General features: G+C 33.7%; 13 protein-coding genes and 1 pseudogene across 21 annotated transcripts; 7 read left to right on the top strand and 7 right to left on the bottom strand.

The window, feature by feature from the left end:
* Positions 1-15,324: 15,324 nt before the first annotated feature.
* Positions 15,325-22,205, bottom strand: LOC107631178 (Apoptosis inhibitory protein 5 (API5)). The gene is made up of 17 exons (XM_088506513.1): positions 22,014-22,205; positions 21,724-21,831; positions 21,407-21,568; positions 21,058-21,157; positions 20,903-20,968; positions 19,825-19,922; positions 19,654-19,728; positions 19,395-19,544; positions 19,111-19,176; positions 18,956-19,021; positions 18,767-18,877; positions 18,172-18,261; positions 17,981-18,087; positions 17,076-17,190; positions 16,930-16,995; positions 16,731-16,831; positions 15,325-16,107 (listed from the first exon to the last, which is right to left on the bottom strand). Exons 2-17 carry the CDS (start codon positions 21,808-21,810, stop codon positions 15,894-15,896), a joined length of 1,674 nt encoding a protein of 557 aa, XP_088362639.1. The 5' UTR covers positions 21,811-21,831; positions 22,014-22,205; the 3' UTR covers positions 15,325-15,893.
* Positions 22,206-25,727: 3,522 nt separating this feature from the next.
* LOC107633724 (uncharacterized) lies at positions 25,728-27,839 on the bottom strand (annotated as a pseudogene). Its single transcript, XR_015907149.1, has 4 exons — positions 27,410-27,839; positions 26,960-27,039; positions 26,791-26,849; positions 25,728-26,445 (listed from the first exon to the last, which is right to left on the bottom strand). The product of XR_015907149.1 is annotated as an uncharacterized LOC107633724 (transcript).
* A 3,782-nt stretch (positions 27,840-31,621) lies between these two features.
* LOC107631180 (Peroxidase superfamily protein) lies at positions 31,622-35,208 on the top strand. Its single transcript, XM_016334536.3, has 3 exons — positions 31,622-32,055; positions 32,136-32,336; positions 34,397-35,208. Exons 1-3 carry the CDS (start codon positions 31,771-31,773, stop codon positions 34,973-34,975), a joined length of 1,065 nt encoding a protein of 354 aa, XP_016190022.1. The 5' UTR covers positions 31,622-31,770; the 3' UTR covers positions 34,976-35,208.
* Positions 32,190-39,981, bottom strand: LOC107631179 (negative regulator of systemic acquired resistance SNI1). 2 transcript variants are annotated; one of them, XM_021119511.2, is made up of 16 exons: positions 39,632-39,981; positions 39,374-39,440; positions 39,186-39,279; positions 39,011-39,094; positions 38,810-38,899; positions 38,197-38,268; positions 37,800-37,869; positions 37,670-37,719; positions 37,263-37,475; positions 37,116-37,186; positions 36,940-37,009; positions 36,665-36,730; positions 36,373-36,525; positions 35,863-35,972; positions 35,259-35,375; positions 32,190-32,313 (listed from the first exon to the last, which is right to left on the bottom strand). In XM_021119511.2, the coding sequence occupies exons 1-15, from the start codon at positions 39,753-39,755 to the stop codon at positions 35,303-35,305; spliced, it is 1,407 nt and encodes a 468-aa protein (XP_020975170.1). In that variant the 5' UTR covers positions 39,756-39,981; the 3' UTR covers positions 32,190-32,313; positions 35,259-35,302. The 2 variants fall into 2 exon arrangements, with proteins under 2 accessions (XP_020975170.1, XP_088366185.1); XM_088510059.1 differs by lacking the exon at positions 32,190-32,313 and having other exon boundaries at positions 35,189-35,375; positions 39,632-39,788; positions 39,902-39,972.
* A 15,402-nt stretch (positions 39,982-55,383) lies between these two features.
* Positions 55,384-59,185, bottom strand: LOC107634673 (GDSL esterase/lipase At5g45960-like). Its single transcript, XM_016338100.3, has 5 exons — positions 58,812-59,185; positions 58,591-58,721; positions 58,102-58,335; positions 56,375-56,654; positions 55,384-55,681 (listed from the first exon to the last, which is right to left on the bottom strand). The coding sequence occupies exons 1-5, from the start codon at positions 59,098-59,100 to the stop codon at positions 55,488-55,490; spliced, it is 1,128 nt and encodes a 375-aa protein (XP_016193586.1). The 5' UTR covers positions 59,101-59,185; the 3' UTR covers positions 55,384-55,487.
* Positions 59,186-61,632: 2,447 nt separating this feature from the next.
* Positions 61,633-65,845, top strand: LOC107631182 (rac-like GTP-binding protein RAC13). Of its 4 annotated transcripts, none has more exons than XM_088508750.1 (9): positions 61,633-62,007; positions 62,763-62,873; positions 63,968-64,164; positions 64,275-64,362; positions 64,836-64,945; positions 65,033-65,096; positions 65,261-65,325; positions 65,427-65,492; positions 65,560-65,845. In XM_088508750.1, the coding sequence occupies exons 3-9, from the start codon at positions 64,066-64,068 to the stop codon at positions 65,656-65,658; spliced, it is 591 nt and encodes a 196-aa protein (XP_088364876.1). In that variant the 5' UTR covers positions 61,633-62,007; positions 62,763-62,873; positions 63,968-64,065; the 3' UTR covers positions 65,659-65,845. The 4 variants fall into 4 exon arrangements, with proteins under 4 accessions (XP_088364876.1, XP_016190024.1, XP_088364875.1 ...); XM_016334538.3 differs by having other exon boundaries at positions 62,763-62,941; XM_088508749.1 differs by having other exon boundaries at positions 61,640-62,007; positions 62,763-62,941; positions 64,115-64,164.
* Positions 65,846-74,617: 8,772 nt separating this feature from the next.
* LOC107633725 (WUSCHEL-related homeobox 9) lies at positions 74,618-77,408 on the top strand. Its single transcript, XM_088509573.1, has 6 exons — positions 74,618-74,811; positions 75,322-75,364; positions 75,519-75,663; positions 75,728-76,543; positions 76,674-76,893; positions 77,135-77,408. Coding segments are annotated over exons 3-6 (1,164 nt in total). The 5' UTR covers positions 74,618-74,811; positions 75,322-75,364; positions 75,519-75,536; the 3' UTR covers positions 77,136-77,408.
* Positions 77,409-80,239: 2,831 nt separating this feature from the next.
* On the top strand, positions 80,240-82,478 carry LOC107631183 (ras-related protein RABA1f). The gene is made up of 2 exons (XM_016334539.3): positions 80,240-80,737; positions 81,795-82,478. The coding sequence occupies exons 1-2, from the start codon at positions 80,517-80,519 to the stop codon at positions 82,225-82,227; spliced, it is 654 nt and encodes a 217-aa protein (XP_016190025.1). The 5' UTR covers positions 80,240-80,516; the 3' UTR covers positions 82,228-82,478.
* A 1,907-nt stretch (positions 82,479-84,385) lies between these two features.
* Positions 84,386-86,837, bottom strand: LOC107631184 (uncharacterized). Its single transcript, XM_016334540.2, has 8 exons — positions 86,448-86,837; positions 85,749-85,786; positions 85,436-85,525; positions 85,232-85,315; positions 85,102-85,136; positions 84,876-84,961; positions 84,718-84,783; positions 84,386-84,630 (listed from the first exon to the last, which is right to left on the bottom strand). The coding sequence occupies exons 1-8, from the start codon at positions 86,512-86,514 to the stop codon at positions 84,596-84,598; spliced, it is 501 nt and encodes a 166-aa protein (XP_016190026.1). The 5' UTR covers positions 86,515-86,837; the 3' UTR covers positions 84,386-84,595.
* A 2,481-nt stretch (positions 86,838-89,318) lies between these two features.
* On the top strand, positions 89,319-91,369 carry LOC107631185 (transcription elongation factor 1 homolog). 2 transcript variants are annotated; one of them, XM_016334542.3, is made up of 5 exons: positions 89,319-89,484; positions 90,103-90,230; positions 90,385-90,455; positions 90,851-90,872; positions 90,984-91,369. In XM_016334542.3, exons 2-5 carry the CDS (start codon positions 90,118-90,120, stop codon positions 91,042-91,044), a joined length of 267 nt encoding a protein of 88 aa, XP_016190028.1. In that variant the 5' UTR covers positions 89,319-89,484; positions 90,103-90,117; the 3' UTR covers positions 91,045-91,369. The 2 variants fall into 2 exon arrangements, with proteins under 2 accessions (XP_016190028.1, XP_016190027.1); XM_016334541.3 differs by having other exon boundaries at positions 89,346-89,484; positions 90,108-90,230.
* A 3,891-nt stretch (positions 91,370-95,260) lies between these two features.
* On the top strand, positions 95,261-96,752 carry LOC107631186 (transcription elongation factor 1 homolog). The gene is made up of 5 exons (XM_016334543.3): positions 95,261-95,409; positions 95,806-95,928; positions 96,013-96,083; positions 96,202-96,223; positions 96,334-96,752. The coding sequence occupies exons 2-5, from the start codon at positions 95,816-95,818 to the stop codon at positions 96,392-96,394; spliced, it is 267 nt and encodes an 88-aa protein (XP_016190029.1). The 5' UTR covers positions 95,261-95,409; positions 95,806-95,815; the 3' UTR covers positions 96,395-96,752.
* A 575-nt stretch (positions 96,753-97,327) lies between these two features.
* VOZ1 (vascular plant one zinc finger protein) lies at positions 97,328-100,927 on the bottom strand. Of its 3 annotated transcripts, none has more exons than XM_016334544.3 (5): positions 100,573-100,927; positions 99,755-100,002; positions 99,455-99,604; positions 98,377-98,878; positions 97,328-98,273 (listed from the first exon to the last, which is right to left on the bottom strand). In XM_016334544.3, the coding sequence occupies exons 2-5, from the start codon at positions 99,980-99,982 to the stop codon at positions 97,720-97,722; spliced, it is 1,434 nt and encodes a 477-aa protein (XP_016190030.1). In that variant the 5' UTR covers positions 99,983-100,002; positions 100,573-100,927; the 3' UTR covers positions 97,328-97,719. The 3 variants fall into 3 exon arrangements, with proteins under 3 accessions (XP_016190030.1, XP_020975157.1, XP_088366033.1); XM_021119498.2 differs by having other exon boundaries at positions 98,377-98,881; positions 100,573-100,862; XM_088509907.1 differs by having other exon boundaries at positions 99,755-99,998; positions 100,573-100,862.
* A 25,263-nt stretch (positions 100,928-126,190) lies between these two features.
* Positions 126,191-127,349, top strand: LOC107631188 (histone H3.2). Its single transcript, XM_016334546.3, has one exon. The coding sequence runs from the start codon at positions 126,805-126,807 to the stop codon at positions 127,213-127,215; it is 411 nt and encodes a 136-aa protein (XP_016190032.1). The 5' UTR covers positions 126,191-126,804; the 3' UTR covers positions 127,216-127,349.
* A 3,141-nt stretch (positions 127,350-130,490) lies between these two features.
* On the bottom strand, positions 130,491-132,598 carry LOC107631190 (2-hydroxyisoflavanone synthase). The gene is made up of 2 exons (XM_016334547.3): positions 131,607-132,598; positions 130,491-131,532 (listed from the first exon to the last, which is right to left on the bottom strand). The coding sequence occupies exons 1-2, from the start codon at positions 132,504-132,506 to the stop codon at positions 130,858-130,860; spliced, it is 1,575 nt and encodes a 524-aa protein (XP_016190033.1). The 5' UTR covers positions 132,507-132,598; the 3' UTR covers positions 130,491-130,857.
* Between the last annotated feature and the right edge of the window lie 9,961 nt (positions 132,599-142,559).

Genomic DNA, 142,559 nt, shown 5'->3' with positions numbered 1-142,559 from the left:
TCCAGATTGATGTTCCTGGTATGTGCATCCCAGCGGTGTGCTTGCAGGAGGGAGTTAGAGGGGACGACACAAGTCTTTGCACCAGATACGTGTCATTAGTCCAATATGGACTCCATGAAAATCCAATATCACCGAGAAGATGATAACTTTAAAAATTGTTACTTTAATATAACGTATTCAACTTTATGCAAACCGAACAAATTGAAACACGTACCCATCCTCTTCTGCTGGACGGTGAGATTCCCTCGGAGCATCCATGGTTATCCCCCTAAGCAAGCGCAGTAGTAAAAAGTGTTTGTCAAGAAATGTGATACCGAGATAGTAAGATGGTGATGGATGTGAAGAGAGGAGACACCACCTAAACCAACTTATATAATGAAGGATCAATACCTCCAAAGGGATTGATATTAGAAAAGACACTCACACGTAGCATTGGCCTACTAGCTCTGATCATCACAAAAGATAAATTATTGGAATTGCCTTTCCTTCCTAAAAGACCCTGCAATTTGAATTTTCATTTTCCTTGGTTATTTAAGCACGTGTTCTAATAAGGAATTTAAACGACTGATTACTCACACTGTGCAAAGGAACTGATCATCACCAACGTCAACACTTTCGAAGTTCAACTTTGTGGAGGAAATCCATCTCTCTCGATGGCGCCAACTTTTCCTCCTACAAACTCTAACACCCTCGTCATAAGTCTATCGGCCGATAAGGCGTGACGTGCCTATTGGTATATCATGATCATTGCACCCCTATCTGTGATGGACACGTCAGATCAAACGCTTAACATAATCTTCTCGGAAAGATTTGCATCTAGGATTACCTGCTAATCATTGCTTTTTTTCGGCGTTATGGCAGGGAGACATCATCCATATCCCAGATTGCGTGGATGAACCATGTCCACACATAACTCCGTTTATTTTAAAGAGTCATCATTGGTTCATCGCGAATCTTCGGCTTCAAGTACTTGGTACACAAGCAGGTTAGAAATCTACTTAGACAGAAGTCGGCGATGGCTAGTGTGATGACTTTGGATAGTGACATGAAACAACCATACCTCTACCCTAGTTATCGCATACTTGGAACTTGATGCCTAAACGTGTACTTCGATAAAAGGGCAAGGGAGTATGCATCAGCAAATAAAGGTGTCTTTCTTTGAATTTTTTTTATGTTTATTTATGTACATTATTGTACTTTTTTTAAATATATTTTTAGCCCTCATTGCTCAAGTAATTTTTTTATTTTTATTAATATATATTTTTTAATAAAATTTTTTTATTTGACTTTATATATTTTTTATTATTTTTAAAATTAGTATATATTTTATTTATTATTCTTAATTTTTATAACATTAATTTTATTACAAAGTTATACTTAAATATAAGAAAAGTACTAAAGAAGAGTATTAAGAGATAATCGGATTAGTTTTTATTTTTACTAAAGACAGATAAAGATTATTTAATTTCAATGATTCAGAATACTAAAATTAGTTTGTCATCGTTATATTCGATCGAAATAAAACATTATTTGGTTAAAATTAAGATGTAAAAAATGAAACTTATACGTTTTTAAATTTTTATCAAATTTGGAGAAGTTTAAATTATACTTTTCCCATCTCTAAATGTTATTAGAAAAACATTAGTAATCTTACTCAGATTCATTTTCTTTATAAATCTTTAGTTCATATTCACGATTTGTTTTTAATAATGAAAAAAATATATTTATTTTTTTAATGATTTAACCACAATTTTTATATTATTCTACTCGTACAGATTATTTAAATATATGATTCAAAATAAATAACGTTTAAAATTTTTTAAAAAAACAAATTTTACAATTCTAAATTTTAAATTTATTCAACACATGTACAACATCGCTTCTTATGTTAATATAATGTTCCTCAACACTATTATATTGGTGTATTCTTATTTTTTCATGTCATATAATTTTATTCAACTTATTTAAAATTCTAAAATTTTCTAAATTCAAAATTTCTTATTTTAGGTTTAGATAAATATAATCTAAATTAACAATTAAATTCAATCGAACAAAAATTGATGTACTTGTGTCATGGTATTCGTATAGTTGATTATGAGTACTACATCATTAATAGTTAAATATATTAATCTTAAAAAACAAACAATTTTTTTTAAAGTTGGATATAGGCATAATTATATAAAAACTAATTTGACAAAGACTTGAAGCTATTATATTAGATTGCTTAAGTAAAAAATTTAAGCGACTTTAACAACTGAGATATAAATCTATTAGATAATAATAAATAATACATATAAAACTACTAAATTAAACAATTTTATTTTTCTTTGACCACATATCTATATATAAATTTAAGTTCCTTAAAATTTGGGGAGTGGTAGAAACCACTATTCACCCCCTCTAGGTATGTGCCTGCCACCTTGGGTATTATTTTTTATTAGAATTTTGTTTATATTTTTTTAACACATGGAAGAAGATATGAATTAATTAGTAATTTTATTAACGTTCACATAACTCATTCGCTTAATTATTAGTGGCAAATTTAATGGTAACACTACATTGCACCTGTTTAAAACTTTTTCGAATAAAAATAGTGTTTGAAATGTTAGAGATCAAATTAAGATTTGTCCCAAATTTAGAGGACTAAAACAGTACTTTGTGAATAAGGGAGACTGCGGTACCGTTATTTACAGAGGTGTTCAAATCCAGATCAATTCATATTAAACTGCTCATCCAATAAAAACCGATTAAAACGCACTAATTTAGATTTGATTGGATTATATTTTTTGCAAACAATTGGATTGGATCGAATTTTGGATCGAACTCCATAACGGATCCAATCCAGCCCAAACTGTACAATGTGCTATAATATTACTGTTTTATTTTTATATTTACAATTATACTTTAACATGTTCAACTTATTATATATTTTTATATTATTCATGTATTCTTATTATTTAATAAATTTTCTATGTTTGCCATGTGAATTATTTATTTTATTATAACTGACTTATAATTTTATTTCTATTGTTATGTTATCGTTGATTATTTAAGATATTTTTGAGACTTGTTATGTCATTGTTAGTTATTTAAAATTTAATGTTGAAACTTGTTATATATATTTCATTTTTTTACCTTACAAAACCTCAAATCCAATCACATCCAAACCGCTTGAAATTGGATCGAATCGGATATGATTTTTTTTAAAAAAACTCATCCAATCCAATTCACACCACAAATAAAATTAGTGTTTGAATTGGATAATTTTTTTACTCAAAACCGATCCAAAACTTATCCAAACTGCACCGCAATCTCCCTACTTTATGTTAGTACATGTATAAGGGTTAGTGCTAAATTATGAACCAAATAATAAATAAAAAATGATACAAAATTTAACAATTATGCCTCTACCATTTTTAACCCAATAGTATAATGCTGGCCAAAAACTATACAAAAATAATACACCAAAAAATGATCAATTACTCTCAAATTAATATAAGCAACAACTATGGGACAAAAAGGTCCATTATCCCTACAAAAAGGAAACTAGCCAAACCAAAACAAAAGTAAACCACCTAAGGAAGCAGCCACCAAGCCACTAATACGGGAAGCCTGCGCCAAGGAGCAGCAGGTGTAATCTTTAATTCTTCATACAATTATACTTCGATTAACATAAAATTTGGTACACACTTTACGATCCTCTCCATCATAAGGAGAAGTTCCATAAAAAAATTTCATACATTCATATTTTAAAATTATTATTTTAATAGTGCAGATTCATTATACACCAATATACTAGTAAAGTACATTGGCACATGTAAAATTCTTCCTATAATATTTGATTTAATGGTTAATTTCTAATGTACAAATAGCATTTTTAAAACGAAGATATTCATTTCCTTGTAGCTCTATGTGTTATAGACTTATAGTCCATCTAAAATATAGAGATATCTGTCAATAAGTAAACACGCAATATTTCTCATTTTGGCGTCAACTCCCCACCAGGACTTTGATTATTATTCTGTGTTGAGTGTTAGATCTTATAACACCCCTTCAGTCTGGAAGGAAAAACAATATTCATTTTAAGTTATTCTCCATATAAAAAATGTTTTCTCATATGAGTCATACAAGTCATTTATATTTACGCATTTTTTACGTTTTTCTCTGTGATTTTTTTCTTCTTCTTCTTCTTTCTCCGTACCTTCTCTTTTTCTTCTTCTCCTTCTTCTTCTTCTTCTTCTTTTTCGTAATTTTTCTCTCTCGTTATCATCGTCATCAACATCACATCTTCCTCCTCCTTTTCTTTCTCCTTCTTTTTTCATTGAAATTTCTTCTCCTCTTTTCGTGTTCTCTTTCTCCTTCATCATCAGTTATCTCGTTTGTTGAAAATAATAAATAATTCAGGTTCAGATTGTCAATTGAACCATAACGAAATTGATTATTGTTTTGAATCCAAGACTAAGGTGTAGTTCAATTTAGAAGAAAAAATATAGCATTTTCTGCAGCAAATTTGGGCATAGTACGAAGATATTTGGGGGTAACACGAAGATATTTAGGTGTATTTTAAGAATTTTTTGGTGTATTTTTATTCTGATAAGTTTTGCATAATTCAAAACTCTTCATCTTTCTCCTTTTCATTTTCTACTGTTTTTTCCTTTTTTTATCATCATCACCATTTTCTTCTTTTTTTTCTTATTAATCTTTTTTTATATTACCTTCTCAAGTTTCTTCTTATTTTACTCTCTTAACGAGAATAAAAACAAAAAAATCAAACAAAGAAGAAGAAGAAACACCTAATGCTGCAAAATTACTTGAAAGATGATGAACTTACATTCATTTAACTAAAAGAAAGAAAGAAATAAGAAAAAAAAGCGCAGCATTAGAGAAAATATTTTTCTATATTTGCAGCAAATTTGGGTGTACACGAAGATATTTGGGTGTATTTTAAGAATTTTTGGATGTATTTTTATTCTGATAAGTTCTGCATAATTCAAAACTCTTCCTTTTCCCCCTTCTCATATTCTAGTGCTTCTTTTTTTTATCATCATCACAATCTTTTTCTCCTTTTTTTTCTTATTCATCTTTTTTTATTTATTTTACCTTCTTAATTTTCTTCTTGTTTTACTCTCTTAACAAGAATAAAAACAAAAAAAAATCAAAAAAAAGAAGAAGAAACACATAATGCTGCAAAATTGTTACGGCCTGGCCCAAACTGAATGTGGGCCGGCCCGACCCGGGCACAACCCGACCCGAACGGTTAGGAACAAGGCACCCGTCCGCCGACCCGGACACGCGTCCCTGACAGCTTCGCTACAGCTGTGCAGGGGAGGTCTCGAAGAAGGTGGGCCTATCCTTGCAGGGCCCACCTCTGACACAGTATAAATGGGGAAGGACCTACCCTTCCCCCAAGGTACGTCACACATCATTTCCCCTTTTTCGCCTGCACACTCAAATGACTAGAGCGTCGGAGTGTCACCCCCCTTTTCTCTCCACACGAAGTGCTCGGAAAGTTGTCTGCACCCTCTCCAACCCAGTGGCCTGGAACCAGGCGATCCCCCTCTCATCAATCGAAACATCAACCTGAACCGTCCGGTACCCGAACAACCGAACATTGGCGCCGTCTGTGGGGACCGCCTGAATGGAAGTAGTACAAGGCCCTGGAGGAGCAGGGCGAGAAGCCGGGCAGAGAGGGAAACCCGTCGTAGCATCCTCGGAGGAGCGCACAAGATCCCCTCCTCGACGAACCACACGATCCTTTGAAAGACGCCCCTTTGGGGGAACCGGCGACAATAGCACCAGGATAATGCAGGAACTACGTCACAGAATGCAGGACCTAGAACATCGACTGGAAGCTCGGGAGCATCGCCAGCAAACACCCGAGTCAGGCGACTCCCGCTCTCCCCCGAGAAGCCGCTCCTGACGCGCAGCTAGCCCAAGGTCCGAACCTGAGAGCCCCAGGGAGGAAGCACGTATAAGGAGGCGCCACGACCCCCTCATATATGTCAGGAACAGGAGACGGTGTGCCACAGATCACGCCGCCGCTGATCGTGACCGAGAAGATGGTCGTCGGGAAGACAACGAAGGGAGAACACGGCAAACACGCGGACCAGTCATAGTAGGCGCGACCCCTTTTCATCGCTCCATCCTCGAAGTCCGGCTGCCAAAGCACTTTGACAAGCCAACAGACATGAGGTACGATGGAACCCAAGACCCACAGGAGCACCTTACGACTTTCGAGGCCAGGATGAACCTGGAGGGGGTAGGGGACGAGGTAAGGTGTCGCGCTTTCCTGGTCACCCTCGCGGGACCTGCGATACGGTGGTTTAATAGCCTCCCGTAGGGCTCGGTGGCCAAGTTCTTGGATATAAGCCACGCCTTCTTAGCCCAATTCACTATCAGGATAATCAAGGCAAAGCACCCAATCAACCTGCTTGGAGTGACGCAGAGGTCCGGAGAACTGACAAGAAAATATCTGGATCATTTCAACGACGAGTGCCTAGAGATCGATGGACTGACCGATTCAGTTACCAGCCTATGCCTAACGAACGGTCTCCTAAACGAAGACTTCAGTAAGCACCTCACGACAAAACCGGTGTGGACAATGCAGGAGATCCAATGCGTCAATGCGTAGCCAGAGAGTACATCAATGACGAAGAAGTCAGTCAGGTCGTGGCTACCAATAAACGGCAACCCTCCTACAATCAAAACCGACACCACGGGAGCGAAGAAAGATAAAAGGAACACGCCAGGGACGGTGGTCTGAGTAAAACTCCCAGGCCTTTCCCTTGTGTCGGGAGGTTCACTAATTACACTCCCCTAACCGCACCGATTACGGAAGTTTACCAACAGATAGCCGAGAAGGAAATTTTGTCGAAACCCCGACCTTTGAAGGAGCGAACAGGCGGGAACAAGAGCCTTTATTGTGACTACCACAAAGGCTATGGGCACAAGATGCAGGACTGCTTCGACCTGAAGGACACCCTGGAACAAGCGATCAGGGATGAAAAGCTAGCCGATCTCTCCCACCTTATCAAGGAGCCGAGGAGACGAAACCGCGACCACGATGGGGAAGATAAAGCCTGAACGGTGAAGCGACAATAGGAACCGGAGGACGAGGACCACGGTCTTACCGTGGTGAATGTAGTAACTGCAAGAAACACGGCCCCAAAGTCAAAATCGGCGCACAAGAAAGATGCCAAAATCCTGGCGGTCTCCTCTTCATTGGCGAAAAGCTCCAAAAGACTTCCATCAATCTCCTTCGACCCGGAGGACCAATGGTTCGACGAGGTCCCGGAAAGCCTCCCATGGTCATCACGGCCAGGGTGGGGACTGGTCTCGTCAAACGAATCCTTGTTGATACGGGGCAGACTCGAATATTATGTTTCGCAACGTATTCGATGCCTTAGGATTGCGCGACGCCGACTTGGCGACCCACCAGCACGGTGTGGTAGGGTTAGGCGACTACTTCATCAAACCGGACGGGATTATCTCCCTGCCGATCTCTGTGGGACAAGGACAGGGGCGAAGATCGATAATGGCCGAGTTCGTAGTTCTACGGGACTCCATAGCATACAACATCATCCTAGGAAGGAAAACTATTAACGATCTCGGTGCGGCGATCAGCACGAAACTGCTCATGATGAAATTTGTCGCTGATGACGGTTCCATAGGAGCCATTAAAGGAGATTGGAAACGGCAGTCGCTTGCGACAACGCCAGCCTCTCCTTAAGAAAAAAATCTAAAGATGCGTCAGGAGTGTTTCTCGCCGACCTAGACGCTAGAGTCGATGAGAAACCCAGACCCGAACCAGAGGGGGACCTGGAGAAGTTCAGGGTCGGGGATACGGAGGAGAAGTTCACCTTCGTGAACAGAAACCTCCCACACGAGCTGAAAGAGCCTTTGATGGAAATGATCAGGGCCAACGGCGACTTGTTTGCGTGGACTCTAGCCGACATGCCGGGGATAGACCCCCAGCTCATGTCACACCACCTGGCCGTCAAACCGGAAGCCCGACCAGTGGCTCAAAGGAGAAGGAAGATGTCACAGAAAAGAGCAGAGGAGGTGGCCAGGCAGACGGCCAGCCTCCTGGAAGCAGGGTTTATCCGAGAACTAGACTACTCGACCTGGCTATCGAATGTAGTCCTAGTAAAAAAGCACAATGGGAGATGGAGAATGTGTGTGGATTATTCCGATCTCAATAAAGCATGTCCCAAGGATTGCTACCCCCTTCCCAATATTGATGCACTCGTCGACGCGGCGGTGGGATACCGATATCTGAGCTTTATGGACGCTTACTCCGACTACAATCAGATACTGATACACTGACCTGACGAAGACAAAACAACGTTCATAATGCCGAGAGGAATCTATTGCTACAAGGTGATGCCTTTCAGCCTGAAAAATGCGGGGGCCACATACCAAAGGCTGATGAACAAGATATTCAGCAATCTCATAGGCAAGACAGTGGAAGTCTATATAGACGATATCCTCGCAAAGATGACCCGACCTGATGACCTCCTAAGCGACTTGGGGAAGGTATTCGCATCACTCTGACAACACAGCATGAGGCTCAACCCCCTCAAGTGCGCCTTTGCCATGGAGGCCGGGAAGTTCCTTGGATTCATGATAACCCAAAGGGGGGTGGAAGCCAACCCTGAAAAATGCCAAGCGACACTCCAGATGAAGAGCCCGGGTTGTGTGAAAGACGTCCAACGGTTGGCAGGGAGACTCACCGCGCTGTCCTGCTTCCTCGGCGCATCGGTAGCAAAGGCCCTGCCCTTCTTCAATCTGATGAAAAAGGGAATAGCATTTGAGTGGACCCCCGCGTGCGAGGAAGCGTTCAACCACTTCAAAGAAATCCTGGAAACACCCCCGATACTCGGGAAGCTCAAGGCCGGAGAACCACTATACCTGTACCTGGCCATAACGGAAGAAGCACTCGCAGCGGTACTAGTGCGGGAAGAAGGGAGGACTCAGCAACCAATTTACTTTGTGAGTAGAGCGCTGCAAGGAGCAGAACTGAGGTATAGTAAACTAGAGAAACTGGCGCTGGCACTCCTGACCTCCTCCCGTAGACTAAGACAATACTTCCAGGGCTACCATATTGTCGTAAGAACAAACCAAGCAATTCGTTAAGTACTCCAAAAACCTGATTTGGCAGGAAGGATGATGACTTGGGCTATTGAACTCTCCCAATACGATTTGCGATATGAGCCCCGACATGCGATTAAGGCGCAAGCAATGGCAGATTTCTTCGTGGAAGTAACCAGTGACCCAACAGAGAACACGGACACACGGTGGAAGCTTCCTGTAGACGGAGCCTCCAACCAGACGTCCGGAGGTGCTGAAATCATCTTAGAAAGCCCAACGGGGGTCATATACGAACAATCGGTTAAGTTCGAGTTTCCCGTATCGAACAACCAAGCAGAATATGAAGCCCTCCTAGGCGGTTTGACCTTAGCCCGGGAAGTCGGGGCTACAAGGCTAGAGGTAAGCAGCGACTCACAGATCGTCACGTCGCAAGTGAATGGAAGCTACCAGGCTAGGGACTCGCTATTGCAAAAGTACTTGGAGAGAGTTAAAGAATTGAGCAAACAGTTTGTGTAGGTCACGGTCCAACACATTCCAAGGGAAAGGAACACGAGAGCAGACCTCCTGTCCAAGCTAGCAAGCACGAAACCTGGAACCGGCAACCGCTCCCTCATCCAAGGCATCACGAGGGAACCAACAGTCGCCCTCCACCTGACCAAGATAAACCTCTCCTGGATGGACCCCATCACCGACTTCTTGCAAAACGGAAAACTCCCTAGAGGCGAGAAGGAAGCTAAAGCGTTAAGAAGGGATGCAACCAAATACACGGTCATACAAGACCAACTGTTCAAAAAGGGACTGAGCCAACCTTTACTGAAGTGCCTACATCCTGACCAGACGGACTACGTGCTCATGGAAGTCCACGAGGGGTGCTGCGGCCATTATATCGGGGGCAAAGCCCTAGCGAGGAAGCTCATCCGAGCTGGATATTACTGGCCGTTAATGATGAGAGACTCCCAAGAATTCGTGAGAAAATGCGCAAAGTGTCAAGAGAACGCTAACTTCCATAGAGCACCGGCTTTCGAGCTGAGCTTACTGACGTCCTCACGACCTTTTGCACAATGGGGAATCGACCTCCTGGGACCCTTCCCGGTTGGTCCGGGGCAGGTCAAATATCTAATAGTCGCCATTGACTACTACACCAAATGGATAGAGGCTGAACCGCTAGCCAGCATATCCTCATCCAATTGTAGAAAGTTCATGTGGAGGCAGGTGATAACCCGCTTCGGCATCCTGGAAAACGTCATCTCTGACAATGGGACACAATTCACGGACAGGAAGTTCGTGGAATTCCTCGCCAACCTGGGTGTAAAACAGAAGTTCTCCTCGGTAGAACACCCCCAGATAAACGGGCAAGTGAAGTCCGCAAATAAGATCATCTTGCTGGGCCTCAAGAAGCAGTTGGATAGCAAAAAAGGTGCATGGGCCGACGAACTCGCCTCAGTTCTCTGGTCCTACCGTACTACCGAGCAAAGCTCCACGGGAAAAACCCCCTTCCATCTAACGTACGGGGTTGACGCGGTAATACCCGTGGAGATCGGTGAGCTGAGTCCACGGATACTCCTGAAAGGAGTAGAAGAAGCAGTGGAGAAGGACCTGCTGAATGAGGCCAGGGAGATGGCCCACTTGTCGGAAGTAGTGCTGAAACAAAGAATGGCCCTGTGCTACAACACCAGGGTGCTCAAGAGGGAATTCGAGGAGAATGACCTTGTCTTGCGACGCAACGACATTGGGCTACCGACCCCGGGGGAAGGGAAGCTGGCGGCAAACTGGGAAGGTCCCTACAGAGTCAAGGAAGTGCTCGGCAAAGGCGCCTACAAATTGGAGAAACTCAACGGCAAAGAAATCCCAAGGACATGGAACGCAGGTAACTTGAGGAGATTTTATTCATAGCGCAAGTACACCGGCCAAGCGGCCTGACGAGCTCAATGATTTACTTTTAACAAGCTCTGATTTACCTTTGTTAAGTGCCTACCATGGCTATATACCTGTTTAACTGATGATTAATGTTTACTTGTCCAAATTCTTCCATTTGCTATTCCCCAACATTTGTCCCACAAACGTGATATTTTTCAACGCATGGTAAACGGGACAACAACACGGCAACCCGGGACTGATCACCCCGGGAGCCAAACAAATCCGAGACACAACAAACGGCCCCGACAATAGGCCGACTCGGTTTCGCCTCAGATACCGACATAACGACAAAACGAACACAAGCGATAAGTCCATACCGACAAACGGTAATAAAACAAAATGCTATTAAATAAGCAGATAAAGGCGATAATCAGAAGCCGACCTAGCGACTATTAATGTATAACAGAGTAAGTTCTACAGTGTTTTGCAACAAAAACCGTAAAGCCATATAAAAACATAAAGGCACAAGGGCTCATTTCCTCGGCATCTCAACAATTTTACCATCTTTGATCGTCTTGAATACTCCGATCGCTGATGTGTCGAAATCGGGAGCCACGATCTTCACCTGGGCCTTAAGGGCCTCCTCAGTCATGAAGATCGCGTTCTTCCCCTGCTCCCTAGTCGCCTTGTGTTTCTTCTTGAGCTCTTCAACCTCAGCCTGAGCAGCCTTAGCTAGCGGGATGGCCTCATCACGCTCTTTCTCCAAGGCCACCACCCAACCTTGCGCGGCGTCAGCTGACTCTCCAGAGTCATCTCCCGCTCAGTTAAACGGGACACGGTCTCGTCGGAGGCTCTCATTTTCTCCTCGGCATACATGGCTTTCTCCTCGGCAATCTTGAGTTTCTCCCCCTCTTCAGACAGCTTCCCTTGAAGCAATTCAACTTGAACTTTGAATTCGTTGTTGGCCGTGGCAGCAGACTCAAGTTTTCTTCGTAGTGACTGCATCCCCGACAACTCGAACTCGGCCTTCTGAGCTATTACAGCTCCACGAAGCAGCGTGCGATACATCCACCTCACCTGGCTCGTCAGCTCGGTACCGAGGAAGTGATCCTCTGTGCCGGGGATCAGTTGGGAGTCGATGAAAGCCCCAGCATCGAAGTTTCTCTCCATCACAGTAAGAGTCCCCTCAGGGCTAGAGGATGCCCTCTGCCTTTTGGGAGTAGGGATGAGCTTTAAGTCGGGACTCTCTTGTCGGGAGGAGGAATGCCCAACGCCGGCCGTCTCCTCGTGAATAGGGGAGGCATGCACGTCGATAGGATTCTTGTCAGACATTTCGGCGTCACGAGGGGAAGGCACCGACTGATCTTTCTTCTCCAGAGAAAGGTCCTCCAACTTCCCGGCAACCTTCTCGTCGGCCTTCTCCTCATCGCTGTCCTCCAAGAAGGTCTTATACAAAACCTCGAGCCCTGTTACTGAAGCCGACATCTCCATTGCAACGGACAAACAAGCATGTTAGTCGTGAAGCCGATAAAACCAAATAAAGCGATAACAATGCAAAAAACACAAGACAAAGCAGCTCACAAATATAATTCCTAGCGACCTCCCATTCACCCATAAGGAGATGGGGGTTTACATGGTTCTTTCCGAAAACGGCCCACAACACGTCGGCAATTCTCTTGTCCGTGGCCAACATTTCCTTATAAGTCACCTTAATGAAGGTGTTAGACCCAGCTCCAAAACTCCAATACGTCGGGATAAGCCGTTCCCCCTCTAATGACAACCAAAAGGGGTGGCGACCCTTGACTGGACGCACCTTAAAATACTTATCCTTTAACCCATGATATGAGTCCTCGAACAAGCCAAAGATCCTCCGCCCCTGGGCAGATCGGAAGGACATGAACCCCTTCCTCGCTTTCCCCTCCTTAGAAGGATTTGTGAGGTTGAAGAAAAATAAAAAGACATTAACAGACACCGGTAACTCCAAATACTCGCATACCATCTCAAAACAACGAATGGAAGCCCAGCTGTTCGGGTGTAGCTGTGACGGCGCAACGGATATCCGGTTAAGAAGCGCCATTTGAAATGAGGAAAACGGGATGCGAACTCCCATTTGGGTGAACATGGCCTTATAAAACCAGATCCAGTCGGCAACCCGAGGGAAGTGGAAGTTAATTTCGTATAACCGCTCGCTAGGGGCAGGGACGAAGACGTCATAATTAGCCTCCTCGTCTGTCCCTCCGCAGAGATATTCGCCTTGTCGGAACTCCATCAGCTCCTCCTCTGCCATCTGGTTTGGAGAATCCTTTAAGTCGGAAACAACCCAAGCGTACGGGTCATAGCTCGGAGCGGAGGTGGAAGTTCGTGAGACGATGCGAGGTATACCTACAGTGGGGTTACCACTCGGTTAGTCTAACAGGTCGGGAGCTCGGAAAAACTCAGAAACTATACTCAACCCACTCAAAAACTAAAATCAAGTATGGCTAAAGCAAAATCCAAGTCAAGAAAGCAGACATCCTGGAATGGTAACCCCCTAACAGCACCTACTTGACACTAAAAGGTCATCTACCACGCAAGAACCAAACAGACAGCAAGAACAAGAAGCAAATACAGACAACAAACGCACAAGAAAGACACCAATGAGAATATGAAACAACGAAGCAGAAAAGAGAAGGGATTAATGCTTACCTAGATTGGTTGCAAAAACTGGGAAGGAAACAGGGAAGATGCGCAAGGATGCTAGAACGAAGCTTTGGGACCTTTGGGAGTGAAGAAGAGAGAGATAGGAGGAGCAAGACTGGGAGAGGAAAAACTAAGGTAAAACTGTTTAAAACTGCCACTCAAGAAGCGCGAAAGGCCTGGGGGCAAAATGGTCTTTGCATACAGGGTTTTCCAACCCATTATGAGCATTTAATGCTCCACGCGAAGAACGAGGCAACAAGCGGCCATTCCAGCAACGAACAGACACGCGCGCAAGAGTCACGTCCCCTCCACAGACGGCCGACCTGGCGACAACGCACGAAAGGAGAGAACACACCACCAACGACCCTCACGGTCGTTGCTAGCGCGTTGGGGGCACTGTTACGGCCTGGCCCAAACTGAATGTGGGCCGGCCCAACCCGGGCACAACCCGACCCGAACGGTTAGGAACAAGGCACCCGTCCGCTAACCCGGACACGCGTCCCTGACAGCTTCGCTACAGCTGTGCAGGGGAGGTCTCGAAGAAGGTGGGCCTATCCTTGCAGGGCCCACCTTTGACACGGTATAAATGGGGAAGGACCTACCCTTCTCCCAAGGTACGTCACACATCATTTCCCCTTTTTCGCCTGCACACTCTACTGACTAGAGCGTCGGAGTGTCTTTGCAGGTGACACCCCTCCCCCCCCCCCTTTTCTCTCCACATGAAGTGCTCGGGAAGTCGTCTGCACCCTCTCCAACCCAACGGCCCAGAACCGTCCGGTACCCGAACAAAAATTACTTGAAAGAGGATGAACTTACATTCATTTAACTAAAAGAAAGAAAGAAATAAGGAAAAAAAAAAAGAAGAAAAAAAGCGCAACATTAGAAAAAATATTTTTCTGTATTTGCAGCAAATTTTGGTGTAACACGAAGATATTTAGGTGTAATACGAAGATATTTGGGTGTATTTTAAGAATTTTTTAGTGTATTTTTATTCTGATAAGTTCTGCATAATTCAAAACTCTTCCTCTTCCTCTTCCTCCTCTTCATCTTCTATTGCCTCTTCATATTCTACTGCTTCTTATTTCGTTTTCTTATAATTCTTCTTTGGAAAAAAAATCAAACAAAGAAAAAAATCATAATATTGCAAAATCAATAGAAAGAGAAAACACGTGAAGCAACAACAACGGTAATAAAAAACAACGACGAAGATGAAACACGCGAAGAAAAAGGAAAAAAAAAACGCAAAGAAAAAGGAAAAGAAGAAGAAGGAAGAGGAAGAGGAGAAGGAGGAACGTGAAGAAGTGTCTTCCATAATAGTGAGTAAGAGCGCACTTTGGAAATAGTTGAGTGACGCGCGTGTTATCACGCTCCAGTGGGTGAATGTAATTTTTGTTATATTTGGCCCAACTTGTAAGACTTGTAAACCAAAACGAGTTGTATGTGTAGCATAACTCATTCATTTTTACACATTAAAATTTAATCCAAATATTCTTTTAACATGTTATCCGATTAAGACTAACATTCAAGTATACTAATAAGCATCTATTTCACATATGGACTAAAATAAATTTAAGTACAAAACCAACATAAAACATCTTATGAAAACATCCACGTTAAAAGATATCTACGTTTGAGTCTAAAATCTCGTATTTGACTCGTCTCCTCTTAGTATCTATGCTAAATTAAAGACAACCAAAATGTTTAAATGATTGATCCATCTTGCTTCATTAAAAAATAAGCCACAGTAAGATATATAAGGAAAAATTTCTCACCACTGAAAGCACGACATCCGCACATTTGAGAAAAATATTACAAATATGTAAGGAACATTACCTAAATTTTATCCTACCTAAAAAATTAGGTCAAGGGTATGAACTTGGAAATTGCTTATAATCGGTAGGAGAGAATGCATTCCGATCATTGTGCTAAAGAACCTTACCAATTATAATTTGACATAAGTTGAAACTGATTCTACTAGTCAAACGTGGTCTTGAAATAAATTGTCATTAAATTACATGCAATACATACCAAGGGGCATAAGAAGTTTCTTCAAGTGGTTCTCACCTGCTGCTTGCATCAAGTGGATTTGGAAAAATGATCAACAAGTCGGCACGTTACATAAACAAGCTTCCGACAAAGTACAACTAATGTAAACTCTGATCCTCCACTATAATCAAAACTTCCTCTGACAAAGAATTTTAGTACATTTAACAGGCCCTATTCGTAGTCACCTGAAATCCAATGTGATCTATGTCACCACAAGAAAGTTACCGATACCCTCCTCTTCCTCTTCCTCTTCCTCTTCCTCTTTCTCGACCACCCCAGCCCCTGCCTCTGCCCCTTGGACCACCCCTTCCACCACCAGATAATCCTTCCAGCGCTCTATTGACAAGCTGATTTGGCAAACCGCCACCACCTCCTCGACCCTTCTTTGATGGAATATTGTTGGATCCATTAGTAGAACCAGAAGATCGTTTGGATCTGAAGTAAAATAAATAAATAAATAAATAAGTTAATCAATTTCAAATATTTATATTGCACAAAGGCCAAAGCCATGAGATCTTTGATATTCCAAGCTAGGGGGTGAATGGCCTAGGTCAGGCTGGGTTTTAGTTAGACCCGGAGCCGATTGTAATATGTTTCCGGGTCTATTTTAAAGACCAACAACCACCCTAAATTAACCCGAAATAATATGGTTAAACCGGGTCAACTCAATAAATTATATAATATTTTAAACCCTAAAAACCTTATCTGTAACGATTAAATTTAATAAATATTATATAATATTTGTACGAAAATAAATTATTTTAAAGCAAGAATAACACAATATAATGTAAAAGATATTAATTGAAATATAAAAACATAACATTTCATTACTAATTCCACTTGAAAGTATGTATTTTATTTATAAAACATGGGCTCAGGCCGAGGCCTCCAAGTCTAACCAATGCATGACCCGAACCCAGCACAAAAAGGACATCGGGTAAAGATAACAAAACCAAACCCGGCAAAATATGCTTGGGGTCCAGGCCAAGCCGGGCTTTGAATACTGTCACTAGGGAAAAAGAGTAAAATGATATTTAAAAGAAGAGAAGGAACTATACCCAGCGGCTGGTGTGGTAGATGACGCAGGTTTTGTTGCCTCCTTCCAAGAAAGGTTGACTCGCTTATCTCCAATGAAAGTCGGCACTTTAGCATGCAATGGCTGATCATATAAATCAAATTAGTAAAAATATATAAGAAAATAAAATAACGTATGTGACAGCACATCTGCAAAAGAAGCTGGCACTGCAGCCCTCTTACCTTTGTCATGGTCAAAATGTTGTTGCAGGTCCGCAACCCGGTTGTAGCATTCTGTTTCTTAGTTTTCTGCAACATCGTGTAAAAATGTTAGGATACAACATAATCAGAGAAAGGCAATACATTACTTCAAAACCACAAAAACTCACAATTTTTTCCTTTTCTTCATCAGTTTTAGCATCAGCCATAGATTTGCTGTTTTCAGCCATTCCTTGTGTTAATTTCTTAATCGTGGCCCGGGTGAACTCCTCAACGTTATTCAACCTGGGTGAGAAAATAACAAAAAAAAAGGTGATCAGAAAACAAAAATCATCAAAGTCTGTACAAAATGGGTCAAAAATGGTAAAACAATGGAAAAAAGTTACTAGTAGACCACTCTCAAGAACAGGACTGAACAGTCACTGAGAACTCACAAATAACAAAGTTTACTTCTTATTGAACTCTGAAAAAGCCTATTAATATTAAAATGTTAATAACCCACCCCTGCTAAGTGCAGGCTTCATACACTGATCAGGTTATAATATCCATTTCATAAAAGGGTATATGTATTAACTTTGGGCTGAATTGACACCCAACTAATAACAATAGGTTCAAATGGCACAATAATCCCCATAATAGATAGTAAAAATGAGAGGTACAATCTATATGGAAAAGGAGAATTTAAAAACAGTTGGGCACCAAAATCCAGAGGATGGGAGAGTTGGTAAACAAGGACAGCACTAACACGATGCCAATTGAGATAAGTAGAAATCATGAATTTTCACAAAGATGTTCCAGGCAGGGAAGCCTTTTAAGGTTATGAAAAAGTTAAAATGTCTTAAAATTTGAAAGAATAGAAAGAGGATATGGTGACATAAGAGTCAAGAATGAATTCTTGGAAGAGATTGAGGCAATGTATAGATTGAATATGTATGCCTTGGTTCTACTGAAGATCACATAACAAGAAAAATCTACTAACAAATATGAGGATATGTTAAATGATCTTAGGAAAATGAAAACAAAAAATCTGGTGAACTCTGTTTTATTTTTATTAAAAGATGGATAATCATAATACCTCTCAGTAAAATCATTGTATTGCTCTGAAAAGTCCTCTCCGAGCCTATCAGATGGCTGACCAGTAACAATCTTATAACCGCATAAACTGTTTGTAGCATTGGGAACCTAAGAATAATCAAATTCAGCCATGCCTTGCATATAGGGTGCCAACGCAACATTACGATATTTTCTTAAAGATAGAGGTAATACCTTGTGAGCGAGGTGATGAAACGTGTACAACAAGCACTCAACATATGTAAAGTTCATCTCCTCCCCAGACTTCTTCCAAGTCATATATTTCTGTTAAGAGCAAGCCAGCTTAATGAAACATAAAAAGAGAGAAGAAATTACACCCATATAGAGCAAATTGATATATTGTCCGTAGTCCTGAGATTTTTTTTTTTTTTTTGGTATTAATTGAGTCTGTGAATGATTACGCACAATAATTAATCACATCATTAATAAATTTGACAAAAAATGAATATAGTCTTCAAAAAGTGACCTTACTTTTGTCTTTGTCAGGACTCATGAATAAATATAGGATATTAAAGTGATCAACGATGAAATAAACTTTGAAGGAATAAACTGATATAATCCAATCTTTTAGTAATCAAACATTAATTCTTTCATAAAAATAACGAAGTAGAAAATTTGAAGGAACAGAGATTTGACCTTTCATATAACAGAATAAACTAGACTTAGTAGACAAAAAAACGTTAAAAGTTTTCATAGCAGGAAGCAGTGCCCTATCCAAGAATTAACGCATTGAAATATGTCAAACATGCCATTTTTAAATAATATATACCTTCAGCAACTGAACAATAGAAGGAAGCATTTGGCGTGAATCTTGCGGTGTTGTGTAAGGTGAAAATTCTGCAAGACTTCTGAGCAAATCTACTTTCCGTTCCCCAGGAAGCTGAGAGGGATAGAATCATTTTAAGAATAAATTGATAGACATGACTATTCTTCCCAACTTAATTATCTAAAGTATTACCTGGTCAAAAACAGGTATTATGTACTTGTTTATATAGTTGAGAAATTTGTTGCTAGATGCACCCCTCTGCAAGGAAAATATCAAATAAATAAATAAGAAAAAAGACTAAACGAAAAACAGTATGAAAACAATAAAGGGGTGTAAACACTCCTTACCACAACAAATGGAAGTGCCATATGAAGGCATGATATCAACCTGTCAATATGATCTGCATCGGAAACCTACAAATTACCAGTTTAAAAAACCACAGCATGAGACCAACAAATAACAATATTAAACATGCAACTAATATTACGCCTAAAATCATACAATCTTATATAAATATAAAACAGACTCTTTTGATACCAAAAATGACCAAGTTTGTGTGTCTAACTGGATGAGAGAGAGAGAGAGAGAGAGAGAGAGAGAGAGAGAGAGAGAGAGAGAGAGAGAGAGAGACATTGAACTGTGCATCTAGATCAGCTTGCCCTTCAATGATTCCAATCAGCTCTTTCATCCTCTCAGGCGGAGCCTTCTCTCCAAATAGGTTCAAGCTCTTGAGGAAATCTATAAACATTCTAAATTCTATACCAGTTACATCTTCTACACTCTGCGATGAAATGAAACCAAAAAATTCATCAACATCCAAAGACACAACAACAATAGCAGAGAACTAAACTCAATTGATAAAAGTAACAAGATAGGCTGATTAGGAATACCTTTTTTATGAGATCAGTTATGTGTCTTTCCATTTCTTCTTGAGGCTTCAACAGTTCAGCTTTAATAGGGAAAACCTAAACAAAGATATCTGAAACTCAGCATATGCTTATATTTTAATGATGCAATAATAATAATAATATGGACATTATAGTCAAGCTTTCTCTACTCACCTTATCTCGAACAAAGTTGATAACCTTTTCACGAATAACTTCATCTGTACTTGGCTCTTCAACACTCCCAATGTGCTTAAACAAAGCCGTCAAAGAAGCTGCATTGACAATCATGCTATAAGAGACAACCAAAATGCACCACTAATTATAATGTTTGGAATCTATAAATAATATTGTATGATTATCTCAATATTATTAATTAAGCATTCAAATATGCATTATATAACAATACAGGTTTTCTCTTTAACTGTAGCTTTCAACGAAAAAATCATAAGTCCACCAACACTATTCCCTGGAGCTTTATTTACAAAATTATTGAACAGGCAATTAATCCCATCCTTGCTATCTGAGTAAATGTTTCAAGTTTTATCTCTTCATGAATCCATACTATAACATGATACAGGTGATCTTAATTGGGTGCAGGGAAGAAAAACTAGGGGGGATTTTCTAAATAGGACTCACTATTCATCCCAATATTGTGACGACTCCAGCCAATTGACAAACCAATACTTTCAGAGTAACGTATTTCCCAAAAGCACATACCATGTCCATCAGTTAGGTGTTAGACAAGAGTATTGTTAGATTGCCATTTTCTTTTTTCCATTATACATAGATGACAAGGCTTGACACGGATCATGCCTGATGGCTCCGTTGTTTATAGATAAGATTGGCTAGTATTACTACCCGTGAAAGGAAAAAGTTGCACATAGAGTAAATCAAATGTAAGATCAGCTTGAGAATTAGTTTACATGATAATGAAGATTAATATATCAGAAGAAGTTCTTGAATTCAAGTTTAAGCACTTTACTACCAGCTACCAACTATAGGCCTTTGGATTGGCATTTTGCTATATTTCTATTCCTGTGTCACGTTAGTGTACATGCAACTCAGCAATCATCACACTATGCAACACCTAGAATTAGAAGCAAGTTATTTTTGCTTTAAAGTAATGTGGACACACTGTTTTAAATTTTAATCTAGATGAACTTAAGGTGCTTAATAAAATTTAAATCATTCAACTACCAGAATCTGCTCTGCCAGAGAGACTTTTTCCTAGCATAAGGGCAAATCAGAATACCTTTCACATCCTGCCGCAGCAGAGACATAAGAGCCTTATGTACAGCATCACGCTCCACGAATTCCTCTAAATGCAACAAGGGGGCAAAAATCAGAATCTCAATTGAGACCAACATCTTAAGAATGCAAAATCTTCAAACAAAGACTGCAACATACCAGACCCAAGAATTTGCACTAGAATATCAACCATCTTCCCAATGTTTTCAGGCGTATCCTTGCAGAAAAGAGGCAGTCCTCTAATTGCTTGCACCCGTACCTGTACAGCAGGATCATAAGTTCATAACACAAAAGAGGGAAAACAAACCTCAGGAAAGAATAATAACACTGCATTCCTTTACTGGAAAAAGAATAATAAATAAACACAACAAGAACAACAAAACCTTGTCCTACTAGGTAGGATCCACAACATAGATCAAATGACTAACATTGCTCCCTGTCATGTAAAGACAAATAAAATAAAAAGAAACAATAGATAGGCAGAATTACAAGCAGTATAGCTACTGACCCCAAGTTCTTCAGCCTCAACCAGATCAAGATGGGCGTCAAGGGCGGGACCAGAGAGGTCAGGGAAGAACTTGTAGAACCTAGGAATAAGCTGCGCGGCGAGCTGCTTCGCCTTTACGCTCGTCTTCGCGGCATCTATGATTCCCTGGTAATCATTCACATGCTGCCAATCCAAACAAACAAATAAACACGATTCAAGACACAACCATTACACAATCGAAAACCCTAGTACTCCAAACTGAAAAGGAAAAAGTAAAAACACATAAAGAACTTCAATAATATATTTTTCGTTAGTAGTAGCTAAAAGAGAGAGGTGACCTGAGACTTATCGGTGGCAGCGTTGAGCTTCTCGCCATACTCGTAGAGCTTCTCGATGTAAGCAGCCTCTTCGGAAGGGTCAGTCATTGGGATTGGAAGGTTCTGCCACTGAAATTGGAATTGAAATCGAAGGGATAAATTAGCTTGCGACGAAGAAGAACCAAAAGGGGATGGGTTTTAGGTTTATGTTTGATTTGAGTGTGGTAATCTGAGTTGTTCTCACTCTACGTTGAGGAAGAAAGAAAGTGTGAATGGTAACTGACTAACTGTAGCAGTAAACTAGTACTGACCTGAAGAAACAGCTCAGCTCTGGTCTCACGCGCGCGCGAGGGTTGAGTTGGGAATTGGGATTCAGTGATGGAGGGTCGACCTCGTCTTTCGATGGGGGCGAGTTCAGTTTCCTTCAGGTAAACGCTAAACCAATACTGCACCGTTTCGTCTTTTATCTTCTTCACTAGCGAAAACCAACTATCTATCCACTTGGATGTAAACGACAGGTCGTTCTTATTAATTACTACTACTATGCCATAAACGGCAACGCAACCCTAATTAAATTTACATGGACTTCACCGGTTACGGTTACGGTTACGGAAGCAGTTACTTTAGATGACAACTTTGTCAATAATTGTCTCATCGGTATATTTTAAAGAATTTCTCTTATTTATAATATCTTAAGTAATATTTTTTTTTTTTCTATTTTGCTGTTAATAAGGATGTAACTTTATAGAATAAGTGTAATACTATTGTGTTAGACTGTTAGTTAATGTTTATTTTCACGAGATAAATTCTGTTTATTTATATAATTTTCTATTATTATTAAAATATTTTTCTTAACATGCGTGTTGTGTGTTTTGGGACAAGTATCGTAAAACTAAGAGCTGTAAATTTTTGCATATGAAGCCATTTTTTTTAGATTATAATAAAATAATATTTTCGTGTTCTTTTTTATTTGTCAAGATTTTAGAGGTGATAACAATATGGGTAATTTGATCATTATGATTCTACATGCTTTTTTATTAAAATAAATAAGGAAAAAACTTTAATTCCCTAATTACGCATGGATGAAAATAATTTCAAGAGTACGCAGTCCCAATTCATGTACGTCACCCACAAAATGGGTTTGCATGCCAACATAAGAGAGCCGCCCATGAAATGGGCCAGGGTTCCAATTAGGGTGTTCAAATCCAAATCGATCTAAATTAAATCGTTCATCCAATCCAATTCAAACTGAAAACCAATTAAAATCGCACTAATTCGGATTTTATTGGATTCTATTTTTTGCAAACTGTTGGATCGGATCGGATTTCGGATCTAATTTTCATAACCGATCCAATCCAATCCAAACTGCACAATGTACTATAATATTATTATTCTATTATTATATTTACAATTATATTTATAACATGTTCAATTTTTTATACATTTTTATATTATTCATGTATTATTATTATTTAATAAATATTTTATGTTCAAAATGTTATTTATTTATTTATTTTAACTAATCTATAATTTTATTTCTATTATTATGTTATTATTGGCTTTTTAAGATATTGTTGAGACTTGTTATATCATTGTTGATTATTTAAAATTTGATGTTGAGACTTGTTATATATATTTAATTTTTTAATTTATAAAACCGCAAATCCAATCCAATCCAATCCAAACCGCACCACAAGTAAAATTAGTGTTCGGATCAGATGAATTTTTTACTCAAAACCGATCCAAACCGCACCGCGAACACGGAACACCCCTAGTTCCAATACAGGGACAGCAGGCACGAAATGGCACCTCAGGTACAGCGTCCACGAATTGTTGCAACTCCGGGGTGGTACACGTGAATTGGCACGCCATGGGCAAGTCTATCGGGCCAGACGCGAAATGGAACCACATTAGTTGTACTCCACACGAAATGGAGCCCGGAATTTGCTATATAAGAAACACATAGTTCCAATGAGTAGATACTTCCAATGCTCCGATGAAAAGAAAACATCATCAAAACTTGTTGGTCAGACTTAATCTACATTTTCTAATATGCAAACGAGTTGGCAACCGTAACTGGCATTCTGTAAGTCAATTTCGTGATTTCCTTCTTTCCGACCAGACTGGTATTCATTAGGATCACATTCTTCAGCTCTTCAAACACGTCTGCAGAGGAATCATTATTCATAGTGGATCATCACAAACAAATGTAACACCTCTAGATGTGAGAAAAATTTCTCCATTCGAATATACAACAACGTACACATTTTCGGTGGTCGTGGACACTACAAAATACCCACTACAGAATTTTACAAAGAAGAGAAAGACAGAAAAAAGAGAGAGTCGTTGGAATAGAAATTTTCTGTCACACAACAAAAATTTCCATCCATGCTTGCAAACTGCCTGCCCCACCCCTTTATATAGCGAATTCCGGGCTCCATTTCGTGTGGAGTACATCTGATGTGTGGTTCCATTTCGCGTCTGGCCCAATAGACTTTCCCATGGTGTGCCAATTCGCGTGTACCACCCCGGAGTTGCACCAATTCGTGGACGCTGTACCTGAGGTGCCATTTCGTGCCTGCTGTTCCTGTATTGGAACCCTGGCCCATTTCGTGGGCGGCTCCCCTGAATTGGCATGCAAACCCATTTCGTAGGTGACGTGCATGAATTGGGACTGCGTAGTCTTGGAATTATTTTCATGCATGCGTAATTAGGGAATTAAAGTTTTTTCCTTATTTATTTTAATAAAAAAGCCACAAAATACACAATTGTGGTGGAGGATTTTTACATGTCATATCCATGACAAATGGCCTTCTGTTTAAACATTAAGCTTCCATCTTCCAAATGAGCATTTAGTTGTGTTTAAGTGAGATTGCTTCACTTCTTTCACCTGATTTTTCATACCTTTAAATTTTACACAATCATCAACTTGCAACATCAAGCAAGGAAGTTGGAATATGACTAGTAAATTTGCTTTTGAGGCTTTTGATCGCACTCTTAAGAGATCTTATGAGGTTCTGTAACAACAATTCAACATATAAACTTTTTGGTGGAAAAACAATTGTCGTTGGAGGTGCCCTTCGTCAAATATTACCGGTATTCCAAAAAGCTTCTAGAGAAGATGTACTTTGCAACAATTAACTCATCAAAGTTATGATCTTACCATAAAGTGCTTACCTTGACCAATCATGAGATTGCATGAGTTCTTTAAATTTGGGAATCACAGTTTCCTCTGGATATTATTGTTGACACATAACCGAAATTATTGGATAATATGAGTGACTTCAATTATTTGGAAGATAAAGTATTGTTAGCACCAACTCTTGAAGATGATGAGATGCTCAATAAAATATATATATATATTCTTTCGCAAATTCCTTCAGAGGAGAAAGAGTATTTAAGTTCGGACCCATTTTATGTGACAGATCAAGATGTTGGCATTGAAGCTAAGTGGATAACTATTGAATTCTTAAATGAAATGAAATGTTCTTGAACTCCAAATCATAAATAAGTTTTGAAAAACGGAGTTCTAATCATGCTACAAGATTAGTTGTTAGTGAATTGAGACATAATATCATAAGTGCTATTGTTATTACAAGACAGCATATTGGTGAGAAAGTTTTCATTCCTCGAATGAATTTAATCTCATCTGATCCAGTTTCAGAGAAGACAATTTCCTATTGAACTTTGTTTTGCCATGATCATTTATAAAAGTCAAGGGCAACCACTCTCTCATGCCGGTTTGTTTTTGTCAAAGTATGTTTTCACTTATGGACAACTCTATGTTGCTATATCAAGAGTAAAATCCAAAGCTAGCCTTGAGATATTAATTTTAGACAAGAACAAAAATGCATGAGATAGTACTAAAAGTGTCATGTATCAAGAGGTTTTTGAGAAGATTTGGAATAACGTGATATGATAATGCAGTGATTTCCATGAAGATCATACTCTGAATGTAATGCAAAGCTTAGCTTTATTTTTCCCTTGCTATTCATATTGTATTTTCTTAAATGTTATTTGTAGAATTAACAATCAAGAAAATAGATCAATGTTCATAAATAGTATTGATATTTTTCTAGTTTCACACATCCTTCATTGTACTTTATTGGTAACTGGGTAAGTAATGTTTCAGCAAGCAAGAAAGAAACAAGACTACATTTGGGGATATATATATAATTGAAAGTTAACTTCTAGTCCCTTCCTTGCACCAGAAGGAAACACATAAAAGTATTTGAATGCAAGATTTTAACAAATAAAAAATGAAGAAATATCTCCTCTAACCTTGCCATGAGTAATTTCCATTTTGTGTCTCCCTTCACCATAGGCTGCAGACAGACATCTCGATAAACAGGTTCATTTGCAACTTCAATGTCCTTGCTCCAATCAACCCTTCTTCTTTGCTTGTTGCAGCAATTTAGTATTTGTCCAATTAAAAGTGGTCACAGAATCGGCATGTTCAACGCTTGCAAGACATCCTTAAACTCAAAATCATGTGTTTCTTTGTTGAACCTCTCAACCAGTTTGCACCTCGCATCATTCAAATAGAAAGACTGAACAGTTTCTATTAGCCATTCCACCTCAGAGTCAATCAGCTTGCTGGTAAACACAACATCCCCACGGATAAGCACCAAGTCCTTCGTCTCAGCAAATTCTTTGTAAAAGGTCACAGTAAAGTAGGGGCTGCTTGTGTTCCCCTGGCCTTGTAATCTTCAAGACCCGTAAAAAGAATGTGTGGCATCTGCACTGCAAGAAAAGAATGAATATGCATCTCAAGATCAAATTGGAAGAAGAGAAACAAATAGAGACAACAAAACAAATAAATCGTTTGCATCAACATAGCTGAACTGCATGGTATATTCAAGTTTCCATTAGTTATCTGAATAGATTGGGCTTATAGAACTTCTACTAATAACCTAGATTTTTAGGATGTACATAAGGGTCCAAGGTCAGTGTTTATCCTATGTATCAAAAGTCAAAACTGTTCAGACTCTCTTTTAAAAATCATCAAAGATTTGTAACACAGTTTTGATTCACAAGTATAAATTAAATTTAGACTAAATGATAACCGAGATAAAATTTTTATCAAACCTTGAACAAACATTGTTGTATAACCACTTCCTCTCCAAACAGGAATGACAAAATATCGGCTGCCAAGGATAAACAAAGCTGAGGTGAGAACATGAATTTTGGAATGGTACAAATATCGTGATACCTATCTTAATAACAACCAAAATAATTAAAAAAGAAAAAATAATACCATTCTGAAGCTCTATGCTCCAGTAGGTTATAAAGTTTTGCTTTCATGGATGCTCCAATATGACCTCTTCCCAAGTGATACTAAAATAAAACAAGCCAAATCATATTATCATAAATAAATAAACAAAACTCTTCAAAGGAGACATAATAGCTTTATGATGAATTGCATTCCATGATTCCATCAAAGCTAAGAAAAGCTAACTCAAGCTATTCAATATATCACATTAGGCACAAGCAAAAGCATTTTTTTTTTACCAAGTTCCACAAATTCCAGGGAAAATAATAAGATAAAAAAACAAATATAGTAAAAGCAAACAGCAAAGACAAAGAAGAGGATTTTGAGTTTAATCTGATCCTTCTCTTAATGCATATAAGTCCATAAAGGAAGGAATAAAGAACTATTTGATACATGGTAATTGAGTAATAAGTAGCCCGAAAATGAAAGACTTGCATCATCCCAAATAGAAGCAATATCATCAGGATAGCGGTCCTTCAATCTTTCAACATCTACAATGGAATCCAAGGGCTTTGGCTGCAAAGGAGTGAACCCACTGGCGAACTTTGACGTCCTGCAAAACCCAACCGAACCCCATTTCCGGATATCTCCCGGAATCTCCGGCTACTGTGATTTCTGGGTAGTTGCTGCAAAGAAAGTGCGTTTAAGCAGAAACGGGATTCTGGCCTTGGACAAAGAAGCTATGGTCCTTGAGATTGTTGAAGATACCCTTTGCATGGTAGAATTCAGAAATGAGAAAAAGGAACAAATTTGACAATTGAATGAATCAGTGGCAGTGTTTTGTTTTCAGGGGTTAAGCTTGAAAATTTTAGTAGAAGCGATGGTTATGACTTATGAACTTAACTTGGTAAGAGGCCGATAGGCGTAGGCGATAGCTTATGATGAGTTCATTAAATTTGTTGAACAAATTTATAAAACAAAACGTTTCAAGCCTTATTTTGGGCCTATATCCAAGTTAGCCCAAAGTTTTCCCCAAATGGGCTTGCGCATAACATACATGTTGACCAAAGATCAATTGTTCACTACACCAAAAAAAAAAAATCAGTTATTGACAACGAAAACATCACCAATAATATTAAATTAGAGTAAAGTATTTTTTTTTTCTTTAAAGTTTAATAGTAATTTTAAAAATATCTTTAAATTTTATTTTATTTTAATTTTGTCTCAAAAATTTTTTATTTGTATCAAATATACCCTCCGACAGCTAAATTTTCAAAAAATTTAAGACAAATCCAACAATAATGTATGATAATTATGTTTGATTTGCTTGTATTGAAGGTTATTCTTATATAATTGTTGTTGAATTGGTTCTAAATTTTTTGAAAAATTAGCCATCAAAGGCATATTTGATGCAAATCGAAAATTTTTAGGACAAATTAAAACAAAATAAAATGTAAAGGTATTTTTTAAACTTTTACTAAACTTTAAAGACAAAAAATATATTTTACCTATTAAATTATTAGTAGTTCTCTAACAATAAAATTAGTTTATTTAAAAAAAAAAAAGAGTTCGGAAAGAACCATAAGAAAAGAATTTGAGTGTAATTTTGTTTTATTTTATTTTTTGCTTGTTTAGGTATAGTCTCTTGTTTATTTCATGGAGCATCCCAACCTTTGGTTGTTAAAGAGAAAAGCGACATAAAAAGAGTGAGAAGATAAACAAGATGGATATCGTTGTGTGGAATAGAAATGCTTGTCCTTTTATGGATGAGAAAAGAATTTCTTCTAGTTCTACTATGAATAATTCCTACGTAAAAAAAAATAGAAAATAACAAGCTAAAATGTTTAATTCAGCATTGCCTTTTCACATAACATGATACCACTTTGCATTTTCAACTTTCAAAAGTATCATATGAAAATGGAAGAAGTTTGAACTGAATTTAATTAAAGCTGCTAAGCATGCAAAAGATATATACTTGATTTAATAATGAGGCTCAAATATTTCTAGTGACAATAATATAATTTTTTTTTTTTGTGAGACAATATAATCTTATTTAACAAAACAACAAAAAAGCATCTCTTAATAACAAGCTGACCCCAAAAAATAAAAGGGGTGGAGCCCAAGTGAAAAGTTGTGTCACTTTCACTTTGGTCCCTGAATGAATGACCATAACTCATAAGTCATAATAACTCTTGTCATGAAAAAAGTAGCACCACCCACCATACAAGAGGAATGATATTGCTAAGATGGTCCACAGTCCACTAGCTTTTAGTATGGTTACAACAAGGGCTTTCAACACTTAAGACGAACCTCAGAAAGGAATAAAAAAAACAAACTCAGCAGTTTGGTCATCTTATTTACATACATGCACTGGATTAATTATTCTATGAGCACTTACATTAATTTAGAGTTCCGTTACATGCACTTTTTTTTTCCTTGTCAGAAGTCAAATGGTATTTTTTTTTTTTGGTGATAATATTACAAGTGTGAGGACATAAAATTAATCTCGTTCACTTTAAAAAAAAAATAAAAAAATATGAGGAATTTATAGTTTATAAAATGGAAAATTCATTAATTTGATACTTTAAAGTTTTGAATTGAATATGGGTGTCTTAAACCTTTTATAGTGATCTAACAAATAATTTCAGAACTGGTAGTTCATTGGTCTGGTGATTAAGGAGAATTCAAACTGGTTCAACAAGAAACCCATTATGTATTTTTTCATTTGGTTTTAAGTCTTTTGGATATCGAAAACTCTCCCATGATGGCCTAACACTTTAACTATTTATTGAGATACGCTAGTAAATTAGTTGAATTCTATTATGTTATATCATATTAGAGAGAATGAATATTATCAATTACTTCTATTTTGATAATATTACTATTTTTTTTAATAAATTCATACAAATATACGATATAAAAAAATAATATATAATTATATACGAAGTGGTATTATCAAACATAGAAATTGTAATATCATTCCCCAACATTAAAAATAAGTGAATTTACTCAGAATATATATAAAAAAGAATTGTGAATTCGAAAACCATTTTTTCATCTAGTGGTAGGAGGAGTGGGGTGTTTAGGCTTTAAGTGCACATGCCATGCATTTATTAATTCATGCAAAGGTAGTGCTCAATGCTCAGTGGTTGTTTGTGAACTTGTGGTTCTGCTGACTCTCTCTGTTATCCTTTTCCTTTGACCATGTTTTTGTACATTAAAAATTTTATTCTCACATATTTGTTTAACTCTATTACATTTTTTACAGTGCAAAATAGTTGTGCAAAAACCAATATCCTTTATCCTTTGTAAATGTTAATAGTCATCCCTTACTAGTTTGCTTTATGTCCTTGCTGAGTCCTTGAAATCCAATCCACTTATGAAATTGGATAAAGTATCCAGAGGAACTCAACTATTGGAAAGAACTAAATAAATAAGTGATAAATTACAAAAAGAAATTGACATTAGTACATCCTAATCCAAAGATTTAAGGTATTAAATTTATAAATTTCTTATATTATATACTATTTATTTAATGAATTTTTAACAAATATACCAAAGACTTTTTGCTTAATGTTTTACACTTCAATAAAAGAGTTTTTTGAACACTAATCATTCTATTTCATATTAATATTTTATTTTGCTACTCTCACTTTTTGGTGACTCTCAACTATAATACTTAAACTATTGAGTAAGTTTTATCCATAAAAGTTTTAAATATTAACAAATCTATTCGAAAATAAATAAAATTTGCTTTGTATTAAAAAAAATAATCTACATGCATAAAAATATTTAAATATGTTAATTTCATTCATAAATAGATTTATTATCACTCTAAACTTTTATAAATAAAAATAATAATTACTCATATTTCGTGAATACAAAACTAATTTTGTTTATTTATAAATAAAAAATTGTAGTTTACTCCAAACTATTCTTAATATATGTCTCATATCTATTCATTGGCCAGTCCCATTTAATCTATAGCCAACATTTTTAACGATCTAGAGCTGCTGCAATTCCATATATTCATACACGTGAATGAATCTCTTCATCACCATCACGAGTTTCTTCCTTAACATTTTATCAAAATTTGAAGCCACATATATTTTAATAATGATAGTTCAACTTTACTGTTTTCAAATAATCATTGATAATTGATAAACCAAGAATGCTAGGGGACCAGCAATTTTGATGTTTTGTAACTATCAATTGACCATCAATAGTGTTTTTAATAGTGTGAGATTACATCTAATGGTGGGAAATCACTCACTTTTGTTTTGATGGTTAAGTGCTGGCCAGAAAATACAAAAGTTGTGGCCCCCTAGACTTTTCCTTGATAAACTAGATTTTTTGTCTCCATTGTATCAACTGTCACTGAGATTATATATTCTAGGGAATCCAAATTAAATCAAAATACCATTTAAGAAAGAAAAAAAACAGAGACACCTATCAAGATGCCATGAAATGTAGACCCTACATTATATAAATAATTTCCATTTGACCAAACATATAAATGATAAATCCATTATGGATTATAAACAAAATAGAAGAAACGTCAGAAAAGCTGTTATCAGGTGGCAAACCTTCAAAGTCTCAACATGTTCTTCAAGGAGATGTCTTTTGGATTTTTCTGAATTCTTTTTTTTTTTTTTTTTGGGGCTTTGTAACCACCAACTACTAACTCAGCTTCTTGTTTCCCTTCTCTCTCAGATTCACGAGACTTGATTCCCTTAAAACCCCTTAAATCTGTACCATACAAACAAAACATTTCAACATCATTATCATTATTCCAACCACAATAACACCCTTTTATTTTCCTTTGTCCTAAACTGCTTCATTATTCCAACAAAGTCATGCCTGTCCCTAAATATTCTACTGCTTGTTCCTTCTTCTCATCTCAATTCACTTGTTTGTTTGTTTTCTTCATCATTGTAGCTGGAACTACTACACCATGCTTAGCCAAAATTATTACCAACAACACCACCCGCCGCCATCGTCAGGTCTCAGTTGATTACTATGCAAGAACTTGTCCCAATGTAGAACAGCTTGTAGGGTCAGTCACCAACCAACAATTCAAAGAATCACCTGTTTCTGGACCTGCCACCATTAACCTCTTCTTCCATGATTGTTTTGTAGAAGTAAATGCTTTAGCTTTGCTTGCTTGCATGCATGTAATAATTGCATGCTTTATTGAAATGACTTAAACCCGTGAATGCAGGGGTGTGATGGATCTATTCTAATAGCATCAAAGCAAGGAAGCAAAGAATTGGCAGAGAAAGATGCAGAGGTTAATAGAGAATTGAGAGTGGAAGGTTTTGAGACCGTGATGAAGGCTAAGGAAGCAGTGGAGAGAAAATGTCCTGGTGTAGTTTCATGTGCAGACATTCTTGCAATTGCTGCAAGAGATTATGTGCACTTGGTAAGTAATCATTTCTGAGTTTCAGTTAATAAAAATACTTGATTACTACATTCTTTTTTCTTCTTCTATAATCTTCCTTTGTTTTTCTTCAAGTGTGGCCACCTTGCAAACTATTCTCTTTCATAAGGTCAAGAAAATTTTGCATAGAAATGGCATGAAGAATAGGCTTATTTGATATTAGAGAAATCAATATAGTGGTTATATAATGGATGATGAAATTTTCTTCTCTTTTCTCTAAGTGCTTCTTAGTTTCTTTCATAGTAGATTTACATCCAAACCGTTTATGAAGAAAAGTGTTTTAAAGAAAAACTTCTTGTTCCCCCTAATTGAATAACAGAAAATTTGGGAAATACTAATAATGAAAAGGGTTAAAAATTAAATTATAGACCTAAAATTTTAAGCATTGTGGTCTTACAGAACTTAGTAAACAAAAACAAAAAGGAGTCCTAGAATATATTGCAGCTTTTGTGTTTGCCATTTTTTATGACAATAGATGTATATTTGAAAAAGTTGCATTGCTTTGGAACAGCTTTTTATTTTATTTTACCAGACAAACTAAAAGAAAAAGCCCATTTTTTCCTTCCTAAATAAAGACAAAAAATGTAGCAGTTATGTTGAATAAAATTCTCTTTCGATTAGCTAATTTATCCGCTGGAAAAGACACAAAATGGGTTAGGTATTTTGGTACTGACTGGCCTAGATTTGGGATATTCAAAGTAACTTAGAATGAGTTTGGTTTGTATTTTTGTTTTTAAATGTTTTCAATTTTTAAGGTTTTATAAGGAAAATAATAAAATAAAAAATGAAAATAGAAAAATAAAAATCTCTGAAAATGAAAATACAAATTAAAGGCACTCTTAGTATTTATATCTAGGAAACAGACAAATTGATCTTAATAATAAACAAACGGTAACGGTTAATACATAAGAATCTAATGTCTTTTTTCGATATTGTTAACTGTAGTTTTATAGTGACATGAGCAGGGTGACCACTTTCATATACAAAGATTTAGCAGCATGAGTCAACTTTAAGTTTGTTTCATAAAAATGTTAAAGTGTAGTTAAAAAATTAACTACTAAATTGATTATTATATATTTATATTTTATACAAATAACCAATATTTTTTTATAAACATAACATTATTGTTTTTATGATATCCATAAATTTTGTACTTCCCGAATTCCAGTCAAATTTTATATATACACACACTAAGCAAAGCTTCTTAAACCTTGAGTCTAAATTATTATAACTTACTATTGTCCTTGTCTATGAGATGTCAGATTTATACACGTTGGAGCCTTGTGCTTAAAAGTACTGAATAATTTAATTTCAATTTATGTTTAGTCAAAGATTAATTCATCACAAATCTAAACTCTATTTAAAGATTTATCGTTTGACCAATGAGTTACTACATGCATAAAACAAAATTCGAACCTCTGATACTCGTAAACTAATGAACTAATCACTAAACCAACTAGTCAGTTCAATCAAATTTCTAATTAGATTTAATGAAACGATATGGTAGCCTATCCATTTCAATGGAATAAAGCTCAGCCTTTCTAGTTAAGAATACAAAATAATTCCTTTTCTAAATCAACTAAACGTACATATTAGTCTTAATAAAAATTACAACTACTGTAACAGCTTGAGTTTAAGAAAGCCAACTGGTAATATTCAATAATGCACTATCATCGAAAGGTATGAATCGCAAAAATTACAATGAAAAATGTTATATACTTTTCCTTTAACACGAACTCAACACACATCTATGACTATGAGACTCCAAATAGTGATACACTATATCTAATAATAGAAAAATCTATGAAAAGAATCAATACAGATAATACATCTTGGTCTCAGAAATCATATTTGTACCACTTTTTGATACACTATATGTACCCCTTCGTTCTATGGTACAAAAAACAATTTTTTTTTTTTTATCTTTTTTCACTTTTAATACAAAAAGTAAAAAGTATACACATGAAGTGTATACAAAAATAATGCATATAATATTTTTCCATCACAATTAATGACTATTTATTGTGTAACTGGTGGCACAGGCAGGGGGACCATACTACCAAGTGAAGAAGGGAAGATGGGATGGGAGGATATCAATGGCATCAAGGGTGGAACCCAACATCCCTCATGCAAACTACACCGTTGATCAGCTCATCAAGCTCTTCAACTCAAAAGGCTTAACCATACAAGACATGGTTGCTCTCTCTGGTGCCCACTCAATAGGTTTTGCACACTGCAAGCACTTTGTGAAAAGGCTATACAATTACAAGGGCAACGGTCAACCAGACCCAAACGTTGACCCCAAACTCCTCAATGCACTGAGAATGTATTGCCCTAACTATGGTGGAAACTTGGACATTGTTGCCCCATTTGATGCAACTACACCATTTGTATTTGACCAAGCATATTATGGTAACTTGCAGAAGAAGATGGGGTTGTTAGCTTCCGACCAGGCTTTGGTTTTGGACCCAAGAACCAAGCCTTTGGTTCAGGAGTTTGCAAATGATAAGAACAAGTTTTTTCAAGCTTTTGCAGCTGCCATGGATAGACTGAGTTTGGTGGGAGTGAAGAGAGGGAAAAAGCATGGAGAGAAGAGAAGAGACTGCAGCATGCATGCATGAAGATTGGGAGATGGGACTGACACAATTCTTGCATTCATAACTGGACAAGTGACTTCAATGTATCTTTTATTAAGTTCATGTTTAAGTAATTCATTGTTTGTGTGCAGTTATGTATGCAATAGTTGGGATGACATTATTATTTGTAACTTCGTGTCTTGGTGGATTCAACTTAATTACTTTGGAGAATTGATTAATTCCAATCAGATTAAAGTAAAGACAAAAGAAAAATTAAATAAAAGGAAACCTGCAATTACTGTAAGGTAACAAAAGGAGTTGATCTTACATTGTAGGACAGAATATTTGATAAAGTCGACAGTTATTTCCATCCTATGATTTCATGGAGATAATAGTTGCCGCAGTAAATAGTGCTTCTTTCCCAATCGAGAAAATCTCCATAGATCTAAACCATGATAGATAAAATCAGAAAATTGTCAAGATACTAAAATTATGGATCTTGGGTTACTAAATAAATAATGGATTTTTATAGGATATTTAATCAAATTTTGAAATATATCAATACTTCAACATGGAAGGATACTCAAATTGACATGGTTTCACATACCATTAGCACTCGCAATCATTTTTTATACATTAAATAAATGGGTTTAGCTAACTTGTGCCCCAAGGGCACATGATAAGCTTACCATTGGTGGAAAATTTTAAATGTTTTCATTTAATGAATGCAAAACAAATGCATTGGAAACTTAAATTTTTTATATTTTCAATAAAAAACTTTCTTAAGTTGTAAACTTAACATGTTCCCTTGGCAAATGTTAGCTAAACCCTAAATAAATAAGAGTTTTGTTACGTAGTCATCTCCCAGATAATGCAACTATAAGCAAGCAAGAATAGTGTAAGATTAAAGTCCTGAGAAATTGTGCCCTTACTCATTTGTACTTCTCAAACTTTCAAAAGCAGAGATAAACATCTGACACAAGTCTGCAAGAGCACTGACTCCTCCTTCTGCATTTCCTTCTGACAGTATTGATAATTGCGCCTGAAAGCAAATAAAACCCTTTTTTATTGAAAAAAAGAAAGAACTAATTTAGAAGCTCCTCATACAGTTATTTGGGATAGTTGAGAACATACTTCTACTTCCAGAGGGCATAAAAGACAATGCTTCATATTAGAAAAATGGATAAAATCGCTAGCTAGTCCTTAGTCCCATGAGGTTTAAAGATACCAAATTAGTCATCATCCAACACCCATGATTAAGAAGTTATGTATATGCAGAACAGGTTGGTTTGCCTTTCATTGTTGTGTTCTTTCTCTTCAGTTCACCTTTAGGAGGGTTTAACTCCTAAAGCTTTGTACTTTTATCTCAAAAGATTTATTAAAAGTTTTGTCATTCAAAAAAATATATATGGTGCTTCGACTCATTGAATAAAGACCGGTACCTGAAAACCAAAAGCCAAAAGGAACTGCATTACATCTGGACCAATTTTTTTAGTAATGCTTTTAGTGCCAGTTTTATTTGAGAAGCATTTCAAAGCCACTTCAAATGTGGCATCCTCAGAAGAGCCATTTGACTTTCGAGTGCGAGCAGAAGGCTGCAATTATGCATAAAACAAACAAAATTAAATAGAGATTATGAAACCTGTAGCTTACTATCCGTTGAGGCTCCATTTCAAAAGTAACAATACATAATGTTAAGCAAGTACATTTTCAAACAATCTAGCTGCTGATTACCTTAGTCATGTATTTCCACAGGTACTGCACAACTATTTCCAGTTTCCATTTTGGTTCACTGAAGGTCTGCAATCACGCTCAGTAAAAACAGAACTATTAGCCATAACATAACTGTCATGTCATCAATACTATGTGAATATTATATAGTGAGATTTATTTTGCTTCTTGATTAGTATAACTAGAAGAAAATGTTTCAAAAGGAAAGGGACAATCCTGTACAGACAGTTATTTGCAAAAAGGGTGAGAGGAGCAGAGAGACAATATTCACGCTCAACCTTAAGAAATACGGGGACGGTATCTATGCTGTAAGCTAGTTGATCTAAAAGTATGTCCATCAAAGGTTTTCTGCACCAAAATAGGATGTCAGACATATTTTAGCCAGGAGCACTGAGTAAAAATGAAAAATCAATTGAAAGGAACCTAGAGAAACATAATTAGTTGAAACAACTACCTCAGACCATCTGCTCTTGTTGTGTGGCCTTCAAGATCTGCTTTCTTCCTTGATATATCAAGGTCCATAATCTAAAATAATCCAGAATATTAATAAAAAAAATAAGCTGTTTGAACTTCAAAATACATAATCTTTTCAGAAACTTACCATAACAAAAAACTTATCCATAGAGACACAGGTGTTCTTCACTACTTCATGTAAAGCAAAAGATAATGCAGTATGAAAGTGTTTGGATAACTGAGATTCAGTACTCTTTTGAATCTCTAGATGGTTACTGAGTTCATTTTGAAGTTGAGATAGTTGACAAAAAACTATTAAGCAGTCCTGCATCATGCTTTTGTAGTTTATTTTCCTAGATCCCTGCAAAAGCAACTATGATCAAGAAACAAATCTCTAAAGGAAATGGATCAAGAGAAAATAAGATCTCAACAACAGGACATATGGAATGAAGACTACTGGTATTCATTTACTTAGCATGTTGATCAATATGGTTATTTTTTATTGTTTAGTAGATAAAGTCCTCCAGTGCTTTTGGTGTAATAATAAACAAATACCAGTAAAATATTGAGCATAGACTCCCTCTGCATGTTCCAGTTCATGGTTGCTGCAAGAAAACATTACATAGAATATAAAAAGTAGGCTAAAGTACGGCTGCAACAAAGATGAGTGCAACTTCATACACACCGTTACGTGGTAGAAAATCGCCTTCAAGAACAACGACAAGATATTGAAAGAGTAACATGTTCTGCAATGCCTGCAAGGTGATTACACCGAGAAATAACACTAGTAACTTTTATTTCCTGTTGAAAAATTGCACTTAGTTTGTAACATTATGAATTAAAAGCTTAACATATAGAACGCAAATATCGTTTATCTTTATGAAAAATTATACTTAATTTGTAACATTATGAATTAAAGCTTAAAATATATACACAAACAGTAGGGAAGAGTTGTGTAAATGGAAAATATAGCTAAAAAGTTGACTACATGGAATAGCACCAGCTGGAATTTTATCACATACCCAACGTTAAACAAGTATTCACATATTCTAGAACAGAACATACAATGTTGGTGAACTAACCTTCATGTTTGATGCTTGAAATTCAGTCTCAGATGAAAGTTCGGCAAGCTCTTCAATCAGATGATGAAAGCTCTAAGGTTGGTAAAGAAAAATGAAGAGCGAAATGAGCTCAAGAATTCGATATCAAATTGCAATTTAGTGGAAAGACACCATGGAAAACTCAGAGAAGCTGAAATTTTAAAAATCTAAGTTGAAAACAAACAGAAATAAGTTCGTTTAGTTGCAATGATTTTATATCTACAACAAAATTATCTCTGCCTGCTACGAAATATTGTGCAACACAACAGATTAATATGACTTATTCACATTAAAGGAGCAGAATGAGATAGCTAGCATGCATTTCTATGAAACACGTCAACGGACTTATGCAATAAAATGTATCACTGGTTATTTCATCATCTGCAATTTCGTACATGCATATCCAAAAGTAGCTTCTCATAAATTTGGATAAAAAGAATCAGGTAGGCAATACAAACATCTCAAAAGAAGTTACGGGAAAATATGTTGATAATTTTTTTCATGGAAAGGTTAGGATAAAAATAAAATACATCAACACAGTTAAAACTGTTACACGTAGTGAAAACAACAACTAGTGAAAAAGAAACCAACTCACAGAGGGTTCAAGAGGTTGATCAGGCTGTTTTTTACTTTCTTCACCAACAGAATTGGCATTATCCTGGAACACAAGAAGGGGAGACCATGCCTACCAAGAAGTATTTTGCATTTGTAAGTTCAATTAGCATCCTATATTTGGAATTAAATTTACCTAGAATGAAAGAAAACAATAGATGAGATGACTCATAGCCATTTGTACCTCTTCAGCAACAACCAATTTTGATGGAGAATTAGCAGATGATTTCGAATTATCATTGCCGGTTGAATACACACGAGGGAAGTGCTAAACCCACAAAGAATTTACAAAATTGAAAGTATCAGTTATATTGGGGACTACAAATATAAAGCAGGAATATCATGTGACAGTCAAATACCTTTTCTAAATCAAGCAGCAGCTTATAACTCGCCATTATCACCTCTAAAGACTTCCCAGTCCTCAGCATACGGAAGATTGCCCTAAAGATTTTTCTTCACAAAACAAAACAAAAAAACAAAATATAAAACTCAACACACAAGTAGACACACTACAACAAAATACACCTTACACTTTCAACCAACTTACCCAGTGGGAAGCTTTCGGTGTTTTTGAATAATTGAAGAAGCACGCACGGCATCCAGAAAAGCAATCCCTGCATGTATTATGAACCCTAAGAATGAACAGACACAGAAACTTTTCTATGACCGAAACCCAGTTTAAACACATGGATTTTCTAAGTGAGCGCGAACTCAATGAAGGATCAAGTGAACATGGAAAGAAGAATCAAACAGAAAAATTATTCGGGAAAAAAGAAAGTTTGACTGTGATGGTTACGAATCTTACGATCATCGAAGGCATCGTGAGCTTCGGAGGCATCAAGCATGGCCAACATGCTATCTTCCATTCCTATCCCTCCCCCACCGACTCTGTTCAATCTTCCACTGCTCATGTTGCTAGGGTTCTCCATTTTCTTTTCCTCTCTGGCCAAAAAACAACAAAACTATCGAATTTTTCTGTGTCAATTTCAAATTTCAATAGCATTAAATAAAATTTAGAAATCAAGGGTTTATGTATCTTCCCGCCAAAATTGGCAAACTAAACAAAAAACTTCACCTCACTAGAATTGTAGAAACTTATATATCATTAGACCGACAGATATTGGGAGATAGAAACAAAGACAAGATACAAAATATAAATTAAATACGCTTTTTTATTATTTAGTATAATATTATTATAAGAATTTAATTTTAATATATGGTGAGTATAAAAATAATTTTATATAATATTATACCAATAAAAATAATTACTTTTTATATTGATTATGTGATCTAATTAAACTGATGTGATTGTATAATTATATAAAACACTATATATTGTCAGTGACCTGCAACCTCTTAGGTGAGTATGAGGAGAATATGCCATTTGAGTTATAACTCGTTGGCGCCTGAGGTGTGGTTGAATTCCAATTAATGTTTTCGTTAATAGTTTTTTATTATCTAGGTGAATAATATTGTAAACCTTACTTGTGAAAATTATTGTTCATTGTTGATTGTTTGAATTGAATGTAATGTAGTTGTTCTGATGAAAATTGCTGTCCATTTTATATCAGATTTTTTGGGATAAATCAAACATATTTGGGTGTAATAAAGGAGATTTTAGGTGTATTCACAGGTTCTGATTTTTCAATTGAACGAGAGTGACTTGTATTATTGTTTTTACTCGAATCAAGTTATGAGGTGTGGTTTGAATCTAGACAATGTAGTTTGTTCATAGTTTAAGATTTTACAGTTGAATTGTTTTAGTTTCTGTTTGATGCTTATTGAATAATTGTTGTTGCATTCTATAGTTTATCCTAACTTTTAATATGGTGTATTGTGCACTTTTTTGGGTGTATTTTGCAATTTCTGTGAGATGTTGATGAGGAGTTTGTTCCAAAGGTTGGGATGACTTTTAAGATGCTTGAAGATGCTACAAAATTCTACAAAGATTATTCGAAAGCTATAGATTTTTCTACAAGAGTTCGGAGCACAAATAAGAAGGGTAATGAAATTAAGAACCAATTGATTACATGTAGCAGAGAGGGAAAATGAAAATCGAAAATATCTCCGACCGAGAAGACAAATCTCTCAACTGGTTTAAATTGTCCTGCAAGAATTTATATATACATATTGAAGAACATCGGTGTTTGGATCATTTCGAAGGTCGTGTTGAATCATTCACATTCCTGCTGTCCAAATCAAGTAGAGATGCTTAAACAATACAGGGAACTAAGCATGTTCGTGCGTCGTACAATAAAGAATAATGAGGAAGCCGGAATCAGACCAAGCAAAACATACCAATCATTTGTCGCAGCAGCCCGAGGTCACCGCGAGTTAAATTTTATCGAAAAAGACGTGAGAAATTACATCACAAGAGAAGTGCGGAATGTTTCGAAACTAGATGATGCAAAAGAATTTGGGAAATACTTATTAAGAATAAAAGAGAAGAATAAGAATTTCTTTTTCGAGCTTGAACTCGAGGTTGATCAGTTGATTAAGATTGCCTTTTAGGCAGACGCAAGGAGCAGGGCTGCCTGTGAGTATTTCGGAGATGTTATTTTATTTGATACCACCTACAATACAAAACAGGTAATATTCAGTTATGGTTTATGCTGTTCAGGTAATGTTGTTTTTTAAATCTACAGCGGAGGTGTACATTGCATGTTTTTGGGTGTAGAGAGAGATTATTTCGGCGGATTTAACTATTTTTTTCTGTTTCGTCATATTCAGGTGTATAATTTAATTTTTGGTTCTTTTGCCAGGGTGAATCACCGCGGTCAGTCAACACTTTTCGGATGCGCTTTGATGAAAAATGAGGATACTCAATCATTCAAATGGTTACTCGAATGTTGGCTTCATTGCATGAGATGAAATGCTCCGAAAGGCATTCTCACCGATCAATGCGCATCGATGCAAAGGGCCATCGAGGCTTGTATGCCGACATCAATTCACCAGTGGTGTATTTGGCACACCATGAAAAAGATTCCAAGCAAATTAAACAGTTACTAGAGACACCAAGAAATCGAACAAGAGATGAGTCATGTTGTTTAAAACTCTCTTACGAAAGAATCATTCGATAAGAATTGGAATGATTTTCTGATGAAGTACGGTCTTTAGGACAACAAGTGGCTTTCAGGTAAGGGTGGAAACAGGCCTGGCCTGTCATGTAGTTGATTGGCATGCAGCCTGCTATAGGCTTTTTTCAAAGTACTAAGCCTGGCCTGGCCTGAAGCCTGTTAAAAGGCCTGCTAATTTTTTTTTTACAAAAATAAAAATATTATTTAAAAAAATATTTTTTAATAAACATATTTATATGTAAAATGTCATATTTAATTTTTATAAGAATTCTTAAACTTTAAAGTATTTAAAATATACAAAACTATTTATAATTAAATATAATAAATTTAAAATATCTCATAATTTTATTAATAATAAAAAAATTATTTATATATGTAATTATGTATTAAAAGGCCCAAGCAGGCCTGACAGGCCAATAAGGCTAATTAGTGAGTCTGGACCTGGCCTATTAACATAATAAGGCTTTTATAAGAGTTTGAGCCAGTGTCTATTTTATAACAGGCCAGGTCGAGTCAGGCCAAACACAGGCCAGGCTGCAGGCCCCTGGCAGGCCACCTAGCCTTTTTCCACCCCTACTTTCAGGTAATGTTTTTTTTTTTAATTCTATAGTAAAGGTATACATTGCAAGTTTTTGGGTGTATCTTAGTTCTGATTTAGGTATTTTTTGCAAAATTTTTCGAAGACCGTCATATATGAATTTCAGTTTATCTCGATCACCACTTTCTGGGCTGGGATGAGAAGCACACAAAGGAGCGAGAACATGCATGCTTTTTTTAACAAGTTCATTACGCGGAATAGCTCACTTATTCAGTTCATCAAATAATACGACAATTGCCTAGGAAGTAGGGAGCAAAGAGAGAGAGAGAATCGGATGCTGCAGATTTTCATACCATCATACCATGTGCAACAAAATCCTCAATAGAAGCTCAGTTTCAACACGTGTATAATCACGATAAGTTTAGATAAGTTTAGGAAAGTCCAAGCACAATTCAGAGAAAAGGTGAATTGCATCACAAGATCAAAACACTCTGCTCTAGGCTATTCGGTATACGAAGTTGTAGAACAAGTTTCCAACTCAACATTCAACAAGTTTGCGGTTACATACGATACGGTAACAACCGAAGTTAAATGACAATTCTCATTATTCGAGTCAAGAGGGATATTGTGCCATCATGCACTAAGCGTGTTAAGCTTTGAACGAGTAAACAAAGTATCACCGAGATACATATTGGAACGATGGAGCAAGAACGTAAAGAGGAGACACACACACATCAAGAGTAGCCACGACGAGCCTCTGTTGGAGCTAAGAAGCAAGAGATTTGACGAATTAGTATTTTTTTTGCAGAATATATGTGAATTTGCATCAGAATCCGAGAAGCTCACTGCGATTATGCACTGCGCTTACGATAATGACATGGTTGAGATGCAAGAACAGAAATCCAAAAGCAACAAAAAATATTCGTTATCTCATGAAGATGCTAACTTTGAAGCTATTAACGAGCTTCAAAGCCCTCCACATGTGAGAACAAGAAGACGTCCAAAAAATAGACTAGGTTCAAAGATGGAAAACCATATTGCAAATGCTTCAAAGAAAAAGAAAATGAAAGCTCTAAGCGAGGTAAAAGTGATGTTCTTTAACCAGGGTGGGTAATTGAGTTTATTATTGTTAATAGTTTTGCTAATATATTAGTTTATTTTTTCACAGTTGAACCTTTAATAAAGAAACAATAGAATAAACAAGACAAGAATTGAAATTGAATAAAAAAAAGATAAATTATACTTGAAATAGAAACAATAAGGATAGATTGAAATTGAATACAAAGAGAATCACTCTACTTTCTACCCAATTTCTTGACGCAATAAAAAAAGGACTCATCAACCTAACTTGTCAACGCCATAGTTTGGGAATCGAATCGAAGGGACTCCTCAACCTTCTACTCAATTCCCTGATGCAACAAGAGAAAGACTCATCAACCTCAATTGTCCACACCATGGTTTCATCACGAAACCAAGAGGGGGGTTTGAAACCTCTAAATCATTCTATACTACGACTACAATAGTTAAGGAGGTATTTATAACCTCTTATTAGGATAAAACAAAGAAAACCCTAAAGCCTATACACATAAGGCCCAATCTAGTAATTAAATAAACAAAATCAAAATACATTTAATTAAAACATTTAAAAATGTAAACTAATATCTTCTAAATAACACTTGAACTCTTCATATCACGAACATTTGAAGCGCGTATCAACCTTTTTTATGGCGGATCAGTGATGCAATCAAATTTCAGCCAATATCATGGACATGTTATGAATTATCAGTCCAGAGATTCAGTAGCACAAGACAGGTTTTGGGGTGTAGAGTGACACTATCTGAGTGTAGCGATGAATATTTTTGAGTGTATTCTGCATGCTCTTATTTTGACATTCTCTTTATATATATATATATATATATATATATATATATATTTGACATGCTGCTGTTTGTGTTGGAAATTAGTGTTTTGAAGGGATTTGTTTGTTTTATATTTACAATACATATACAATTCAATACCTAAGAAGGGTAACAATTTAAATTTCTGAATTGTCATAACTCATGCTTAGATTTTAAAGAGAAATATATAAACACTCAATAAGGGTGTATTCCATGTTTTTTTGGGTGTATTATAAAAGAAATTCGACGTATTGGTATATTTGATATTTGTTTTCCTTTATTTTTTAGAACCTGTAATTAACACCTTTTGAATACAACACAGACAGCTCCATAAAATTTTGTTAATGTAAACAAAATTTATAATAAGATTGGATTAAATATTCACAATCTATACAAAAAGTATGTGTTTAAACTAATCATAAACTATGCAACATTCAATCACTATCAATATCATCTGAACCTAACTAACAATAAGGACTCAACAATGCTGCAGACGGCTTGGACAATCTGATTGCTTCACTTTTTTAAATGGCTCTATCTCTATCTTGATTCATCTCATGAAACAGAATCTGCGAAATGTATTCAACTCTGAAATGGTCCACCTCCGCCTACAATTTAAAGAAATTTCTTTTTACTAAACTCCATTGATTTAGCAAATTAATAAAGAGTTATATATTTTTAAACATAATTAATTACCTGTGTCCAATTCTTCCAGTCATATTTGTCCTTTTTAATATTTTTCGGTTCAAGTATCTCGAGCCATTTTATTACATAAACCGCACAATCGAAGCTAAAAACAAAAATAAACTAGCAAAATAAAATAGGACAGCAAGAGAAAAGACAAAATTTCTCAAAGAGAAAGATTTATACCTCGTTTTCTGCCCCCACAATGTCAACATATTGTGGTTCAATTTGATCATCCTTTTTAACGAGAGGTCCCCCCTCCTCCCCCGACAAATACCCTCATTCTAGAAATCACATAGCCCTAAAAAAAAGTAAAATATAAGAAAGACTACATTTAAAAACCTTATTACATCAAATGATCCAATAATACACCTTATTTTAAATAGCACTACACCCAATTCCTATATTGCTAACAACGGATAGAAACCAAGGAATTTATAGAGAAAACAGAATCAGCTTACAACAAATCTATTAAGTTTCATTCTTTCTTTCAAAGGACAAGTCTTGTGATGGGGTCAATGATACGAAATTTCCTCTTTTTAACATCTGCTATTCATATCCACCAATGTTCTCCATATCAAACTGGGGCAAATATTTGAAATTTGGCCAGACGGAACAATGTTTCAGTTTAATTGGCACCTAACGAAAGAATTAGGATAAGAAGTTTTAGAAACGAAAACTTACATACGGATGGGATGCCAATTTTTGCATGTCTAAATAAGGGATGAACATTGAGTAGTCCTGAATGTCAAAGGGCCTTTTTATTTTTAAATGTAAGAACTTGCCACCGCCATGATTTCCCAAAGCCATATTCTGCAGAATTTGTATAACATCGAAAGAAATAGTTACTACACACAATACATTACATGAATACGCCGAAATTTGAGCTTAATACACCTTACCACAATATCAGGGGACAGGTAGTAAACTTGTTCTTCAAATCTTTTGATTCTTGTTTTGTTGAGAATTAGACACATTGCGGTCACAATCTAAAAAAACAAAAAATCCAAATTAATTACATAAATATTGCAGTCATAACTCATAATAAAATTATTAATCTTATTCTAATATTACCTCAACTTTAATATATGTACCAGCTTTTAAAGACGCAAAGTGAATTTTTGAGATCTCCATCGGTTGTTGAGCATTGAGGATGTACATTGACTCCCACTCATTAGTGCTTCCATCTGCATAGGTTTTTATATTAGTGGCCCAGAGGAAACACTTTTCTTTGAGGTCGCCCAACACCTCGCTCCTCCTCGCAGGAGTTTCAAACTTTTCAAACTTTTAGAGCGGGAGACTTCTATCCTCTACAAAATTCAAGGCCGCCGCAACTCCTATGTTTGCAACTTGCTCCACAAGTTCCTCTAAATCTTCAACCAGAATCAGGCTCTCTTGACTCTTTCCCTTTTCAGACGCCGATCACCCCTCCTGAGTCAGTGTTTCTTCCTGACTCGAATCAGTAAAGCCAAGGTTGAATGATGGCATAGGAAATTCTTTTAATACAAAAGATATTGCCCTGACTATCATTATCAATGTAGCAGTGGCTTGAGGGGCTGGTTGACTGCATGTTGACATATAAAATATTATAAGAATAAGAATAGACGAATGATATCGAAAGAGAGTTATATTTTGTAGAACTTACATTTTAGAAGGAGCTGCTGCCTCTGTGGGTGTGGCATCAGCAGGTTGATGGGGTTGTGGAGTGCTACACAGTTAAAGAAAAAGTTTTAAATAAGAAAAAAAAAACTAAATCCACCTTAATTCACCAGAGGTACACCCAAATAAGAACCAAATACACCTATATATAAAAGACATGTAACCAAATATTATTCCTTACCCCTTAATTGTTTCTTCTCTAATTTTTTTGCTCGGAGAGTTTGGAGGGGTTGGTTCACTCTCCATAGGGCTTGGTGCTCTCGTATTCGACGGAAGCAGACATACTTAAAGCGGAACTCTAACCAAGACAAAAAATAAAAAGCTAACAAACTCCCTTAAAATAGAGCATTAGAAGATTGAAATTTAGTTGTAAAACTCACATCTCGAGCGGTTCAGATTGCGAATGTGTCTCTTTCCGAACAATGATCATCTGTTGTTGAGCCGGGTCACTGAATGATTCTTCTTCTACACCAAACATGAAATCCACCAAAATTATGTCAGAATACACTTGAAGCATTGAATAGAAATACAACCTCTGTTTTTTGAGAACTTACGACATAGTTGCAAATTTTTCTTTTTTTTTCTACCTTTTTTTTCTTGAATAAAACATTAAAGGATTTTTTTCTAAAAAAGTATATATACAGAATCAGAAGCAGAAAGATGGTAACACAAGAATTAAGCAAATGGCAATAGAAACAGAAATTACATGCTATCACTGGGTTTGTTTATACTACTTTGATCCGTCTGTGTTCGAAACACAGGATCATTTTCACTTTCCAAGTTTGCCTCCGGCATTCTAAGGACAAAATAAACATCATTCAGTATAAATAGACTATTTAATTACATCAGGATCTACGAAATTCTATCAAATAAAGGATCTTACATTTTGGGTGAATCATAGTGAGCTTTCGTCAAGGGGATCCCAGCTTCCGGTATGTCTGCCCTTTTTTCTTTCATCTTGGAAAAGCAAAAACAATCATCAGCAACAAAAACACCTTAAAATCGGCAATATACATCCAAATTCAACATACCCCTGTGTAGCCTTTTCATTTATTTTTTTTCTTTTTGATTCTATAAAAAATTATTGTATTTCTTCAGTTCTGACAGTACATGCAAAAGAATATGTTAACAAATAAAATTTTGATGAAAAAGAGTAAGATAGCTTTACAATGTATCTTACAAATCATAGGATTCAATTTGTTGTTTAAAAGACGAATCATCAACAATGTGCTTTCTTTTTATGGATTACATCTTGGAAATAAAAAAAGTATCAATCACACAAACACAACAAAATTGATGATAAAATACCCCCGAAAGCAATGCATACTTTTTTTTTGTGGAGTTTGAACTTTTTTCTTTGATTTTTTTATTATTAGTTCCGATTCTTCACTTCTGACAATAAATGAGAAACACTTTACTAATACATAAAATTTAGATATAAACAGAAAATATAGTAATGCAATGATAATTTCAGAATCTTACTCATCATCAGATCCGCTTTCACTTTTTGAAGAGGAATCCTTCACAATCTGCTTCCTCTTTTTGGATACCATTATCGATAGCAAACAATTATTAGCAAAAAACATCCTAAAAATGACAAAATACACCCAGAAATATTACTTAGTTTTTTGCTGTTCTGGTTGGTTGTTTTCTTGTTTTTTTTTTTTGTTTCTCTGAGTCTTGTTCAGACTCAAAGAAAATAGCAATATCACTCTCCGATGAATCACTCTCTAATGAACTTTCCTTCTTCTTTTTTGTCTTTTTCTTTTTTTCTTTCTTTTCTTCTTATTTCATTTTCTTCAATTTCTTTTTCAGTTATGCCCTCTTGACGATGCCCAAAAACAGTTAGAACATTAGTTTATACCATCTGTATAAATCAAATACACCCAACTTAGAGAAAGTATTTTGTTCAATTACCATATGGCCATCAATTTCAGCTTTGATCCCCTGAACTAGTAGCTTCCTATCCTAATGCATCACCCAAGGTGGTCTAGGAATTACATCTGTTTTCTTGTTTCTGTGTTTTGTTTCATGAAAATATACAATCATCAAGGCATAGAGACAGCCATCAATGGGTTTTTTCTTTTTCAAGTGGTGCTGGCTTATGCCTTTGATGATGAAATCGAGGACTTGGCTACCCTAGTTCCACTCCCTTATGTTGTCCAGTCAAAAAATTGGAGGCAGGTAGACAGGAGATACTTTGTTTATGGTAGTCGGCAACAAGAACGCTATTTGAATATAAAGGATGAAAATCCTCTTGAACATTAGGCGATATTAATCAGTGTCAACACCAATATCTATCATATCATCAGTCAGATTCTGCAATATTTTCCCCTAGAACCTTCTATAAAGTTCTTTGTTCTCCTTAGATAGCTCTTTAAAATTAACTTTTTTGGGAAATAGGTCCCCTATAGAAGCAGCAAAAAAGATAACCAATTACACTCCAAATCACTTGAAATACACCTAAATACCAGCCATATACACCTCAATTTATTTTTTAATTACATGAGATCAGAATAATATATTACAGAGAATTTAAGTATAAAGGTTTTGTGTAATCAGTTACCTGATGCATTCAGGCCAAGGACAGCTCCTATTTTTTTGGGTTTAATGGTCAATGCACCGTATCGGGTGTCCAATTTGTTTTTTGACAAATTAAAGGAATATGCCAACTCCTTCAAGATTTTATGTGGTACATTCATCGGAGGGTTGTGCATCAAACCATCAAATCCTAATTCTCGGATGATGGCCTTCTTTTCTTCGCTCATGTTTTGGAACTTTTCATTCAATAGTCTTGTGGAGCATCTTAAATCCTTGGTTTGCTGTAAACAAACCAAACGAGAATCATTTAAATAAGCTATATTTATAGAAGGAAAAATTGAGTTGTTCTAAGATATATGTGCCTATATTGTATTTTTTTTCCGCTGGATTCTTACTTGCCATTTTTACTGTAAGGAATAAAAAATATTGTTAACAGATAAAAACATCACCAGTACACTCCAATTTGTATGATATATACCCAAAACATCACCAGTTACACTCGAATACGCATGATATACACCCAAATACCAGCCACATACACCTCTATTACTTTTTGGATTTACATAATATTATATGAGTTCAAAATGATATTCAAGTTATAACACCCTGATTCTCACAGAGTTATTCTCAGAAATTCTGTGATGAGAAATTCGATAAATATCTGAGAATCACCTCATTATAAAATAATAAGGCGGATTTATACTTGATAAGTGAAAAAAATAAATATGCTGTGAGAGATAAAAGCGTGTCCTAAACCAAAAAAACCGTACCAAATAAACTCCACCCTTTCATAATCAAACCGATTTTTTTCTCCATTATTAAGCCACATTTTTCTTTTTTTTCTTTCACCACATTTTTCTATCAAACATCATAAACACCATATCTTTAATTATTCATTTGATGAATTAATTAAAGAGAAGTATAAATATATCATTAAAATTAGTCAAATATGAACCAACACACATTAAACCACTTTTTTTCGGTTCAACCAAACCATAAGCATATACATCATCAGGAACCTGACCATGATTAAAGCCCTAATCTTCTTCATTATTCCTCTGATAACCAAAACAGAGAGAAGCCTCCTCCCAACCAAGGTTACACCTCTTGGTTTCCTCATATGATAATGGGCTTTGGTTAGATGTTCTCTGGAGGAAGAATTATGTAACTCTCTTCACCACCTCACCCCACTTCTTTTTCTCCTATTTATACGCCCACCGCTTCTACTGGGTCTCCCTTTTTCAATGCAAGAAACAGAAGGCAGCAAAGAGAGGGAGAGAGAGAGAGCAGAACCAAGACGGAAAGAAGGAGAGACAGGACGAGTTCCTCCACTTCTCCTTCTACTTATTTGAGTGCTTGCTTCATCTGGGTCATCACAGACACTCACAAACAGAAGAAAGAAAAGAATGAAACGGAGCTGAGGGAGAAGGGAGGAGTGACTGAAATTTCAATTTTGTGTGGCTAGGATTTTTAATTCAAGGAAGAAGCAGAAATAGAATTTTGAACTTCAAAAGAGGTAAGGGATAGTTCATAGGCAGAACATCATTTTGGTGCTGAATGTGCTTGTGATGAATGATGGTTCATTAGGGATTGATAAATTATTGTGTGTTTGAATAATGATGATTGATGATTTATTATGTATGGAAAGGAATTCTGTTTAGTAGTGCAAAAAAAGTATATGTTTAATTAAATATATGTGCACTTGTGAAAAGGGAAAAATGGTGAATCTGAACTCTGAGGCTGTGCTAATCACTTTAGTAATTTTGATTAGTCAAAAAAGAAAAGTTGGAATTGTGGTTTTGGAGGAATATTAGGCTTGAATATAGAATTTGGCATGTGAGGTTGTTGGAATTGCATTGTGCAGAATTTCTGCAATTTCTGCATAATTTGCAGCTGAATGAACGAATTTTTGGGAGTAGTCCGGACCACCTTTTTGGATGAAATTATTTTTCTGTAAAACCTAGGTGTGTCTTGAATGTGCCATAAAATTTTCAAGGGGTTTGGCCAAGTGGTTTAAAAGATATGAATTTTTGAAAACAATAGCTGCTGCAGAATTTTTCTAGTTTTCTGGTTCTGCAACGTCAATTTCAAACCACTGGAACTTTTGTTTTACGTAACATTTTAAGTTTCTACCAAAGGGGTTTTGAAGATCTGTATCTTCACTTTAATTGAGTACAAATTTCATATTTCATATCTATTTTGTAGACTTAATTAAGTCACTTGGAAGCTGGGTTGCTTGCTAGAAATTCTGAACTGATTTATGAAAATAGGGCATTACTTCCAATTGAGAATTAATTAATCAAATGAAGTGATATGAACTTAAAACTTGTTTATTCTAAAACTTAGGAAAGTTGAGTGTAATCTACCCAAAATTTAGAAGCAATGGATTAGAATTGAAATTATTATGGATTTTATAAAAACACTGCTGCTTGCTGTTTTTCTGAATCTTTACAAGTGCAGTAGCAAAATTTTAAAACCTTGTATAAAATTCAATTCTAATCCAAATGCAGTAAAATCTAATTCAAAGTAAAGGTTAGGATCTCTAGAGTTACTTTGATAAGAGAGATAGTCCGTGCGTAAGCTTTCACAACATAAAAACCACACAACAAGACAGCGAGGTGCTGTTCCAACAAACCTAGAATAATAGTCTCGGTTTTTCCTCAATAGCTGGAGATAGACTGCCCAAAAAAATACGATTCTTAGTTTTTTAGAAACTTGAGTTCAATACAAACATGTAGACATAAAGTTTGCATGAATCTGAGTCCGTTTGTGATATTAATCGTTAGATAGAAAACCGGTCGCCAAAAAGGTATTAGGCTAAACAAGCTAAGAAATGAATAAGAATGCAAGTTACCCCTAGGAAGGTTAAAGTTAAAAGGGTGATGCAGAGGTATGCTTAGTAATATGGTGATGTGGAGGTATGCTTAGTTATGTGGTGATGCGGAGGTATGTATATTTATAAGGTGATGCGGAGGCATGATGAAAAGACAGGGAATAAGAAACAATGAATGAAAAGGATAGTTGAATGTTATTGGTTTGACTGGGCCTTTGTGCCAAACTGCTAATGCAGAAGTGCTCGCCTGACTGATAGCCTAAGATTGCTAATGCGTGAATGTCTACCTAACTGATAGCATATTGTATGTTGAATGGGCCTTTGTGTCAAATTGCTAATGCGAAAGTGCCCGCCTAACTGATGGCCTGAGATTGCTAATGCGGAAATGTTCGCCTAACTGATAGCACTATTTCTTATTGTGATACACATTAAAATGTTATTATGATGAGGCCTAATTGACACGGGTAACCGTGATACCAAGGTGTCTAACTGACACAGTAAAGGAACCATATTAGGGGTTCACTCCAAGTAACGTCGGGTTACGGGTAGACAACCGACGCATGAGCTCATGGCCTGCACTAGGAATAGGCATGCATCATAAATTGTTTGCACATTTGATTGTGATTGTTTATTGTTCATTCTTTCTGCAATGTGCCATCTGCTTATTGTTAATTCTATATTTTCTGATTCTTGTCAGTATTTTAAGATTATGACGTAACTTTCTCAAAGCTTAGAATAAGATAATAGAGTTAGGAATAATTGTCATAGAGAATAGCGTGAGAACGGCATTCATCCCAAAGAAAGATGTCAAGAAAGAGTTATGTCAGAGCCCACGATACGGAAGTAGCCGAGAGAGTTAGTAAGCGAGTTATTACAATAGAGCCAAAACTCTAGGTTTCACGAGAGAGATGCGCTTTCACGATGTCACCTTACTGGGAACTATATAGGTTCTCACCCCATTCCTTTTCCCTTCCCCCACAGATGGAAGATCCAGACTTAATCGTCGCTACAGGTGTTATATTCAGAGAGATACCAGAGGAGCACGTGTTTTCGGACCCTACAGGAGATGCTCGAAACTAGTCTTGAGCTGATGGTTGCAAAGTTGTGCCTCGACGGTAGAAAGAATATACGAGAGATGGTATCCATTTCTTAGACTTTACTTTCCCTCACTTCTGTAGCATTTTTGAGGGATAGGACTTGATATTTTCTTTTCTTTTAGCCCCGGTACCAGCTTAGGGGTTTTCTATATGAACCAGGTATCTGGAAAGTTGTCAGTTGTGTGTATATATATATAAGTATGTCAAGTTTATATGAACTAACTTAAGACGTATATATGTATGAAAGATTTTATGTGATCTTATTGCTAAATTTAATTTTGCTGTTAGTCTGGTGTTTATTTTATATTGTATATCTCTGAAGATGTTCATGGTTTTGTTAATAGGTTTGTTAAAAAAAGTATGTGATAAAAATAAGTTAACATACGCGATTCTGTTAGTACGAAAAGCTTATATGTAGTAAATATTATCGAGTCTAGAGTTTTATAGGGCTACTGGGAAGTAACACCTGATGACTGGCAGTGATCCGGACCTGTCGAAAATCGGGTCGTTACACAAGTCAACCAAACATGCATAAAATGACACCAGAAGTACAAGGACAATACTCTGTTTTTTGTTACACATGATATAGGACAGCAACACCGTACCATTTACATTTGAATTTGCATTATATATACCAAAAACATCACCAGTTACACTCGAATACACATGATATACACCCAAATACCAGCCACATACACCTCTATTATTTTTTGGATTTACATGACATTATATGAGTTCAAAATGATATTCAAGTCAACCAAACATGCATAAAATGACACTAGAAGTACAAGGACAATACTCTGTTTCTTGTTACACATGGTATAGGACAACAACATCAGTTACACTCGAATTTGAATGATATATACCCAAAACATCACCAGTTACACTCGAATACGCATGATATACACCCAAAACATCACTAATTACACTCGAATATGCATGATATACACCCAAATACCAGCAACATACATAATATTTAATAACAACAGCACCTATTACAGTCGAATTTATTTGAAATACAGTCAAAAGTTTCTATTCATACAAACTCAATTTGAAACATGCAAACATGCAAAAAACACATTAAAATATACATTAAACTATTCGCAAAAGAGTACATAAACCAGTTATCATCGATTTGAATAGTTTGACGATAACAGTAACATTTATTTTCAACCAAGAACACATAATGAATACACTTAATAAATAGAAACACGACGATATAGTGTTTCACGTTCGAAATGAGAAATAGAAAAGTGAAAAACCTGGAAGATTAGTGACACAGTACTTTGAATAATCTTTTGGTGCTTTTTGATGGAGATTTTGAAGTTTTCTTATTAATTTCCTTGAGTGTTGGCGACGATTTTGATAGTTTCTTCAAAATTTTCGAACGTGGTTTGAATCTTGACAGTTGTGGTTTTGATCGAGGAAGAAGAAGAAGCGTCTTTCATAATGGTGAGTGGACGCGCTATGGAAACCTTTGAGTAGCGTGCGTGTTAACACGCTCGTATGCGTGAGCGTCCTTTCTGTTGGGTTTGGCTCAACTTGTATGACTTGTAAGCCAAAAAGACTTGTATGTATAGCAGTATGTTTGTATTATGTTTTTTTTTTTAATTTTACTATATATATATATATATATATATATATATATATATATATATATATATATATATATATATATATATATATAGTGATAAATATTAGAATTAACGAAATATTCTATTAAATAAAATGAATATATGCTTAACATTTAATTGAATATTTTGTTTTGTTTAGCGAAATATTCTATTCATTCCAACCTTTTAAATGGTAAGAATTTAATTACAAAATTTAATAGAGTATAAGAATTTAATTGAAAAAAATATATAAAAATTTAATTAAAAATTCAATAAAATTATAAGAATCGATAAAGTAATTAAATCTTATTTATATTAATAATATATAATTTTATATACGCACATAATTTTTATATATAATTATAAAAGATTATATAAATTATAATTGATAGATAAATAATATATATGATTTGAAAAAAATTATTTCACGTGATAAATGTATATTGAATATAGATACAATTTCAATCATACAATAATAGAAGTTAAAGGGTAATTTATTTTTCAATTTTTAATAAATACGGAAACAATTGCCTAACTTATCACTTATGCCATATACAAGAGCTAGTTTATAATAATAATGTTACAGATTGAAATAAAATAAACATAATACCATAAACTTCATATATACCAAAATATTGAGGGATGGGAGGGTGATGAGAAATTTAATTTACAATCTACAATATACAAATAGAGTAAATGGCAACGGAAATAATCATATTTTCTAGGCGTTTACAAGTATATCAATGACGTGGCGTGAAGCGAGGTACATATTGTAGTATGCCTTTTCCGTAGGGTGTATTGAATCCCAGAATACATATTTTGATGCATCAGAGCACAAATGTGAAGCTCTGTTACACAAAAACGCTGCTTCAATGTAACCACTTCCACAACAACCACTATCTACCTCATCAAATCCTACCAAATTAATCTAATCAAGGTTAGACTCATCATCAGGTAAGTTATAAATATATATAATTTTACTATTTTAATGCCTAATATTTTGATTAATTTTTAGTTTTGTCGCTAATATTTAAAAGGCGAATTCTATTATGAATATGTTAATTATATAAGTGTTGGTAAAATTAAATTTATATTTTTTTTATATTTTGGTAATATCTTTTTTGTTTAATTATTTTGTTGATTTTTATAATCTCACTTAATTTTTAATTAAATTTTTATATTTTTTAATTAAGTCTCTATACTATTTATTATTTTGTTAGGTTACTTTTATGATAAAAACGTTAAAATTAATAGAATAGTTCTCCAAAATACACGCAGTTAAAGATTTAATTAAATTTTTAATTATGAATACCTTCAATTTATAAAAAAATATTTACTTAACTCTAATATTTTTATATTAGAAATGACCAAATTATAAAATTAAAAGTAGTATGGAGATCCAATTTTAAAAAAATTATAGAGACCTGATTATAAATTGAATAAAACTATAAAAATTAATAAAATAATTATATCTTCTTTTTTTAATAACATTTTTTTTAAAATATCATAACCACTATATTATAAATATCCAAAAATAATCCTATTTAAAATATTCTCTGTATCAAAATATTTAAAATCTAGAAATCAAGCAGATGATTCGACGCTTACCGCCATTATTATCATCAAGGCCGTGAATCATGTTGGACAAGGGTTCATATATGTCAACGTAGTAGATCTTAGCACCGGTAGACATAGAGGAATTCAATTGCATGAAGTTCAATTGGTTTTGAAGGATGAGATTATGATTTCTTGCAACAGAAGAAAACATGTCGACACAACCACGTTCAAGTAAGGCATTGTTGGAATTGAAGGTGATCATGATTGGCAAGCATCCCATTGGAGGTAGTCCAACCACACCTAACTTTCTAGCACCTTCCCTCAACAATTCCTGAATAATGAAGCCAAATACTTAATAACACTAATGAGGAGTGCTAGAAACCAGTAATTTTTGTGATTTGTAGTTATTAATTAATTATTATTAATATTTTTAATAGTGTAAAATTATATTTAATGGTATAAAATTATTCTTTTTTTTTTTTTTGCTAATTAAGTGTTAGCCAAATTTAATAAAAATGCTAACCTCTTAGACTTTTTCTTAATGTCAAATGTAAAATATGTGCACAAAGGCAGGAGCGGAGCTAAACATATAGAAAGGGGGTAATGGCCCCCCAAATTTTTAATTTTGTTAAAAAAAAAAGGAATAATAAACATAGTCCCTCTTTTTTTTTTTTTCCAGCCATTCTCCTTTTTTTTGGTACACTTTTTCGGTCATCCTTTCATTCATAAAAAAATTAGTCTATTTTTATATAACATTAACAAAGTATAATAGTTTTAGGTTTAGTCTAATAATTTATTTTATTTAAAAAATAAAATATAATTTTTTTTCTCAATATCTTCATTCACTCAAATTTCTCACTTTTACTTTGCAGCAGGTAATAATTTTAGTAAATTATTAAACACCGTCTCCCTAAATAGTTAGTCTAGCTTCACCCCTGCACAAAGGCATTTAAACTAATAATATTTTATAAATAGGACTATTATAATTTATTATTTTTAATGAATAATATTTAAAAATATTAATTAAATGGACTAAAAACGTTGAATTGATGATTAAAAATTCTGACTAATATAAATTAAAATTGTTGATGTTTGAGATTTTTTCTTTTATAATTATTCATTCATGACTTTTGTTAAAAATAATAACATCAATCAGTTTAGAAGGTAAAAGATTGTGTTGTAATTTTCTCACCAAAAAGATCATGTTGTAACTGCAATAATTTGTCCATAAAAAGATATATACATTAAAAAGTAAGGTAAGTTTAAGTTTGTTATTGATTAAAGAAAACACAAATAAAAAAAAAGAGTATATATATATAGTAGATTATTCAATCCATTATTTTTACAAAATAATCAAATTATCCTCACTCCTAGCTTCATCTTATTTCCTTGTGTATGTTGACGGTTTTTTATTGCTATGAATTAATTATAAAAGTTAATTAAATTATTAATATCTTCCTAACCTGTCATAATTCTAAATATTTATATTTCATCTTTTTATACATTATTTATCATCTATCTATTAATATACATGCCAAAGTAGGTTACGTTGAATGAGATAATTTTGTTAATTTCCAAGCTGCCTGTCACGGCCTTGGACACTAAAATTTACCGTAACATGCTGCTACCTACTATATTCACATATATAACATGTCTTGAGTTTTCATTAGTATATGGAAATTAAACACTTTATAACACAATTTAAAAGGGGAAATAGTATACTATTATTAAATAGTAACCCTGTAATTATATTAGAAAGCAAAACTTGGTAACCAAACCTGTATGAAATCTTGTACATGTTGAAGTAAAAAGTGGTGGTATGCTATGAGGGAGTAGGTCTTTCTTCGTATTGGCAATGTAAAATAATTAATAACAAAGTCATTTGTCCCTGCACTTATAAAAAATATAGCGTTCTTCATATGATCTTCTGTTTTCTGTTTACCAAGAATCTTCTCCAACCTATTTTTGTATTCTTTGAAATGTTCCAACTGTTTTCGAATTGAAATTACATTCTGCAATTAATAGAGAGACCAATGTAAATTAAAAAAAAATTAACCAATCTATGTATATTTAATACTTCTATCCATCTATATCTAAACATAAAGAGGATTTAAGTAAGTAATTTTGTATAAAAATATTTTTAACCAAATTGACAAATTAAAGCTAGGCATGAAACATATATTTGAGGGAAAAAAAGGAAATTATAACCATTTCAGGGATGTGATAAATAAGATGTAGATAAAGAAAGAGAGTAGTGTTATAGATACACTGAGAGTTGGTGTAAGTGGGTCATAACCAGAACCAGCAGAGGCAAAGCTGACTCCTGTGATGAGTTCTTGATTTGTGAGATTTGGATCCAAATATGGTGGCAAAAACTCTTTAAGGCCTAAATACGAAACTGTGCATAATAATAATGTCATATCACTATAGCTAGTAAGAAATTAAATTTAATATGCACATACAGAATCAATCAAATTAAAGTTGTTACCAATAAAATCAGTGCCTAGCTTTCCATTGGTGAATCTTCCAGTGGGAACTTGATTTGCAAAATCTCTACCGTAGGGTTCAAAATTGCTCTTGAAAGCAGTCCTAATGTAGTTGTTGTTTCCCGGGTCTACTGTGGAGTCTCCAAACACATATAAAGCAGACACCTTATTACGGTTGTTTGAAGCTCCAATCATTGTAACCGTAAAGCATAACAAGCAATAAATCATGAAAATGAAATAATAATAATAAAATTGGTGCAAGGGACGATGTGCATCTGATGAGATTGCCATGATGAATACCCCGAAATTAAATCTTATAATAGGGAAATATTTTCATGCTCGTGAATTTCGTAGCATTTCTCTTTGGATGAACTAATTCCGGATATTATAGAGTGCAATAATATAAGATCGATTTTCATGACCGAAATATATATGGGGTATCTCACGCTTATTTCAAGCCTTCAAGGTGAAAATTTGGTAGCATTGGTTGGCAAGTTCAACAAACATTTCCAAAACCTTCGATAGATATAGCTTCTTAAGTCTTAACCACCTTTGTATATAGTCTTATACAATAATGTTTAGTTTGACAAGATATATTTGACAAAAATCGGTGACTCAAACAATTAACAAGTACGTAAAATGTATATACAAAATTATATAAATTTAATAAATTTCTAATTGTGAAAATTTTTTATATATTGATTTGTATTTTACCATGTTCAAACAAGTCTAACAGAGTAACAGACTCATTCATTTATTTTACAGGTCTAAAAATGATTTATTGACAAATTTTAAATTTTAAAATAGCTTGAATGTGTATTTATTTTGTGACTCATATTAGACCAAACCGAATACAAGTGGAGTATAAATGTTTGGGAAGAAATCTTAGAGGATGTTCTTCTACAAGATATACAAGCAATAATAATAATACTGAAGAAGAAGATTGTACTATGGTGGCAGGCCAATCTGAAAATTGAGGGAGGCGATGATGCGAAATCAAAGGAGAAGAAGATAGAAGTAATTAAGGCAAGACGAGATTAGAGATTCATCCCAGAAAGGTGCAAGACTGTGGCTTGGAACATTTGATACAGCTGAAGAAGCAGCTTTAGCTTATGACAAAGCCGCTTTCAGAGTTCGGGGTCCAAAGGCAGGGGAAGAATTTGGAGATGTTATGATGATGAATAATGAACAGCCTGCAACCAAGAAAATGGCAAGCTTGGAAAGCATGCCAGAATCCAGATACTCAGCTTGAAGGGTGCGTAGAACAAGACAAGACACTAAGAATAAGATAAGATAAAGATATAAAAATTAGTATTCTTATATTTTGTTTGTTGATAAATTCTAATAAAATTATAAAAGTCTAATTTATTCTATTTTTTTATATAAAAAATTTAGACACAATGTATCTACTTTTGTATTATCTGTCAAATATAATTTTCTATCTTTGTGTTCCTCTCTCAATGTCGTTCTTAAAAACAAACGCGCTGAACTTCTTGTGTTTTAAGGATTCAAAAATGGATATTTAAAAGACTTAATTTCTTTACGTCACTAAAATAGTTATATAAAGTGGTTGATTACACATAAAAATTATCTGAATATAGAATGAAGATTGAGGAAGAATGCTAAACGGTAATATTTATTATTTTTTACTTGTATTTAGTTATTAATATTTAAAAGTGTAGATTAAAAATATATTATTGAATTATAAGACTAAAAAATTAGATTAATAATTAAAAATAATAATAAAAAATAATAAATTATGCTAATCTTTGAATATTTTTTAAGATTGAATTGTATATGCTCTTCAATATTTATTAACATAATACTTTTTGTTTCCTTATTGAAAATCTGATTCAAAATTGACATTAATTAAATTATTTAATAATTTTTAATTATTATTTTTATACGAAAATAACTTTATATGACTATTTATCATATTAGTAGTTGCTAATATTTATTCATATGATCAGTACATTTTTTTTGTACAAGATATGATTAATTGAAAATTTTTATGTAAATTTAGAGTTATACTAAGTAAAAGTTTAATTTTAATGTATTTATAGTGTAAAATGTTTTACACAGTCGTGTAATTATATTCGTTTTTTTAGATGACCATTCATGTTATCAATATAAAAAATTGTTATTTTAACGGATGTGATGTTATATAATTGAATGCACGTATTAAGCCATTAAATTATAAAATTGAAAAGAAAATAGATTAATCTATGCTCTACTGGGCTCCTTTGGATACAGAGAGAACGGAAATCTCGATGTTAGGCCTGGCCCATTATGTCTCTTGGTGACCAAAATCTTTTTAGACTCCAAAAACATTAAAGAACCCTAATCACAGATCACACTTCCTTGGAATACGGGGTAATGCCTTCAATCTGACCAGAAAAGCTAAAAGTTCTTTTTGTAAGCAGAAAAGCTAAGAGTTCTTCTTTAAGGACTGAAAAATTCCCAAAGCTAAAACTTGCCCCATCAATTTCTTCCTCAAGCAGTCAAGCTTCCATGGTCAGTGGGACTCTCAACACATTTACCGGGATTTTAGCATGGTTCTGAAAACCGAACCGGACCGGCCGGTTCAACCGGAAAAACCGGGAACCGGTCACCTAACCGGTCCGGGTAACGTTAAAAACCGTTTGGCAAAAAACCGGTAAAAGAACCGGTCGAACCGGCGGTTAACCGGTGAACCGGGAGAACCGTCCGGTTTTTTTACGGTTTTTTGGTTTGAAATCAGAAAGGCTAAACGACGTCGTTTTGGCCTATTTAAAAAAAAAAAAGAGAAAACGGCAAAAGCAAAACGCGTAACCCTAAATCCCTAATAATCACAATCAGTTTCCAGTGATTTCCCCTTTCCAGTTTCCAGAAACCATTCTTCACCCACAGCAGTTCACCACCGAGCCACCACCCCGTCCTGCTTCTGGCCGAGCCCTAAATCCCCTAATCAGTTTCCAGAAATCACCAAGCTCCAGAAATCACCGAAGCACAGTTCACCACCAAGTCACACACAGCCATCAGCCCTCTTCGCAGTCGCATACCCACCAGCCCACCACCACCAATCGAGCAGCCACAGCAGCGACCACCGCAACCACCACCGTCGTTGCCGAGCTCGCCAACTCCTTGGTCGTCGCCGAGCTCGCCTCCTCCTTGGTCGTCGCCGACACCGCGTCCTCGCCGTTACTCGCCTCCTCCTTGGTAATACTCTGTTCTTGATCTATTTGCTGCCTTCTGATTTTGACTTATGAGCTCGCCTCCTTCTGATTTTATGTGCTTGATTTTATGATTTATTTGTCTGCGATTTTGATTTAGTTGCTGCCTTCTGATTTTGATTTTCTGTGCTTCGATTCTGTTCATGATTTTGTTTACTGGCTTCATTATTTGTTTGTTTGCTGGCTTCATGATTCTGAGGTTATTTGTTCATGAATTTGTTTGCTGCTTTATTTGTTCGATTTTGATTTTGATTTTTCATTTTTTGAGGTTATTTGTTTGTTTGGTGGCTTCATGAATTTATAGTGAAGTATGACAATATTTTGCTCTCTGCTGGTCCCTTTACTGTAATAAGATTGCAACATTTCCGTTTTGGATTGAAAAGGAATTTTATTAAAGAGAAGAGCAGATATCAATGAAATTAACAATTTGTTATAATGAATTCACAGCACAACTTACAGAAGTTGGAATTTTGGGCACTTTTTCAAATCTTCCAATTTTTTGTTGTTTAATTCAGTGTAGTTTTGGCCATCTAAATTAATGTTGCACACAGTTCTAATTCAATCCTGCTTCCTGCATTTAGTAAAGAATGGCCTTCATCTCTGGACTACCAATGAATTTGGTAGCTTCTTTTTTTTTTTTTTTTGGGAGTGTTTGTACATGTCAATGTAAGGTCTATTATAAGACTGAATATGATGGTATTTTAACACTTACTATTTTTTTTTTTTAAAAAATGCATGCAGGATAACGTCAGAGATATGGTTGATAATTTTCTTGAATTTGTTGTGAACAATCATCATGTCAACAGGGAGCGAGAACCAGTATCAATGTTACAGGCATTTCAAATATCTTTGGTCAGAACAGCCATTTCAAATATCTTTGCCTAATGTAGCTGATTTTTCAAATACAACTTCTTTTGATGGTACTTCTAATGATGGTGGCTTTGGATTACCTGTTTATGATGGAGATATTGAAACACTTAATAATAATTATGATTTTTGATGAGTTGCACCTTTGATTAGTTGAAAACTTGCTAGTAATTGTTTCTTTTGAATGTAGAACATTATGGGTTTGTCATTACGTGCATTTTTTTTTGTTTAGTTATAAACGTTGATGTTTGAAGTTGTTTGTGAACCTCTAATATTAAGTCATGGATAGTTTATTATGTGAAATTTTAAATTTTATTAAGTTAGAAATTATTGAATTTATATATTTAAAATTATTTTCAGGTTTTTTAATAATTTTATTTAATATTTTATTAAACCGGTTGAACCCCGGTTGAACCCCGGTTGAACCAATAAACCAGTGAACCAGTGACCTCACCGGTTTATTGACCGGTCCGGTTCTCGTAACCTTGGATTTTAGACATAAGATTTCTCCATTCCATGAACAAATTTTTTTTTTCCATTTTTGTTTTTTTTTGGGCTTCGGCCCGTCTAATCATTTATAGTGTATATATAAAAAAAAATCACCAAAACATTTATTTGGTGACTAATTTTAATATAAATGTAAATAGTGGATTGCAAAATTATTAATAATCCATGGTTGATATATTTTCCATGTTTTGTTCATAACCCAAGGCTCATATATTGATAAATATTTTTTAATTTTCTTTTAGAAGTATAATTAGAAACGAAGGCACCCCCAAATATGTAGGTGACAACAAACTTTTTTGACATTATTTGCATCATGACATGGATACAATAGTTTTGTTCTTTGATTTCATCATATTGCATTGGTTAATTAAGCAAAACCCCTTGCTTTATCATCATTCCTTCCCTCCCTTCTCCCACACTTAACCAACTAACACCAGCACTACCACCTACTTTTGTTATTACCCTCTCTTAGTCTTGTCCTTGCACTTCAAGAAAAAGAATATGCTTTACACTCCAATCATTATAAATTTCAACCAATTTGTTGAGCCACAACTAAAGTTGGTTTGTAACAGACTTTGCTCCTAGGTTGTTAACCTCCATATAATCCACCCCATTCCTTCCACGTTCTTTCATTGTTTCAAGTTCAATTTTCTCAGTTAATAAGGTTAGAATGAGTACAGCCAGATTTATCAAGTGTGTCACTGTTGGAGATGGTGCAGTTGGAAAGACATGCATGCTTATATCCTATACTAGCAATACCTTTCCCACCGTGAGTTTTTAATTATCATCTTAATTTTTCTAGTTATGCATTAGAAATGGAAGAATGTGAATCATGGTTATGCTAATATTGTTTTTCTTCCTTTGCTGATTATTTCATAGGATTATGTTCCAACAGTGTTTGACAACTTCAGTGCTAATGTGGTGGTGGATGGTAGTACTGTCAATGTTGGTTTATGGGATACTGCAGGTTTGAACAGATATATGTAATACTTTAACATTTAAATTTTGGAGAGCTTAATTTTTTTGAGACTAAACCTTCCATCTTAGTTACTATTTGGAAGAAAAAGACATATTAGTCCACTTTGTATTATACCAAATGATTAATTTGTCACATATATTCAAACAGTTGGAATTCAGTTTACTAAATACTAGGGTAAATTGACAAATAAAGGGACACACTATTTTTAAATTAGCCCCTATGATTAGGGTAAAGGGTCTAAATTTGAACTAATTTGTCTATGTTTGTTATCTTTTTAGAGAACTTTATTGATACTTTTTTTTAGAGATTAATCTGTCCGAAATGTAAATTATCAGGAATTTATTTGTTACTTTACTCTAAATACTAAGTATGATTTTGTCCTTCATGTTTTTGGTCATGAAGAAGAATCAAGATGGTGGGTTTGTTGTTTTTGTTAGCTTATGAGTTTGAGTGAATAACAGGACAGGAAGATTACAACAGGCTAAGGCCCTTAAGCTACAGAGGAGCTGATGTGTTTTTATTATGCTTTTCTTTAATCAGTAAAGCAAGTTATGAGAACATTTCCAAAAAGGTTTTTTTCTTTCCTCAAATCCTTATTATGCAATTTAGGTTTTGCTTTTTTAATCTGCAACTTTTTTAAGTCTTTTTTTCTATACAGTGGATACCTGAGCTGAGACATTATGCTCCAAATGTGCCTATTGTGCTGGTTGGAACAAAACTGGGTAAGATCAAAATTCCATCGAAATAGTATTAAAATCATAAGAGACAATCTTGTGCATATTCTCATTTCTCAATATTTATCATGTTAGTTACCACTTTCTCATTGTGCATTACTCTAATTCTGCTTCAATTAACTTTTGCCAATTTAACTCGTCTGCATACACAGATTTGAGGGAAGACAAGCAATTTTTCGTTGATCATCCTGGAGCTACAAGAATAACAACTGCTCAGGCATGTCCCAAACAATATATATATTAAATGGCTGCATTAAGAGCTTGAATTTTTCTGTGTGGATAATGGAATTGACAATGCTTGTGGTGTGCACTTTGCAGGGTGAAGAATTGAAGAAGATGATTGGTGCAATCACTTACATAGAGTGCAGTTCTAAAACACAGCAGGTAAATGTTACAACTTAATTGGATTTAAGGTAGCCATAATTCTCACCCTTTTTTCTTCATGTTGCAGAATGTGAAGATAGTTTTTGACTCTGCAATAAAAGTTGCACTGAGACCACAAAAACCAAAGAAAAAACCACGCAAGAGAAGGACTTGTTTTTTCTTCTAAGTAGTATTTCTTATTCAGTTGTTCTTATTGTATTTCTGAAATCATTAATATAACAGAATCGAAAACACTAAACTTTAGTGTTTTTTATTCTTTTACATTATTGCTGCGAAGAACATTAGGCTTCTTTTTAAGTCTGGAAAATGAAATTTAGTACTGCATTGTTGAATTAATTATTTTTTTTCTCCAATTTTCGTTTCTCTGTAATATTGCATAGGTCCAATATTTGGATTTTGAAAGTGGAGTATCCACTTTTGCAATTGATAGTTTTTTGTTTCTACTTTTTACTTTTTACCCTGTTTCTTTCAAATAAACATGTTAGATCATCATAATTATAATATAATATCTGAAATTTGTCCAATAACATATTTAAGTTAGGCCTTAAGTTGTTGCAGTTAAAATTATTTAGTTAAAATTATTTAGTTAACATGTTAGATGATATTTAAAATTATTTTATATAATATAATATCTATAATTTTTTTTTTTTACCAAAAATAGGAGATTTGAACCCACAACCTCTTAATTGAGTATGAAGAGACTATGCTATTTAAGCTATTACTCATTGGCATATAACATCTATAATTTTATATCTATAACATCTGTATATTACATCTAAAATTATATTATTTTAGCGATAATTAATGAATAATAAATAAGATAATTTTAAACTGTTTAAATGGATTTTTTATTTTGAATCAACCCTTATTAATCTAAATGTTACCTTTCTTAGTCAAATCAAAATTAAAAGAAGGATTAGCCTCCATCAATAGGTACTTTCTGACCCAATTTATGAGGCCTTTGAACTTAATCTTGGTAACTGAGTTGAAAATTCACATAGAGTATCCCAAAAAGCATAAAAAAAAAAGGGAGCTACTCAAATGAAGATGCAAAAAACATCTTTTTATGAAGATGTTTTGTATAAAAGTATGATTTATTGATTTGGCCACACTTCAAATAAAAACAACACTTTTATAACATATCAAAATCTAACCCTACAATCTATCATCTAAGGGTCAAAAAGAAAAATCATCACATGAAGACAATTATAACATCTTCATGGGAGTACCCACCAAAAAAAAATACTAAAGAAACAAACTGAATTAGTCACAATTCATGAATAAAAAATAAAAAAATATTAGAAGAATATTAGAATTTATTATTTTTAATTATCAACTCAATTATTTTTAATTTAGTAATTTAATAATATATTTTAGCCTATACTTTTAAATATTGATGGTTAATTGATGATAAAAAAATATAAATTCTAATAGCCATTTAATATACTTCATAAAAATATCTATAACCATATATTTTATAATTATATGTTAAATATAAATAAAAAATTATAAAACATTTAGAGGATTTATTTTGAAATAAATTAAAATAATTATTTATTTTCTAAAACAAATTAAAACATCTTTATATACATAAATATGAAGTTTTGAAGATATAAAGATGTTTTAATTTATTTCAAAAAAAAATTTGAAGTTTTGATTACACACTCAATATACTAACGGAAGTGTTAGGCTTGAGTGGAGAATTTGTTTGGGTCTACATAAAATTGTAATTATGCACCAATGACATTTTTTTTAAGCGTAAATAAAATGCACCAATAACATTTACTATAAGTTATGATGGGATATCAGATATGTTTATTAAGGCCCAATCCCACATTTTTCCCTTAGAATCCAAACCAAAGATTTTTTGCTTGAAACCAAAGTCTAGATTTGTACTACATGGAAGGACATCTCTTTGTCAACCGAATCTGGAAGGGAGTGGCCAGTACGAGTCATAAGTGATGAAATTGTTGCTGAGTGTGATGCTCATCCGCTTTATCAAGAAAACTTGGAAACAGTAAGAATAAAAACAAGAGTAATAATATTACATGGCAGATAAATATTATTATTTTTTATTAATATTTAATTAGTAATAATTTATATTTATATTTATAAGAATTTTATCTATAAAAATATATAATTTACACTTTTATTACTATAATTAACATATATAAATTAATATCGTTTGCACTTATATTTTTTATAATTTATAAAATAATAAAATTTAATTTATTTATTAAAAATAATTTAGTAATTATACTAGTCAAATAATGACAAAAAATACTAAAAATTATTAGCTCCCAAAATTTTTTCTAAAATTAATAATATCTTTTTATATATCTAAATTTTTAACTACTTTTTTTTATCAAAAGATAAAAAAATTTGAAGTCGCGATTTTTTAAATAAATATGGAAAGACTGTACTATTTGAATTATAACTCGTTAGCATGAAGTTTTAACTACTTAGCATAAATATAAATGATGGGATTCATTCTTTTCTCTCTGGTCTTTTAGACAAGCTAAGCACAAATTGTATAAGTACTATAGAATTTTTCAAAGACCAAAATAATTACTATTTAACTCTTATCTTTTGCTCTCCATATGCACTTTCTTTACACGGTTAATTTTATCAAAATAAAAAATAAAGGGAAATTAAAAAATGGCAAAAAAATATGTTATAATTTCTTTTTTTTTTTTTAACTTGTAAATAAAAGAATATTCACGGATATTTTCCTTCTTCTATTTCTTGTTTTTCTTCTTCAAATGCAATTTTGTATATTTTATTATTAAAAATAAAATAATTTATGCATATCTAATTAAATGCTTAATTACAAAAAGATAGCTCATAATAATAATATATTAAAATGTCTAATCTTAGAAAAGATTAACATCAATTTTTCCAACCTTAATTATTTTTCTAAATAATATAAAAATAAAATTGATGAGAAGATAGATAAGATGAACATGAGATGCGTATTAAATAAGAAAAGAATCTCCATAAACATAGAATTAATGAAAGAATCCCCCAACGCTCCCAACTCAATTTAATTGCTTAAAAGGGAGGGTGCAGGAACATGAACAAAAATCAGTGAAGGTGGTCGTGGATTGGATTGAATTAAGGGGTTATTAGTACATAGTGTTGGACAACAAAGACATACATACATGTTTCCATGAGGGATCTCTTTCAAGTCATGCATGATGAAAATAAATGGCTACACCACCAATGGGGTGGCACAACTTTCTGTCTCTTAACTCAAAATTTTCTGTGCCCAGAGGAAATGTAACATATATAATATTAGTATTAGTATAAACTATATATAAACACGGTTTTGGTTCCCCTCGCATGGCAGCAATGGCAACAACCCCATATATGTATGTAGTTGCGGTATACCATGTGCACCAAAATTAAAAGCATTCAATCTCAGCATGTTGAGTATTTACTGCATGCATGTTAGCATTTACTGATTCTTGTTAATTTCCGCAACTCTTGCTTCCTACCACGCACAGTCACACATACACTCATCTCATCATCTTTAATTTTCAGGATTAATTATTTCTAACTAGGTTAACTAACACATGTACTATAGCCTATAGGTTTCAAATGTATGGATCTTATAACAACGGTTTGTAGTTGTAGATTCAAGTTTGAAAAATGTTAGCCTGTATGTGACACTGAGATATGAATATTAACAGAAAATCGTATTTGATGGATGACATACAAAAAAATATTTCGTTTAAAAATATTAAATTAATATATTTTTTGTGTCCTTCTTGATATAGAGATATTGACAAAAAGATACTATTTATTTTTATTTTTTATTATTTTTATTAATTTTTTATAATTTTTTTATTATTTTTTTTCTCAAATTTTATTATAATTTTTTATAATTTATTTTAATTTATTACTAAATAAAATAGAAGAAACAACCTTAGAGACTAATATTTTAAAAGAGTTGGCTAATATTAGTTTAGATGTAAGGTAAAAATTTGAAAAAAATGTTAGCCATCTTTGATTTCTCTTTGTCTACAGTTATGGGGAGTTTCTTAATGTAAATATTTTTAAGTGTTTATATGTTGAGCATTTAATAAATTTAATATAGATTTTTCATGCTGAACTCATCGATCTAAATTTTTAAATATAATAAAATAAAAATATAGATGCTGCGTATACTATGCTAGTAAATATTTAATTTGATATCATTTTATCAAAAAGCCATTAGAAAAGCAAAGTAGAGAGACATAAAGGTTAAGCATTACTATGTTGTTCTTTTTATAGTTGTATAGTTAAAGTTAACATACACGAAGCTAAAATTTTGGTAGAAACTCAGGTGCAGTACGTTGATATCTGAGAGCTGTCAGATGATTTGATTGATTTAGCTAAATTTTCATCTAATAGCTCTTAGATATCAACTTCACGTGAAGTCGTTTCACCTAAAATTTTTACTAGATTTCCTTTACTTTGATATATATATAATACACTACTGTGTATCCTTGGTCATATATAGTTATAGTATATGGAATATATATTATTAGGAAAATGATATTGGCAGCAATTATATATAATACATAGTTGGTAATCATAATCATATATATAAATAAAAAAAAAAGTCTTGTCTATTTTATAGATATATCCAAAGAGAAGTATGAAAAGTAGTTTAATTTTGTATAGTATTGGTAAATTGTTTTTAGAAATTGTGAGCAATGATATAGAAAGTTGTATGTGTTTGTGTTTATTATGTAATGGGATGGGATGTGAATGTAAGAGTGGGAGACTATAATCATGGTTCTCCCAACCAATAGTAAACTATATACAGAAACCCTACTTTTAACGCAGCTCTATCTCCCATCACTCGGAGTCATCACAATGACTTGACAGAGAAAAAAGAAGGGGCTACAAGGAGAGTGGTCCATGCAATTGAGACACTACTTGCTCCATTTTCCCTCTCATTTTTGGTGCAGACAAAATGGTCGGAACAGAAAAAAGAAAAACATGATTAGAAAGGGAAAATAGCAATAAATATTAAGGTGGTGGTGGGTAGCCAGAGGATCAAGCCCCTGTCAGCTACTACCACACACTTACAACTTCTTCAAATCCAATTACACATTCATTTTTATTAACAAAATAAATTGTTATTGTTAATGCACGTTTTGCATTTTCACATGCTTCTATAGATAATTTAATTGATTTGACTAAATTTTCATCTAACAGCTTTCAACTATCAACTTCACATGAAGTCGACTGCACCTGAGTTTTCATCTTATCAGAGCTCGTTCTTACTTATTATTAGTTGTCCATGCATCATGGTCCCCTTTTGAAACACATACAGTATGTCGTCAGAATGTATTAACAAGTATTTGTCTTCGGGTACTGTGTACTCTTCATGTGTTTAATTAATATAATGATCATATATATAAGCTAATTCATGTGTCGTAATTAATCTTAATGATTTAAGGGAAATGTTAAGCGGATAATTGGCAAGTACAGAGAGAAAAGTTGAACATTTCTTTTCCAAATTGAAAGTTGGATGATTATTAGTAAGAAGACAAAAAGAAACAGTTAATGTGTATGGCGGATTCCTTGTTTTGTTATTGACGTGTTTGGGTGCCACATTTTGCATATAGAGTATAGGGCCTCAATTACCTAGCAAACCTAGCTAGCTGTATATATATATATATTTATATATTTATATTTATGTATGTATCTTCCAAACAACACATTATATTGTGTGGTCATTCTCTGAAGCACTGACAGCTGAATCACAACGTTGGATCATAAATTCTTCTTTTCCATGAAATAAAGACAATACCTTCCATGGCTGATTAACCATTCATCCTCTCCTCCTCCTCCTCCTCCTCATATTCAAAGTGGATATCATCACGTCATATTATTCACTGAATCTCTTATAAAGACAAAATAAAAGAATTCTCAGTACTTTGGTGTAATAATATAATCAAACGTCTTAGTCAGCTATGAAACATCCTAACTTTTTTAATTGATTGATGATATAGCTACACAAGTCTATGTAACTTTCTTAACTTTTTGCTCAGGTGATTTTAGTTATATACTTTTATTTCTTTTAGTTATATCCTTGCCAAAATTCTAATTTGATCATTTTTTGTTTAAAAATGGATACGTTATGAAGTGAAAATGTTGATAATTCAAATTCTAATTTGATTAACTCTTCATTTTTACAAAGAACTTTAATAACTATAGAACACTACAACTCTTCAAACAGATTATTATTAGACCCCAAATATAATATATGCAAATCATATTCACCAACAATATCACAAAGCTCCTTAACAATATTTCAGTTAACTCTCTTCTATTCCATGATTATGTTTTCTTATGCATATTTGTGTTGTTTTGTTGTTATTTATTTACTTATTTATTTTGACTCTTCCAGATTTATAAGTTTATCTTATATGTGAATTATTAAAAAATGTTGCAATTAAATTAGAATATTATTGTCTATTTATAAATGTTGCATAATTATTTTCTTTAATTTATTTTTATTTAGTATTTCTTAATAATTTTAGTATAGTTGGTCCGTCCCTCTTGTTAATTAGGGTCTAATATATGGTGGTTCTTATCACAATTTTTTCCTTAGATGTAAATGTAACAATGAATCTAAACATTTTAGTTGACCGGTTAAAAATCAATACATAAATACAGTTCACACACGGTAAAAAAAATTTAACTCATCTATTAGATTTTATAATTTTATATGATTATAATGAGTTTGAAAATTAATTATTTTATTAAAGTGACCATACACAATTTAATACTTATATAATATGAATTTTCAGTGTAAATATATGAAAATTAAATTCTATGTATTTATGATATAAATTTAACATAATTACATATATAAATATATAATCTAAAACATGTAAAATAAACCTCAAATGATTTTATTAATATATAAAAATAATAATTAACTCAATATGACGAAAAAGTGAAATTAATTATCTTTTATTATTTCTATATTATAAAAATATTAAATAATCATTTTAATACTACTTATACAAAACCAACAAGAATATATTATTTGGAGCCACTTAAATAAAGATGTCAAAAATGTATTTTTTAAAGATATTTTTTAAAAATTAAAGTTTAACACATATAATTAATTAAACTGTGTTATTTTTATTAAAATTAGACCGGATAAATCAGTTTAACAAAAAAATAATAAATTAAATTTTGAATCAGTATAAATTAATATTTTTTTTTATAAAAAATGACTACAATATTCTTATTATAAAAAATAATTAAAATACCCCAATTATATATATATATATATATATATATATATTAATTTTAAAAATTCTAAATCCTAACTTTACGACGACGAAGAAGAAAAGGGCTGGAATTTAGAATTCTCAAAATTAATATATATAATAAGAGTATTTTAGTCATTTTCTATAATAGGGGTATTGTAGTAATTTTTTTATAAAAAATAATATTAATTTAGACCGATTCAAAATTTAATTTACCATTTTTTGGTCAAATTAATTTGTCTGGCCTAATTTTGACAAAAATAACATAATTAAATCGATTATATATGTTAAATTTTAATTATTAAAAAACATCTTAAAAAATGTTTTAAGCATCTTTATAGGAGTGGCTTCCATATTATTTATTTCCTTTTATGTAATATTTAAAATAATTTTTTGCTGTTAAATCCATAACTTAGGTTAGTTAGGTCTCTTAGTATTTTATTTGAATTTAGGATAGTGAGCTCCTATTCTTTTAACCTTTAATTAAAAAAAATAAAAAGATCAAATATAAAATCATTTATTTTTTATTAAAACTAAATAGTTAAAAGACAAAATAAACCACTTAAAGAAACTTACCTAGGAAATTGCAAAATTTAATATGGGAGTACCTATTCCATATTAACATTAGGTTCAAATAATTAAAATAATAGAAGAATCTATGTATACCCTTATTTATACAAAAGTAAAACATCTCTATTATGCATGTAAATTTAAATTAGCGCAAAACATATATTTGTATTCTTCACTTATGGTACTCCAAACTACTTTAAAAAAATTAGTATATCAAAGATCATGTTAGTATTGATTGTTATATTATGAAATGGTTTAATTATTCTTTGGTCTCTATAATTTCGCAAAATTTTCAATTAGGTCCCTATACTTTTTTTTAATTGAGTCACTACACCAAATTTTTTTTTTTAATTAAGTCCCTCTTAGTAGTAATTGACTTAATTGTCTAGGGACTCAACTAAAAAAAAAACTTGTACAGGTACTCAAATAAAAAGAAAAAAAAGTATAAGGACTCAATTGAAAAAAAAAATTGGTGCAGGGACCTAATTAAAAGGAAAAAAAGTATAGAGACCTAATTAAAAATTTCACAAAACTATAGTAACCAACATAGTAATTAAACCTTATGAAATAATTATTAAATGATAATATATTGGCTTACTAATAGAACTAGAAGTTCTTCTCTACTTATTCCTTCTAATACAAATGAAATTTCTCTTCAACCTAAGTTAGAAAGGGTACTTAGAAAAGAAAATATTAACTTTTCCACTAAATTTAAACTTAGTCTCTTAAACAGTTAAACTAGAATTTTAGTTCACCATGTACTATATATTCTAACTTTTTCATCCTAAAATTTAAGAGAATTTTTAAGTGAAATTTTTATAAGTAATAACCATATCTACATCCTTATCTGATTAAGGTAACAATTGATGACTAATAATACTGATATTAATGGGCAGTAAAATAAACTTATGTGGACATAATTCATATTAATAGTCCACTATCTCCAAATAAAAGGCAGTTCATTTTTCAAAAAACCATATAAGTTCCAACTTTTCTTCTTCCATTAAAAGTGTGGCTGGATATATGGATGCATGAATTTGAGTCAAAAAGAGTAGTAATATTAGTCCATAATATTAGTGGCTTATGTAATGGGGATAATAAATAAGGTTCCCTCGAGTCAATCCAAAAAGTTTTGGCCTTCTCTCTATACTTGTTGCCCAAAATAAATCTACAGGAAAAGTTGCAATTACTAACCCACCACCGCTTTTCCAATCAAACGCTTCTCCTTGACCCTTTTTCTTCCTTTGAAACCCCCTCCCTATTTATTCTTGCAACAACCCTTTCCCATTAGAATAATCCCATCCCATCACATAAATTATTAGTAGTGTTATTCTTAGTGTTACTTTTCCTTTCCTCCTTTCATTCCATAAATACCACCACCACATACACTTGTAAAAGAAAGAGATTTTAGAGACATGATGATCAGAACTCATCCATCACTCTGCTGCTCCCTCTGCTGAAAGCCCTAGGTAACATTAAGACCCTTTTCTGTCATCTTTATTTTGCAGCTCTCAGATTCTGAATTAACTACTCCCTACTCTTTCACTTCAGTTCCCCTGTACCTTTCATTCTAGAGTACCTCCACTCCAAACAATATTACTATTAATGCAAAAAAGTAGATATATAACCGCCCAGGGTTTATTTCTTTTGTTTTTTATTTAATTTCGTTAGTAATTAATTATCAATATTTAAAAATATAAATTAAAAACATAATAAATTCTTATGAACCTCTTGCATTTCTTTTTAATTTATTGATAGTTCATTTTCCATTCTTTCTCGTACTAAAATCTAATATATGGGTACTGCCTATGATGAATCATCGTTAATTATTCTACTTTCTACATGCATGATCATGCTATACTAATTTATAAGATGTTTTCGTATATATATGTGTGTGTGTGTGTCGTTTTATGTGCCTGACTGAAAAATACATATAATAATATAAATATAAGACTAATATATTTTATTATAATTGGCAGACTCATCACAAACATCAGAGACTATATAGAAAAGAAGCGAAAGGTATGTATGTTAATTCTATTATATTGGCCCAGCCATCTACCTAGTATTGATCTGATTCAGTTGAGTATATATATGTAGTCCAATTACCAAAAGCATGATGAAGAAAAGAGTGAATTTAATTAATTTGTAAGGTATATATATGTGTATATTGCAGGGCCTTGAAATTTTGGTGATGGCATCCTCGAACAGACATTGGCCAAGCATGTTTAAATCGAAGCCTTGCAACCAGTTTCAGCATGACATGGTCTCAACTACTAATGCATCTTGCCACAGATCAGCCCCTTATAATCCTATTTCAGGTAATAATTTAAAAACCAATTAAGTAGTTAAAATGAATTACTAGTTAATAATATTTGTATATAGGATTAGGATGTGATGAGAAGAGTCCAGAACCGAAGCCAAGATGGAACCCAAAACCAGAACAAATCCGGATTCTGGAGGCGATATTCAATTCTGGAATGGTGAATCCTCCAAGGGATGAGATAAGGAAGATAAGGATGCAGTTACAGGAGTACGGTCAAGTGGGTGACGCCAACGTCTTCTACTGGTTCCAGAACCGCAAATCAAGGAGCAAGCACAAGCTTCGCCACCTCACTAATAATAATAATAGGAATAACAACACTCCATCACCGTCACCGCCGCCGCAGCCACAATTCATCTCAGCCACTACCAACTCATCCTCCTCCTCTTCCTCTGACAAATCATCTCCAAAGTTCGTTCCCGCTTTCACCGATGTGGTGATGCTGCTGCCTAATTCTCCAACAGCCTCTGTGAACCAGAACTACTTTCATCACAACGAAACCAATAATAACAACACTATCAATCATCTTTTGGTTCCTCCACCACTACCGATCGAACCATTCTTCCCTGTGTTCCATAATAGTAGTGGCGTGGTTGCAACTACTGAGATCTCTAATAGTGTGATGAATAATCATCAACCTCCTCATCTTGTTTATCAAGAAAACGTTGATCCTTGCACTGATCTGCTCCTTAGCGAAATCATGAGCCATGGAGGAGTAGAACCGTCCTCTAAGAGATACCATGAACAAGACAAGGCAGCGGCCACCGTCAAGATTAGGCAGCCACAACAATACATCAGCTTCTGTCCGGTTTCAACTCCTCCTCCTTCCTTCACTAACACAACCGCTACACCTATTACTGTTCCATCCCCATTTCAAGGTAACAAATAAATTTATCAAAGAATGAATTGGTGTAGATGGACGTGTGCATGGCTTAGGGTAGCTAGCTAGGTTTAATTTGTATGCGTTTTATGTGCACATGAGACTTGATTCGGTGTGGTGTGTGTCAGGTGCAGGTGGTGGTTGTGGTAGTGGTGATGCGTCAGCGGCGAAATGTACGGTGTACATAAATGACATGGCATGCGAAGTCGATGTGGGTCCCTTTAACGTGCGTCACGCTTTTGGTGATGAGGCGGTGCTTATCGATTCCTCCGGCCACACCGTTCTCACCGATGACTGGGGCGTCACCCTCCACCCTCTCCAGCATGGCTTCTCTTACTATCTCATCTGGTTTCTTTCCTTCTTTCTCTCGCCACCATAAATTATTTTCATTTCAATAAAATAAAAATTCAATTACAGTTAATTTTATGTGAAGATAATAATCTAAATCGTTGAATAATAATTTAACTAAAAATTTTAAATAAAATTTACTTTACCTGAATTTTTACCTTTCAATTATATTATTTTTCTTAATAATATTTATCCCTTTCTTATTACTTGTACTTATTGTGTTATTAAATTAATTTTGCAGATTTAGGGAAAGATGGAAACGGGATTTGGATATATGCTGTTGTGTGTCATGAATTGTGTTTACCGTTCTTTTCGTTTATTCTGAATGTCTCCCTATATCTAAGCTAATTATTGCTGTTAGGGTTAGGAATAGGGTTCGTTCCTGAAACTGACAATGAAAGTCTCTACTTAAGTTCAAAATCATGAATATTATTATATTATATTATATACTATTATGTATTTTCCGTCTATTTTCTTTTGACTCAGTTTAATGTCAAGTTATATATATTGGCATCATCATCATATTGCTCTTATTGGAATCACCTGCAAGAAATAAATAATAATGATCCAAAAACTAAGTTAAGTACATGTGTGCATTAAATACTAAAATAAATGTGGATGGAGTTATTGAGGATTTGAAGTGCCAGTTTAGGTGAGATCATAACGCTCTCATTTTATGCCAGCTTTTGGGATTCATTTGTTTATATTTGAAGTTAACATTAATTGCCGAAAATAAAAAAAGTTTTCCATTCATAATTCATCATGTTTCTTTTGCTGCCACGATAGTTCTACTGCATACTGATGTTACCTTTCTGAGATAGATAAGGAGAGTTTATAAAGGGTAATGATGATATAGGAAGATTTTAATTTTTAAGTGTACCAGATATTCGATATTCTAATAATTTTAATTATAAAAAATATATATAAAATATATTAATTAAAATCACCGGATAAGATTAATGAAATATTAATATTTTGGATATATTTAAAATCTTTTCAATAATATATCTGTGGTTTTGGCTTAGAAGGTAATGATATTTAATTTTAAAAAAGTTTAAATTTTGGTTAAAATAAATAAATTTTTTATTCATATATTTCTCCTTTTTTACATTTTAAAAATTTGTTTAGATATCATTGAAAGAACATTAATTTAAACTTTTAACATATATGTGATGAGAAAAAGTATGTGAAAAGAAATAATAGAGAAATATGTGATAGATGAGAAATGTTTATTCCTTTCACAAAAACAAAATATTTGATAACTTAATTTTGTTAGGGAGCTATATATTTGGAAGATTTTCTACTGATAACTTTTTACTCTAGAATCTTTGTTTATATATATAATTGAAGCTATTTATTTTAAAGATAATAGATTAATAGATGGCATATAGATCGCTCTTTTGCTATTTAAAATGGCATCTGGTTTGTAGGGAGCAGAAAAGTCTGGCCTGAAAGGGTATGGTACTAATATTATTAATTTTTACAAAAATTGGAACTTTTTGTCTTCAATTTGGAGTGTGCTACATATATACTTACATACATGAGAAAGATTATTAGAGAGAACAACACCCAGCACAGTTGCGAATTTGGATTGCGTTATGTTACTTGTGGTTTCATAAGAACAGTGCTTATGATATCATCATCTATGCATATATTTCAAAGTTTCAATTGATGCATAAATACATATGATATGATATGATTTGACTAGGCGATGAGATGGACTTGTTAATGCCATGTCACACTCATCATCATCACTTATACCAAAACATATCGATTTTCATGTATATGCATGAACCATCACGTATGCTATAATGATGCCCACAAACTTGAATCATCATAACCAGTTAACCACCCACCACTTCTTTTATTCTCTTCCAACTAGCTATCTAGAACCTATAGCTTGATTTACGCACTTTTGATAAGCTAATTTTATATATCCATAGAGAAATGTTTAGGGTATTAATATATTTTTTAGTGAAAAATAAAAAAAAATAGTTAGTATTTATTTCATGTATATAAATATATATGATGCCAATGTTTTGTGAAGAGGATCGGAAGATATGTAATTATATGGTTTGCTCACCACTCATCAAATTAAAAATGAAGAAAGTTTAAGCTTAGTATTTTTATTAAAATTTGGTCAGTATTTAATTAATAAAAAAATGAATAATCTCATATTATTGGATAAAATCTCATAACATTAAAAATAATAATGATAACTAATTAATAATTATAAATCACAAAATTTAGCGTGTCTAACACTTCTCTTAAAAATGGGCGTCATACACTCATACTTAGTTTCCAACGTAAGGGAGTAGCAGTACTGTGGTGCTCGTGAGAAAATGTTAGAATTAGATAGGATGCTTTTTGGCTATTGAAGGTTGTAATAAGGAGATGGGAATTATAGAATATATTACTTCAAATTCTAATGAGGGAAAATGATATTATCATTCATAGTTTTTGATAACTTTACTTCATATATGATTGTACATGATTTTTTTTTATATTACATATTTGCATGAATTTATAAAAAGAAAAAAAAAAGTGATATTATCAAAATAAAAATATTAATATTCATTTCTTTAGAAAGTGTAGAGAGTCAACTATAATATAAACCAACTTTTTTTTATCTTTGATTTTGAAATTCAAAAAATTATAGTAGTGAGAGTTGGATTTTTTTTTTGTAATAAATATATTTTTCAATTAATTGGCTAGAGTTGGTTTCGTTCCTAGTTGGGCTTTTAGTGAAACCGATTTTATAGAAACATTATATGGTGTGCTATTTAAATTTTCTTTTTCCAAAAATTACATATATAATAGTATATATTTAAATATTGATAAAGACTCACATATAGCTATCTTCATAAAAAATTAATAGTTGAGAATGGTGAGATAATAGACTAAATGTATTTAACAATTTTCAACTATCAACTTTTTATAAAGACATGTAAATTTTCTCTTTAAATATTAGATTACATAAATATTTTTTAACAAAAAATAATTAAAACTAGTCAAAATTTATATTATTTAATATTTATTAATTATTGTTAAAATTAATATATACTAAATAAAATAAATTTAATTTTTTTTCTCTCTAATATAACCGATTAAATTAAAACTTTCTTTTATATTGACAACATAAAAAAAAAGATCTTAACAAAAACTGTTAGTTCATTGCATACTGTACATGATCATACTTTGTCTTTCAGTTTAATTTGTAAATTTGATGTTAGAAATGAAGCATTATAGTAAGCAAAAAAAATGACGTTAATGAAGGGTTAAAGTAGTTAATTGTTTTTGGTGGAAGTGTTATTTTTGGTGAAAGCCCAGTTAAGATTTGAGCGGCGTGACTGATTCCCACATTGTGCCAACGAAGAATCCCACATTTCCAGCGCCTACCTCTTTCTCTTTCTCTTTCTCTTTCACTTTGCTTCTCAATTCCAATTCACTCTTTAACAAACTAACAAAGTTTCGTTTTTTTAAACCTCCCTTCCAATTTCCAAATCTCGTTCCATCTTCAACTATGACCCTTATCTTCCACTTCCATTTTCAACTACCCATTTGAGCCTCCTTAAAATTCACCCAATCAAAATCCTTTCTTTCTTTTGTTTTCTTTCTGGGAAATGGGGGCCTACAGAGCGGATGACGATTACGATTACCTCTTCAAGGTGGTGCTGATCGGTGACTCTGGCGTCGGAAAATCGAACCTTCTCTCTCGCTTCACAAGGAATGAGTTCAGCCTTGAATCCAAGTCCACCATTGGTGTTGAGTTCGCCACCAGAAGCATTAAGGTTGATGATAAGGTTGTCAAGGCTCAGATTTGGGACACTGCTGGTCAAGAGAGGTTCTACATTCATTCCTCCCTTCTCTCTGGTTCCATTCATGCTTCATTTCAATTTTATTTATTTTTAAACATATGAGTGGCTTTGATTTTATTTTTGATGTGGTGGTGGTTTAAAGTGCTGTTGTTTGTTTGTGTTTTTTTCATGCGCCATGTTGCTTGTAGTAGCTAGATAGGAAGTACATTGGAGCTTTCTGTTTCCTTGCAAGGAACATTGTTAGCAAGCAAAATGTTGCTTCTTGCTAAAGCTATTGTATTCTTATGCTTTATTACCGGTCCTGCCATTTATGGTATTGAATAGCCGTTTGAATAATCTGAGCTGTTTCCTTAGCCTTCATCTGGGGCAATAAGTAGGCATTTCAATGTTGGTTCCAAGCTCCTGGCCTGTCCGTAGCATCTTGAAAAGAATTTAAAAATGTGAAGATCTCAGATGGTTAAGGAAAATATCATTGTGGCAATTTTTCTTACAATTTAGGTATAGATACTAGTGTTATATGTGGGAAATGCTTAAGTTGGTTCTGAATTCATGTAAAAGGATTTTTGAGGAACAGCATTACTTTTATGTTTGGACATTTTCAATTTTCTTCAAGATTTAATGTCTGTACAACTTTTAACTAAATAATGCAATGAAATTTTCTCTTTGAAATCTCCTAGAGAAACCTCTTCTCCCCTGTTGTTGGGAAGTGGGAACTAATAACATTGATCGAAGCCCCGGATCTTCCTTTTTTAGATCTCAAGAATTTTGGATTGCAATGTCAACATGCTAAGTTGCATGACATTAATATTCCTTTTTAAGGTGAATTACATTGGTTATTCATTATCATTTAGCTTCTCAATCATGCTTCTTGATAAATGGTAATAAAAGCCAGAATAAAGTGGACATCCTTTGATGAAACTATCTTCGTGACCATGTATCATATTGGTCTGTGGTTTCTTGAATCCTAACAAGAATCTTAGAAGTAACGCTGGGTAGATTCCGTGTGATTGATGATCTTCCATGCTGTATATATTTAAATTTTCATGTAAGATATCTATCTTAGCTTGTTTTTCTTCACTGAAGGTACCGGGCAATTACAAGTGCTTATTATCGAGGAGCTGTTGGTGCTCTACTAGTTTATGATGTTACTCGCCATGTTACGTTTGAAAATGTGGCGAGATGGCTAAAGGAGCTGAGAGATCACACAGATGCCAACATTGTGGTAATGCTTGTAGGAAACAAGGCAGATCTGCGCCATCTGCGAGCAGTTTCCGTCGAAGACGCCACTGCCTTTGCTGAAAGAGAGAGCACATTTTTCATGGAAACATCTGCCCTTGAGTCGATGAACGTTGAGAATGCCTTCACAGAAGTCCTGACCCAGATCCACAGCGTCGTAAGCAAGAAGGCCCTTGAAGTTGGTAATGATCCAGCAGCATTGCCGAAAGGGCAGACTATCAATGTTGGTTCCCGGGACGACGTCTCAGCCGTGAAAAAAGGTGGATGTTGTTCTAATTGAGTATGTAGTACAAGTGTCTGTAATTTTAAATTCAGAATCTGCCTTGTTTATAACCAACCATGTAGAGATTGCCCAGACAACAGCATCAGAATGATATTCTAGAAAGCAGCATCAAACCATAATTTATGTTTATGTTTTGGTCGGAAGAGGGAATCTGTTGGATATTAGCTAGAGCCTAGGTGTTTTTCACTTTCATTTAACCTTTTAAGATATTCATAATTATCCAATTTATCTAATTTCATATTTTCTTATGTGCTGTTTCCTTTTGGTTTTGATGCGCTTCTGTTTCTTATCATCTACTTCCAAGGAAATATGTGAAATGACAGTATTTATATTTTATATACAAATATATAGATACTGATTTAGGAATTGATTTTTAATATACACAATTTTTTAAATTTCGATGTAACATTATTCATTAGTCATTAGTAATAGAAAATAGGTAGAAAATAATAGCTGGAATGTAACTCACAGGAAAAGATGGGTAAACATGAGGCACAAAAATAAAATATCGATATTCAATTGTTTATAAATCACAAGAATTAGGAGTAATTTAGGAAGGCTTTGATGAAATGAAAAGGTGATCTTATTATTAAGAAAATGATATGATTTACAGATTTACTTCCCCCACTAAAAATAATTATTAAAATAATATAAACTTATAAAAAATAAAATAATACATGATTCCATAAAATACATTAAACAATAAGTTACGTTAACTTATTAATAACTTACAAGTATCACGTTATTTATCTAAATGGTGATCAATTATTAAATTCTAATACGTACAAAAATAAATATTTACTAATTGATTTTAGAGTTAACATTATTAAATTTTTGAAGTCAAACTTTTAGCTAAATGCTAATCTAGTTGAAATTATTAACCTTTTTAGCAAATACTGTGAAGTTGTTAAAATCTTTTGTTCCTTTGCTATTTTGTGGACTGTTTGGAATTGCAGGAATAGTAAAATCTTTGAGAATAAAGTTGTTTTATGGAAAAGTGAGTGGGAAAAAGTAAAAACATTAGTTAACCAATGGTATGAGGTGAAAAAAGTGAGAAGTTGTGTACATAGGAGAGAAGTGCAATTTGAAGAAGACAGGAAATGGATATGGTGGAACTGTATTGGGTATAAATCAGATAGAAATATATTTTGTGTGGGTGGATATTTGCAGGAACCAAATGAAGAAATACACTGTTATATGGGCGAATTTGTGAGTCATGAGTCAATGGGAGATGCATTACTGGTTGGACTACAAATGTCCTTACAATTTGTTCTCGAAGAAGTAGGAGTAAAAGAAGAAGATGTAAAAATGATGGTTGATAATAAAAACATTGTAAAGTGGTTACATGAAAATATGGATACAAATTGGGAGTTGAGATTTTTAAGAAACAAGACAAGCAACATAAAACATATATTCCAGAATACAACTGTGGAATTTAAAGGAGAAAGTGAATACAAGGCAAAAAAAGAATGGGAATCAAAGTCAATAATTGAGGAGCATAGATGGATAAAGTGGGGAAAGTGAGTACATTGACTTCTTATGCAGCACAGGTGGTGGAAGTACATAACAAAAAATTCATTTCAACGTATTGCATTTGAGTAATGTTTTGATTATGTATGTTTGTTTACTTGACTATTAGTTTATGTTTATTGGCTTATCTGTTTCTTGTGGTTGATTTGGTCCTTGATGGCAATGCCAAAGGGGATTAAATTTAATCACTTGACATTAGTACTCTGTACTCCCTAAAAAGGTCGAGTTATTTATTACTGATCTAAAAAAAATGTTGTGTTTCGAGCTAAATATAAAGTCACCACCTTTTATTCTTTGATCTAATATGTGTGTGTAAGTTTGGATTTTAGAAAAAAGTAAAGAGGAACAAAAGGAAAATTTTGGAGTATAAAATAAACTAAACATTACACCTAGAACCCTTTTCCCTTTCAAAATCAAAATTCCAAACTCGTAAACACTGTAAAAGAATTATTATGTTAGAGCTTGTTTAACATGAACCTTGAAGGAGCAACAAGCCAACAAACACTTGATCCAATGTGCTTATCGCAAAACTATCGATCTTAACCAAGTAGATGACCCAACACTTGTTTAAAAATGAGGTTGATTATAAAACAAGAAACGAAAATCATCTTGACAGAAAAAGAAGTGGAGGAATATAATGATATATATAAAATTAGTCTGATTTCAAGATACGTGAATGAGGAAATATTTGCATTAAAATGTTACCAAAGCGGATTGGTAAATCTAAAACCCAATATAACATTAAATTAACAAAAGTTTAAAATGCGTTGAGAACACATACTGCACCTACAGAATTTGACTAAAACTAAGGACATATGAAATCTCCCATAGAATTTTACTTGCGAGCTTCAGCCTTCTTCTGTTCTTTGGCTGAAACAAATTGATTAATTATCAGTTTCAATTCGGGGGGTACAAGAAAATGAGGGTTAGACAAACCAAACAGTTTTAAAATCTTACCAGCTTTCTCTTCTTCACGCTTCTTCGCAGCTTCTGCCCTCTGCTGACGTATAAGAGCTAAACGTTCTGCGCACAAGAGAAATAGAAAGTTAGTCATTTAGAGAATATATATTTCTGTTGACAAACAAGTAGATGCATTATTCAGGAGCTACTGGTACCTAAATCCTTCCTTGCTTGTTCTGTTTTTCCTTGCTCTTGCAACCTCATGTAGCGCTCATGAGCTCTCTGTTTCTCTAGCTCTTCTCTGTAAACAAGTGGTAAATTGTAAGTACATTAGAAAAATCTGTTAATACAGAAGTTGCAGTCCCAATATTTTGCCAATTTATAACTGAAAGAAAAAGTTGTGTGATTATCTTTTCAAAAAACAAGTATAACAATGTATACCTTTCCCGCCTTGAAAGCTCGGTTGTTTTCCCAATCTGCATTTGGAAGAAAACGTGCTTATTATTCCCATATAACGTAATTACTACAAATATGTCAATGGAAGATCCAAAAAGCAGAAAGATGAACTCACATCAATGTCTCTAGCCTTCACGTTCTTTTGCTTCACCAAGTTAGGGTTTTCAATCTCAATAATCCCTTGAGTACCTTTTGTTTTCTGCAGGCATTATATGGCAACAATGAAGTCAATTTCGTATTTGGCAATAATACAGGCAGAAATAGAGACACAAAAAGTCAAAAACACTCAACAATCAAGAATTGGAAGTAGAATACTGACTTTAGTTTCTCCTTCAGATTCTTCTCCAGATTCATTCTCGGATACTTCCTCTGATTCCTGTTCTGACTCCTCTTCATGCTCAGCTTCTTTCTATTAAATTCACAAATACAAAGGCCATACTTAAAGAAGAGAAAATTCTATGAAGGAATGGAAAACTTAATAGTGTAAGGATTAAAACATGAATCATCCCCATAGAAACTCCATGCATACAACAAAGAATATCCTGTGTTTAAGTGATCATAAGTATGTGTAAGTGTGCACACATGAATAACACAGAATATAAAGAGCTGCGGAATAAGAGGCAGAAGAAAACCTGTCTGAAAGTCTTGGGACGAGAAGACGTACCGGCAGCTGCACCAATCAGTGGAAATATCAGGTTTTTAACGATAATTCAGCAACGCTTGACTTCCAATAGGAAGAAGCTCGAAAATTACATGACCCTTAGAACAAAGGCAAAAATGCCTGCAACAAAAACAACAGAGACACCCAAATAGACGCAAAGGACTAAAACACTAAAATAAAACTACAACATAACTTAAAATCCTTAGCTTCTCATATCTCATTCAAGTATAGAATCTAGAACCGATCAAACAGAAGCACATAACTCTATTTCACATCGCATGAAGGTAGACACAGTAAATTTGAATTCAAATAAACAACATATTCGAGAATCTCCCAATCTCGTTGTTAATCTGGATCAACCAAAAAGACAGTAACCACAGAATTTTCCGAAATTCGAATAATAAGCATAAACCTCCATACGAAAAGTTTGGAACATACTCACAAGCCAAAAATCAATAGTAAATGTTCTTTCAAGCTTAAAAATCAGAATTTGCTAAAGAAATATGGAATTAGAAGTTAAGTAGGGTTAGAAATCAAAGCATACCCAATACAAGTTAAACCTCCCAAATCTTAAAGCTAATTTAGAACAAGCTACACTGAAAAACAGAATTTTCTCGGGGATCAAGGAGATAAAAAAAATTGAAAAGGGGATTAATTGAATTGTGCTTACCCATGTCCTCCGGGGTGGAAAACTGGCGGCGACCGGTGGGCTTGCTCTTGAATTTTCCCCTTCCCATGGCAGAAAATAGTAACACGCGAAAGTAGCAGTGAAGCCGAGTGGGACTTTATGTGGATAACAGCAATGATGCCGTGTGGAGATTTTTTTCTTCTTCTTTTTGCTGGGACTGATCTTCACAATCGAGAGGAAAATTGGATGCACCCTCTGTCACAATCGATTCGTTTGTCAAAAACCCTAGTTGTCAATTTTACGATTATTCAACTACTGATTTAGTTTTTAAAGTATCGTCGTAAGCTAGATTTTAAACAAATTGCTTATCTTATCTTTTTTTTTTTTTTTTTTTTAAGATTATCTTATTTAAATAGCGTCAGATTTAGGCTTGGATCGCTTGCTTTTTTTTTTTTGTGACAGATCGCTTGCTTTAATATCACACTTCATATATTTGCTTTTTTGTTTAAATAAAAAAATTATTAATTTTTAATTTGTATAAAAATAAAAAAATTGCATGTGATGATGATGATTCTCTTTAATTTTGATCTTTTTATATTTTCACTTTCATATTTTTATCTTTATCATCTAAATTTAACATTAGATTATGATATTTAATAAATTTTTATTTAAAATATTCGAATATAAAATAATTATTTGATAATATTTTATTGAGATAAATAACAAATTGGTATCTAAACAGTTTTGGTACTAATAAAATAGTATTTAATTTTTGTTATTGACAAAATAATTTTTAAAAAATTTTAAACTTCGACAAAATCACTCAATCATAAAAAGGATGACATCATAGTGAACGAAAACGCTGATGCGACCGTTAAAAAAGAGTTCCAATGATGACAGAGAGCTCCGACGACATTTCTGACAACCTCCTTCTTTTTCGTGTTCGCTTCTTCTTCTTCTTCAACATGTCGTTGCGTCTCCTTTTACCATGGCAATTGAAGAAGAAGACCGCTATGGTACGACACTGCGTTCTTCATGTTCGCCGCTTCTTGTTCTTTAACACGCAGCTGCGTCCCCTTTCATGTTCCCTTCCGCCACACGTTACTGTGTCTCCTTCCGCCATGGCAGTACCTTGCCGTGTTCTTGTATTTGCTGCTTCTTCTTCTTCAACACGTCGTTGCGTTCTTTCTGCGTCTCCTCCGCCATGACCGGCATTCGTCGTTGCATCCCCTTCCGCTATGGCAAATATTTATTTGAATAATTTTTAATTGTATAATTGTCAGCGCTAGAATTTTTCAAGTACCGATTTAGTATTTACCTCTATATTATTTTAAAAAATGATTCAAATAATTATAATTTTTAAATATTTCAGACACACTTTAATAAAGTAGGTTTAGGTTCACTAAACAATAATGTGGTGTTTGATTATCAGAATGGATAAGACAAGACACTCACAACAAGACATAAAGGACATAAACATAAAATTTAATATTTTGTATTTTATTTAGTGATAAATTAGAACAAATTATAAAAATTTAATTTATTTTCATTTTTTTTATTCAAAAAATTTGCGAAGAAAAATAGAATAATAAAAAATATATTTATAAAAAATTAATAAAAATAATGAAAGAAAAATAAAAAATAAATTGTATTTCTTGTTAGTGTCTCCTATCATTCTTGTTAGGATTAAATCAGTATCTCTAAATATAATGTACTTGTTTGAGCGTCATTAAATCGATAAACAAAAAAATTTTTTTTTTAGTGTGTTTGGCAAATTTCTAATAGTAAAAGTAAAAGTATTAGAAAAAAAAAATCTTTTTTGAGAAGCTACAATTTACATCTTTTTTTAAAAGATTTTTTCTTAAAAAATATATTTTTTACATAATAAATAAACAAAAAAATATTTTTATCTTATTTAACTCAAACATAATTAATAAATAAAAAAAATTTTTAATATAAAATATTCAAAAATAAAATCACTTTTATTTTTGTAAAAAATTTATTTTAAAAATATAATTAAAAAAACATTTTTGAGAATGGCGCTCAAACAAACCTACTATATCTTTATCTATATCTTATCTAGTCGATTTTGTATCTTTATATCCTTGTATCTTATCTGCAAAAGGGGTGTGCATGGCCCGACCCGGTCCGGTCCGACCCGACCCCAAACATTTTAGGGGCTATTTTGGTGTGATTTTATCGAGTCCAGGACCGGATAAGGGTCTAAAAATAAACCTGGTCATTATTTTGGGTCGGGTCCGCGTCATGGCTCGGGTCACCTGAAGTCGGCCTGGTGGCCCGGTCATCATACACAATTAATATTTTGTGTTATTAGTGATGAATGATGGCTATTCTTATGTGGAATTTAAGTATTGTAAACCTTAATATTTTGTGTTATTAGTTATTATAAGACTTTAAGTTAATGTTTATGTTTAAAATGTATAAGATTTTAGACTAATGCATAATATTGTGTTATTTATATTGATTTAAATATTTGGTGTTATTAGATAATATTAGTATTGATTATGGTTATGCTTTAATTTTAGAGAAGAGTTGGTTCTTGTTATATTTTTCTAAGTGAATTTTACCATATCAAATAATAGTTGGAGTCTTAGAAATTTGGATATTTTCACATGTTAACTTATAAGAAGGTATCAAGGTAATATAATGTTAACGGCCTGGTTTTCACTCGATATAATCGTGGCCCGAAAGTGTATAGGTTTCATCGAATCTAGGATCGGATTCGGGTCTAATAAATAAGTCCAATGTATATTTTGAATCGGATCTGGATCACGTCAAACCTGGTTTCACCCGGCCCATACACACTCGTAGCTAAACAAACGCGAACTAACGGTACGTTTGGTTGGTGTAAAATTAACTCTACTAATATCCATAAACCAAAGTACCAAACATACCCTAATAATTAAAGGATATTTAATCATTGGTGAAAAGGAAAAGGAAAAGGAAAAGGAAAAAGTTAAAATAAAGTAAGCGCTTTGGTTAACTTCTCTTTCCAGTCCTCAGTCCTCACTCCCAATTGCTGCATTCTCTTTTTGTGCTGTTTCTTGTTCCGATCTGTGTACGTTATCTCTTTCCTTAATCCCTTATTTGCTTTGGGTTTCTTTTCATCGTATGTATTCCAGAATTCATCTGTAATTTTCATTTTCTTTCTTTCTTTTTCTTTTTTTTTTGTTTGTTTTTCCTGCTTGAAAATTTGTGTAAACAAGAAGTCAAATGAAGTAGTTTCAACCTTTCCTGTATTAATCTTGTTATGTACCTTTTTTCTGGTGTTCCGGGGAAGGGGATTCGGAGAGAGGACTATGATGGGGCTTGTGTTGTTTAGGGTTTGTGAATGTTAGCTATTAAAAATCTGGTAATTAGATACAGCCTGCAGGGGGAAATCGGAATTTTCTTTCAATTTTTTTTATAATCAACCGAAAATTACAGTACTCTGGTAGGATTCTTTGTTTTGGGAGCAATTTCTAATTAGTGTTAATCATAGAAAGGGAGCCAAAAGAAATTGCCTATTTGATTGAATTGCTGGAAAATTGTAATGGCTTGCAGATTGTTACTCCATGTGAAACTCAGAACTTAGAAAGAAATTCTGAAGTCTTAGCCTTTTAGGAAATGCATAGGAATTTTTTTGACTGTTTTCTTTTACTGATTCTTTTGCTTGCTTGAAAACACTTGTATGAAGATCAGGATTTGTGGGATGGGAAAGAGGAAGGCAAAGTCGAAGCCACCTCCAAAGAAGCGAATGGATAAGCTGGACACTGTCTTCAGCTGCCCTTTCTGCAATCATGGCACCAGTGTCGAATGTCGCATGTAAGCAAATTTTTATGTATTTTTGTAAAGTATGCCGTTTGCATAAAGACCTCAAGGCTTATGTATCACTGAAATCAATCAGGAAGCCGCCATTTGATATGTTAGAATATTGATACTACTCGGTTCAAAGTTCATTCTTGTGATTCTTTTACAGTGATATGAAGAACTTGATAGGGGAAGCTTCTTGCAGAATATGCCAAGAGAGCTTTAGCACTACTGTCACAGGTTGGTTTTAATGTACTGTGGTTTACATTTATCATATTTATTTAAAGTAGTTGGTGACTGATAAATAGGCTTTTGTTTCCATACCACTAACTGATGATATTATCTTGGTGATCTTATCATACTTTTGATGAAGTTGGGGATGGTGTGTGTTTTGAAGCGTTTTAGACTTGTCTCATTGTTATATTGTCAAGCCATTCTGAAAATAGGAGGAAATTTCGAAAGAAAACAAGATCTATTGTCAAAGCTAATAAATAATAATTTCTGGTTGGTTGGTTAAGCGTTGTTGATCTGGAAAATGCAAAGTCATACATTACTGGGTTTATTAATCTTTATATTTATTTGCACAATTAGATGTGGCTGAGGCTAGTGGTCTTATATGTTTGTTTTCTTTGCAGCTTTATCGGAGCCAATTGACATGTAAGTTCAACAATTATATCTGCAAACTATGCTCCGCCTCTACCTCCCTTGTTTGGTTTTTATTTATTATTATTTTTTCCTGACTCAAGAATCCTAATTTGAACAATGCAGATACAGTGAGTGGATCGATGAATGTGAACGGGTGAACAACCCGGAAGATGATGGTGCTTAGTAGTGTAATTATAAGAATCCAGTTGGAAGATGATGGTGATTAGTAGCGTTTTAAATAATCCAGTTTTAGCAAATATGAATGGAATTACTGTCCATTGTAATTATGCCTGTCTCTATTATGGTGATTAGTGTTTACAATGCACACGAAAGTAATATGCCTACTTTGATGATGCCACCTTGATTAACAATACTGATGCTAGTCATGTTACTTATGTAAAATTTGTAAGTCCTAATAGTAGTAATAGTTTGAATGGTAATAAAGAATGAGATTGTCTTATATGATAAATTTAGGGCAAGTTATTAAAATAAATTGTTTGCCTTTCAATATTATCAGAATATAACATCTATACATTGAAGACGCAAATGCCTCTTATTTTTTATGGAAATTATGGGTACGATGGATTATGATTTGGATGTAAATTGCGGTAGTGATGTAGCAATTTCCGTTGGGTTGTGTGTAGCGATTTTTGATGGAATGCTTAAAAGATATTAACCGCGGTACCTCTGTAGCGATTTATATTTATCTATATATTTTCTAAAAAATAATATGTCATGTCAAGGGCAAATTATTATATTAAGTCAAGGGAGAAAAAAATTATGGAAATTCGTCAAATTAAAAATTGGTTTATGAATCAATTAAGAGTCATTTATATAACTTTAATTTTATGTAATTCGAATTAGTGTAATTCAAACTATTCAAATCAGGGTGATTCGAATTATATTTACACACGTTGCACGTATTAATTCGAATTGGCCAGATTCGAATTACTCATGATTTAATTCTTTCCATTTTTTATTAAAAAATTAATAATTAATTAAAAAAATTAATAATTTAAAAATTAAAAAAATATATATTTTATTTCATGCATTAAAAAAAACTAACAAAATATTTAATTACAAGACTTCTTTAAAATATTAATGAGCTATCAATTCGAATTTCATACAATACTCTTTTGTCCATTTTTAATAGCTCATGTATATTTTTTAATAAATTTTTTAAATAAATTTATTTAAATTATACCACAAAAAATATTTTATTCTATACAAAATAATTTTAAAAAATAGCTTAAAAGATGTTAGGAGTACTATAAAAATTTATAATGTCCTAATGACTTAGGACATTAAAGAAATACTCTACATAATCAATAATAATTTAAAAATTAAAAAAAATATAGTTATAACCAGTATTTACCTAAATTACTAGAATATTACAAACTTTTATAATACTCCAAACATTTTTTAAGCCTTTTTTTTTTAAATTGTTTTGCACATAATAAAGGGCATTTTAAACCATTTTAAGCCATTTTCATATTATGATTCAATAAGTGATTCGACAAATCGATTTTTTAATTATTGAGTTCTATCACATAAATTAAATAATAATAAAAATTATAATTTAAAAAATTTAAAAGATTTAAATTTTAAAATAACTACTATATTATTCAGTGAGATTTAAAATATTAAATTTTTAAATATATACTCAACAATAATTTGATAAATTCGTTTAAATAAAAAAATTTCACTATAAAAAAATTACAATTTGAAAAGGTAACATTTTAAAATACAAATGATAAAATAACTTTATAATAATTTAATTATTTTTATTATTTTATGTAAAGAAAATTTTGTTTATTAAGGTCTAAAAATAATATTAAAATTAGTATTATGAAAAAATATTTTTAATTTAATATTACGAAGAAAAAATAAAAAAATTATATAAGGACTAATTTGATTAATTTTTAAAATTTTAGGGATAAAAATGACTTATGTTTGAACTTTCAGAGACTATTTTGATTATAAATAACTTTTTTACATGTCAAGTGACACGTGACGTGCTAGGTGTCACTGAGACGTCAACTAATCATCTGGTGATACGTGACACTTAACGTGACACGTCATCGTCTAACTAACGGAATGACCAATTTGACTTAAGTTTATATTTTAAGGACTAATATGACTGAAAAAATCATTTGAGAACTAATTTGAAGAATAGATGATTTTTCAAAGACAAATTTAACTATTAACCTGATGTTAATGAGTGATGAGCAAATAATATTATAAAGAGGAAAAAAAACCAATTTGCTATTTTCTAATTTAAATTACATGTCCTTTTTTGAAGGGGAAAAAAGAAAAAAATTAGGAAAAACTTAAAGGCCTATCTTGCTAAGATTTGAGCCAAAGCATTTCTCCAAAATCAAAAGTAGAAATAGAATTAGGAACAACAGTAGAAACTATTTGAGCACATAACGGATCATGTTACTGTGATGAAGGGAAATTTTTTTCTCATGTGCTGAAGAAGCATGGTGGCACTAGAGGAAAGGTGACGCGTACTAGCGTTGCTACCCCACTCGTAGACAGGCTCTATGTCTAAGCAGTGTGTGTATAATTGTGTCCAATTGTCAATATCATGAATATTAATTACGTTGGATTAACTTGTTTTTAATGATGATAATTTATTTGTTGGATTTTATTGGTGTGCTTAGGCCACTTTTTAAAAAGTGTTGACTGTTGACAGCTTTGAGGTTTTTGTGAATATTATCCAACAAATAGGAATTGGTCTATGAAGTAATAAACTATAACAATTATAATAATAACAATAAAAAACTTTGGTTTTGTTAAATATAGTTTTTTAATTAATTTTTGAATAATTTATCAATTAAATATTGTAATAAATTCTTTACCTAATAAGTTAAATTGATTTTAAAACTCTTTTTTATTTCTTTTAGATTAAATTTTTTAAACAAAAATCTAATTTTTTAAATAATAAATTTTTCAAGAACATAATTATCTTATGGATAGTTGTTTTAATTAATAAAACATTACATTACAGTATAATAAAAAAACACCTCAAGCAAGAAAAATAGATTATTTTTACACTAATAAAAATTATATTTATGGAATTTCTACCGCATTATTGTTTATAAAATTATTAAACTATCTAACATAAACTTCATGTGTATATACGACTATAAGTATATCGTCTATGTAATGTTTATGTCTTTTATCAACTTATCATACATGATGCATATCATCAACAATAATTCACTCTTCATTGCACAATATTTTTCTTAATTTTATCCCACGGAAAATCTCCACATGGGATTAGCACGAGGAGCTACAAAGCACGGACATTTCACTGAATTATCGTATTTGTGTGGGATATATTTTAGACACGACACTCATCGATATTCGTCTGACACACGTGTTTGTTGTGTTCAACCGTGTCTTAATAAAAAAATAAAAAATTCTTTTTCGAACACTCTGGACACACCTAAATACAATTACGTGTTTGCGTATTCAGTCTTATTCTTAACATATATTTTTAAAATAAATTTAAATATAGTATATATTATTATTTATTAAAACAAAAAATATTTTAAATACTTGATATAATTAAAATAAGACATTAAAAATAATTAAAATTTTTAATTTATATTTTAATATCAATAAAATATCAAAATATCATTATAATTTATCTAAAAAATACTTTATATTTTACATGTGTCTCCGTGTCATGTAAATTTTAAAATTTGCGTGTCGATGTGTCCCGTATACGTGTCAGTGTCTGCATCATAGATGAGGAGAGTTCTTTATCTGATAATTGCTTATTTGAGCCTCATTAAACTGATAAAAAAGATTTTTTTAATATTTTTTTATTTTTAATATATTTGACAAATTTTTAATAGTAAAAATAAAATCACTAAAAAAATCTTTTTTAAAAAATTACAATTTACATTTTTTTTAAAAAATCTTTTTTCTTAAAAAAAATATTTTTCACATATCACATAATAAATAAACAAAAAAATATTTTTATCTTATTTTATCCAAACATAATTAATAAAAATAAAAAAATCTTTTATATGAGATATTAAAAAATAAAATTATTTTTATTTTTGTAAAAAAAAATTTTAAAAAAATTATTAAAAACATATCTGTTTTAAAAATAAGGTCCAAACAAGCTTTAAATTAACATTTTTTTATTTTTTTTATTTTTATTTTTATTACTAAAAACTTATTAAATATACTAAAAAATATATATATTTTTATTAGAAATTTTTTTCTATGAATTGAGTGATACCCAAATAAGTACGTAATTTAAAAAGATTATTTAAAAAAAAATGATGAATTGACCTGGACCATGACCAGGTGAAGCGAATCATGGATCTGATGATGGATGATATGAATGATACAATGAGCGCATTACGCGTCGGATTGACAACCCAATATAAAACACAATCTTTTGCTGTCTCCACTCTCTACCCATTCCTCTTCTCCCTTCTCCTTCCTTCCATTCATTCATTCATTCAATTTCTCAAATCACATCCTCTCTCTCTCATCGCCTGCGCTTGTTTCATCTTCCACTTCTGTATGCTTTCTATTCCCTTATCGCTTACGTTTTCCCTTTCATCTTGTTTACATTGCCGCTGTTTTGATCCACATAATTCGCCAAAACGAATGGGGAAAAGGCTGGGATTTGGATTCATCTTTAGTTCTTGCTTCTCTATTCGCCTTTCCATTGCTTGTACTTGTAGATTCGGATCATTGATTCATTATGTGCATTCTAGGGTTCATTGAATTAACAAGTTTCAATTTCAATCTTTTTGGTTTAATAATGTGTTTTTTTGGAGGGGAAATAAAAAATATCTTGAATTTTGGTGGTTAGATAGTTTGAATAATGTTGTAAAAAAATTCAAGTTTTTGAGAGATTGATTGAAGTTTCTAGCTTTGATTTTGTGTGCTCAAACATTTATGTAAAAATCAGGATTTGAGCAATGGGAAAGAGGAAATCATCAGCAAAGCCACCTCCAAAGAAGCGAATGGATAAGCTTGACACTGTTTTCAGCTGCCCTTTCTGCAATCACGGCACCAGTGTCGAATGCCGAATGTAAGCAATTTCGTTTAGCGTTTGTAGAGGATTCCATGCTTTGTATTTCCTTAGAGGATTAATTGTTGGGATTCTTTTGAACAGTGATATGAAGAACTTGATAGGGGAAGCTTCTTGCAGGATTTGCCAAGAGAGCTTTAGCACTACTGTCACAGGTTTGTTTCTGAAAACATTAAAGTTTTAGCCCCCCAATTTAACCGATCATCTGAACTCATATTCAAGTTTGTTTTTTAATTCTGCTGATGATCCTGGAATGTTTGTTGTCTTTTGCAGCTTTATCTGAACCAATAGACATGTAAGTCAAATATTTCTATAGAAAACCTCTTCCTTTCCCCTTCTTTCTTCGCTTTGTCTTACAAACACAACCACTTGATTGACTCAAGAAGCTTCATTTGAACAATGCAGATACAGTGAATGGATTGATGAATGTGAACGGGTGAACAACCCGGAAGATGATGGTGCTTAGTAGTGTGATTATAAGAATCCATTTCGAGCAGTAGTGGATGGAAATTTCTGTATTTGTGTCGGCTCCTACTGGTGCAACTACATGTTTTGTTCCTATGTTACTCTTTAATAGAGTTTGTAAAACTACACGTACGCTAAAACAATGAGAATAATTGCTATTGCAATGGGTGTTTGTCTCGTGTCAATGCGCAAATAGCTAATTATGTTTCCCATTAAGGAAAGACGAGGTCTTACGTGTTACGTTTGTTTAATAAAACGTAGTTCTGAAAGTGTATCATTACAACGAGGTTTTCAGTGTTATCCTTGTCTTTTGAATGAGATTGGCTATATAAATTAAACGATATTATTGTGTCCTATAATGTTCATGTCCAAAATAAGCACACTTATACTTAATTATCTTCTGATCATCTCATACAAAATCTTCTTAGGTTTCTTTTTGCCCATGACTACTAACCTATCATCATAACCAAATGATCTACAATCTCTTGCGGTTCACATCACATGTCTAAATTACCTAACACGAAATTCCACCATCATTTTGATAATAAATTCCGTTACACAATAAATATTATCGTCTCGAATGTTCATTCTTAACCATTCGATCTTCTGTTCCATTCAACATAACTAATTTAACTATAATGAGAGAACATTTAATGATAACCAGGTACCCCTCTAAAACCAACCAAATCTCCCTTTATTTGAATTATACATCGATGGCAAATCCTTAATTTTTGCTAATAAATTGCTCAAATTTGAACTAGCATTACCCATTTTGTGCAACAGAAACACAAGGTAGATCTATCAATGGTGACTTTAAAATTGCAATTCCTTTTTGAGTTTGAAAAATTACTCAAAAAAGGAACCGAAACATGTTTTTAGTTATTACACATCCAACATCATGTAACTCGAAAAGTTTGTCCTGTAACTGATAACATAAAATAATGTAAATGACTTATATTAGCATGGTTTGGAAAATAGAGTCAGCGCTGAATACATCAATTTTGTACCTAAATAGGTCAATTCTGATGGTGACAATATAATGCTAACATTCACCAAGTTGCTAATCATAAATGATATACAGCAATTTTTTGCTGCAAGTGATCATCTCCCGAAGTTAGAATTCAGCAACCAGCAGCCTCTGCAGCCGCATTCCAGTGAGAATGAGCTATTCACAATATCTTCAACAAGGCAAAAAAATGACCTTGTATTCTTGTTACTAAGAATCAAAGTATAAAAGGACCAAGATAAAAGAGGACAAAGAAAACCCAGCACAGAATAACGTATAACCAAGCTGAATGCATCATCAAACGCATCCCTTTAAGAAGATCATGTTCCATAGTAGTCGCCCATGTTATCAACAAGATAGTCATATGGTGCAGCTAAACCATAATCATATGTTCCATTTAGTGGAGCCACTCTGCCTGAAGAGGAATAGACACCACCTAAGCCAACCTTGGCATTAAGTTTAGCTCTGCCTTTTGCAGGCCTTTTGTTATCAGACATGAACTCAGCAGAAAGCCGTCCCATCTGCTTCTGCAAATCAGCAACTGAATCATTGGTAACCTTTGCCTTAGAGTTCTTCTTCCCATCAACAAGCTTTAGTTCCAACCGATATAAAGCACATGCATCACACTTGCTAATCTCATATTCATAGAGGTGCCATTCAAAATGGTTCAGTGGTTGCGGGTCCATATAATAGGATCTCTTCAGACCTCCAAATTCATTCATCACTTGCTTTCGAGATTCATGCCAACCACGTCCGCTATAATCTGGCAATGACCTCTGCTTTCTGTTTCCACTCTCAAACGCCCTTCGAGGTTTGTCGAAGAAGAGCCACTCCCTGATAGTCTCACCCTCGAGAACAGAAAGATCAAAGAGCTCTGCATCAAACAAGAAGTGAAGTAATCACAAAGGACAACTTTGTCAACCTCTGTGCCTGGTACATTTCCAAAATGATAGCCAAAGAAAAAAAGATGATATTACCTGGTGCGTTCCATGGAGACTTCGCAGTTGCTGCTCCCTCGCATTCTGGGATGCCAACATCTTTTCCTTGTGCCCTTGCACTAAGAGCGGCAAAAAGTAAATTATCTTTCAAACCGATGCCCCCTGGTCGTAGAACTGGGGACATACCTGGTGGCCCTTCATTCAAGGCTAGAGCAGCATGAAAGCTACTGCAGTAGTCTTGACACCAGTCCAACCCTTGTGCAGGCCTTGGACAGTCCCAAAGTGCACATTTTGGGCCCAAGAAAGCAGAAGGCGGAGGGCAGATACTTGGCAGGTAGCTAGATATTTGAGGAATAGCATCCTCCTCACAATAACCTATGCCATTAAAACCAGTATAGAAACTGTGATCAAAGTCCTGATGCAAATCAAACTGGTGATATTCTAAAGCAGGTCCTTCCAGGTTGTTAGCTGCCACATTTTGAACTCCTGAGATGGAGTGTTTGCGCTCATCAACCAATGGGAAATCATGTTGCTGCTGACCCTGCTTTACATTTAAACCAATGATACGTATTACAATTACAGATGGGATACAATATTTGATATAATGGATGAAAATACACGTAGAATTCCACTTTTTTTTTTTTTTGGGGGGGGGGGGGGGTATCTATAAAATTGAAAAAAGGCACAACTCCAAAAAACAAGGAACAAATTAAAAGCCCCTCCTTAAAACAAAATGAAGCACAAATCTTTGGTTTGATCACTTTCAAGAACTTACTCATTACTTAGTTGGTCCAAAATAGTCAGAATCAACAATTCCAATTTTCTCCTAACCATATTTCAAGGGCCAGGTTCATCAAGTAAAATTTACTAAGGATAACCCAAAAGAATTGCATGTGATAAGAAAACATATTGCATGACAATGTTGACATGATGTTAGACACCTGTATTGCCAGAGTCACCCCTGATTTATAATACAAGAAGTTACACTAATGCACTGAATAAAAACAGATAAACTTAAAAAAGTTAACAATTAAACAGTGCATGCCACAAAGACCAGATAGTTATTATGGCCGATTATATCATATGATTAACCCCAATTAGGGAAAAAGATTCTCACCTCTTGGAATACAACCTTACCCCCAATCTGCTGCGTCTGATCATTAGGTTCAGGCTTAGGGGCAGCTAATGGACTAGATGCATCATCTTCCTCCTCACAAAGCTGCAACAATCGACAGATATCTGTGGAGAATGACCCAAGACTGCCACCCTATATTTAAATATCACAATTCACAATCACAGCTTTACCACTAACATTGTCATTCAATTTTATACATGCCAATCACAATTGGCAAATATTGGTTAGAAAGGAAAGCACCCATGATTGATATATCAAATGAAGTCCACTATATTAGCTTACTTGCTGCAAAGAAGAAGCAGGCGAGGGCTCGTTGAGCTCAGCCTTCCACTCACGAAGCATCTGATGAACTTGCTCCTCAAGGACAGCCGCATCGACTGTACGGCTCTCCTTCCTTGCGAACTGCAGATCTAAGAACATCAACTGCAGGTCATCAACACGGTTCTTTGCCTTGTCCTTAAAGAGCCTGTGTGATACAGACTTGCAGCTGGTCTTGGAAACCTTCTTCATTGCTCTGCCTCAAGCTCTTCCTAACAAAATGAGCTTCAGTTCGTCACAAATAAAACACATACAGAAAAAGTCCAAAAGATTCTGCAACGTGTAGGTAGGGTTATCATGATCAGAAGCATATTCCAATCCACTCTACAATCCCAAAAACTCCATAAATTTTAAAACTAAGAATCCAACATAAAAATTCGCCTCCATTTTTCACTGATCAACTAAACACATAGTAAGACCTCAAACCCCTTTACCGATGTAAAAATGAAATCTAAATATGTAGATCGAAGCAATCAAATTACTCAGAATCCGCATCATCACAAATCGGTACCCAAAACTGAAAATAAAAAGTTCACTACAAACAAAGCAAAAGGATGAGCAAAGCACCAAAATGAACTCCAATTTTGAATAAACTCATAATCATAGCTTGAAGGATCATCCACTAGGTAGAAAGTAAAACCGACCCAAGTCAATATTAAGTAAGAAATCGAAAAATCCAAAACCTAAATTGGATGAACCATAATAAAAGCGCAACAAAACATAGGAGATCGATTGAAAAGGTGTGATTATGCATAAGGCTGAAACACAGGAAATATTATTACCTGAGATTCTGTGAAGACCACTTTTTTTCCAGAGAGATAAAAATAAGAATAAAAATGGCTGGTGTGAGTTTTGAGCTGAAAAGAAAGAAAGAAAGAGTTCGGTTCTCTCTCTCTATCTCTTACCAAAAAAGATTGATAAGGCAAGGAAAATATAAAGGGTTTGGAACTTGAGAGAGAGAGAGAGAGAGAGAGAGAGAGAGAGCTTTTTTGTGTTAGTGACTTTCTCTCATTCTCTTCCTCACTGTGCTGAGCCAATAAAGCAATGGTGACTCCACTGTGAACGATGAATACATCTTCGTAAAAGAGTTATAATAATAATAATAATAATAATAATAATAAAGCGAAACAAAAATATCATAATAAATAAAAACCTTCCTTTTCTTTTCTTCTAAAATAATATTTTTTTCTCAAATTAAAATCAAATATTTTTTTTTTAAAACGAAAGAATTCTTTTTTTTTTCTCTTTCTTTTGTCTGTCTCTCTTATTTTTCTGTCTACTCTATTATTTTAATATATCATTATCAATAACTAATTATAAATTTAACAATTAAAATTTATGATACATTGACATAGGACACGACACATACGGAATATACGAACACACAAATTTTAAAATTTTATAAGACACGGGACACAATATATATAAAAAATAAAGTATTTTTTAAAAAATTACAACAATTTTTTTATATTTTATTAGTATTAAAATATAAAATAATTTTTTAACTATTTTTAATATTTTTTTAACTATATAAAAGTATTTAAAATATTTTTTATTTTAATAAAAATAATATATATTATTTATAAACTCATTTTAAGAATACTTGTTAAGAATAAGGTTGGACACATTGACACGTAATTGTATCTAGGTGTGTCCAAATGTGTCTGGAGAATAATTTTTTTACTTTTTATTAAGACACGGTTTGACACGACAGACACGTGTATTGGACAAGTGTTGATGAGTGTCGAAATGTGTTCGACACACGGACACGCCAATTCAACGAAGTGTCCGTGTTTCATAGATTTAAAACATATAATATATTATCTAATTACAATTAAAATTAAATAAAAGTTAAAATTAAAATTAAAAATATAGGTATATTGTATTATTAATTTAACAACTAAAATATGTCACATAATATTTTCTCATTAAACTTGAGATAAATTTTTTTTTTAAATTAATAAATTCCTTTCTTTCATTTTTCTCTTCTTTATTTCTTTCACTCTTTTTCATTCTATATATAACTTATAATTTATATTTAATATTACTAATTTGACATATTAAAATGTACTACTAGATATTTTTTTATTACAATTGAAATAAAATATTTTTCTCTAAAATTAGCAATTTCTCTCTCACTCTTTTTTCTTCTTTATCTTTCTATATCTCTTTCTGTATTTATATTTTACAAAAAAATAAAATTAATAAAATAATATATATATAGATCCGGGTCTTTTAAGTTGATGGAGATTTTTGTCTTTTATGACATTTTTGTAAAAATAATTTAATTTTATAAATTTTTTCTGTCATAATTTATAATGTAAAGACAAAATGGATATAATTTTAAAAGTTTTATATTCTCGTAATATTATTATAGGTGAAAATACCAGTGTAGATTAATTATTCTTGCAATTTAATTTAAAAACAAATTTTGTCGCATGTCACAATTACAGTAATCTATGAAATATGTACACTTTACTAAGTTATTATGTCTGTATATTAAATAAATCTTAGATACCATATATTATCGATATTTCATTCAATACGCATGTCTTCTATCTCTAATTGTATTTTAATAAAAAATAAAAAAAAAATTTATAGATATATTTTAATATACTTAAATATTATTATATGTTAATGTATTGAGTCTTATTTTTAATATATATTATTAAAATAAATTTAAAATAATATATTAGTAATTATTAAAATAAAAAATTTAAATTTTTTATATAATTAAAAATATTAAAAATAATTAAAAAATAATTTATATTTTAATATTAATAAAATATTAAAATATTATTATAATTTATTTTAAAAATATTTTATATTTTATATATATGTGTCATGTTCATTCTAAATATGAATATTACCATGGAAAGGACATGGAGAAGATGGGGAAAAACATTGGGACGAGAAAATAATGATGGAAACTTTTGGAAAGTTTAATAAATATAAAATTGAATTTGTTCTTTATTTAAGTTATTGTAATTGTATAGTATTTTCTTACTTGACTTGTGTCAATAAATTAAATTGAAGCCTTGTTTGACAACTTGCCCAAATTCCAATATTCCATAATGCATGGTTCGCACTTTTCAAACAAAGGCCACGTACTTCGCCAAGTGCGGCCATTCAGATGGCTCTTCCGAAGTGTTAGACACCAAAGAATAAACAGACACAAAAATATAACAATATATATATATATATATATTGTGTTTAGTAATAATATACACAATAATATACTAAATTTTTATTTATATCGAAATATTAAATTTATTTTTATAAAAAAATACTACTATCACCACTATTATCTACGACTATTATCAATACTACTATCATTATTATTATTATCATTATCATCTATAATTGACAAATTCTTAAAATAAATTTCTTAACAATAACTATTTGTCTCTCTCAAAAAAAAAAAATTGACAGAAAAGCAGCTAGTAATCACAATAACAATCAATTAAAATTAAAAAAAAATCGAGAGAATGTGAGAGATGGGATTACTCAATAAAAAGGAAGAAGAAGGCAATAGCGGCTATAAATTAATGGCAATGGCAATTGTGAAATGGAAAAAAAAATGAGCAGATACGGCACACGAATGTTCTTGTGTCACAAGAGCTGGGCGTTGCAAAATGCTAGGCCACAAGGGGTGGATGACAACGGTGTTGTGAGTTGCTGGGTCGCGAGGGGTGGACGATGATGGCTCTGCGACGGCACAATGACTTTCTATTCATGAGGGCTGAACGTCGACAACTTTGCAACTATTTCAATTGTGGGCGACAGATCTTGAAGAGTAGCTAAGAGTAGCGGTGGCAGAGGGAGGAGTGACTGAAGGAAAATAATAGAGGCAGAAGAAGATGAAGGAAGGAAGAGGGAAGGAGAGAGAATAAGAAACATTACTAGCGTTTAGGGTTAACATTGAAATTTAAAGGGAAGAAAATAAGTCTTGTGTCTATGTCTTAGTGTTTCAACTTATAGATTTTTGATTGCCCACGGTATCCCCCAACCCGACAGGTCAATGACTAATCTGTCACAGATATGAGCTCCATTTAAGGGTCTGCCGCTGGCTAATGGATTGCTACATACATAAGGCGGGATTCGAACTCCCGACACTTGCTTAAGCGGATGAGTGAGCTGACCACTCGACCAACCCAAATTGGTTGTTTAAAACTTATAGATGGTACACAAATTTTGTATTTATATCCATCTATGTCTTTCCATGTCCATCAAGTTTTTGTGTCTCGCCAAACAAAACGGATGTCGTATGTTACCGTGTCCATGTCAGGGACATGGACAGTAACCAAATGCTACCTAGTCACCACTCACTAATAGAAACTGGAAAAAAAAAATCCGAATCTGCGGGTATTTATGGGAATTATCCGTGACGGAAAAGAAAATATAGACTCGCTAAATCTTTACGGGGACAAAAATCCATCTTCACAAATAAACGAGAATGGAGGCGGGGACTAAAGTACTTGCTTCATAGAGATCCGCTAAATCCCTATTAGAGTGAAATTATTCAAATATCTTTTGGAAAAGTATATGGAACTAACTTTTAATCAGCCAAGAATTGAACAACTCATTTAATTATAATGATCTTAATTAGTTTTATTCATTTTTAATTTATAATATTTGGAATTAATTGCTTTTCACCCCAAATTATGTTTTTGAATGATACGTTCAAAAATTAGCTACGGGGATCACGGAAGTTTGCTTCAACGAATCCCGATTCTTCACCCTCTCTTCCAAGCAGCGGCATCCCGATTCAAGCTCTCTATCCCAAGCGACGCCCAACTCCTCCATCCAACCATCCAAGCAGCGCTCTTTTCTCGGTATCCATCGGTCCGTGCCGCCACATGTTGGGTTGCGGTTGACAATCGTTCTTGTTGTTCCCGATTGCCGCCACTAGTCCGTGCCACCACTCTCTCCTTCAAGGCATTCACTTCGAAAGTCCAGAAGTCGCCATTGAAGGTGACATTCTTGATCGCGGCTCAAGTGTTTTTCCCGACTCGGTAACGGGAACACTCGCAAGGACGATCACGCCAAGTGTTTTCGTCACAAAGAAGCGGCTGTTGCGGTGAAAGAATTCCGGAACCACACAACATCGTCCATGGAGTTTTCAACCCCGGTGGGTGGATCGAACAACACATTGACCAATTCAACCCAAGGCGATGAAGAATTGAGTGCGGGTGAAGTTGTTATTCAAGAGCAAGAGGGGTCTAAGGTATGTTGCATGGGCTGTTCTTGTATTGCAGGTAATTTGATCACAACGTAATATGTGAATGTTGTTTCTTCATGTTAATTAGATATTTTTTAACTTTATCTATTTGAAAAATTCTGGTACGGTGTTATATTTAGTTGAGAAATTATTAAAGTAAGCTAGATTGCTATCAAATGCTTACCCAGCATGTTCTAATCCAAAGAATTGATATTATTAAATTATGCCTGACTCCCATATGCCATTGCACTATTTTGTTGATGTTTTTTATTTGAATGATTCATTATATATTAAGGTTCTTTAGGTTGTAAAAGTTTTTTCCCGTATATTTAATTGAAGGGCGACAAGGTTACTAACGTCATTGTGATGAGCAAGGATGAGTTGGAATTGAGACACGAGGTATGAATTATGACTTATTATTTGTTACCGCGTTATAGTTACTACGTTAATACTAGCCTTAATTTGTATTTGGTTCTGTTAATTGGTTTTACAGTTACCGGATCATAGTGGGATTAGTGAAGAGGAAATTCCAGTCATAAGAATGAGTTTTGATTCGTTGCATTTGGCACAGGAGTTTTATGCAAATTATGCAAAAAAAGTGGGGTTCGTAACTAAAGTCAGGAACACGAACTTCAACACGACGCGGAAGGAATCAAAGATACCCGTTAATCAATCACTTCACTGCACTCGAGAGGGAATCTCGGGTTAAGGCAGCAACTCAGACAAACAAAATAACAGCCACGAGATGCAGAGCAAGGATGTATGTCATGCTGGACAGGGAGAATGAATGTTGGGTTGTGTCTAGGTTAGAATTGAGGCATTCTCACCCCTGTTCGGCTAAGAAAGGTATCCACTATCATGAGTATATGTAGTTGACCATGCATGCTAAGTGCGTCATTACGGATAACGACGAGGCTGGCATAAGACCCAACAAGACGTATCTAGCACTGGCAAATGAGGTTGGTGGGTTTTCAAACCTGAGTTTTCAAAAAAGGATGTCAGAAATTACATCACAAGTAATCTCCGATGCTTTGATGACAATGCGAACTTCAAGGGGATGATGAATTATTTCGTTCGAATGAAGGAGATCAATCACAACTTCTTTTATGCCATAGATGTTGACGATGCTAATAAATTTAGGAGCGCACTCTAAGTAGATGCAAGGTGCAGGGTTTCGTATGAATATTACGGAGATGTGATGTCGTTCGACACCAATTATAGAAGAAACAGGTCTGTATACTTATTGGTGAATTGCAAGAGCAATTATTTGTTAAATTTGTTTTTCTGCCTCACATTTGTTTTTGGTGTTTTCTTAGGCATGGTCTACCGTTTGCATCTTTTGTCGGTGTAAACCACCATGAGAAGTCTACTCTTCTTGGCTGTACTTTACTTAGGAGCGAGAAGATCCCTAGTTTTGAGTGGGTGTTCACGCAGTGGGTGAAATGCGTCGGGACTGCGCCAAGGGGATCATCACTGACCAGTGCAAGGCGATGACTAGTGCTATTAGGAAGGTCCTACCTGATACTGTCCACCGATGGTGCATCTGGCACATAATGAAGAAATCACAATTCAAGCTCGGTAGCTACGCTAGGTACGGAGAATTGAATGCAATGATGAATTACACTGTGTGGAATTCTCCTTCGCCTGACTCGTTTGAAGCTGATTGGGCTGATTTCATCAAAGAATTTGACTTAGGCCAGAACAGATGGTTAGCAGGTCCGTGATCGTTAAATTAAATCCCATCTGTTGGTTTCATGTTGCCTATTTATTCACTTCATATTATTTCTGCTAGCTTGATTCCATTCTTGTGTTTTTTCTAAGAAATGTAGCTGAGTTTTCTACCTTACTAGTCAGTGGATGTTCTTTTTAATACACAAATAGATGTTTTTACTCATAGTTTGTCTGGATATTTTTTTATTTGTTTTATCAGTGCTTTGGAAGCTGTTATCATGTTGTGTATAAGCGACACTCTTATGCTTTTTTTATGGGCAGACATTTATGCGAATCGGCGGAAGTGGGTTCCAATATTCTTCAAGAGTGAATTTTGGGCCAGCATGAGGATTACACAACGCAGTGAAAGTATGCACGCATTTTATAGGGGATTTCTGCATTGCAAGAGTGGGTTGGTTCAGTTCGTCCATGAATATGACAATGTGCTTGGAAACAAGGAGCAGAAGGAGCTGGAAGATGATGCTACGGACTCGAAAGGAGTCATCCCATGTATAGGGAGCACAGGCATTGAGAGACAGTTTCAGCAGGAATACACCAGTAATATGTTCAGGGTCCTTCAGCTGGAGGTAAGAAAAAAATCAATTGCGTGGTTCGATCAACTGAACAAAAGGGAGATACAATTTCTATTAAAGTGGACGAGCAGAAGGTATTTTGGGTGAAGCCTGTCTACCATACTTTCACAGTAGAGTTTGACCTTTTGAGTCAAAAGGGTCGGTGCGAGTGTAACAAGTTTGAATCCGCTGGTATATTGTGTTGCCACACCCTTGCGGTGTGGTCATACTACAGAGTTGACACAGTACCGAGCTGCTATGTTCTTCCTTGATGGAGTAAGAATGTCATCCGCAAGCACACTTACATTAAGAGTAGCCATGACGTGGCTCGGACCGATGAAAGCCATAACCTGTTCAGGCGTCTGTGTTCAGAGTTTTATAACGTTGTTTAGGAGTTTGTTGCTTGTGATGAAGAAGCAGCCATCTTGCGAGCTGCCCTTTGGGACGCAAAGTCCAAGCTGACTGGTTACCGTGCCAGCATGCGTTTCGCTACTCTTGCTGCGACTCAGAATACCATGCCCACACAGAGTACAGGTGGTGTTAATGCCCTCAAGAGTTAAAACCAAAGGATGGCCGAAGAGTAAGAGACTTGGTGCAGAGTTTGACAAGTCAATTAAGAAGTCAATGCAAAAAAGGAAGAGGAAATCGCATCCGGTATGTGCTAGAAGTGAGGTATATTTTAAATTTTATTTTATGGAATGATGTTCTTGATTCATATGTGCTGTTCTCTTCTTTGTATTGTGCATCTTGTAGGATATTGTTGACCTTCAGACAGATAATGATCATGATGGTTCTATAAATAAAAGATTTGAGCATTCTACTACTTGGAATTCATCGGATGGTGGCGGATCCATGCACCTATTGAACTCTTTTAGGCATATATAGTTATCCTTTGGTTGTGGTTGTACATTTTTTGGTGTGGGTGGTTTGTCATAATTAATTAGGTTTCTTGGTTCTTTAGACACAACTGAATAAATTCTGCCCTTTTCTGTTTTGTCACTTGAATTGATACTGTTATGAAGTATTCATTGAAAGAAACAAAAGCATGACTGTTGTTATCTTTTACCCAATTATTGATTATTATAGGTTTTGAGACTTTTATGGTTTTAAGGAAATGAAGTGTCACTTATTTGTTCGCAAAAAACAAATGGATTACATCCGCCTTGAAAAGTGTTGAAGAGTATAAAAAAAAGCACAAAAGGCATTCACATCTCAATGAAGTGCACACATTCGTGAATGCTTAACACATGAAAAAAGAAACCATATACCAAACCATCCAATTCACAATGAAAAGAAACATCCCAATGCATATCAGAAGCACTATCCACTTAAAATCTTGGTTAAAGTCAGCAGTGCCTGAACGAAAATGAATCGGCCATGTAGACTGATTACAACAAAAGGTCGTGCAATGCTTAAAGTTCCAGCAACTTCATAATTTCAGCAATAGAAAACAATGATAAAAACATAAATAACGCCTCCATTTAGTTAACACCACGCTAGTAAATGGAAAGAAGTGCCACTTACATATAGTCATAAATAAATGGGGTATATACACCGATCAGAGTTGACTAAATAGTATAAAAAGGAAATGCATTGCTTATTGAACTACAAACATTCACAATTTGAGAACAAATTGCTTGACAATCCTGAATTACTTAACACATGAAACCTGGTGAGGAGTATCTAACAAAACACGAGCCATTCACTTCTCAATGAAGTACACACATGTTCAAATGCCTAACACGTGATAACTTGGAAAACAGATCCAGAAGCATCCAGTTTACAAAGAAAAGAAACATCCTAATGCCTATTAGAAGCATCATCCACTTAAAGTTTTTGGATAAAGTCACCAGCAACTTAACAACATCATCAATATGAAATCATAAACCTAGGCATCTGTCTTTTTTCGTTGTCTTCCCCCTTTTCTTGGCTTTCTAGTGGGTAACCATGCACGCTGCAGCATGCTCTTCGTGCTCGGTGTTGTGAAGGGTGATCTTACAACCTTAGTCTTTTTTCTTGACTGGTTGCGCCGCACAGGATCGCTGTCTAATGCATGCAGTGCCTTTCCAATTTGTGAATTATGGGGACCCATCACTATGCCTAGTATAATTTCCTTCCGAAACTCCTGTAAAACGTCCTGCATGGCAATTCCGTGTGGGTGGATAATTTTGAAATTGAGAAAGAAATATATCAGAAAGAGGTACAACTTAATTGTGACAGAGTATTTAACTTCACATTGTCCCAAAGCTGCAAGGATTTCTCTAAACTTCAAAACTGCATGAACTTGATCACGTATACACTACAATCATAGCTACATGTACAAACAGAAATATTATTTTCAACCATGATACTAAGTATCATTATCAAGTGAAGTGCTAGTAAGATTATTGATAGGTGTCATTTTAACTGACCTGTTATGTTGTTTTAGGACGCTGGGATAGAAACGAGGTAGGCCGTTCTCCGTGGGCTCATATGCGGGCATTGACACTTTAGCTATGTCTTCAATGATTCTCCCCTAAAAAGCAGCTACACTTTAGCAATAACACATTTACAACTACTGAGGATGTCCGTGCACTAATTGGTGGACATATACTTTCCCCCATAAGCATGTATTTTTGATCTATCATCATTATGCTCTCCTGAATACATACTATCCAGCACCCACAGCCTTTTTTGAGCAATCTCAAAGGCATACATCCACCAATGACGATCGATACAGACTGGGACAAACCACTGCGATGGAAACAGAGATATCAAAACAGTTACATGATCAAGTTAGTCACCAAATACAGATAGTCGCGAAATTCTTAACACATGTAACGTGTTTCCGAACATCTAATGAAACGAAATCCAATCACATCTCAAAAATATATACAGAACCAACCAAGTGGCAATGAACAGAAATATCCTAGTGCCTATCATAAGCAACATCCAACCAAAAAATACGGTGTCATAAGCACATAAACCAAAACATCAACATGCAAGCATTAGTTCGTGCAATGGCATCAAACAGCAAGAACCATACAGTTTTTGTTCAACTAGTGCATTGACTTACCCATTTTCGCATGAAAGCTGCTATCTTGTCAAAATATCTAGAATCATCACCGAAGTGAGGACCCATCCCCACATAACTAACGGTAGGAACCTCCCTGAAGGAATCTAGGTTCCTTTTTTGCAACACAGTTTCCTGTTAAAAAAAGTACTATTTAGTTTCAGACCTCAAATCATAAACGATGAGAATCCACAAATTCATGCATACCAAAATTCCTGGAGGAATACAATAGAAGTCATCCCTAAACTGCAATGATTTTGAGTCATTAAAGGTTGAACACATCCACTAAATAATCTGCACGATAAATTTTTAATTGAGTTAGGGTCATCTTTATGAGCCATGATATATATTAAGAACCATATTCATTCTATTAAAGTGTTAGTATGTTCTACTTACGTTGCTGTTGACCCAGTGCCGTAGCAGTGTGCAGATGTCCTCTCGGACCAATACTAGATGTTGCCTTCCTTCATACGACGCCACGACCTGCCTTTTCTCCATCAAACCATTGGCAACCCATCGTCGCAATCGCTCATCATCCTCGTCCAGCTTTCGCCCCTTTAGCAATGGATGCACCTTTATAGGAGTATATTGGGTAGACTTATTTTCCATCCGAGTCATGCCCGGTGAAATCTTCTGGTTCGGTGGACTAGAAGTCATGCAAGACGGAGTGGTTGGCATCACGATCTGCAGTGGCTTCGTATTCTACAGTTACTCAAAGTATTGCCATATTCTTTCACTCTCGGGGTCTCGCATTGACAGGAAATTGGGATTACTGTAAGAAACTCAACCAATGTTAGAGAAAAGTTAGTTTTATATGGATAAAGTTCCTAATTCACTAACAAGCAAAATAGACCACAAAATGAAATAGTTTTGCTTAGGAAACTTGCCCGTCGAACTCATATTCTTCATGTTGCACTAGTGCTACGGAGAGTGTTCCTGCATCGGGAACTCTAGAGATAGGTGTTTCATGGGGAGCGTTATCCCGATTGAGGTTGCCGTTGGTAGGCTCGGTTACTTGGTTAAACAGTCGACACATTGGTTAAACAGTCGCAACTCCCTGGTTAAACAGTCGACACATCCTCTTAGCAAGAGGCTCATTCTCCTCATCATCATCTATGCTCATTGGGAGATATTTTTCTTTTGATTGTTTTGGGATGGACATACGTGATCGGTCCCTTTTAGCCCACTCATTTTTTTTTTGTAGCTCCCCTGTTGGGCTGTTTTACGCATATTGAATATGTTAGGTAAAGAAACATCCAATTACATTGAAATGAACCTTCTAAACTTATTTAAGCTAGTTCAGGATTTAAACCATACACAACCATAAACGTATACTCACCCTCGGGCTAGTTTTTTATCCTTCCGTGCCGTGAACTTCTTCTAGTTGGAAGTGGATTTGTTGTGCGTCCACTTGGTCGTCTTTTCGTTGCTACCTGCTCGCTCTCTCCACCGATGGAGCTCCCCTGTTTTTAGTAATAGCATGAATCAAATTAACAACAGCGAAGTAAACTTGTTAAAATGCTAAGCCGTTAAAACGTGCTTACCCTTGGCGGCGTCGAATCCTTTCGTCCACGCCTTTGTGGTGCTTTTTTTCCCCGATTTTTTCCTTTCAGATTGTAGTGACCGACCTTTTATGTCTTCACCTTTCTGCTGTCTAGTCAAGAGGCGGTCCTTATTTAAGAAATGAAGAGAGTCATTGACAGAAACAGAAAAAAAAACCATTCACATCTTAAACACACGGGGTCAACCACAACTACCCAGCACATCTGAAATTGGAAAACATATTTAGAAACAACCAAATAGCAAACATAAGAAACATCTTGAGTCCTCTCGGAAGCAACATCCACTTACATACTGGCATAAAGTAACTGATTACCAGATAGAAATGAGTACCTCGGGTATAATGTATTGGGCCTTCTTTTCTAGCCTCTCCGAGGTCCACGCAGCTAGCCATGGCTCAGGCTCATGACAATTGTCGAGCTGACCGTATTGCAACTGCTGAAAATAGAGGACCTGCACAGAGGATGGTTACCAATTATGTTCTACATGAAGGAAAAACAGCGTGAATATATTCTTAAGTTGAACAGTTAGCACCAGATATTGTTCAAGATGGTAAAAGGTTGGAAAGCAATGGGGGAAAGTTTTTGGCATTCAGAAAAAATAACTTAACAAGTAGTAAGGTAAAAGAAGAAAAGGAAAATCGGTTTCGGCCATTCATTGCAGGACCAATAATATAAACTTTTTGAGTGGGAAAGACATATTGTATAAAAGACAAAAACCATATAATAAGTTCAAAAAAAAAAAAAACACACGGATGTCCACTTAGATAATTGTTCATACCCTGGGTCGAGCTACCCGACCCGGGATGATTGGCGACAAAGCGACCGACCTCTTCAGGTCAGACTACCCGATCTCTTCTAAAGAGCTCGGCCAAATCGACAGGAAAGCCCAATAAAGGGCCCAAATAGAGGAACACGACCCAAATCCAAAGGCAATCCCAGCCTATAGAGATAAAGGCGGTTCCCTTGAAGATAAGCTGACTTCATCCAAAACAGGATAAGATAAGATAAGATAACTAACCTATCTTATCAGAAAGGTCAGCCCACACTACTATAAATATACTGGAGCACCCAGGTATAATTCATACTCTGATTCTACATAAAACCTGCTTAATACCCGTGCTAACTTAAGCATCGGAGTCTCTTGCAGGTACCCACCACCCTTCGGTGACCAAGGATCAGCAGTGCTGTAAATCCAACAAGTCGGATACAACAGCTTCGGCTGCCATCAGCCAGCCGGACACGTTATCTCCGACCAGTAAAGAAGATCTCGTCCGAGATTGACCTCCAGTTTCAGGTAACCCTCAGAACATTGGCGCCGTTGCCGGGGAACCTAGAAGTCATCCCACCACCATGGCGGACGGCCATGACAACGACCACGATTCAGATCTAGAAAACAGAACGCCGCACAAAAATGCAGACACCAACTGAAAGACACCTCGGAATCCAACAGAGATAAAAATTCATCAAATCCGGGAGCAATAGAGGCGCTTCAAGATCGCTTGAAACAACTTGAGAAAGAAACCCAACAACAACGAGAAATTGGAAAGGATCTACAAAGAGAGGTACGGCGACGTCGAGAATTGGAAGAAAAACTACAGCAATTAGAAGCCGATCTCAAATTGAAAACTCCTCGGACTACTCCTGAGGAAAATTCACGCAAAGAACAAGATCCATTCACCAGGGAAATCATGAAAACCAAAATTCCAAAAGACTTCAAACTCCCGGATATGATTTTGTACGACGGCACCACAGATCCCAACCATCATCTCAGCAATTTCAGAAGCAGAATGTACCTTACCGACGCCTCAGATGCCATTTGCTGCAAAGCTTTTCCAACAACCCTCACGAAGACAGGGATCAGATGGTTCGACAACTTACCTCCAAAGTCTATCTCAAACTTTGACGACCTGGCCAAAAAGTTCCTGGCCAGATTCTCCATCCAGAAGGATAAGGCCAAGCACACACCCAGTTTACTAGGGATCAAGCAAAGAGATCGGGAGAATCTCCGCAACTACATGGAAAGATTCAACAAAACATGCATGGACATACAAAGTTTACCAACAGAGGCCGCCATCATGGGACTCATCAATGGCCTACGAGAAGGACCTTTTAGCCAATCTATATCAAAGAAGTACCCCACCTCCTTAGACGAAGTACAGGAGCGAGCAGAAAAATACATCAACATGGAAAAGAATGCTCGGCTGGGAGAAACCTCAAAATCCAGGGCCTCCTACCGAGACAAAGACAAGGAATCCAAAAGGAAAGAAGATCGACAAGGGGAGAAAATAAAAAAATACCATAATTACACTCCTCTCAGAGTATCCCTGGTCGATGTATACAAAGAGGTCTGCCATACGGAGAAAATTCCCCCAGCACGGCCACTCAAAGGCAAAAGAGGAGGAGAAAACCGGAAGGAATATTGTGAATACCACCGAGTTCGAGGGCACTCCACCAACAGGTGCTTCGACTTAAAGAATATCATAGAAAAATTGGTGAGAGAAGGAAGATTAGATCACTTTCTGGCTACCCGAGATGATGACCAAAGAAAGAGACGAAGGGACGAAGATGACGGACGAGCTGAGCGATCACCTCGGACACCAGAAAGACACGTCCACATGATACACGGGGGATTCGCAGGAGGCGGGATCTCCAAATCATCCCGAAAAAGATATCTCAAAGAAGTATATCATGTCGAGGGAAAAGAGGAAGCACCCGACATCCCTGCGATAACATTCACTAAAGAGGATGCATCCGGCATCATCTCGGGACACGACGACCCCATGGTCATCACTATCATACTGGCAAACGCCAATCTACACCGCACATTAGTAGACCAAGGAAGTTCTGCCGACATCTTATTCAAAACAGCCTTCGACAAACTCGGCTTAGACGAAAAGGAGCTTAGAGCATACCCGAATAGTCTGTTCGGACTAGGAGATACCCCGGTACAACCACTGGGATACGTATCGCTACACACAACCTTCAGAAAAGGGAACCAATCCAGGACCCTCAAGATAGACTACATCATGGTCGACGTAAGTTCAGCCTACAATGCCCTAATAGGTCGGACAACACTCAATCAACTAGGCGCAATAGTCTCAACTCCACATCTATGCATGAAATTCCCAACTATAGAGGGGATAGCCACGGTAAAAGCAGATCAAAAGATGGCACGCCGCTATTATAACGAAAGTCTAAACCTCAGAGGCAGAGGAGAAGAGTTTCATACAATTGAACTTGGCGGAGTTCAGCGACGAGAAGAACTCCGTCCACAGCCGGAAGGCGAGATAGAAAAGGTTCAGATCAGAGATACCTCGGACAAAACAACTAATATCAGAACGATCTTAAGAGGAGACTCAAAAGAATTACTGATACAATTCTTACGCGATAATGTCGATCTCTTTGCATGGAAAGCCGCAGATATGCCAGGTATAGACCCCAAGCTAATGTGCCACAAGTTGGCGGTCTATCCGGGATCTCGGCCGGTGCAGCAGAAACGAAGAAAACTTGGGCCAGAGCGATCCCAAGTGGTGGAAGAGCAAGTACAGGCACTACTGGAGGTAGGATTCATAAGAGAAGTCAAGTATCCATTATGGCTAGCCAACGTCGTCTTGGTGAAAAAATCAAATGGGAAGTGGCGAATGTGTACCGATTACACCGATCTCAACAAAGCCTGCCCAAAAGATCCTTACCCACTCCCAAGTATCGACACTCTGGTAGATGCTTCCTCCGGATATAGATACCTATCGTTTATGGACGCATACTCGGGATACAACCAAATCCCCATGTATCCACCAGATCAAGAAAAGACCTCGTTTTTAACGCCAAAAGCAAATTACTGCTACATCGTAATGCCCTTCGGTCTCAAGAACGCAGGAGCTACTTATCAAAGGCTGATGAATAAAGTCTTCTCAGACCACATTGGAAAGATCATGGAAGTCTATGTGGACGACATGTTGATAAAGACACAAAGCGAAGATACATTATTGTCTGACCTGGCTCAAGTGTTCGACACCATAAGGAAGCACGATATGCGACTTAATCTGGCAAAGTGCACCTTTGCGGTAAAAGCAGGCAAATTCCTAGGTTTCATGCTCACACAAAGAAGAATTGAAGCAAACCCGGATAAATGCCAAGCCATACTCAACATGAAGAGCCCGGCCTGTGTCAAAGAAGTGCAGCAACTCAACGGGAGATTGGCCGCCCTATCCAGATTTATAACAGGGGCAGCGATAAGATCTCTCCCCTTCTAAGCTACTTTAAGGAAGGGAAAACAGTTCGAATGGACGACAGAATGCGAACAAGCCTTCCAAGACTTCAAGGAGTTCTTAGGACGACCGCCTATCTTATCTCGACCACGAGAAGGAGAACCACTCGTACTATATCTCGCAGTAGGAAGCCAGGCAATAGCCTCAGCACTAGTCAGAGAAGATGAAAGTGGGCAACAACCTGTCTACTTCATTAGGAAAGCACTACAAGGATCCGATCTAAACTACCAGAAAATAGAAAAGTTTACCTATACTCTCGTTCTAACATCTCGACGACTTCGCCCGTACTTCCAGGCTCACACTATTAAGGTTCGAACCAACCAGCCCATAAAAGGAATATTGCATAAAACAGATTTAGCAGGCAGAATTTTACAATGGGCAGTCGAGTTATCAGAATTTGACCTCCAATATGAAGCTCAGACGGCCATTAAATCACAATACCTAGCCAATTTTATCGCAGAATTCACAGATGCCTCGGAGACCCCCACAGAATAGAATCTCTACGTGGACGGTTCTTCAAATAAGACTGGAAGCGGCGCAAGCGTGATAATAGAAAGCAACCAAGGAGCCCAAGTTGAGCTCTCCCTCAAGTTCGGGTTCCCGGCCTCAAACAACCAGGCGGAATACGAAGCGTTATTAGCCGGTTTGAAGCTGACTACAGAGGTTGGAGCTAAAAAACTCAACATTTACAGTGATTCACAAGTAGTCACCTCGCAAATAACAGGGAGCTATCAAGCTAAAGATCCCACCATGAAAAAGTATTTGGATAAAACCAAGGAACAGCTCGGACAACTCGGGGAATATAAAATCTACCACATACCCCGCGAGCAAAATGCCCGAGCTGACGCACTCTCAAAACTAGCCAGCACCAAACCAGGGGGCAACAATAGAAGCCTCATCCAGGAAATGCTACAGAACCCGTCAATATCGGAAGCAGAAAAAATCCTAGCCATCACAAGTCAGGACCAAGGATGGATGACCCCCATAATTAACTACCTCAAAGCAGAGACGCTCCCCACGGAGGAAAAAGAGGCGAAAAGATTAAAAAGGGAGGCACAGTACTACACTATTATAAACAACATCCTGTACAAAAGAGGGATCTCAATACCACTACTTAAATGCGTGCCGACCAACAGCACAAAGGAAGTGTTAGAAGAAGTACACGGCGGTATGTGCGGCAATCATCTCGGAGCACGAGCTCTTGCCAAAAAAGTACTTCGAACGGGATTTTATTGGCCAACCCTACAGAAGGAAGCTACAGAATTTGAAAAGACATGTCCACCATGTCAAAAACATGCCAACTTTCACATCGCCCCGCCAGGAGAACTCATCAGTGTAACCTCGCCCTGGCCATTTGCAAAATGGGGACTTGATCTTCTCGGACCCTTCCCCAGGGATCCGGACAAGTAAAATTTCTCATAGTCGGAGTAGACTATTTTACAAAATGGATTGAGGCAGAGCCCCTAGCCAGCGCCACCGCTCAAAGAAGTCGAAAATTCCTATACAGGAACATTGTCACGAGGTTCGGGGTTCCATACTCCATAACCACAGACAATGGCACTCAATTCACAGACGCAGGCTTCAGGAGACTAGTAGCCGACTTGAATATAAAGCACCAGTTCACCTCCGTCGAACACCCTCAAGCCAATGGACAGGCCGAAGCTGCCAACAAAGTCATATTGGCAGGGTTAAAATGGAGACTACAAGATGCAAAGGGAGCTTGGGCCGAAGAACTTTCGCAAGTCCTATGGGCATATCGAACAACGCCACACTCCACGACAAATGAATCACCCTTTCGACTAGCATACGGAGTGGAGGCAATGATCCCAATAGAGATCGAGGAAGGGTCACCCAGAGTATTCCACTACAATGAAAAGGCCAACTCTCAACTTCAGAAGGAAGAACTCGACCTACTACCTGAAATTCAGGAAAGATCTCGGATCAGGGAAGAAGCACTAAAACGTCGAATGGCTTCCAGATATAATCAAAAGGTAGTGCCAAGAAGTTTCACGGCGAACGACCTCATCCTAATCCGAAATGATATTGGAACAACTCGACCAGGAGAAGGAAAGTTGGCAGCAAACTGGAAAGGACCCTACCGAGTTGTAAAAGTACTCGGAAAGGGCTACTACAGACTGTCCGAACTCGATGGACGCGAGCTCCCCAGATCATGGCACGCCTGCAACCTAAGAAGGTATTACAGCTAGAAAAGTAAAAGATCTCACCATTGGATGCACTCTTTTTCCTGAAAATGTTTTTTAATGAGGCACCAAGTTGAGACTCAAACACTATTCGACATAAAGGGATGAAAAATTCCCAAATGTACATATTTGCACTTTCCTTTAAATAAATATATATTTTAGATATTCTACAAGATTTCAAGACGCATTAATCTGAAGTATTCATTGTCCGATTATAAAGCAACAGATCGGCAGAAAGTGAAAAAAATAATTTCACTATACGATCACGATAAAGATAACCGTCTGATAAAGGTGAAAACGCGATTCACCCAAAGGACGATCTAGAGATGACAACCACTTTCTACAAATCGGCAAAGATGAACATAGAATAATGTAAGAAGTTATCGAAAGTGATCTAAAAAAGAACCTGACGAGGTCTTACAGATTGCTAAAATAATAACTTAAAGACTGGCCGACATTAAGAAGTCGGACCAAGTCAACCCAAGTTATAAGTAAACCCTGGAAAGAGGTCTGGCCAACCCTATTAAAGAGGATTACTTTAACTTAGAAGGGCCCGACATAACAAAGTCAACCCAAAACAAAAAAGTTATACAAGTAGTCCCTGAAAGAGACCTGACACAAATCCAAAAAAGAGGACTACAAAAATAACTTAAAGGGGACCGACATAACGAAGTCGGACTCCTACTACTAAAAAGTTATTTGTAAAAATAACTTAAAGGAGACCGATATAACGAAGTCGGACTCCTACTACTAAAAAGTTATTTGCAAAAATAACTTAAAGGAGACCGATATAACGAAGTCGGACTCCTACTACTAAAAAGTTATTTGCAAAAATAACTTAAAGGAGATCGATATAACGAAGTCGGACTCCTACTACTAAAAAGTTATCTGCAAAAATAACTCAAAAGAGACCGACATAACGAAGTCGGACTCCTACTACTAAAAAGTTATAAAAGCAATCCCTGAAAGAGATCTGACAAAGATCCAAGAAAGAAGATTACAAAAATAACTTAGAAAAGAACGACGTAAAGAAGTCGCCCTACTACAAAGCAAGTTACAAAGGTAACCCCTAAGAAAACCGGAACAGGACTACCAAAACAACTGGGAAGACTAACTTGAAGAAATCGGTTATAGATCGACAGAAATACAAGCAAGAGCGAAAAAACCGAAAAACAAGTTAGACCCACATAACCACAACCACAAAGGATTCAAGCTACAAAAGTACAAAGCAAATCCAAAAAGGTCGAGCTGCAAGGTTCCAACATTCTCAGAAAACAGAAGAGATACCAAATCAAGCACAAAAAGCATGATATAGTCTACAAAAAGTTATAAAAGCCTTGGAGGCCACCAAAACCTACCTTAAAAAGCTAAGCGAGCTACCTTTTGTTTTTCAAAAATAAAAGTTGCTAGGCAAGCAACAAGAAAGTGTCAGCAGTTAACAAAACATAAAGAGTTTAAAAAGCCCACAAGCCAGGCCAACTATATAAATATCCAGAATGAATGAAGCTAAGGGTCAGAAGACTTTTTAGCAGGAGGCGGAGGGCGAGTCTGGAGAGGAACAACATCCACAGTACCGTCATCTCGGTTTAAGATCTGGCAGTCAGGATCAGAGGCGGAAGGGTCGACCTCGGTAGGAACAGCAGAAGTCGACACCTTAGCAGAGGACACAGGGGGAAGTTCGACATTATCATCATCCTCGTCATCAGGGAAAATCTTGCCATCCTTGATAACATTATCCAGGCTGAAGAGGGTCAGGTCGGCCTCGGGAGCAATAACCCGAACTTGCTCCTTCAGGTTCTCATAAGCAGCAGTCACGCTGCCAACAAGATGACCTTGAAGTTCAGAATAATCTTCCCGGGCACTCTCCAGCTCCCCCCTCAGGGGCATCACCTCCCGATAGGACGTAACATAACTATCCTTATGCATCATTGCCGTGTCCTCGGCCAACCGCACAGAAGCTGCTAGAGAAAGGGAACTCGCCTTCTCGTTCTCTAGATCTTTTTCCAACTTGGCCACCTTCACCTTGAGCTCCTCCTTCAGCCCCTTCATCCGGTCGAACTCTTGATTTGCCTCCTCCATAAATGCTTTGGTGGCATGGAGAGGTAGGTTCTGACCAGTTCGGTGCAGAGCAGCCTCCATATACCCCATCTTTATGCTGTTTCGGGTCATAAATTCCAAATGATGAAGAATGGACATATCGTCTATAGAAAGGGCGCCATAGGGGCCGATTTGCTGATCTACAAATTCAATAGTATTAAAGTCGGGAGCATCGAGGTCGAAGGGCTCAACTGTTTTTTGTTTCTTATTGGGAGGAGCGACAGAAGGAGCAGCAGAAGTTGGAAGAGGGTCAGCCAAACGAACTCGGGGAGTAGGGATCACCTTCCTCATCCCGGGAGAACTCGGCATGGACGGCTTCATACGCACTTGGGAAGATCCCTCCCCGGCCGCCTTAGCCGAGATGTTTTTGGCAGCAGTCGCCTTCTGTGCCCTCTTAAAAGCCTTCATGGATTCATTATTCTTCATCGCCTCTGCAAATAAGACACAACAGTAAGAAATTAAGCTACAAGTCAGAAAGGCATTCACAAGCAATATAAACAGATAACAAAGGAAACGCAAAAAACCCAGCTCAGTTTGAAGAAGAGAGGGATTGGTTAAAAATTTCTTTGTATCAAGATAGGGGGATTGACCCCAGTGTTCTTCCAAGACAGTCACAAAAGCTCGCTCAGCCTCATCTAACATTTTCCACGTATATCTGGACACTCTCACATCTTTTTGCCATTCCAAGGAAAAGGCGGGCTCATCATTCTCATCCAGAAAAAAGGGCCGAGCTCCTTCAACAGCTCGGACCTTGAAAAAATAGTTCTTAAAATCACGAAATGATTCATCAAACATGGAAAAGACCTTCTTTCCCTGGGAAGATCGGAAGGAGACCCACGCTGTCTTCTTTTTTACTACTCCAGGCTTTGTCAAGACAAATAGGTAGAAAAAGAGAGATTGCGAGGCAGGGATACCAAAACCATTACACAACAATTGAAAAATTTTAATGAAACCCCAGGAATTAGGGTGAAGTTGAGAGGGAGCAACATTACAGGACCATAACAGGTCGGTCTCAAACTCAGTAAAAGGAAGGGTGATACCCAGCTGACCAAAGAAGAAGTCATAAGCATAGAAAAAAGGGCGATCATTAACAACCCGAGTAGAGAAACAAACTCTCTCCTCAGAAGAGGGAGGGACAAATTCATAATTCTTCTCATCACCAGGATTACTACAGACCCTATGAAACTGCCTAAGCTGCGCGCAAAACTCGGAATCAACCAAAGAGACACACATAAGAACCATCGAGTCCACCCAATCGGCCATGCCCTCGGGAACCTAGGAAGACATCTCTACAACGTTATTGCGAGAAGACATGAGGCCAACTAAATCTTACAATAAGAAAAAAAGAGTGGATTACTAACAAAACATCTCGGATGAGGGGCAAAACAACTCGACAGACGAACAAACAGGAAAGGAAAACCCCAAGACTCAATTTCACTAAAGATCGAAGTCAAAGGACTCGACCTCAAAAAAGAAGACGAGCTCAAGCAGAGGCACTGTTCATACCCTGGGTCGAGCTACCCGACTCGGGATGATTGGCGACAAAGCGACCGACCTCTTCAGGTCAGACTACCCGACCTCTTCTAAAGAACTCGACCAAATCGACAGGAAAGCCCAATAAAGGGCCCAAATAGAGGAACACGACCCAAATCCAAAGGCAATCCCAGCCTATAGAGATAAAGGCGGTTCCCTTGAAGATAAGCTGACTTCATCCAAAACAGGATAAGATAAGATAAGATAACTAACTTATCTTATCAGAAAGGTCAGCCCACACTACTATAAATACACTGGAGCACCCAGGTGTAACTCATACTCTGATTCTACATAAAACCTGCTTAATACACATGCTAACTTAAGCATCGGAGTCTCTTGCAGGTACCCCTCACCCTTCGGTGACCAAGGATCAGCAATGCTGTAAATCCAACAAGTCGGATACAACAGCTCCGGCCGCCATCAGCCAGCCGGACACGTTATCTCCGACCAATACAGAAGATCTCGTCCGAGATCAACCTCCATTTTCAGGTAACCCTCAGAACAATAATCATCCACATCGCTACCAATAGATTGAGTTAAAACTCCAACAAACCTGTCCAAAAAATCTCTTTTTGATGCTGCAATTTTAAATAACCACATTCAGACAAAAGTTCGATTTAAAACAAAAAATAAACTTAATTATAACTAACTTTTTTCTTACAAAACACCCATTACACAAGGAAGAACATCGGCTAGCGTATACAAGAGATATATAGCAAGGCACACAGAACTAGTGACATGAAACATTCAACTGAAATCATACGCTGAAACATCTAAAATTAGTCAACAAAAATGCAAGTAATTCAGCAACATATTAGTATATCTCATACGAATAACAGTACTAGTGCCTGAACTCTCGAAACTAATGCATAGGAAATTAATTTTCTACAAGTTATGTTCTACATAAAAAAATGGCATACTAAATTTACTAATAGTCAGTGCGTCCTACCAATATGACGAATATGCAGCCTTCACAAGTTTTGTTCCCTTTCAGCTTATACTTCTCGACTGCTGTGTTGAACCACTTTAGAGTTTGCAATGGCAAGTTGAATCTTCGTGGATCAGAAACATCTAAGACGGGATAGATGTGCCATGACGAAATTACATGTTGAGTGGTGGGGCACAGAAACATTTTCATTACCACCAGTAGAAAAGAAAATATCTCCTGAACTCTATCCTATCTGATTTTGTTGCCATTGGACAGGTGTAAACTAAATCTCGAAGTTCAATTGTTGTCTGTCTATGAAACCTCTTTTTTATGGCCACGTGGCAGGAATTACTGTCATTTAGGGATGGGAACGGATCGCCTACAACGTGTTCATGTGTTAGTGCATGGTGATATATCTATACGCAAAGATATTTATGTCAATACTCCTACGCCACATTAGGTAATTAAGATAACAAAATTATTTAAATTTGTATTAATGATATGCATAATATTTAAATTTGTACCAACTAATTATTTAAATTTGTATTATTACAAAAAAAAAGTACCATCAAAAAGTTATAATTGTCGACCAAATTTTGTTATGTTGCAAAATTGTCTATTTCGTTTTATTTTAGTTTGTACGTTAGAAATTTAGTTAAATAATATTGAATAGGTTTAATAATCTAGGGATATTCATGGTTATTTTTTTTTTTAAGTTTAATATTTATAGGTATCCGCCCTCTTCTGCGGAAAAAAAAATAAAGACAAAATAGACATAAATGGGAGATAATTTTTTGAATGGAAACGAAAAACAGGAGAAGGATCCCTGCCCCATAGATATTCATTACCATTCCTCCTATTCATTAATTCATAATCTTTCTCAAACAATAAAAAATTTATTTGTTATTTCTTTTTCTATTTTTTACATTTCTTTAAAAAAAATAAATTAATTAAACTGACAACTGTTATTAAAAATGGTTTATAACCAATGAACATAACTGTGTTTCGGACAATTTTCAGGAACTTTTATTATAATAATATTTAAAAAATAATAAAAAATTAGTCTAAATAATTTAAAGAGTATTTATTTAAATAGGTATTTAAAAAAATTTGCATCAGATATTTTTGTCTTCAAAAATTTTTTATTACGTTAAGATTCTTAAACTTTACAAAAATATGACATATAAGTTTTTCTGTTATATTTTTTAAAACTTATTTATCCAAATAAAAATAACATATCTAATAACTATAGTAGAGATTTATATGTCTTATTTTTATAAAATTCAATAATTTTAATGTAATAAAAATTTTTTAAGAACAAAAATATCTAATATAAAATTTTTTAAAGATTTATTTAAATATATATTTTAATTTAAAATTATCATATTTAATATTAATTAATTATCGCTAGAATTATTATTTTTCAGATTAAGCCAATCCACGGTAAATAGATGTTATTGAAAGTTGAAACGGACCTTGGCATTTTGCATCTGATGAATGAAATCATGCATGCATTGTCCGACAGTGCATGTTATTTGTTGTTATGTGAACATTATTGTTGCTCTTAAAATTAAAGTTATAAACAAAGAGACACGATTTACAAAGAAATGAATGGACAAATTTCATCCATGATTGATATCATTTCTATTGATTCAATCTAAATGTCGGACTAAAATATCAGCAATTAATCATATTTTTCTTTGTGCAGCTGCATTCTCTTCCACATTTAGGCAAATCGAATCATAGAATAGATATATTAATAATAATAAAGACAGAATTTTGCTAATGTATATAAATAATCAAAAATATTATTTATACATTAAAATTAGTTACTAAAATCAATCACTAATGTATTTATATATAAATATATTTAAGATTTAATTTATTTTAAATATATATTTATATTTTAATGTATATTTTATACGTGATTAACTTTGATGTAAACGTAGGATAATCTATAAATAATAATAATAACTTATATTATTTTAGAGTATTGACAATGACGTGCGTGGCTATCCACTGAGATATTTATTTAGTGGGAGAATCAAAATGTTTATTCTTCCTCGCCAATAGCGTCAATGAATTTCCATCTCCGAAGGGTAAACTTCGAATTAAGCCACATTTTAACAAATGGATGGACATGCATAAACTGCCATTCCTCCTCTTCTTAATTCAATAATTCTACATTGTGTAATTTATGTTGCAATAAACTATAAGGAACCGAAGGAGATGTATGTATGCTGTGGTATATGTATGAAAAAGAGAGAACAGAAACCAAGACAGAAATAGGCATATAGGCCATAGAACCCCCCACGTAGAATCAAACAAAAAGGGAGCTAAGTGAGAGAGAGAGAGAGAGAGAGATTAAAAAAAAAAGTGATTCCTTTTTACATGCTATATACGTGAGAAATATGAATAATGAAAATTGGTGTATTTGGTGAAAGCATGAGAGATTGATGAGGAGGGTAAGGAAGGAATAAAGCACACTTCCCACTACCATCCAACAGATTCGCCTCCTCCTTATTTTGATGTCTCTAATCTTTCTTTCTATCTGTTGGATTAACAGATATTATATGCAATAATATCATCATTTTTGTTTATCAATAATCAATAACAGCATCTCATCTCATCCATATAGAACCAGCCACATGCATGGGGTTCCATGCATCGAGGGCGGTGATGAATACCTGAAATCATCACATAATTTGTTCATTTTAATTTGCATGCATGCATTTTGGTCTATTTATTAAATTGGTCAGTGACCAATTACCATCTCTTAAAAAAAAAAAGTCTTTAAGAGATTCTGTAACGAATAAAGGATAAAAGGTCATTGTTATTCTGCAGTAGTGCTGATAACTCCTACCGATCATCTTCAGAATGAGAAAAAGAAAATTTATAAAAAACAAATGTTTGTTCTAATTTTTTTTCTCCTAAAAAAAATGACAAGGAAAATGGCTTCCTCTCTCCTCTTGATGCCTCAGAACAAAGAAGAAAAGAAAAACAATGCAAGTAGCACGTTTATTATTTTTTCAGAGCAGGGTTATATGAATACCCAAAACGAACAACATTTAAAAAAGAAAATTCAGGTTCACCATGTTAAGATAATCTAGCAATTTTTTTTTTTTTGGCTATACTGTACTGATAATCTACCATTTAAAACATAACTTGAAAATATAATTCTTGTTTGCTTTTCCCCTAAACTTAATTTTGAGCAACCAAAATTAAATTGCACAGAAATGTTGGTCTCTTCTAGTTCAAATTTGATGTGGTTATTAAAATTAGTTTTGGGGGATGTACTAATATTTCTGTTTTTTTTTTTTTTTGTCATGGGGAATGTACTAATTCATGTCTTCAACGTTGGACTAATATAATGGGCTTTATGGATCAAAGCGTTAATATGAATAACCATTTAATGACTTCAAAATGGGCTCAAAGTTCACTTGTATTTGGTCTTGAACCCGCCCAAAATGTGAAAACCGAAAAGTTCCCACTCTCTTTGACTTCCCCGTATTTTACGCCTTTCCCAACAAACATCGATCCGCGTCACTCCATCCAATCCATCTCAGCAGTACATAATAATAAAATCAACGGTCTCCATCTAGCAATCCCCCAGTCGATCAACGCGCCACGTCACCGATCCGCATGCAGACACAGCTCCAAATAAACAACACCCGTCCATTCTAGACCCCGCGATGCACAGAAATCAACGGCTACGATCATTCCTCTCTCACACCCTTCGCGGCACGAGCCCCAAAATTCGAAAAACCAGAGCACTATATAAACAAACTTCTTCATTTCCACCACTTCATCACTCACAAAAATCCCCATTTCCCAAATTTCAGCCATACACTAAAATCTGGTGATCGGAAAATGGCTCGTACCAAGCAAACAGCTCGCAAGTCCACCGGCGGTAAGGCCCCTAGGAAGCAACTGGCGACAAAGGCAGCAAGGAAGTCTGCTCCGGCAACCGGAGGCGTGAAGAAGCCTCACCGTTTCAGGCCCGGAACGGTGGCTCTCCGTGAGATCAGGAAGTATCAGAAGAGTACGGAGCTCCTGATCAGGAAGTTGCCTTTCCAGCGTCTGGTCCGTGAGATTGCGCAGGACTTCAAGACTGACCTCAGGTTCCAGAGCTCGGCCGTAGCGGCGCTTCAGGAGGCGGCGGAGGCTTACCTCGTTGGGCTTTTCGAGGACACTAACCTCTGCGCCATCCACGCCAAGAGAGTCACTATCATGCCCAAGGACATTCAGCTCGCAAGGCGCATTAGAGGCGAGCGCGCTTAAGATCTGAATAGTTTAGGGTTTGTGTAGATAGTGGCAGTGTTTTAATGTGGTTCGTCTTGGAATTGTTATTTTGTAAGATCTTAACGGTGTAAAATCTGTTTATCAATGGCAATGCTGCTTTCTTTGTTGTTCGATTTTGAATTACTCATAGATATAATGTTGACCAAATGTTCTTATTATAATCATTATGTCCTAAATTCAGAGGAATATGGTTTACTAGTGAGGTGGAGTAACATACTTAAAAATTGTTGTGGGAATCTTGATTGCTCCGATTCATAGGCAAAGTCAAGGATTACCCCCGCCACGAAGTTTATATCCTAAATAAAACATTTAATTTTAGATCTAAAGACTTAAGGGTGATATATTTCTGGTCATAAGAGTGAAGCGTGTATATAAATACAATTTGTGTCGCTGGGTTCTATGCGTGTTTACGGATAATGAGGCAAAATCTTTTATCGAGAAAATTCCCATAGTCCAGCCTGTAATTCTGCTGGCTACTTAACGTGGTCTGAGGTTCTAATTTTATTATATTGTAGTTTTCCGATCGAGTTTCGGATAGATGAAGTGTGTCAAAATATTACCCGTTTTTGAATTTTATTATGTTGTAGTTTTCTCGATCGAGTTTCGGATAGATGAAGTGTGTCAAAATGTTACCCGTTTTTGCAAAAAAGACGGTGTTTCAAACTAATGTTGCATGCAAACCGGTTTCTAATCAAACATAAATACTTCGTCGGTTTCACTTCCACCTTTTTTTTTCTTCCTAAATGCCACTGCTATATGGTTTCCTTTGTGTAGTTAAAAATTTTGTGCAGCAACACTTCTGTTTCAGGACTCATTTAGACAATTGCCTCTATTGCACGTAAGTGGTTGTGCCGTTTGCAACTTTGGATTCTTTTTACAATCCTTTTAGTTTATCGACAAAGGGTCCAGCTAAGAAGTCCACAAGTATTTTTAAATTTGTACTCTATTTTTTAAATTGTCAATAATTAGTAATTATTTAAATTTTATTTTTTTAAAAATATAAAATTATCAATTATTAATTATAGTTGTTTAAAGTTGATTAGTTAAATTTTATTTTTTTAAAATATAAAATTATCAATTATTAATTATAATTGTTTAAAGTTGATTAGTTAAGGGTTATTTATCTATATTTTTTTTTTCTTTTTCTTTTTCTTTTTTTTCATTGTAGTAATGGTTCTTCACTATATTCATGTTGAGTGTGGTTGGGTATCCCAAATGTTCTTAGTTAATGTAGTTTATAGGTTTCATTGTGTTTAAGTTAGGTTGGGATTTTGTAGTTATGTTCAATTTTAACCGAATGAAACAGGGATAGGATAACCTGTTAATGAGTACTAACATAATAAATTGAGAATTTGGATTCTCTAAAGTTTGAATTTCACTTTAGAGAGTAAATTGTGATATCTCACCATTGATTTTATAGGTGAGACCAATAATAAATATGAAAGAGAAACTATTCAAAGGTAGAAAATCACACTTTACTCTCTAAAGTGAAATTCAAACTTTAGAGGATCCAAATCCATAAATTGACAGGGATAGTGTTGAAATAAAAGGTGTTTATGAGTATTGATTTAGTGTTTTTTGTTTTTTGTTTTTTTTTTTTATAATTTGACAAGAAAAATTAATGTGTTTTGGACATTTGGGAAGTAATGATTTTTTAATTTTTTTTAGATGAAAGAAATACAACATTATATTTCATCAACGGAAAGTTTTTGCAAAGTTATCCTCCTGATCTCTTTTGCATTGTAGTAAGGAAGAAGTTTTCTATTATCTCGTAAGCTCAGTAGCTTAATGTGATTTTCAAAAGCAAACTCCTCATCAAGGGGAGCAACACAGGTAAGTGTATGAATCATCAAAGTAAATCCTTAAACATGACTTTAACGATTCACATAGAATTGGAAGGGGTTGGATTGGGAAACGATAATGTTAGAATGATGCAAGACGTGTCACCGAATCCAACACTTGGAATAACAATTTGATGCTAAGAAAAGAACGCATATTTCTCATTTCAAGAGTCTGAAATAAAGTCGAATTCCAACGAAGACCTGAGAAACTATATTTGAGGGGTGGACAGGCTCATGGAGATGAAAGAAGGCATCCATCTCCTCAACAAGATGATATAACGAAGACCTGATAACTATAGATGATCTCATTCTGAGCCAAAGAGATCGATAGAACTAAGAGCCCAACAGGACATAGGGGTGGTCAGACTCCTGTAATAAACAAAACTCCTTTCTCTTGTAAGATTTTGCAAGTTTGTCTTTTCAAGAACTTTGACAAACCTACATATATGAAATTGGAAGGGGTGGGAGATATTGGATGATATCAACTTTTTTTTTAAGCTTGGATGATATTGGAAGGGGTGAGAGACACAATATGATGCAAGGTGTATTTAGTAACCCTAACAGGCCTGCCATATGGTCTAATTCCTTGCCTTTTGACTTTTATATCTTTATCAAATTTCTTACCCATTTCACTACAAGTCTGACTCAAGCAGAGCATCTAAATTATCTATTTGGAGTTGAATAGTTTTAACAATGCTCTTTCAGATATTAATACCCGTACTTCCAAGACATTTTATACCTAGGGATCCTTAATAGAAGAAATCCTATAGGTTATCCTTGAATACATGTGATGAAGATGTCAGTACGATTATAAGCACTAATTAAAAAATCCTTACAAGTAATTTGCTAAGACAGATAAGTTTCTTAATATTTCAATTGCTAAGTCACACTCACAAAGTGAACGAGTATTGTGACTTTTTTTTGTTAATTTTTTACTATATATTGTTTTAATTCATTAGTGTTAGTTTTCTATGATCTCTTTAAATTTCTACTGAACCATCTTAAGTCTAGTTTGTTTATACTTTATTACTTCTAATATGTAGAATCTTTTACATTTTAATAAAGAAATTTTACTTCCCACTTTCTTGAGCATCATTATTATTTACTTTATACGGCATCTACTAAACAAATTTTGTAAACAATCTTTTGGGAGGAGTTATATTTTCTAAATAATTATTATTATTGTTGGTGAAACTAAAGTCGTTTGAGTAGGTTGATTTCCCCTTTTTGTCCTTAAGTGAGTACTAGTGTACTCCGGCACAAGAAAATAATTCAATTTTATATAGCCCCGCGGAAATTACATTGAGATTAAAAAATTGAACCTGTAGTTTCATAAATGGTATATTCACACTAAAAACATTGATAGAGCGGTATGTATAGCCTGCAACATCTATAGGGATAAAAGGCATCAAATTGGCATCAACAATCGGAAACGAAAATTAAAAAACATTGTATGCTTACAATTCTATTATAATTAGCTTCTCCACTTCGACAAGACAACTTTTCTAAATATAGAAGTTTGTATGTGTGGTGACGACGAGTGAAAACAATGGAGAAGAGACAAACATACAAGGCATTACATTGCATTACATTAAATATTTTAAATTAAATGACGATTTTCTTTTGAAATAAGTGGCAAAAAAAAAGAAATTACAGCACATGTGAAGTAGTGAATGGAAGCCATGCCGTGAAACTTCATTGATAGTCATCAATGTCGTGGTCGAGCAACAGACACACTTATTGAAACTATTTTATATGATTAAGGCATAATGCTGAGTTTTTACGAGGAAAGGAGCTTTGTTATTGCGGTGGACCTAGCAACCGGAACACACACAAGGTTGTGGGCCCTTGGGACAGTAAGCCCGGGCCTCTCCTCCATGCTGGCCCTGTTATCCTTACCCTTGAGGGGCTTTCCGTTAGGGCCCACAACCTGCAGGTCGAAGTTCTGAATGAGCGAAGCAAGCAGGGTTGCCATTCCAGCAGTGGCCAAGTTGACACCCGGGCACATTCTCCTCCCTGATCCAAACGGCAACAGCGTGAAGTGTTGGCCCCTGAGGTCAACGGCCCCGGCCTCCCCTGCTTCTGTGGGGTTCTCCAAGAACCTCTCGGGCTTGAACTCCAGCGGGCTTTCCCAATACTTAGGGTCTCTTTGCACGGCCCAGACGTTGAAGAGTATGAGAGCTCCCTCTGGGATGACATAACCGTCCACTTCGCACTCTGCCACGCACTTCCTCTTCACGACTGGGAGTGGCGGGTGCATGCGGAACGTCTCTTTCACAATGGCTCTGATGTATGGAAGGTTCTGTATGTCTGTTTCTTCTACAAGCCTGTCTTTCCCAACCACGTTGTACACTTCTTCACGGGCCTTTGCAAGAACCCTTGGGTTGTTTATCAGCTCTGCCAACGCCCAGTCTGTTGCAACCGCTGTCGAATCTGTTCCTGCAGAAAAGAAATCCTGCACACGCAAATTAAATTAAAGTCAATAACATTATTGTTCATCGAAATTAAAGGAGCATGCACGATACTTACGACGACGAGAGCCTTGATTTGTTCCTTGGTGATCTTGATCTCCATGGTTTCATCCTCTGCAAAATCAAGCAAGGTGTCGAGGAAGACCACGCTCTGTTCGCCTTCTTCGAGCTCGCCATTCTTCTCCTTCCTCCTCCTTCTGATCTCCTGACGTTTCTTGATGACTCTCTCAACTACGGGGTCATACATGCCCAAGATGTTGTCGATCCTCTTTTCGTACTGGCCAACTTTGAGTTTTTTTAAGGGCCAGATGAAGTCGGAGAGGCTGTACTCGCCGAAAATCTTGAGAAGTTCGCGGGCAATGTGTCTGATCTCCTCTGCCTCCCCAAGCATCATCTTGGAGATGGTGCTGTTGGTCCATTTCAGAAGCTCCTCGGTGATGTCGACGGGTGTTTGAGCTTCCGTATTCTGTGCAAGAACTTTGAGAACTTTCTTAATCTCTTGGCTCCTGAGGGGTCTGAGCTTCGCAACTGTGGTGGCGTTGAGGAGATCGTTCATGATGAGCTTTCTTATGAACTTCCAGTAAGGTCCGAAAGGTACCATGGCGACGGAGTTGTCGTACGTTAGACGGCGGATGGCAGAGGTTTGGAACCTAGTGTTGAAAGAAGTGGCTTCGTGGGTTTGGAGGAAGAGCTTGAAAAGTTCAGGAGAAGAGGCGACTACGGTGGGCAAAGAGCCAAAGTAGAGTGAGAAAATGGGACCATGGCGCTTGGAGAGATGGATGAGAGAGTGGTGGATGAGAGGGTCCAAGAGGTGGAGGTGTCCCACTAAGGGGAGGCGGGGCTTCGGACTCGGAGGGTTTGGGAGGTGACGGAGGGCTTTAGATTTTGCTGTTGGAGTAGGACGAAGGTACATAAAAAGTGTTATCACTAAGAAAGTAAGTGCAAGTTGAAAAAACATTGTTGCTCTTTTTTCTCTTTTACACGCAAGAAGTTGAGTGAGTTTGATGATAAATTAAAAGAGGATTTGCTTCCCTTTTATAAGCATATAGCTGGTCCATGTTGGTAAATGAAATTATCAAGTGTGTGTTTAAATTAATATTTATAAATTGATGTTTGTATACAATTAATTTTGTAAAATTGATTTTGATAAAAATAAGTTGGTATGAATGTGATTTATGTTTGATAATTTTTATTTAAAATAGATTATAATAAATTAAATATTATTTAAATTATATTATTTAAAATTATTTTTAGATGAAAAATTATAAAAAATGATATAAATTTAAATAATTATTTTATGTTATCTTATAATTTTATTTTAAATATTTAAATAAATTTTAATATTTTTTTAGTATTATCAGTACTCTTTAGTACTCTAATAGGATTAATAATATCATAATACAAAACAAAAAATTATTCCATATAAAAAAATAACAATAACGACAAAAAATTTATATAAACAAAAAATAATAAAAGTCATAAAAAATAATAATATGTATGAGAGAATATTTGAAAAAAAAAATTAAAAAAATAAAATTTATCATATGAATAACAAAAGATACAATTAATACATAGAAAATAAATTTCAATATAACGTGAAGAAGTAAATGCACAAACTAAAATTGATAGTTATTGATAAATGTGGGGGGAAAACCAGAATCTGGTTTGTGTTTAGAGAAAAAAAATAGCCAAAATACTTCAAACATAAATCAAACACACTCTAAATATTTAAATTAGTATCTTAAAATCATGGATCTTTAAATATTTTAAAAAATATTTTTAATCAAATTTATCTTTTAAAAATTTGAAGTTATTATGCCATTTTTTTCACTTGTATTAATAATAAAATTAGAATTTGTTAATATAACATATTAAGTGATATCAAAATTAGATTAAATTAATTTTAAATTAAAAAATTTCAATGTTTTAAAATCTTTTTATTTAAATTTTAATTTGATTTAATTTTATAAATTTATTATATTAACAATTAGTTAAAATTTTTAAGTATATACTATAGTGTCACTTAACATATAATATCAATAAATTTTGACTATATAAATAAAGAAAATAACAAAATGATCAATATAATTAATTTAAAATTTTTAAAAAATAAATTTGATTAAAAATAAAAAATTAATTTAAAAAATAAACAATATTTTAAAAATAAATTTTATTATTTATTATTCATTAGTATTATGTGTTACGTTTGATAGTTTGTCTTTACTCATTAGTTTGCAAAATCGGAACATAACACTGAGACGAAAAGATGACTATTATTCTAGTCCAACACCTCGTGCTCAGACTTTAGTCCTTTCCATTTTAAAGTTTGGTCTATAGTATTTATTTTTTTTAATTATAAAATTACTTTTTCAATTTTCATTTTTTTAGAATTTAGGATAATAATTTAAAATTTAAAAATATTAAATTTAAAAATTAATATAAAAAACTTGATTATTTTACATAAAAAATAATTAATTTTTTTCTTAAATTTTTATATTATTCATGCATGCTCTAGTATATACTAAGAAGGCCATGACTTAAATGAAGTCGTCTTTTCAGGTGAGTAGGAGCGGTGAAAGAGCTAAACTCACCATGTCCACCACCAAAAGAGGTGCTAGCTTGAATTCCTGAGCTTGCTAGACCTTAAAGAAAAAAAAAAAAAAAAAAACCAAACTCATACCCGCAAAGTAATTAGGGGGATCACTGTCCCGTTTACGTATGAGTGGCTCCACCCCTGTATAATATATTGCACAAAATTATAAAATAGGTTTACAGTTAAAATTTTTTGTGCTACTATAGTTATTAATTATGCCAAAAAAAATATTATTTCTTTTCACTTAAAGATATTTTTTTAAGTTTATTTGGGTTCAATATTTTAAGAGTTTAAATATATACATAATGATTTTTATAATTCAATAACCTCTTAGATTTAGTTGTTATTATTATTTTGGTTTTCACATTACTTCAATGTAGATATTATATATTAATAATTAAGTAATATTTTTTAAATATTTTAGTATTAATAAATAAAATTTTTTTTAGTATATATTTTGTTATTTTTTATATTTTTATTTATTATATATTTTTTAATAATATTTATTTTTTTATTAACAAAAATATTATAAAACGTTGATTTTTAAAAAAATTAAAAAATATTCGAAGAGATGGTTTTAAAATTTTAAAATTTTTAGAAATTGTTTGAGATTTTTAAAATTTTTAAAGACTATTTTATACTTTATTTTAAGAGTTGATTTGTTCAATTTATATATATAAATATTTAATAATTATGTGTGTAAATTAATATTTTATATTAATAATTATTATTAATAACTAAAAAAAAGGGGTATTTACGCATCTAAATTGTTTGACCCCCAATATTACGCAAATACATTATTTTCAAATTCAATATGCAAATGCATTGTTTTCAATATTTTATGTAAACCGCTACTGTCAGTAACGGTTTACAAAACTATAATGTTTAACTGAAATAAATATTAAAAATCGTTTTGTATATTTTAAAACATAAGAATAAAGAGTCACAAAAAAAAAAAAAAACATAAGAATAAAGTAGCTGATTTTAAAATCTTGACGGAGTGATATGAGTAATTTACTCCTAAGATAATCTACATGTACAGTTACTTGTATAATATTCAAATGTTACACTTTAGTACTTTACTATTTATATATAAAGCTTTGGACTTTAAAGGAGCAAGATATTATGTGGTTAACATTATCTATGTTTAATAATTCATATAATTAACATTCAACGCTCGTGTGTTGAAATTAAAATTCTTTTAACAAGAAAGCGTACGTGATTATATCAGATGTTACCTTAATCCTAATTCTTATACATTTAATTAACGATAATACTAAAAAAGCAAAAAATTAAATTTATTTTATTTAATATTTATTAATTTTAATAATAATTAATAAATATTAAATAAAATTATTTTTAATTATTTTTATTTATTATCAAATATTTTCGTTTAATTAATTAACACTGTTAACAAAAGCCAATTTTCTTAATTAGGGGATTTGGATAATTGATTCAAGGTGATGAAGATGACTTAACCAGAAGCAAATATAGTTAAATAGCATGGCTTGTAACATCAAAACGCCGGTCTTCACATTTGGATGACAATAAATTAAAAATTAAGAATATCTATCTACAAGACTACAATGAAAGAGATCAAGTGTGGCTATTCCATGAATCTTGTTTATATCAATAAGCACTTCACACACTTTTATTTATGAAATATATATAAAAAATAGTAAAGATTAAATTAATTGAGATGATAAATAATTTTTAGTTTAATAAAAGATTTTGAGTTCAAATTTTAAAAATAATATTTTTATTGAATTATATATTCTGATGCACAGACACTAATATAGACATAGAATACGCAGACACATAATTTTAAAATTTTTATAAAATACAAGGACACGATATATATATAATATAAAATATTTTTTAGATAAATTATAATGATATTTTGATTTTTTATTGATATTAAAATATAAATTAATTTTTAGTTATTTTTAATATTTTTTAATTATATAAAATATTTAAAATATTTTTTATTTTAATAATTAATAATATATATTATTAAAAATAAAGCTGGACATGTTGACACGTAATAGTATTTAGGTGTATCCAAATGTTTCCAGTAAATTTTTTTTTATTTTTTTCAACTAGAATTTTAACTAAAATTTTAACAACAGAATTTCAGCTAACAAATATCAGAAGCAAAAGAATAGAATCAGAGTCAACAACAACAATATGATTAACAAGATTATCACGGTCACCGTGAGAATCAAAATAATAGTCTTTGGCGGCGGTGGACGACTCTAAATCAATCCAAACTCAAATACCCGACTTCCTCGAACTACAACTGTCGAGTCCACCTCTCTCAGATGACCTATCGCGCTTCCGCTTCTTCCTCTTATTCTTACTCCTCTTCTCCTTCTTATCTCTTCCATCAGACTCGAAAGAATCTAGAATCTTGTAGGAAGAACGGCCTTTTCCTGAGCTCGATTTCTGCCATCTTCTTAACTCGTCTTTTTCGTCGTCATCGGAGTGGTGGTGCTACTGCGGCAATAGGGCGGTTTCGCTGCGGAGTTGGGAGGCAACGACGTCGTTTATGAGAGACACGTCCTCACCACCTTCTCTTTTTCCTTATTCTTCCTCCCTCTCTCTCGTGTGATTCCTTTTTTGGATTCTTTTTTCTCGTCCGTTCTCTTTTTTTTTAATAATTTTTTAGTTAGGGATAATTTGGTAATAAATTTAATATTTAAGTAAAAATGACGATTTTAAAATAAAGTTAAATCTTATGGACGATTTTGTATGTAAAAAAAGTTAAGAACGAAAAAAAATTTTCGGCCTATATCTTAAAAACTAAAATTGTACTTAACCCTTAAAAAAATTAAACACAAATTTTTCATATATTCTCATGATATATAATATAAATTTATTCTATTGATTTAGAATAATGTTATGTATATTATTTTATATATATCTCTCTTATACCCTAAAAAATTAATTAATAAGAACTTAAGAAGTGAGAGATAATAAAAATTTATTTTTTATTCAAAAAGTTAAGGACTAATTCATTGTGAATTTAAGCTTTATTTAAGGGTTTGTTATTAACTAATAAATTGCTGTATGTATAAAATGGAATTCAAATCTTTAACACTTACTTAAACAGATGAGTGAGTTGATTACTCGATCAACCCAAATTAATTTAGAAGCCTTAGTTTCTAAGTACGCTTTAATACTCGATCAAGTAGAATGCAACTTAAAAATCTTGAAGACGTTATATTTTAATTAAAAGATCTTAATGCAAATAAGACTGCTATAAATCTTTTATATTATACCTTTTTAATTAATCCATTTTTAATCAATGTGAATATTATTTTTTGGGTGGATCTAAAATAAGTATAATAATTTTGTACTTATTGAATGTGTGTATTTTATAAATCATTAGATTTCATTAAATGTAAAACCAATAGTTAATATAAAAAAGTATTTATAGACCGTAATAAATATAGAATACATTAGACGTCATTATAGCTAGTATATAAATAAATAATTAATTAAATATATTTTAATATATAATATTTTTTAAATAAAAAATATAATATTTTATTTTTAAATAATAAATAAAAATTTATAAATACAAAAAATATTTTATTTATTAAAATCAATTGTTATACAATAAAATTTTTTTATAATATTAAAATAATATTTTAAACTGTAAAATAAAAATATTTATAAATTAAATTTTCAATTTTCTTTATAATTAATGATTCTCCGTGTTAAATTTTTTATTACATTTTTATAGGTAAAATTTCTAATTAAGTTATTATAATATAAAAATTTGCTAATCCTTAATTTCATATGTGGATACAAAAACATCACAATAAATATAAAAAATAAAAATCGAGAATTAATATTTTTTAATAAGTATTTAATATTAGTTTTTAATTTTTTTTTATCGATTGACTATTTTATAGGCTAATTATTGATTAAAAATAAAATTAATTTTCCAACAAAATGGAATAAAATACTCCGCTATTATCTAATATATTGCTAATATTATTCATTTGTTTTTAATCTATTATTTTAATATTTTGTTATTTTTTCTACAATATACATTGGAGGAACTCAGTAGTATTTGTCTTTTATTTTTTTTTTAATAACTTAAGAAATAATATTTGTACCTACTTTATGCGGCAATTTTTTTATATATGGGAGACTTTTTTGTAAAATACTAAAATATTAAACTTTTGAAGTTTTATCAAAATATAAGGAACAAATTATAAAATAAAAATTATTGGGTGAGATTTTTGTTTTTTAAAATAAAATTAAAATTAAAATTTGTTGGGTATTCGTTTTAAAAAATAAAATATAAAAGGGATGAGATTTCTGCTATTCATTTTATTAATAATTTGTATTATATAATAATATTTTTAACAAAATAATCAGTTAATGAAATTTTAATATAATAATTTAATTATTTGTCATAATATTAAAATAAAATTAATTATTTTATATTTTTATATTATAGTAATTTAAAATATTATTTTAATATAATTTTTTTAATATTGTAAAAATTTATTGCATGATAATTGATTATAATAAATAAAATTTTTTTTGTATTTATATATTTATATTTATTATTTAAAAATAAAAAATTATGTTTATCATTTAAAATATTATATATTAAAAAATATTTAATTACTTATTTATTTATATACTGATAATGTTTAGTATGTTTTATATTTATTACATAGTATCAATATTTTTCTTTTATAATAAATTTTTATTTATATTTAATAAAATCTAATAGTTTATAAAAATACAACGTATTCAATAAGCAAAAAATTATTATACTTATTTTAAACATACATTTACTTCTCACCTTCCATATCTTAACATAAAAGAAATTATAAATTAAATCAAATTAAAAATATTAAATAACTAACATTATTTTTTATGTTATATTTAAACTAATACTAATCAACTCTTCGCATTTTTTACTAAAAATATTAGCCCTAATATTTCTCAATCAAATTTTCCAACCCATACCATACGGCATACGTACGCTACCATATATAAACATTTGAGTTTGACTGCTTATACTGGCTGAAGATATTAATAATAACTTAGTGCAGCGTTGAATCAATATTGTTTACGTAGTATTTTATGTGCAGTAATTCTAGAGAGACGAAAAGCAATTAGTTTAAATAATGTAAATTTATTTTATTTAATATTTATTTATTATAAAATATATTAAATAAAATAAACAAATAAATTTTAATAATTTTGTACTAATATTTTTTTATACCGAACTTTTTCTTTTCAAGTAGTAGGTGAAATCTAGTGTGTTTATTCTAAGCGTTACCAAACACTTATTGCATTGACTGTTCTGATCGATCGTCTTTCAAAATTGGATCAGATGTGGCCTATGACTGATATGGAACTCTCATTAATTAAGTATTAAGTAATTATTAGTAGTGGGTAATATTATTGTATTTATGGATTTAACTTTCATATATTTGCGGTATAAGATAATATTTTATCAATATTTATTTATATATTATATATTATTTCAGCATAAATAATTAATTTCATAAGCAATATCCTATGATTTTACATATGAATATAATGAATAATCCAACTGAATAAGAAAAAATACTATTGACATTTGGGGGGAATTAAACTAAGGGAAATGCTAGTTGTACAATATTAATCAGTCTTTAATCAGCCTTTAATCAGATTTAAATAATATTTAATTATTTTTTTAGTGTAACATGTTCCTATTTTGTAGATACATATTTATAATTAGATTTTAATTTAAATTTAAATTTTAAAACACACCCACTTTATTGGTGGTTACGGTGACTTTGCTTTACTTTCGTAACTTCACGTAACAGTTTTTTAAATTCCTTATTTTACGGGACATTCACACGCATCAGTGAATCCCAAACCAAAAAGGACGCTGCCAGCTGAATTCTCCATCTCGTCTTCATTGGTGAAGACTATCACCACCTTCCAGCTGAAGCACTCTCTCATTTTGCATTGGTGAAAGGTATCATTATTTTCCACACATGTGTTTACGTAATTTGTTAAGAAATATCATGTTCAACATTTTTAATTATATTTTAATTTAAACATAAAAACACTCTGCTGATTTATGATATTTTATTCAAAATATTTTTTAAAACACATCCAAAATCAGGCTAACTTTAAATATTTAAATTTAAACGTTAATAATTCAATTAATCTTTTTATTCGATCAAATGAATATAATATTTATTATTTAAATTATTAGTTGAATTTTTTTCGATATTTATTAGTTTTCAAAATTATTATAATCAACAATTATTTTAAAATTGTGTTGTTATTTTTCGATTATAACACATCTGAGAGATTTTTACGATTTTAGATGTGTTTTAAAATATTTTGTATATAATATCATACTATTAGATGTGTTATCATTGAAAAGTAACGAAAAAATCCAAACCAATAATTTAAATAATAAATATTAGATGCATTTTATCGAATCAAAAATCAAAAGATTAATTGTATTATGTACGTTTTTATTTAAAAACTAGAATTTAACGATTTTGAAAACGTTTATATCTAAAAACTATATTTTTATCATTTTAGATGTGTTTTAAGAATATTTTGTATATAATATCATACTATTAGATGTGTTATAATTGAAAAATAAAAACACAATTTTTTATGACTATACCAGCTACATCTTTTCTTATAAACTCTAGATTACTTTTTGCTTCTTTGCTCAAACTAATTAAGTACACGTCCTGAATCGTAATCATCCACGCTAATTACTTGTACAAGTTCTTATCTTTATTCTCATTCCAACAAATAGATGTATTTCTTTTAATTTTAGTGTAACAAGCTCATGCAACAAAAATAACATCTTTCGATCATTAACACACTACTAAATAGAACTTAATTAATCATAATTTCTTTGCACCCGTCAGAGTTAATCCATTCTAAAAAGTAAAAAACCTTTAGAATTTTAAAAGTTAAATTTTAAATTTTGAGTAATTTGAATTTTAGATGTGTATTTAAATTATAAAATATTATTATATTAAATATATTAAATTTAAAACAGAAATTTAAGATTTAAATTTTAAATGTTAGTTTGATTTAATTTGAATTTTAAATATGAATTTAATTCTTAAAGACACTAAATCTATTTACAATTGTTAGATGTGTTAGTTTTATTTTGTTTGAATTACGGTAAGAAAAGACTGAAAATTGTACCATATTTAAAGGATACCTAGTTGAACCGACTAACTAAAAGAATATAGCCGTATAAAATTTATGCTAAGTGCTAACAAACAGTTTTGGGATTAATGAGAGCCAGATAGATAGGTCTGAATATTTTGCAACGTAAAAGAAGAAGGTAGTAGTGGGACACACGAAGTTGTTGGCTAAATCTTCCCAGCTACCCTCTCATTTGGATCACTCACAGTAATGTTTCTATGTTTTAATAATTCACGTACAATTATCCTTTATCTAAAATTAATGGTTAAAAATTATTAAATAATTTAACATATTTATAATTATTTAACAGTTCTTAATTGAATATTCACTATAAATATTCTAACACGTTATATATGTCTTTTTCAATGATTTTAAATTTTCACCTTTATAATTGTTGTAGTTTGTTACTATATATAATAAAATTTTAATTATATTATATAAAAAAAATAAATTAACTATATATAATATATATTAAAAATAAATAAAATAATATATAATAATTAATTTAATAACTGATATTTTTAATGTACATCTCATATTTTTATAAAAATTAGCCAAGGAAGACAACATAGTTTAAAGTAAGGGCACTCTACTTTCCTTAGAAATAGAATAAAAAAAAGATAAATAGATACTTAATTTTTTAATTCGAAGACATATAAATTTTTTATTTATTAAAAAGATAAAAACATCTCTAAATTTTTTAAAATATAAAATATTTAAGTTTATTTATCTAAAATATATAAAGACAAATTAATTTTCAAAAAAAATTAGATGACTTATATTTTAAAAAATAAAAAATATAGTTATATTTTTAATTAATAAAAAATTTATTTTTTAAATAAAAAATTAAAGACTTATTTATCATTTACTTAAATAAAAATTGACATATTGATCATACAAATTGAAGGATCCATTCATTTGGACTTGACTTTACTCACTAAATCCAAATTAAACCTTATTAGGCCTTAACTTGCATTGTACATCTATTTCATGCCATTCTTTAATCATGTTGCAGGTATGTCGCGTATAGGGGTAAAACTTCATGAGAAATGCCTTTTTTAATTTTTAATTTCCTGACATAATTAAATTCATAAATTAAAGATACGGCACATAAAAAAAATGGAAATGGAGCTTAAATAACTCCTATTATTATACGTACTAATGAATTATCATTCAATAAGTTGTTCAAAATATAAAATGTAGAAATAT

Source organism: Arachis ipaensis, chromosome B3 (genome assembly GCF_059453495.1).
Source record: "Arachis ipaensis isolate K30076 ecotype BB chromosome B3, ASM5945349v1, whole genome shotgun sequence".
NCBI classification, from domain to species: domain Eukaryota; kingdom Viridiplantae; phylum Streptophyta; class Magnoliopsida; order Fabales; family Fabaceae; genus Arachis; species Arachis ipaensis.
This window is presented reverse-complemented; position numbering and strand designations above follow the sequence as displayed.

What these genes read in the sequence shown, in the direction of transcription:
- LOC107631178 (XM_088506513.1), bottom strand. Translation starts at nt 21,810, where the DNA reads ATGACTGACCCTTCCGAAGAGGCTGCTTACATCGAGAAGCTCTACGAG. An exon ending in CTGCCACCGATAAGTCTCAG is followed by an intron (nt 21,569 to 21,723) that starts GTCACCTCTCTC and finishes TTGGATTGGCAG; the next exon opens with CATGTGAATGATTACCAGGG. An exon ending in TGGCACTTCCATTTGTTGTG is followed by an intron (nt 19,022 to 19,110) that starts GTAAGGAGTGTT and finishes TTTTCCTTGCAG; the next exon opens with AGGGGTGCATCTAGCAACAA.
- LOC107631180 (XM_016334536.3), top strand. Translation starts at nt 31,771, where the DNA reads ATGCCTGTCCCTAAATATTCTACTGCTTGTTCCTTCTTCTCATCTCAA. An exon ending in TCCATGATTGTTTTGTAGAA is followed by an intron (nt 32,056 to 32,135) that starts GTAAATGCTTTA and finishes CCGTGAATGCAG; the next exon opens with GGGTGTGATGGATCTATTCT. An exon ending in CAAGAGATTATGTGCACTTG is followed by an intron (nt 32,337 to 34,396) that starts GTAAGTAATCAT and finishes CTGGTGGCACAG; the next exon opens with GCAGGGGGACCATACTACCA.
- LOC107631179 (XM_021119511.2), bottom strand. Translation starts at nt 39,755, where the DNA reads ATGGAGAACCCTAGCAACATGAGCAGTGGAAGATTGAACAGAGTCGGT. An exon ending in TGCTGCTTGATTTAGAAAAG is followed by an intron (nt 39,095 to 39,185) that starts GTATTTGACTGT and finishes TTGTGGGTTTAG; the next exon opens with CACTTCCCTCGTGTGTATTC. An exon ending in ATCAACCTCTTGAACCCTCT is followed by an intron (nt 38,269 to 38,809) that starts GTGAGTTGGTTT and finishes TACCAACCTTAG; the next exon opens with AGCTTTCATCATCTGATTGA.
- LOC107634673 (XM_016338100.3), bottom strand. Translation starts at nt 59,100, where the DNA reads ATGGCAATCTCATCAGATGCACATCGTCCCTTGCACCAATTTTATTAT. An exon ending in ATGTACAAGATTTCATACAG is followed by an intron (nt 56,655 to 58,101) that starts GTTTGGTTACCA and finishes TTCATTATTCAG; the next exon opens with GAATTGTTGAGGGAAGGTGC. An exon ending in CCTTGATGATAATAATGGCG is followed by an intron (nt 55,682 to 56,374) that starts GTAAGCGTCGAA and finishes TTAATTTGGTAG; the next exon opens with GATTTGATGAGGTAGATAGT.
- LOC107631182 (XM_088508748.1), top strand. Translation starts at nt 62,818, where the DNA reads ATGTCAACAGGGAGCGAGAACCAGTATCAATGTTACAGGCATTTCAAA. An exon ending in AAATACAACTTCTTTTGATG is followed by an intron (nt 62,942 to 64,051) that starts GTACTTCTAATG and finishes CAATTTTCTCAG; the next exon opens with TTAATAAGGTTAGAATGAGT. An exon ending in GCTGGTTGGAACAAAACTGG is followed by an intron (nt 65,097 to 65,260) that starts GTAAGATCAAAA and finishes CTGCATACACAG; the next exon opens with ATTTGAGGGAAGACAAGCAA.
- LOC107633725 (XM_088509573.1), top strand. Translation starts at nt 75,537, where the DNA reads ATGGCATCCTCGAACAGACATTGGCCAAGCATGTTTAAATCGAAGCCT. An exon ending in CCCTTATAATCCTATTTCAG is followed by an intron (nt 75,664 to 75,727) that starts GTAATAATTTAA and finishes ATTTGTATATAG; the next exon opens with GATTAGGATGTGATGAGAAG. An exon ending in TGTTCCATCCCCATTTCAAG is followed by an intron (nt 76,544 to 76,673) that starts GTAACAAATAAA and finishes GGTGTGTGTCAG; the next exon opens with GTGCAGGTGGTGGTTGTGGT.
- LOC107631183 (XM_016334539.3), top strand. Translation starts at nt 80,517, where the DNA reads ATGGGGGCCTACAGAGCGGATGACGATTACGATTACCTCTTCAAGGTG. An exon ending in GACACTGCTGGTCAAGAGAG is followed by an intron (nt 80,738 to 81,794) that starts GTTCTACATTCA and finishes TCTTCACTGAAG; the next exon opens with GTACCGGGCAATTACAAGTG.
- LOC107631184 (XM_016334540.2), bottom strand. Translation starts at nt 86,514, where the DNA reads ATGGGAAGGGGAAAATTCAAGAGCAAGCCCACCGGTCGCCGCCAGTTT. An exon ending in TTCCACCCCGGAGGACATGG is followed by an intron (nt 85,787 to 86,447) that starts GTAAGCACAATT and finishes TGATTGGTGCAG; the next exon opens with CTGCCGGTACGTCTTCTCGT. An exon ending in GCGTGAAGAAGAGAAAGCTG is followed by an intron (nt 84,631 to 84,717) that starts GTAAGATTTTAA and finishes AATTTGTTTCAG; the next exon opens with CCAAAGAACAGAAGAAGGCT.
- LOC107631185 (XM_016334542.3), top strand. Translation starts at nt 90,118, where the DNA reads ATGGGAAAGAGGAAGGCAAAGTCGAAGCCACCTCCAAAGAAGCGAATG. An exon ending in CTTTAGCACTACTGTCACAG is followed by an intron (nt 90,456 to 90,850) that starts GTTGGTTTTAAT and finishes TTTTCTTTGCAG; the next exon opens with CTTTATCGGAGCCAATTGAC. An exon ending in TTATCGGAGCCAATTGACAT is followed by an intron (nt 90,873 to 90,983) that starts GTAAGTTCAACA and finishes TGAACAATGCAG; the next exon opens with ATACAGTGAGTGGATCGATG.
- LOC107631186 (XM_016334543.3), top strand. Translation starts at nt 95,816, where the DNA reads ATGGGAAAGAGGAAATCATCAGCAAAGCCACCTCCAAAGAAGCGAATG. An exon ending in CTTTAGCACTACTGTCACAG is followed by an intron (nt 96,084 to 96,201) that starts GTTTGTTTCTGA and finishes TGTCTTTTGCAG; the next exon opens with CTTTATCTGAACCAATAGAC. An exon ending in TTATCTGAACCAATAGACAT is followed by an intron (nt 96,224 to 96,333) that starts GTAAGTCAAATA and finishes TGAACAATGCAG; the next exon opens with ATACAGTGAATGGATTGATG.
- VOZ1 (XM_021119498.2), bottom strand. Translation starts at nt 99,982, where the DNA reads ATGAAGAAGGTTTCCAAGACCAGCTGCAAGTCTGTATCACACAGGCTC. An exon ending in CTGCTTCTTCTTTGCAGCAA is followed by an intron (nt 99,605 to 99,754) that starts GTAAGCTAATAT and finishes ATTTAAATATAG; the next exon opens with GGTGGCAGTCTTGGGTCATT. An exon ending in GTCTCCATGGAACGCACCAG is followed by an intron (nt 98,274 to 98,376) that starts GTAATATCATCT and finishes TGTTTGATGCAG; the next exon opens with AGCTCTTTGATCTTTCTGTT.
- LOC107631188 (XM_016334546.3), top strand. Translation starts at nt 126,805, where the DNA reads ATGGCTCGTACCAAGCAAACAGCTCGCAAGTCCACCGGCGGTAAGGCC.
- LOC107631190 (XM_016334547.3), bottom strand. Translation starts at nt 132,506, where the DNA reads ATGTTTTTTCAACTTGCACTTACTTTCTTAGTGATAACACTTTTTATG. An exon ending in AAATCAAGGCTCTCGTCGTC is followed by an intron (nt 131,533 to 131,606) that starts GTAAGTATCGTG and finishes TTGCGTGTGCAG; the next exon opens with GATTTCTTTTCTGCAGGAAC.